The sequence below is a fragment of the Pinus tabuliformis genome, chromosome 2_1 (genome assembly GCF_031772625.1).
Source record: "Pinus tabuliformis cultivar Carrire ecotype Pingquan chromosome 2_1, CPIR1, whole genome shotgun sequence".
NCBI lineage: Eukaryota > Viridiplantae > Streptophyta > Pinopsida > Pinales > Pinaceae > Pinus > Pinus tabuliformis.
This window is the reverse complement of record NC_142299.1, coordinates 430167249-430311427: the sequence shown is the minus strand read 5'-3', so window position 1 is coordinate 430311427 and position 144179 is coordinate 430167249. Positions and strand designations below refer to the sequence as shown.

General features: G+C 38.2%; 1 protein-coding gene across 3 annotated transcripts; it reads right to left on the bottom strand.

Annotated features, from left to right (window-relative positions):
* Positions 1-27848: 27848 nt before the first annotated feature.
* Positions 27849-99917, bottom strand: LOC149200730 (F-box-like protein). 3 transcript variants are annotated; one of them, XM_089402782.1, is made up of 5 exons: positions 99552-99917; positions 98907-99074; positions 30290-30538; positions 28839-29139; positions 27849-28709 (listed from the first exon to the last, which is right to left on the bottom strand). In XM_089402782.1, exons 1-4 carry the CDS (start codon positions 99663-99665, stop codon positions 28864-28866), a joined length of 807 nt encoding a protein of 268 aa, XP_089258908.1. In that variant the 5' UTR covers positions 99666-99917; the 3' UTR covers positions 27849-28709; positions 28839-28863. The 3 variants fall into 3 exon arrangements, with proteins under 3 accessions (XP_089258908.1, XP_089258909.1, XP_089258910.1); XM_089402783.1 differs by having other exon boundaries at positions 27849-29139; positions 98907-99071; positions 99552-99909; XM_089402784.1 differs by lacking the exon at positions 98907-99074 and having other exon boundaries at positions 27849-29139; positions 99552-99912.
* Positions 99918-144179: the final 44262 nt, after the last annotated feature.

The window sequence follows — 144179 nt, the reverse complement described above, 5'->3', positions numbered from 1 at the left end:
AGAGAAAATTCTCATCGAAACATATTTGGGAAATTTGTATGGAGCTAGTTCACAACCATACACCCTAATCTCTGTATAATTCTGGTAAAGATACCAGTCCCCTGTCTTGTCTTGGTCACTTAGGTGCAAGATCCTTTTGATTTTTGCATTGAACCTATGCTCACTTTGACTGTTGAGAATTTGTGCAGCTGGATGGATAAAACAATCAATGATGTCTGAAAACTTGAACTCAGTTGAGTTCCTCCTGATCAATGAAGTCCACTTGTGATTGCTTGAATTACTTACTGATCATCCTGCTTGTATAAATTTATAAACAACCTGTCTCCCGGTTGAAAAAGAATCATATGGAGCAGTACAAAGGAATATTTAATACTCATTCAGTAGTAATTTTCATCAGTTGTTCATGCATACTTTCAGCCAAAATTTAACTGTAATTATACATGAAAGCATGTTTGTTTTCTTTAGAGAAGATGGATAGATAACCTAGGATAGATTCATCTACCCATTGATCTGTTTGGTAACCTAACAAGCAAGAAACTAAGGAAATGATGCGTTTAGCTCTCTTAGGCAACATGGATGCTGGATATGGAGGGTTATTTTTAGGAAGTTCAACATTTTCTGGAAGGAAGATCTAAAAAAATTGACTTCGTTGGGGGAAAGTGAGCTTATGGTATAGATCCATTATGACAGCAGTGGAGAAAAATCTAAGGGAATTATTTTCAGGGATAAGAAGCATCTTGTTGATAGTTTCAGGGGTGATGGATATCAGAATGTCTCCATTCTGAGCTACCACGGTTCTCTGTAGGGGATTGTACTTATCTTGACACCATATGACTAAGTTAGGAAAATGATGGGTTTGAGGAAACATGTACATGGGCAATAAAGATTCCCATAAGTTGATTTCTTCTTCAGAGTCTTGATAAGTCTGCTTTAACCAATGGTGTAATTCGAACATGTTGAATTCGCTCTCTATGTCTATACTTTTGAAGAACTGGTCAGCTAAGGGAATGTGATCAAGGTCTAGGGTATAAAAGACTTTGGGATTTTCCTATGATGAAATTTGACTAGCAGAGGGCTGGTCTTTTATTTTAGGAGCCATAATTTGCAGAATTAGGAGGAATAAATAACAGAAGGTTATGGATGAAAATTCCTAACAGGAAAAGGTTTCATTCTGATGGTAATTTCAATTATGCCGCAGAGCAGAAACAAGGAACATTCAAATTTAGGGAACCTGTGAATCTGAATAAAAGACAAAGTCAGGGAAAATCACGTAACAGGGATGAAGGGGTTATTTATAATAGAGAATACATGATTGTTAAGGGAAGCCGTTGTTGAATAGATGTATTCTCATTTATGGCCAGAGGAAGAATGGTAACATCTGGAAAAACGGATAAGTGGATAGAATGCAACATATATGGAAATGTGGAATGAAATGGTTGGGGAATGGAAGGCACAGGAAAAGGAGTGACCGTTGGTGGGATGGCGTATGCGCGAAGTGGATAAGCGGATTTCAGAGTGGGGGGTGCGAAGTGAGGAGGTAATGACACGTAGCGAGGGGACCACGTGAAGGAAAACCGCTTTTCAGACCCCCCTACCGTTATTGCGCAACGATGGAAGGGGGTGTGAAATGGCTTCCCTGTTGTTGATCTGGGCGGGGAAGCAGATCACCATCCAAAAGTGTCATCTGCTTAGTGCTTCGTGACAAACTTGATTTGTCGTTTATGACTTTGGCTTAAAACATAATAAAAGTTTAAATTAATACAAAAATTAATCACCCTTAAGAGGTAATTATCTACTAATCAATCTAATATATCTGTTGGCCAAATTTTGATAATGTTAGGCCAAAATTTATTCTATTCTATTCTATCTAATAATCTTCTACCAAGATTAAAGAATTTGGTGAGCTTATTCACTAATCTAAAACACAAATTTAAATTATTTGATCATGATTAAACAATATGATTCAAATCAAACAAAAGGTTGTGGCATTTAAACAAGCTGCACATAAAACCTTAATTTATTACAATGCAATTTATTTCCTTGAAGTGGCATTTAAACATACTCACTTATACAAATTTTGATTTTCTTTTGATGGGGTTTCATTTCATCTTTTTTTTTAACATACCCTCTTTTATAAATAAAAACTAATTTATCAAAAATAAAGGATGTTACAACAACCATGATGCAGTTTATTAATATATGATCGCGTGATTATAATTTACATTGGTGGGCTCACCTTTTAATATACAAGGTCCCTGGCCTATCATCATTATAGGGTCTTAGGCCCAAAATCACATTGGCTTACTAGCCTACATATCATATATACATGTACACATTAAAACTTGGGGATCAAGTGTGGTTATTAAATTCCTTTTCCCCTTTATTTTGCATTACCCTCAATGGGCGCACACACACACATTTTGCACATTTCCATTTATAGAAAAATCTTCAAAAAGATATAAGTCCTCTTCCATGGATTCCTCGTGCCCCCACACGAAATCCTTAGTATTGTGGCAGGTCCATTGGACCTTTACCATGCTAATGGCTCAATTTCAAAATACCTTGATCTTCCTACCAAATATGGGTACCAATTGGACCTGAAGGTTTCCTCCTTGCTCCACCTTATTCAAAACCTGCCTAGTCATCATCATACCTCTAAATAAAACATAGGGATCAAAGAATTAGTACATGCAATTAACAAATTCATGTAATACTCTATTAAATGAGTAAAGTTATATCATTAATTATAAAATCTCCCTTTGAGTTCGCAAGTGAAATTTTGAAAAAGACAAAATGAAGAACTTCAAAATTATGTGGCACTTGACCGCCAACTAAACGATTAATTTGTTTCATATCACTTTGGGATATTCTCTCAAAGTATGGTTAGGACTTTCTTGAATTCACAGATTAAATAATTGAGAATTGCATGTGAAAAACCTTGGATTTGGTGAAAGATCCTTGTAAGCTTCTCGATATTTTTCAAGTAACAAGGAAGCACTATATGCCAATCATTAGCAATGGAGATGATATCCTCCCCATAAGGCCCAATAAAGTGTTCACTGTTTTGAGAGATTGAGAATCCTTTGAATTCTAGTCCCTACCTGACATAAGAGACCCAAACAAATTTCATTATCTTAGTAGTTTTCACTATTGACTTCGATATCAACACACCTCCAACCGTTTTTAATTCTCATCAAACAACCATAATGATTATGGGTTGAAGAACAACATTTCACGTATAACAACTTTTTATTATTAAGCTAGAATCAAGTTCTTGGCATCCAATCTTTGAAGTTAACATTCCACTTTCTCTTCTATATTATTAACAAGCATATTCACTTCCTAACTACATTATGTTTGGATAGATCTCTGTATATAATGCCATGGAAGAGGAACTAAAATCGAAGATGGTATTTTGAAGAAAGTGTGAAAATTTGGATGGCCAAATTTCTACTGCAACAACAGATTAAGTTTATCCTACTTGTTAATTTTTGAATGAAGTTACTTACTGTTTCCTACAGTAAATATAGAAACTTACACACTGCATTCTACACCATTTAAATTATAAGCTAAAACAAGAAATTGAAAAGGAAAGAGATACAACACATATACATAGTTATCTTTGGACAAATTTCCCCGGAAAAACCCAATGCGAGAAACTAGTGCAACAAATTTGAGGGTTTTATTATTATCCAGTAGTAATTTTTTAATACAATCTCTTGATGCCTTCCCGACAATCCAGTTACAAAGAATATCACTGACAGAGATATTTGTGAGAATACTTCACACTATCACCAGAAGTCTTGGCTGATCCAGCCTTTGAATGAACAACCTCTGGTTGCTTCTGTGCTGCCTCTGCATAGTGTCTGCATCATCCCAACGTCACATTGTCTAGGATCTGTGTCACGCTTACCAGTTGATCGATTTTCCTTTGAGATTTTGACTTTTTGCTCTCTCGGTCTCACACCCCGGCTTCCAACTATTGAAATCGAACCCTCTAGTAAATTTTAGACTACCTCAAGGCTTCTGCGCTACCTTTGCGTGGCCCTTCATCAACGTCTTTTGGCTTTGCGCTGCCTCTCTCGGATCTCTCTCTGCCTCCTCTGTTGATTATTCCCGGATCAAGAGAAATCTCCAACCGAAACTATCCCTGCCCCTCACTGCAAAATCTCACTTCAAATTTCTCTTTGGAAGCTGCTCTGCTTAAGAAATTCTATCTTTTGAACTCTCTCTATGCGTTCTCCAAGTGCCTATCGATGTCCTTCTTATAATCCTCCAGTTGAGAACCAATGGCCCATATTAGATTCTAATCAATGGCTCAGTTCATTTAGACTCGATCTCCGTCTTCTTCTAGAAGTTTCACCCTCAGTTTAGATTAATACCATTTAGTTATTTTAATTTCCTAAGTTTAGACTAAGGGTCCAATTAAAAATAATTAATTATTTTAATAAATTTGTCTCCGGGTGGAATTTCCCTAAACAATTTATGGGTATTGGATAATGCATGTGTCTAAACCTCCCTACAAAATTTGAGACGTAGAGCACATCCGGTGCTACCAGAAATCAACACTCCATCTTAGCGAGGAAGGTGCTCTAACAATGCACACTACTAAAGCATCACTCTATTCTGTAACATCTCCTTCTGCGCTGCTGATGTCTGACATCCTTTACACCAACTACTGTGAAAATGTTGCATCTATTCTACTGCTGACCTTGCCACTATCAACATTGCATCTGTACTGCAACTCCCTCTTAATTCTGCATCTACGCTGCTGCTGGAACTACCATTGCCAACTGCATATGCACTGCAACTTTCTCCAATTGATGCTGCTACTACATAAAAAACAGAAAAGCATCCCAAGTCACTGAACTGGTGTTGAGTATGATGCATCTTGTTGTTGGAGTTCTGATTGCTGCTAGTCTTTGTGCCGGCCCTCTGAAGCCTTTGTGCTGTTGCTGACCTCTACTCTGTGCCATCTGCACTGCTGCCAACTCTTCTCTGCGTTGCTTAGTCTCTAGCGCTACTAGCCATTACAACTGTCACTCTGGCACTCCTCTGCACCAACTGACATTGGTCCATCCTGCTACTTCTGATCTGGACTCCCGTAGCAAGGAATTGATCCGAGAGGTGGGCTCCTCAAGGATCCTGCCCATCTACAGTCCTTTTTCACTACAACTCTAAACTACCCCACCTCCCTCCTGGAGGTATGGTTGCCAACATGGAAAAATATGATATAATCATACTGTAACTGCTACTGCTCTGCTGGTGCTTCTGCACTGCTGTTGCAACTACTACTGCTTTGTTGGTGCTTCTGCACTGCTGCTACAACTACTGCAATAATGAGTCTGATCTCCCCAGATCCAGAAGTACTAGCTTCCATAGGGTTTCTCCCTTTGAAACTAGACTCCCTCTGAGTCTCGATCTCCTTATGGGAAATCTCTCTATTCCCTCCTGGAAACTCACACAATGCTCTTGCATTGGAAACTGGACTGTGAAGCTCTGCGCTAGGAATCTCCTGGTTGGAACTCCACCTGTATATTGTAACTGGGCAATTCACACTGCCTGTGTCACTGTGACTGCAATTGTCTTCTGAAAACTGATTGCAACTAGCTATGCAACTGTCATTTGAATGACTAGACGTGTCTACTGACACAGTGATCCTATTGCTATTGATTCTGTTGGGCTCCCGTAGCAAGGATATTGATCCATGTGAGAAATCTGCAGCAATTGGATCTAATTTTATGATTTTCCATGGATCTTGCCCATCCGTGGCCATCTCTACAAAAATGTCGAATGACCTCCTCTCTCCTCTACGTTGTTGTTGGGATAGCCTACGCACTCCCCATTGGAGTCAGTAGATCTGCTGCCCCTTGCTACTGCTTAGCGAATGAGAATTTGAATTCCCCGGCTAGGAATTCTCTGAGGAAGAAATTCGCTCAAGTGTCTCTTATTCCTTTCTTTTGACATCTTTCTACCCAACAACTACCTACAGAAAATTGCGTCCCACCAAAAACCCCTCTTCGCGGAAGCTTCTGTTGCGCTGCTCTCTCTACCGCTGATAGATTTCGATATGGAAATCCTACCTCTGTCGACTCACTCAGGGAGAGATTTACCACGAAAATATTTCCCTCTTGGCTTGACTGCGCAAACCCTCAGGGGATTCGAATTGTTGCCTCTGCAGGGATTTCAAACTCTCTTCCTCCTTCAGTGTTGGGCTCTTCCGACACTGCTCTCTTGTTTCACTTGCACCTCTAATAGCATATGAAATTTTGGATGCCCAAATTTCTACTGCAACAACTGATTAAGTTTCTCCTACTTGTTAATTTCTGAATCAAGTTACTAACTATTTCCTACAATAAATATCGAAACTAATAAACTGCAATCTACACCACTTAAATTATAAGCAGAAACAAGAAACTGAACAGGAAATAGATACAACACATACATAGTTATTTTTGTACAAATGTCCCCAGAAAAACCCAATGCGGGAAAATCGATGTAGTAGCTCTGAGGGTTTTATTATTATGCAGTAGTAATTTCTGAATACAATCTCTGGATGCCTTCTCGGCAATCCAATTACAGAGAATGTCACTGACATAGAGCTTTGTGAGATTACCTAACACCATCACTCGAAGTCCTGGCTGATCCAACCCTTGAATGAACAACCCCTGGTTGCCTCTGCGCAGTATCCACGTCATCCCAACGTCACATTGTCTAGGATCTACGTCACTCTTCCCAGCTGATCGATATGCCTATGAGATTCTAAATTCTGCACTCCTGGTCTCACACCATGACTTTTAGCGACAAAAATGGAACCCTCCAACAACTTTTAGACTCCCTCAAGGCTTTTGTGCTGCCTCTGCATGGCCCTGCGTCAGCCTCTTTTGGCTCTACGCCGCCTCTCTCAGATCTTTCTCTGCTTTCTCTGCTGAGTATTCTCGAAGCAGGAGAAATCTCCAACTGGAACTATCCCCGCCCCTCACTACAAAAACTCACTTCAAATTTCTCTCCGACAGCTGCTCTGCTTCAGAAATTCGATCTTCTAAACTCTCTATGTGTGTTCTCCAAGTGCCCATCGATGTCCTTCTTATAATCCTTCAGTTGAGAACCAACGACCTATATTAGATTCTAGTCAATGGCTCGGATCATTTGGACTCGATCTCCGTCTTCTTCTAGAAGTTTCACCCACAATTTAGATTAATACCCTTTAATTATTTTAGTTTCCTAAGTTTAGACTTAGCGTCCCATTAAAAATAATTAATTATTTTAATAAAACTATCTCCGGGTGAATTTCCCAAAACGATTTATGGGTATTGGAGAATGCATGTGTTTAAGCCTCCCTGCAAATTTTGAGACTTAGAGCACATTTGATGCTACCCGAAATCAACATAAGGCTTATGATGAATTGTTTCTTCACATGTTAATTCACATTCTTGTATTCAATTCCTTACCTCAATGCCTGATCCCAAAGGGGTCCAAGAAACCCTCTAAGTCTTCAAAAATCAAAACAATCGCAAAAGAAGAAGTTTTAGAAATATCGGATTACACTATTGGGAGCCAAAAACATGGAGAAAACAATGAAAACAAGCTTATCGACGGTCAAAAGGGAACAAAGCACAGGAGCCGTCGGATCTGGCCGATCAACGGTCCAGATCCGATCGGCACATCACAAGTCGGTGGAGGCCATCGGGAGACTATCGGAGACTACCCCTTAAAACAATGTGACAACGATTAGCACGGTCAACAGGGACCGTCGATCAAGCGCGCAGATCGACGGCCCGGGTTAACTCGCGATATCGCGTCGGAGAAACACATGGGAGCGCTTGCCAACGACTCGGGGCTCATGCGATGTGCGACTGCGACAAGTCGCATCGGAGCTACACAGAGGAGCGGGGCCATATACATATATGCGATGCGATAAGTCAGACCCGACAAGGCTACAGGTGATAATTCATAAAATTTGAGATCCGTCAGACGACATATTTCTATGTATTTCGCGTATTTCGTTTATTAAACGAAATACGAAGGGGAAGCGCCGATGCGATGAACCGGACCCGAAAGGGTTTGTTAATGCTATTTTATACTGTTTCAGGTCTGAACGAGTGGAATTTTAATGTTTTTAATGTATTTTTTTATATAAAAGGAAACCACGAAACCAGCGGGGATTTCAGGCGGACCGAAGGCGGTAAGTGGTTTGGGCTGAGCTCCGCCCAAGCCCATACATTAGCTGCCACGTGTCTAGGCTAAGGAGAGAGAAAACCACCCTCATCGGGCGGTTAACCCCCTACGAAAGAGCCGCTCGAAATGAACCACAGCCGTTGGATCTGGATCTCCCAGATCAACGGTGGAGATGCGATATCGATATACAGGTGGATTCGATAGAAGTTATAAGGCGGATTCATAATGTTTCAAGTCCGATAAACAGAAATTTGGTGGAGTTTCACAGTTTTGAATGCATTTCTCTATGTAAACAGAGAATGGTTATTTCAAGGATTTCAAAGGCTCGATGACCCATTTCGTTACAGAACATGTGGCCACCATCCCTGAAAGTGTTTAGCAATGATTGCTAACGCTCAGAGGGGGATCTGAGTGGACAGAGGCCGGGGAGCCAGAGAGCCCGAGAAGGTGAAACGAGCATAAAACGCTGATTGGCTTTAAAGCCACAGACAAAGAACAAATAGAGACAGGTAGTGTTGAGATAGAGCAAAGACAGAGACAGAGAGTGATAGAGAGAATCTGTGTACTCAGAGAGGCTTGAGGGGTTCAAGCAAAACTCATGTTGTTGTATCTATTGTGTGTTGAGACTCAAATTGAGCTCATACTGTTGTAAAAATCTACTTCTGAAGACATAATAGAGAGGCCACCACTAAAGGCTGGACCAGGAGATGTAGCCCAGGAGTTTTGGGTGAACTCCATATTAAACTTGCTGTGTTTATGTGTGTTGTCTATTATGTTTCTTTAACTGCTTCATTGTCTATGTATTTCGCAATCTTATCGATCCATTGCACAAAGTAACATAGGCATATCCATGCACATGAGTCTGTAATACCTTAATAATTGTCTAAGATCTCATTTACAGATCAAGTGGTATCAGAGCTTTAGGTTTGCTAAGGTTAGACAAGCTTGTGTTGGATTGTTGAATGCTAACTAGGTCAAAGCTCAAATTAGGAGAAGGAGAACTGGTTGAGGCTAACCCAGAAATTGGAAGAGTCTATCCTAGGAGGAAAATGACAGAAGAAATTCCCTTGGAATCAGACTCTCAGTTCATGGACAATTTCATGACCATGAGAGTCATGGTAGAAGAAATGTACTGAGAATTTAAGAAAGGCCGAGGGGAAAGCCCTTCAGCATCTCAAACAGGCAAAGGAGTAGAGGAACCTCTTCTAGTTGCCCATTCAGAAGGCAAAGGGAAAGGGGAAGAACCTCCTCCATCAACACCTCCTTCTAGCCTTGAAAATAAAAAGAAGAAGACTTATGTGATTAAATTAGATGTAAAATTTGACTTGCCAATATATGATGGAGAATTAAATGCAGAAAAGCTAGATAACTGGATTAGACAGATTGATGTATATTGTAGGGTGCAGAACATCGATTCAGAAAGGAGAAAGATTCAGTTGGCCAGCCTTCGCCTTGGAGGAACTGCCCTAGTGTGGTGGGAAGGCAGGACACAAGCTAATTTGAAGAAGCATGGTAAAATTCTTTCTACCTGGAGTGAATTTGTTTCTGCCATTAAAAAAAAATTCTATCCACTAGCTTATATGCAGCAAGCCATGATGAGTTGGCAAACTCTTCACCAATTAAAGGGGCAAAGTGTACAAAGCTATACCCAGGAATTTAGAAAAAGAGCTTTAATTCTAGGCATTTCTCTAGACTCACCTGAAACTTCACTGAAGTATATAGGTGGTCTGCATAGCTATTTGAGGCACACCATTCTCATGTTTAACCCTACTAGCATAGATGAGGTATCTGTTCAAGCTACACATCTAGAGGCTAGAGGCAAGAATGTGAACCCAGAGACTGGGGGATCATCAAAACTCACTGCAAGCAAGAACAAGGAAAAGAAGAAGCAGAAATGGAAAGAGAGGAAGGCAAATGTTGTATAGAAAGGCAAACCTTTATGCACTCATTGCAAGAAGGATGGACAAGATGATGAACATTGCTGGTCTTTGCATTCGGAGCTGAAACCCAAGAAGTTCGATGGCAAAAAGAAGAAGACTGCTGCTACTATTCATAAAGATTTGGGGTCAGACTCAAGTGATGAAACAACAATCACAACCACAGGTATAAAAGGTAAAAATTCTGAAGCATCTACTAGTAATTCTGCACAAACTATTGATAATGAAGAAAATGAGAGGAAAAGACATGAGCTTTTTCATATTAGAGTTATTTCCAAGCATCAAAAGATTGATACTTTATTTGACAGTGGTTCACAAGTAAACTTGATTTCTGAAGCAATTGTAAAGAAGTTGGGATTACTAACCACACCTCATAAGAAGCCATATCCATTAGGTTGGGTATGTGATAAAGCAAAACTACAAGTGACTAGACAATGTAAACTTAGGTTTTCTTTTGGGTCAACATTTGTAGATGAGGTTGAGTTAGATATCGTTCCCTTGGATATATGTGGAATTGTTTTAGGAAGTCCTTACTTGTATGATAGAAAATCCATTTTCTATAGAGCTGAAAATAAGTATCAACTCACCGAAGATGGAATAGAATATATTGTAAGAGCTCATAAACTCAAAAATAATTACACTCTCATAAACTTAAGGCAAATGATCAGAATTGTAAATTCATGCAAGCAATTTTTATTGATGGTTGTAAAGGAAAAGAACCCTGATAAAACCAATATATTTGAAGGCTATGATGCTAAACAGAAAGCTGATTTAGAAAAAGTTGTTTCAGAATATGATATCCTATTTCAAGAACCTAAAGGTCTGCCACCCAAAATGGAAATTGTGCATGATATTCATTTGCAGCAAGATGCTCCATTGCCTAACATCGGAATGTACAGGTTATCCACTTTAGAGAATGTAGAGATCAAGAAGTAGGTACAGGAGCTGCTCGAGAAAGGGTTCATAAGACCAAGCACATCACCATGTAGATCTCCAATCGTGTTGGTGAGAAAGAAAGATGGTTCGTGGAGGATGTGCATTGATTACAGAGCACTGAATAAAATAACGATCAAGAATCGTTATCCCCTTCCTTGCATTGATGATCTATTGGATCAGTTGAAAGAAGCTGTTTACTTTTCCAAGTTGGACTTGCATAGTGGCTACCATAAGGTCATAGTAGTAGAACAAGATGCATGGAAGACTGCTTTCAAAACAAAGCAAGGGTTGTATGAATGGCTGGTTATGCCTTTTGGCTTAACTAATGCTCCTGCCACTTTCATGAGAGTTATGAATGATGTATTCAGGCCTTTTATTGATGATTTTCTAACTGTATATTTAGATGACATTCTTGTTTTCAGTAAAACATGGGAAGAATATTTGAAGCATGTAAAGCAGACTTTAGATGTTTTGAAAAGAGAAAATATCTATGTTAAGTTATCAAAATGTGAATTTGGCAAAACATCTTTAAATTATTTGGATCATATTGTAGGGGGTGGTGAATTGAAAATAGATCCCTCTAAGGTTGAAGTCATTGTGAATTGGCCTAAACCCAAATCTGCTACAGAAGTTAGGAGCTTCCTAAGAGCAGCACAATATTGGAGAAAGTTTATTGCTAACTTTTCCTTGATTTCAGCTCCCTTACATGCTTTAACATGATTGAATAAGGTGTTTCAGTGGGGAGGCAAACAGCAGAAAGCCTTCGACACCTTGAAAGAAAAATTAGTACAACACCAGTACTACCAATGCCAGATCTTCAAAGACCATTTGAGATTGAAACAGATGCCAGTGACTATGCCATGGGAGCAGTGTTGATGCAACATGGTAAACCCATATGTTATCATTCTGAGACATTTAATTCTGCAGTAGTTAATTATCCCACATATGATAAAGAATTGTATGCATTAGTGCAGAGTGTGAAAAAGTGGAAACATTACTTATTGGGCAAAGAAACAGTTATACATACTGATCATCAACCACTTCAATATTTGCACTCACAAACTAAATTGCAGCAATCAAGACACTATAGGTGGATGGGTTTTCTACAACAGTTTCATCTTGTCATCAAATATAAGAAAGGAATACACAATAAGGTTGCAGATATGTTATTCAGACCAATCATAAATGCATCTACTATACTTAAGCATAATTCAGTATTGCATGAAAGCTACATTGAACAATATGCTCAAGATGTAGATTTTAAAGATGTATATGCAACTTTAAGTCATGGCAAACAAGTAGAAGAATTGGATTATCATGTTAAGGACCAACTCTTATATCATTTGGGAAAGTTATGCATTCCTCAAACTGAAAGAGTTAACATAATCCGAGAAGCACATACCTCTCTAATATCAGGTCATTTTGGGGTAAGTAAAACAGTTGCACAGCTGCAAAGATTTTGCTATTGGCCAAGAATGCATGAAACAATTTCTAGATATATTAAAGGGTGTACCATATGTGCTAAAAGCAAGCCTAGCAATAGAAAATTAGGCTTGTACACTCCACTTCCAATTCCTTCTCGTCCAGTGTTTCCATGGACTTTGTTGGGGGATTGCCAAAGTCTAGAAAAGGTCATGATTATTTATATGTTATTGTGGACAGGTTCAGCAAAATGTGTATTTTAATACCTTGTAACAAGCATATTATAGCTGAACAAACAACAAAGTTGTTCTTTCAGCATGTATGGGTTCATTTTGGGTTACCCACTTCCATTGTATCTGATCGAGATTCCCGATTTGTTGGGAAGTTTTGGTCAGGTTTTTGGGAACTGATGGACACCAGACTGAAGAAGAGCACAACCTTTCATCCACAAACAGATGGCCAAACAGAGGTGGTCAACATGACAGTAATCCAGTTGCTCAGGGGTTATTGCAGCAAACATCCCAAGCTTTGGGATGAACATTTGTGTTATGTGCAACATGCTTACAACTGCGCTAAACACTCTTCTACACAAAGATCTCCTTTTGAGATTTTGATTTTACACCAAGGTCTCCCTTGGATTTTTCTTTAGTAAAGACATAGCAGTTGATGGACACAGTGATGTGGAAAAAGCAACCAAGTTCATTGAATAGATCCAAGAAATTCACTAGGTAGTGCAGGAACAACTGGAACAGAGCCATGCCAAGTACAAGGCAAGGCATGATAAGCATCGAATTGAGCATAGCTTCCAAGTTGGTTATCAAGTCTGGTTGTACATCAGCGAAGACAGAATGCAAGGTGAAGGTTAGAAGCTGAAGCTAATATGGTATGGGCATTTCAGGATACTTGAGAAAATTGGTGAGAACGCTTTTCGCCTTGATTTGCCAGCTTACATGCACATCTATTAAGTAGTTAACGCATAGAACTTGAGACTATTTGAACCTTCATTGATTGAAGATCCCAAAGAGCAAATTCAGTTGCCTCTTATTGATGATCTGTTGCCTGAATATCTCAATGAGTTGCAGGAAGATACAGTTCTGGACAGGAAGGTGAGAACTACGCGCAGAGGGGATGTTGAGTATCTCAGAATTGGACTCAAAGGTTCAAAACCAAGCAGTGCAATATGGATAGAGATTGGACAAGTGACGAAGCTGTATTCTCACTTGATTAATGCTTAAAAACCAACTTTTGGTGGTCCAAAAGCTTTTTTCAGTGGGAAGGCGTGATCCCAAAGGGATCTAAGAAACCCTCTAAGTCTTCAAAAATCAAAGCAAAAGAAGAAGTTTTAGAAATATCGGATTACATTATCGGGAGGCAAAAACATGGAGAAAACAGTGAAAATAGGCTTATCGACGGTCAAAATGGAACAAAGCATAGGAGCCGTCAGATCTGGCTGATCAACGGTCCAGATCTGATCGGCACATCGCAAATCGGCGGAGGCCATCGGGAGACTATCAGATACTACCCCTTAAAACAATGCGACATCGATTAGCATAGTCAACAAGGATCGTCGATCAAACGCATAGATCGACGACCCGGGTTGACTCGTGATATTGCGTCGGAGAAATACATGGGAGCGCTTGCCAACAACCCAGGGCTCATGCGATATGCGACTGCGACAAGTCGCATCGGAGCTACACAGAGGAGCGGGGCCATATACATATATGCGATGCGATAAGTCAGACCTGACAAGGCTATAGGTGATAATTCATAAAATTTGAGATCCGTCAGATGGCAGATTTCTATGTATTTCATGTATTTCGTTTATTAAATAAAATACGAAGGGGAAGCACCGATGCGATGAACCAGACCCGAAAGGGTTTGTTAATGCTATTGTATACTATTTCAAGTCCGATATGAGCGGGATTTTAATGTATTTTTTATATAAAAGGAAACCACGAAACCAGCGGGGATTTCGGGCAGACCGAAGGTGGTAAGTGGTTTGGCCCATACATTGGCTGCCATGTGTCCAGGCTAAGGAGAGAGGAAACCACCCTCATCGGGCGGTTAACCCCCGTATGAAAGAGCCGCCCAAAATGAACCACAGCCGTTGGATCTGGATCTCCCAGATCAACGATGGAGATGCGATGTCGATATACAGGCGGATTCGATAGAAGTTATAAGGCAGATTCATAATGTTTCAAGTCTGATAAATGGAAATTTGGCGGAGTTTCACAGTTTTGAATGTATTTCTCTATGTAAACAGAGAATGGTTATTTCAAGGATTTCAAAGGCCCGATGACCCATTCTGTTACAAAACAGGTGGCCACCATCCCTGAAAGCGTTTAGCAATGATTGCTAACGCTCAGAGGGGGATCTGAGCGGATAGAGGCCAGGGAGCCAAAGAGCCCGAGAAGGTGAAACGAGCAGACAGCGCCGATTGGCTTTAAAGCCACAGACAGAGAACAAACAGAGTCAGGCAATGCTGAGACAGAGAAAAGACAGAGACAAAGAGTGATAGAGAGAGTCTGTGTACTCAGAGAGGCTTGAGGGGTTCAAGCAAAACTCTTGCTGTTGTATTTGTTGTGTGTTGAGACTCAAATTAAGCTCATACTGTTGTAAAACTCTGCTTCTGAAGACATAATAGAGAGGCCACCACTGAAGGTTGGACCAAGATATGTAGCCCAGGAGTTTTGGGTGAACTCCATATTAAACTCGTTGTGTTTATGTGAGTTGTCTGTTATGTTTCTTTAATTGCTTCATTGTCTATGTATTTCACAATCTTATCGATCCATTGCACAAAGTAACATAGGCATATCCATGCACATGAGTCTGTAGTACCTTAATAATTTTCTAAGATCTCATTTACAGATCAATGCCACTTTCCATATGGACTTTATGTTTCTAAACATTTTCCTAACAATTTCGTCTTTACAAAAATGTATGACATCTATGTCTTTCTATTCTAATGAATATAAATTGAGTCTGCTTTCTTAATCCCAAAGCTCAAATTAAATCATGAGAGACATGGGTTTGACATCCTCAATTCAAGTTAGTTTACACAGTATAGAAACCAGATGCCCTTTCCAAATAAAATGCCTAATCATCAAATTCAAAATTTGCAATCTTAACCCAATGCACCTTTGACATACTTGTGAGTTGCAAATATTATAATAGCTCTTCTATGGATACAATCTTCAAATACATTCTTGAAGCAATGATTTGGACCTAGATATTCTCAGTATGTGATATAATTTTTTGTTTTTCAACAAAATAGTAAGTTCCTCATCTTCATATTTGTTACATGAGTGCCTATAGACTCTTTGTTCAATTTCTAGGGTATGATGTTGCCTAATAATACCATAGGAATTCATGCCTTCAACAATTTCAATCTATGATAATGTTCCTTGTTTATATGAGTCAAACCTCCTATACCACAAGTACATTGCAAAAGCCATATAGGATAAAAGGAACATCTTAGAAGACCTAGAAAGTTGAGGTAGAATATTCAATTGCCCACGTATTTCTAATAGTGCAATCTCATATGCAAGTGTTGAAATAAAATTGACAAATAATCTAACTCCAAAGCCACCACACAGATATGTTGCACACAAAATATCTTGTATTTATGTTCTGTAAATGAAATGATATAGAAGAGAATGCTTTTTAGGTGAGAACATCATTAGTATATCCATTTCTCCTTAGTCAAATATTTCCAAGGAAACCTTAATTGCAACATCTATTCCCCTTGAGTACTCATATGCAGGTTAGCTATTGTCATATCATGATCACAATATTCAATTCTCTTCTCATATGCAAAAGCCTTTCTCTAAAATGATTTTTCCTTCCTTGTACGTTTGATTTTTTTCTCAATAGAAAAAAAAGGCAACCATAGTTCGCGGTCACTGAGTGGCCGCTATGTCCACGAGCAATAATCCACACAGATCCTCCAAAGGCGACCTAATATATTGGGCCTAACCCCAAGGGCATCGGGGAGTCGTGACCTCCCTATAGGCAAGGTACTTAGCAACAAGGGCTTGACCAATTGAGCTATCCCTTAGGGCTTCCTTGTACCTTCGATTCATTTCATGTGCAACATCATATTTCCAGTCAACAATCTACCCTTATCTAACATTTGAAATTCCAAGCCTTTGCTAGATCTAGCAATAAAGCTATAGCAGGGAAACCTCTAAGTCTAATTATTGCTTGTTAATTTTTATAACAAATTGTTGAAAGGTCAAATTTTAAAGTCAAAATAGTTTAATGTAGCTTTTGTTGTCTAGTGTAGTTAAATCAAATATTGGACACTCAACCTTGCTCCAGACCACCAAACTTCCTATAGTAAAAAAATAAGTTAGTAAGATGCATATGTATTGTGGGGAAATTTTCCCTAATAAATTGATAGCTAGCCTTCGTACCAAAATACAACAATTTTATAATATCCTTTAGCTACACCATAAAAAATTCATTTTGAATTATGTGCAAAAATATCTCATTGAATATCTCTTTTTCTTTTTCTTTTCTCCAAGTTCTCCATTATTTCTTCCTCAAAAGAACTTCGACACTTGCACTTTCATCTTTGATTCTATTGTTTTCTTTTTTTACATAGGCTATTTTATCTATAGGTCCTTTGCCTTATTTTTAGTAGCATTACACAACTTCAAACCTTGTTGACACTTAAAAAAAATCATGGTGTAAGAGTTTTAGGTGTCACTGATGTGCATATTGGACAAGAATATCAATATGCTCACAAATCATTGTAAAGGTTCGATGAACTTACTTCAATCCCAAAGATGCCATGTTAAGGAATGGGACTCCACGTGAAAGGAGCATTTGTAGCTTTAAGAAGATTTTACCAATATTTATGGCACTAGATTATAGTTCCATCATTATATAAGCTTTTACCATTATTTATGGCAACTTTGTTTATTGATCAGTTTTTCTCAAGTAAATTTTAATGTTAATATTTTTAAATAAATTCTAATGTTAATTATTTGAGTTTTTATTTATCAAAAGGTGTTTTATAGTTCAAATGGGGATATGTTGTCACGTTAGTGTTAGATAACATTATAATAATAATAAAAAGTTAGCTTCATTAAAAGAAGTAATAACGAAAATACAAGTTGGCTCATGTCCATATATATTAACTTGATTTGTTTTGAAATGATCTTGTGGGGAAGATTTTTCCATATTTAACAACACACAAGAATTTTAGACAAAGCTTAGGGATCACTGAAGTGAGCTCATGAAATGCAAAGCTATTGAGTGTGGAGGAATGAAATATACCTCTACATATAAATATGAATGTCTGAAGACAACACTTTCTAGTATGTATCTTACATCTACATTACACATGTTAACTCTCTTCAGGGTTCTTTCTAGATTAAGAAATGTTGTCTTCTCTGCAACTGTGAAAGTACTTAATAACCATGTCTTTTTGAATAACTCTCTTACATCTACAATACATATGTTAATTTTTTTGGGGTTTCTTTCCAACTTACGCGTTGTTGAGCAAGGGATATTCAAAGATTAAGAAACTAATGATGATAGAGTATTAATAAATACAATTCCTAAGGTAGTCTTTCGATTGTGGAAAATTAGTCACACAAAAGAGAACAATGAAATGTTGATTTCTTACTATTAGTAAGAAGACATTTTATTTCTGGTAATCGCTGGATTTGAGGTCAAGTAAATAATAATAAAAAAAATGAATCTCTTTTACTCTTATGGGCATTATATTTGCTACAACTAAAAGAACACAAAATTTCAACAATAAGGTACTACAATATTATTATTTATTTATTTCATAGTTATAATTTAAGAAAAATAAAAGAAAACAAATATTAATTGTTTAATATATTTGTTTAATATTGAAAGAGTATTTTAACAACCTACAACTACAATTTAAATCAATTGATATTTTTCTTAACCATGAATCTATCAAGTGTCGAAAGGATGAAATCTCTTGAGGTGCAAATATTTCCTCCACTCAAAAAGAGATTTGTACCTCAAGAGATTCCACCCCTTGATGCTTGCTAGATCCGTGGTTAAAATGGACCTAAGCTAGTTTTAATATATGTATATATATATATATATATAAAGTTGAATGTTAATTATTTGAGTGAATTGAAGGTCATCGCTAATGTTTTTGAAAAATTTATCTTTTTACTGTTTATTACTTGAGTGATAAAGGTTGTCTCATCATTGCAGAGGTTAACTTTAACTATTTTTTGAAAATTTAATGATTATTACTTAGAAAATAAATCTTTTGCTTCATGTCTTGAGCTCACAAAGTAAATCATGGTGAATTTGACTTGTAGCAAACACATAGAAATCGGGCTTCCAAGACTTACCCCTTAAGAGCCATGATACCATTTATGGTATCTTCTGCCATGTGAGAATGAAGAGGGAGGGAGTAATGAGAATATTTAACCCTCCCACTCATAATGCATGGAGATAAAAGGTGGGTCCAAAAAGAGGCTAAACTTATATATAAAAAATGTATATAGAAAAAGATTCTAGTACACTCTGGGGCATTTTTGTGTCTAATGAGGTGATTTTTGGCTATTTTCACCATAATCTAGCAATATGACTCTTGATGAAATCATGATGTTGCGTAGATTAAATTTTATTTTTGAATGTAGAAATAAATTCAATGCCTTGGAAATTATTCGGGGCACTTGAATTGTGTAGACTCGACATCTTAAACTAGAAATTTCCAAATTTCTCATTGAATTTAAACGAAAATCGACAATAAAATCTGCTAAAAAGGGCCAAAAAGTCACCTTGTTAGACTATTGCAATATTTAACATGATGGTGATCTTGCATCAGTGCGTCATCATAAGATTGATTGGATAACAACTTATCATTGTATGATTGATTTGATAAGTGGATTGGACTGAAACCACCTTAAACCTTTATTTTATATTATTTTTAGAGTTTGTCATGGTACCTTTTTCCATGTAAGAATGAGGGGAGTGATAAGAACATTTAACCCTCCCACTAATGGCATCTTTCACCAGGGGAGAATAACAAGGGGAGGAGTAATGAGAGTGTTTAATCATTTTTCTCATCATCATAAGGTTGATTTGACAAGAGGAATGGGGTGAGACATGCTTAAGCTTTTATTTTACATTATTTTTAAATTTGTCCGCATTGGATCCTTATTGATGGAAGAAGTTTGGTCATTCTCCTAGCCCTGATGTGGTATCCTATTAACAATTCCCTAGTTAGGATCACCCTTGACTCCTTATTCTAATGGTGTCTTTCATAACATTAACATTCTAAAACTTAGCATCGAATCCTATAATTGTACTTCACGTGACAACTTATTCCCTTAGCAATTTGAACCCTTAACACAAAGTCTTATACTTGATAATAAGTGGTGATTCCTAAGTTTAATGTCATTACTATATTTTTGATCAAATATAATCCTTTCCACCCTTGCAACCATCTATACCTATACATACAATGTTATTGGTTATTTTCTGATATTGTCAAAGATTAATTTAAGTCCCCAACAAGGGTGTTAATGTAAGCCTTGAGGTGGTGGGGGTTGAACCGCTATTGCCATAGGAAATAACTCAGATAGACATGATCGGCTACCCAACTATGATAGTTACCCTGCCTCGACTTACTTTCACATTAAGGTGAATGAACATGCACCATCCCACTGCATGAGAAAATTTTCCCTCCAGAGAATTCGCTAAGGGGAAATTCATGGTACTTTTTCCTTAGCAACTTTTTTCCTTCTTAACAATGAATTTTTTTGTGTGATCCTCATTTCTTAGTGGCCCTCCCTATCAACCCCTTTAGCTCTTTCCTCCTGATTTCTTCGGATTTCATTGCATGGGGTTCAAGAACTTTGTCCGAAGTTTCAAAGTTGTTAGCTTGCCTTAGGTGGTCTAAATTTTTTCTCTTGGAAACATTCTCTCTAGCCTTCAAATCTCTGGTCCTTTAACCTTGCACGTTACTTCCTTCCCTTTGTCACCATGACTCATCAAATAGTTAGATGTACAGGAGGGTGGGATTGGGAAGGGGGGTGTGGTTCTTCGAGGGGGTTCTCATGATCGGTTTAGAGTTGAGTTGTCTACTAAAAAAAAATGGACATCGAAGGTAGTATGCCTTGTATTGAGGTAGGTTCATCTTTGGGCTTTGGCCCATGAACAAACAACAAGGATGCAACTTACCCAATCAAGGTGGAAATCTTGCTTTCCTCCTAATTTTTATGTTGGATCCTTCTTTGGGTTTTCTCATGCAGTCTAGGACTAAGTTTTAATACTTCGTTTTGGTCACAAGATGGTTTTCACGGTCAAGGGGCAACTCTTAATCACTTTGATATGTTTAGTTTCTTTTTAGATTTCACGCTTCATCTTATAGATCACCTCTTGTTCTGTCATTGATTTGATTTCAAGTGTGGTGGGCTAATGAAAAACAACCACTATTTGCATATGCAAATTTTGTGGAATATCAATGAATCTTCAACTTACAACAAAAAAGGAAGATTAATGGGAAGATAAATTTAAAGCATAAAACATAGTTTTATGTAATACATTATTTGTATATATCTATCAACCATTAAATTGTCCATAAAATGTGCTACACCTTTCAGATTACATTCAGTGTAAATGTTTTATGTTTTGACCTTTTGTAGGGACATTTTCTGTGTAGTTTTGCCTAAAATCCTATTGGAGATTTAAAAATATTGTTGAAATTGTAGATTTTCGCTCTTGAGATTGCACAATCCAAACATTCTATAGGTTTTTTGGGCACAAAATCATTTTATTCATTTAAAAATACAATTTAAGTAATGGAAAATTGCCAACAATTGCATAGTTGGATTTTGGTGATGATTACTAGAAAAATAGAAAACATAGAACACTTAGACTTGTCCTTTAAATTGTTATAAGATTATATTGTATATCAGTGAATATACTTAACATTTGGACTATCTTAAACCTCACGTGTCAATTGAAGGAATTTAATCAACTAATAAAACACTCATAAAATAAATAGCAGAAATATTCAAATCAGACATGGCGGAAAAGGCCTAAGAGCCTCACTGTATTATATTCCTCACACTCTCAATGTCATCTAATGTACAAAGAATGATAATAGTACAAATAAATACATGAGGAAGTTTGTATCAAGACAGTACATCTATCTTGGACACTATGGTTGAGAAAATATCTCAACAACACACTAATGTAGGAGCCTAACTAGTTGGAGAGAATCTCTCAACCAACTAGGCCTAAACTGACTCCTACCCATGAGGAACAAACTCAATCTAGAAAGGTAGGATTAAATCCTAACTTTCATGATTTTAATTAATTTAATTATTTGGACTTAGAATTGTTTTAACATATGAGAGTGAGGCTAACATTCCCCCCCTCAATGATAAGTCCAAAATAAGAACCTGGTACCATCTCCAAGTCCTCATGCTGAAAGTGTTGATCCTAAAAAAACCCTGCCTGAAAAAACCGCCAAAGCTGGATGTTGAAAAAACTCTAATCTGAAGATAACATTAGTCAGCTGCAAGTCTGAGTCATCTCTAAAATTTTGCTTGATAAGTCCATCATGTGCCAAGATGCAAAAGGATCCATTCGTCCTTAGCTTTCAATCAGCATCATATGTCCAGTGACAAAATGTTGATGACGCCCATTGGCGAATTTGCTTGTCCACTGACAAAATATTAAGAACGCCCATTAGCGAATTTGTTGATGTTGAAACTGCCCATTGGCTTATTTGATGTTAATGAATGTCCACTGACTAATTTGACGATGCCCACTGGCTGATTTGTTGATGATGCCCACTGGCTTATTTGAAGATGCCCACTGGCTGCTTTGATGATGTTGTCGAGACTTTCAGCCTGGCAACCACCCTTAATTCCATTATCATTTCCCCCCTTTGTTAGCGGAAAGGAGAGATTATTATTTTCACTTGATTTCTGAACTCCCCCCTTCAGGGGTAGGAGAGTTTCACCATCTTCATTTTACTATAGAATTGGTCTTCGTGTGAGACTGAATCCTTCGGTAACACATAAACAACTGTTTGACTGTAGATGACCACTTCCAAGGATCAATCCATGAGAAATTGATCTTCACTCTGGGTGGTTGATTTCGCTTGCAACATCTGTCAGATGAATGATTTTTCTTGCCACAATAGTGACAAGGATGGAGGTCGAAGCATGTACTCTCCATATGGCCATTCCGTTTACAATGGTTACACTTAACCATATTTTGATCACTGTCTAGAAAACTAGCACTTACAAACTGAACTGGCTTTGAGAAATATGGAAGAAACAAAGTGTTTTCTTTGTTGTATCCTAGGCCATGTTGATCTTTGTTGAAGGAGATTTCTTCCCAAGGTCTGATCACCTTCTTGGAAAGAATATCTTGTTGTTGTTCTTCATACTTGCTGCTGCTGCTAACATCCTGTCCTTGATTTATTAAACCTTCTGTGTCACACTGGGCATCAAGCATTAACAATGCATCTGTTTGACATGCTGCATCAAACTGATCAATTTGGTCTTTCGTACTACTTGTTGCATCATTAAGTAGTACAACTGGTTGGATAAGATCACTTGTGTCACAACTGACATCAACCTGTTTGATTAGTTCATCTGTGTCGCAACTTTCATTAATATGCTGAATAAGATCACTTGTATCACAACTTTCATTTGCTGTTGTGATGAGGTCTTTGTGTCACAACTTGCATCTGTCTTCTCTACACCTTGTGCATCTAGTAAATCTTGCTTTTCACTTAACTTAATTTGAAGTGCATGAATAAGTTTTTCTTTCACTTCGAGCTCAATTTGAAAGTCTTTCGTTGCTTCTAATGTGCTATTCATTTGATTGATTAAGGTTTGATTTTGCTTCAACTTCCATTCCAGTATTTCAACTTTGTTCTGTAACTCATGATTGCAATCTTTCAAATCTTTAATCTCTTGTTCTGCACTTTGAAGATGTTTTCCTCCTTTACCCATTATGACTTTTGACATGCTCGCTTGTACTGGCTCGCTTGATGTTGTGAACTTTGCACTTGCTTGAACTCACACTCTTGATTGATCAAAAGAAGGGTGTCGAATACTATCGAAAATGCACCCAAGAGAAATGCTTACAATGATTTGAATGACCCAGTTAAAAAACAATGGATTCACTGGGTTTAATTGATTCCCTTTCAATTCAAAGCTTGGGTGTCGGTTTCAACAGAGAATGCACCCTTACAATTCAACTCAATTTGACTTTGATTACAAGTTGACTTACAAAAAATAAATTTATTTGCAAGTTATACAATGACTAATTGTCGTTGAATGTTGATGTAGTCTTTTGAAATGCACGAGTTTGTAGTTGCATTAACTTGATTTCCTTGCGTGAATTTTCTTGTTGATGTTGCCAATTTTGGTTATGTGTTGTAGTCGCACAAATGCATGTGATTGTTTGTGCTTGATTGAATGCTCGTTGCAACTTCTTAACTTCAGGTGCTTAGATTAATGTTCTTGTTTCATTCACTTGCTTTAGATTCCTTGTGTGTGTTAAATAAGATAATGGTAGTGTCAAAACTAGACACAAAACATGCACAATCAATCAATACACAAGGTGTACCTAAGATCTCCTTATTCAATTTCGGGCAGATTTAGGACACTTCAACACCACAAAAAAAATGTCTTTATTAAGTATTTGAGTACATCAACCTTTAACTTCCCAAACAATGATAATACCAAGCTCACACACCCTTGAAGCAACTTCTCAATTACAACTTTAACTTTAACTTGACTTTGAAATGGACTTGATTGAGTTACTCCAAAAATTACAAACTAAAATCACTTCAAAACCCGAAATAAAAACCACACCTTATTTCTTCACATCTTATCTCTCCATTAAAAAACTTCATTGAATTTTCTAAGACTCCTTTATGACTTTCAAATTCTCTAGATTTGAGATATATTGTGGACAACTTGCATTAAAAAGTATTATTTTAAAAAGAATTAACTCAAATTAAAAAACTTTATGTTGTGCGTCTCCACAATTGTGATCTATTTAAGACCCAATGTACCTCTTCCTTGCGGATTCGAATCAATGATTTTCGGTTGTAATAACTAATATCAATGGGAAAATCACACCTTTCACTCCAATTTTTTCTTCATTCTCTTCTTCATGGCTAGTTAGAGCTTCAACTAGGAAATGGCTACATATTGGTATGCATGATCAATGGGTCTAACGACTTGGTCATGAATGGGATGATGATCCTTGCAAAGCTAAATCTGAATCAAAGCAGACAACACACTTTTTCTCTTACCACGCACTGGTTCACAGAACATGAATCTCGAAATTTGTTCCACACTAGCTAAACGTCCAGGCCACAGTGACGGTCAGCTCTTGCACACAGTTCTTCAACTCCACGAGACGTCTGCAGACTCTCCACTGCTTTCGTTGTGTTGCTCTATCCAACTAAAATGTGAATTCATTCATGCAAATACGCTTCTAGCCATACATAGAAGCACGCAAGCTCTACGCAGGCAACGAATGTCTTACTAATTTCCTGGACCAAGGCTCAGAATGATTTGAGCAGAACTAAACTGGCAATGTATATATTGAAAACTGCCACTTTCATGGAGATTGTGATTAAAACCAACCAATCAATCAATATGGAACATGAATAAATGAATGCCTCTATTGATACATACAATACAGTCAAACATAATCAAATCTCCCTCGTTTATACAGGCATAAACGATACCTCCTCGTGAAATGATCGCATAAAGATTTTCCAAAAAAACTTTTAGAACAGTATGACGTGGAGCACACGATGTGGAACAACACGCTATGGATTACACCGTTCAACGCATATCTGTGGACCACTCAGAACTTTATAGCCTGATTTCTCCACGCAACCATCATATGTATTTTCAAGGTAATCCACAGAGGGAAACCCTGCGGGTCCGCATCACCTTTGGCCGTAATCGTTCAAGAGCCCAAGTTGTCTGCAGCTGTGTAGAATCCAGAAGACACGCAGTCAAGCAATTGCAAATGTGTTTTAGGCCAGATTACATCCTTCACGAGTGACCGCAGGCACTACGCTATGTAGAATTCAATGGAATTTGTACAGGTGCTGTGTAGAGATCGATCATCTTTACAGCTAAGACAAAACCTTCCCATATAGAAAGCGGTCAGATATCCAAGGACGCAAGCATTGATACTTTATGCTTGCCATTCCATCTTAAAATTAGCAGACGAAGATGCTTTTGCGATTATGTAAGTGCTATCAAACGCAACTAGCCACCAATCCAATCCCAATGCAAGTTATAAGCTCTGATACCAAATGAAGGAATTTAATCAACTAATAAAACACTATCAGAAAGGAATTTAATCAACTAATAAAACATTAGCAGAAATATACAGATCAGACAGGGTCTTAATAGCATAAATATACAAATCAGACATGACGGAAAAGTCCTGAAAGCCTCACTGTATTATATTCCTCACACTCTCAATGTCATCTAATGTACAAGGAATGATAATAGTACAAATAAATATATGAGGAAGTTTGTCTCAAGATAGTACGTCTATCTTAGACACTATGGTTGAGAAAATATCTCAACAACACACTAATCTAGGAGCCTAGCAAGTTGGAGAGAATTTCTCAACCAATTAGGCCTAAACGACTCCTAACCATGAGGAACAAACTCAATCTAAAAAGGTAGGATTAAATATTAACTTTGATGATTTTAATTAATTTAATTATTTGAACTTAGAATTGTTTTAACATATGAAAGTCAGACTAACATCAACTAATGTAGTGAATGTTTAAATTATTATTTACACATTTTTTATTATCTTTTAAAAACCTTACTACAAGATCAAATTGTTGTTTGCACATTTCTATTGTCTTAAGCCGCATGTATAACATCCTAAAAGCATTCTCATATATAAATCATCACAAATATTACATCTCTTTAAATGATCGAAAATAGAATAAATTTTAATAACAATTTTTAATGTTAATTAGCAACTTTTTTTTTCATATTTTGGGGCCATGCAACTTGAATACTTCCATGTTTTGATATACATTCACATATTTTTTCCAATCTAAAATGTAGAATAATAAAAATGTTTTTCACAGGAGCGAAATTTTTAATTAATTAAATAATATGACATGTTTGCACCAAGCAATGACACTATATTAAAAATATCCAAAATTTCAGATCAACAATTATTGTTTCAATTGCTATTATGTATTTGTTAAAAGTTAAGTTGACTGTTGTGCTTCTACAGATTATATAGATAATAAAAAAACCTTTAAATATTTAAATTGTAATACTAATTAACTATTGTGTTGCAGAAATTTTATTGGATAATGTTTTAATCAAAAAAATATTTTAAAATTTTACTTATATCACTATATTGTATTTAAACCTGTATTAATACGTTAGTGCGCTTTTGTATGGCAATATGATAAAAAGAATTTTAAATTTGTATCTATTTAATTTTTAATACCAATTAACAACTTGGAGTGCAATTTGAATTTATATATTGTTTTTCCAACTTAACATATGAAATAGATCAAAAGTTATTTTAATGTTTTACTTACATCACTTATGATGTATTTAAACTTGTATTATTATATTAATGCAGTTTTATGCGGTCAATGCTGATAAAAGAAATTTGGATTTGTATGTATTTAATTTGTAATACTAATTAACAACTTGCCTCAAATCCAAGGTGCCCAACTTGAGTTTATATATTATTTTTCAAACTTAAAACCAGAAAAATTTCCTATTAAAAATTACACCTTCAAAACTGTAAGAATAAACCAACTTTATTTATCAGAACCAGTGGAAATTTTAATTGATAACCTTAAAAACCACAAGGATCCTAATGCCTTTATTTAAATAACCTGAGTTTAATTTGAAAGGAAACGTGACAGTGGAAATTTTATTTGATTATGTTCAAATCAACAATGAATTTTAATGTTGTCATTTATAATAACAACCTATGATACATTCGCACTAAGAAGTGACAAAGTGACCTGTAAAGTTAAATGTAAAAGAAATTGAGTATCTTTTCGAAAATTTAAATGAAAATGTGACAACAGATCATTTTAATTTTGTCCTCCCACAAATCACATGGATGATAACAGGGAGACTACTATCTAAATTGTGTCTACCCTTTATGATGCATGGCACGAGGCTGTAATACCTTTCACAACGGAGGTTTTGCGATTACAAGGTTTATGCTTTCATAGAAAATTTAGCCTCCTGCACTGAAATTTTAATTAAAACTCCAGAAATGAAACATATCTTAATTGGAATTCTTTTATTTGATTCAAGGTTTTAGAATACACTGCTAATGATTCTGAATTTACCAGATTTTCCAAAATATACTGAAGTGGAACTGTTTTTAATGCACAGTCAAATATTTTGAATCGTACCATTCATCCCTCTTCTTACAAGGCCAATCTGGTGACCAAAAGTTGCTAAAATAAGAAGCAATCTTCCACTATGAAACAAACTTCACGAGCTTCATAACCTGAAACTGGCTTTCTTATTTTGACTAGTCATCATATGTACAATATTTGTAAGCAAGCTTCCACCACCAATGAAATATAAATGAAACAACCTTCCTACTGACTTTTTTATGTTGACTACTCATCATTTTTTTTTGAAAAAATCAGCCTCCACTGGTTTTTTTTCTATGCTGAAGTACTAGAGTGAGGTTGCTGGTACCAGGCAGCCCACAAGTATACTCACTTAAGAGTTTACAAGACTCGAAGATAATATAACAATATTCATAGGCACAGAGCCACTGCAACAATATGTCACAAGTATACTCAATTAAGAATTCACAAGGCTTGAAGCCAATATAACAATATTCATTGGCACAAAGCCATTACAACAATATTTATCAAGGCATTATAGCTCATCATGTTACTAGCAAGAATTTGAACCTAGGTGGGGAAGATAACAACCATTCTCTCCAACCACCCAAGATAATCCCAATTGATACTGACCTTCATATTTACATAATATTCAGAATTATATGTTATAAACATGAATGGATTGCTTTTGAGATATTACTTACATACACTCTTCGAACCGTATACTATCAAACAAGACAGTTTTTGTGCAATACAGACTACTTATAGGGCCCTTTTAGAAGTTTAAAGGAGCTGGTTTTGGAAACACCAATGAATTCCAGACATTTTAAAATATTGCACTAATAATGAATAAACTGAGAGACCTGTGCCTGTACACAAATATTTTCACTACCGTTGAGAATGCATGTCTCTGGCAAAGAGCTGGTTTTGGAAACACCAATGAATTCCAGACATTTTAAAATATTGCACTAATAATGAATAAACTGAGAGACCTGTGCCTGTACACAAATATTTTCACTACCGTTGAGAATGCATGTCTCTGGCAATCCAGGCGCTTGTTCTGAAGTCAGCTGAGATTTGAACACGTAAGACCTCATGCATTATGCCACGCTGAATGACATACAGAAATTGCTCTTGCTTGGGCTCTAATAATTTTGTCAATGATGCTATTACTACATGCATTTGATCGCCCCTTCGAAAACCATTCACCCATTGTCCAAGTATCCACCATCTCAAGCAAACATTCCGGTCACCAATTTGGTTCGTACAAAGAGCTGCTTTGACGTATTCACTCTGTCAAAACAAGCACACCAGTTGAAGCTTAATTCCTTTAATTGTTGCTTGGCAAGTTGATAACAAAAGGAGCTAATTTAGATATTTTCACGTTTAGATGAAAAGGTGATGCTTTTGTATCTGAATCTTTTTGCTTCGTTTTGGGACAGTGACTTGCCAAATAGTGCATAGCTAGCAAAAAGGAACGATTCTAACAAAAACCATAGTTCTGAAGCAGTAGAATGTTAAGGGACGAAACTCTGATGAGGCAATTTGATACAAAGATTGAAAATTGGTATATGTATAAATTAAATGATAGAAATCTTCCACAGGAAGGGGTAAAAAGCCTCTAACAGTAGCTGGAATGTTCACAAAGATGTACTGAGTCCTACTGCAATGGAATGATATTTTACTGAAACATGATACCTGACCTATATACTATTCTTGTTCTCGACAATGTAAAAGAAAATGTTGCATTCAGGTTCATATCGTTAACATTTTATAGATGACTAGGAAGATCTAGCATTGGACTTGACATTTGACTGCCAAATAACGGCAGGTACCTAGTTGATATAACAAAAAACAAGACAGGTGTAAACCATCATCGATGTGGAAACTTGACTTCCTTGTAATGCAACAAGAAATAATCTTCTTAAAAACTTTGAGATGCTTCTGATCTGCTTAAATGATATCTGATATGTAGGGTTTTTTCCATTTACTTTTCTATGATGCAATTAATTGATAAATGTTCTTATCAGGAATTTTTTTTAATACCATAGAGAATGAGATGCGAACACTAGAATCCCTTCTTTATTTATTGGACATTCTTGATTACTTGTACATTATAATTTCTCATTTTCTACTTTTTGTAGAGCATAAGCTTGCTCCAGAGATTTTGCAAGTAAAACATATACGCATGGTTGTAGAGATGCGTCAAACATTAGTAACACTCTCAAATCGTTAAGAGGCCCACTACTCATTTCATGTGCAGTCATATTAACTTTTTTCTAGCAAAAGCCTCGCTATTGCACATGCACAATCAATACGAGGCCCACTACTCATTTAATATGAAATCAATATAACTTATTTCTAGCAAAAACCTCTCTCTTGCACATACACATCGTCATGTTCTCACATGTATAGAAGAAAAGAAAGGACTAAGTTTGTTTACCTGGATTCCTAGCCAAACTAAGCAATAGTGCAGACCAATAAGGTTCACAAGAACACTACACTTAGGTGTGAGTAGATACAATTGGACATCTTTGAATCCCATTTCAGTCTTTTTTAATAGTTCCATGGCTCTCTGGTAATCTCCTACTTCAAGAGACTCATAGTGGGCACTTTGTTTTACAAGCTCCACTACAGAAAATGCTCTTTCAGCCATCTCTGTTTGCCATTTGATATAGAATGCCCGCCATCCCTGCAGTGTCACGAAAATAACGGGTACAAAAAGCATATCAGAATAAAAAATTACTATTAAGGATGTTAAATATATTGACAAGTACTGCAAACCCGACTTCATATGCTCACAACTCCTTTCTGTTCTACTGCTAAATCTCCTAAAGTAGAAAATGCATTTAAAACACACAACTAGAAGAGTCCATTTTACAAGCAATGAGAGTATGTAGAGTCCATTTTACCGGAGGAAGCTCATTTATATGCCAAAATGGGAACAGTTTCTAGCTTAACCCAACCAACAGAAATAAATATGCAATGTAGACAGGTTCCTATATTACCACAACCAAAATAAGAAAAATCGATAGTCCAGTAAGCAATATACAGACATGGAATTCTGATGCCAAGCATGAAAATAAAATAAACCAAGGGTATGCACTGTGAATATGAATGTAAATCTTGCTCGTGAAATAAACCAACAAAAAAATATCTGAAAATTGACCTTAGAGATTCTCTTTTTGGTTGAGAAGCATTGTAACATTTAATAGAAATTATCCTAAGGTGTTGTACAAGCCAGTATGCAATACGCAATGTCGATAACCTAAAGGGTTGATGTTGATTTGGGGTAGCATCGGATGTGCTCTAGCCACGAAAATTGGTGGAGAGGCTAAAGCAAATGAGATCTCCAAGAACTAGAAATGGTTTGGGCAGATTCTAAACAGTTTGGGAGATATTAAAATAATTAATATTTTTAATGGAGTTCCTAGGTCTAAACTTGGGAAAAATAAAATATTAATGTGTATTAATATAAAACTGTGTTAGAAGGGTCCAAAAGTTATGGATCAAGGCAAATCTAATCTTAGCCGTTGATTAGAGATTTAATCTCGGTCGTTGATGGACCAACGAGAAAAGTATAAGAAGAGGCTTGAGGGTCAGTTAGAGAACACACCAAGAGAGATCAAGAACTTGATTTTCTGGGGCAGGGTTTGCTGAGGAAATTGAGTGAAGTGATCTGAGTAGCAGCTAAGGGGCAGTGAATACATAGCAGAGAGGCAGAGTTAGTACCAGGAGGATCAGCGCAGAAGCCGGGAGAGGTTTGTGTAGAGCTAGCTAGAGGCCATGCAGAGGCAGCTAGGCGTTGTGCAGAGCCAGTGAGGGCCCAGCGTGTGAGACATAGAGGCTCCAGAGCCCTGAGAGGCTAATGCGGGGCCAGAGAGGCTAATTAGAGGTAGCGCTGGGAGATTTTTCGTGGGACAGATTGGAGCTGGAGAGTTGGATAGGGTGACGTAGAGCAGCAAAAGCTGTATTGTTGTTGTGGGATCGTTCATCCGGTGATTTAGTCGGAATATATGTCTTCGACTGAGAGGTGCTACTGCCAAGGGCATTCTCTATTGGGTGAGCCATTTCTGGCACCCAGGGTGTATTCTGAAAATTGCATAATAATAAAACCCTCTCAATAGTTGCACTGGTTTTCCCGCATTGGGTTTTTCAGGGGACATTAGTCCAAAAACAACGGTGTTACTTGTGTGCTTGTTTCTTTCAATTGATGATCTGTATGCGTTGATACTGTACTTGTATTTATTTTCAATATTTAGATGGTAAATAACTTGTTAAGTAACTGAACAAGTAGGAAGAAATAAATCAGATAGTACAGAAATAATTTCAAATGGATAGACTTAGAAATTCCAACAGTTGACTCAACCACTCAACTGGTTGTTGCCAATGTTGTTGGCCATTTGGCTAGTTCCATGCCAGTAGGTGCTGGGTTTGAATCCAGGGTGCACTAGTCTATGCCGGCGGATTTACTAGGGATGCTATCTTCAAATGTGGGGAAGCATCCCTTGGGTGTCCTTTTCAGGTTTTCCTTCAAAAAATAGACAGTTTCTGAATAATTAAAATTGAAAATAAAATAAATTAAATTAAAATTCAAAATTAACTAATAAATAAATTGGTTTTTATTCCTTGACGTTCCTTTGTATTAATTGTTCTTGTGAATGTTGGAAACTTACTGTTGCATCTCTGAGTATTAATGTTTAGTTGATCTTGCTCCTCATCCTAGTCCTGATGATGAACCTAGATTTGGGTTCGAAACGCGTCAACCTTTTGTTCTCTATGTGATTTCTTCGGAAGATTTGGGCATTATATCACGAATTACAGAAGCATCCAATCTGAGAAATAGACATAGTGTTGATCTAAAGACACAATATAGAGTTAAGAAATTCCTTTAGACATCTTACCATTTAGTGAGGGATCAATAAAGCTTTGTAAATATTCCAACTCTCATTAGTTGAAAAAGGTGCTTCTTTTATCTTTGTTTTTTCAATAATGCTCTCTTAAGTCGTATTCTACCAAAGATCCAAATTTAGAAAACATGTTTTAGGAATCAATAGATCTTGTAGACATGGAAAGTGGACTACTTAAATTACATCAAAAAAATTTCCTTGACTACCATTCATACAGAACAACTACAAATTCAAATGAATTTGTAAAGAAACTAAAGTCAATGTACCATGAGACTCAACTGCCCTTCCCAACAACTTTCTAAACATGTCTTAAATTTATTACAAAATTCAACATGGTATATGATACCACCTAAAAAATATCTGGGCTTAAATATGGTCATGTAATGTTAATCACATTTTTCATAAAGCTTTTTGAATTGTTAATAAGTAAACAACTCAAACCTGTCAACATTGGTGTATAAAAACAAACACATCTCTCCTTGTATCTGATTGATGTTCATTCCCCAATGTGAATGCATTCACAACCATTTCCTCAAACAAAACATAGGCTGGATGGCCTCCAGCGATATAATGTTGTCATTTAGATTTGAATAAGTTTACAAGTGATTGGAATCATTGTTGTACCATAATCATGTGAATTTCATATTCTTTCCTCAGCATGTGCATTGGAAACAAGCATATAAAAAGCAATGTAACTTTTTAGTCTTTTATATAAAAGAAAAAGTAACTTTTTAGTGTATAACTCGTATCATCTGTTATAACTTTTTAGTATATTAAAACTTTATGATATTATCAGATGCATTCATACAGCCTTGTACTCCAACATAGGTCTTGCAATCATTGAGAAAACCGAGTTGTCTCAAAGAGCTAATGTTACTATTTTCATAATTTTCACATTCGTTGTCCCTATATGGCTAGTGATTATGTCTACGTTTTAATGAGGAACGGATTTCAAGGCTCTCTTGGTTGCTGAAGCACTCAAAATTCATCTAGCAGTGCAGCATGTCAATGGTTAAAGCAATCAACTTCCTATGGGTTGGGGGGCTACTAATCTTTATAACTCAAGATTTTTCCCCATTTTGAGATGGTAAAACTTAGGGCTCAAACCTAACTCCATACTTATGAAGCATCTGTGTTCTCATTGTGGTTTAGGAAGTCCGCACTAGTCACAATTTTTTTATCATTGTGCTTCGTTTGCTTGCAATTCTCCCATAGGGGTTTTGGTGACTTAGTGAACTCTAAAGAATCCAAATCATATTCCTTTGAGAAAAGGGGGGATTGAACAATAAAATCCTATTAGTTCATCATTGCATGCTTTGAAGAAGAAGGCAAGCCCTCCCATACCGAGTGGTGGCAAAGAGAATGCAACCCTAGGACATGCTTTAGGAGATTAAAGATGGACAACTTGACGAATGTAGAACAAATCTTGGTCAACTGAAATGGATAGATTAAACAATTAATACAAATAAGACACAATCACAAGAAAGAAATGATTTTAGAGCAGTGCCTTTATACTCAATTAACCATAGACTAAATAAAAACAAGTTAACCTGAGCAATTTATAAATGTGGCAAAGCGATGAATAGTGATGATCATGAATGATTAAATGTGAATGCTCAAAACTACAATAAATTCTAGCAATTAAATCTCATGAAGACTTATGAAAATTAACTGCAAAGCAATGGTTCTAGATTAAAAATGATTTTCTTCAATAACCCAGATTTAGAATTAATTATCTTTCTCCTATAGCCAATATAATTTTCAAAACATTAACCGCACTTGACAATAGAGAAATCACTACCACAAAAATTAAAATTTTATACTTAGCATAAAAGACACCAAGGAACTTTAGATTTAGAATTTCAATTATCCCTTAGGTAAATGTTAAGCTAATGAAACAAATTTTAATGGGGTGAATGAAGAAATTAAATTTTTGACGTGACAAAAGTAAAACAAAGGGTTAATAAATTGAAGTTTTAATGGGCCATAGACCACATTAAAATTTTAATGTGAAAGCGCAAATCCCCCTTTTTTTGTAATTAAGGTAGTACTTTCTTCATTAACTTTTTCAAAATTTTACATTCACAACACTTCGATTAACCAGCCACCTGCCCGAGGGAAACCAGGTGGCCATCGATCAACATTGTATCCATTCCAAAATTTAAATAAGTTCATCATCAACATCAGTATCTCCCAAGTTCCTCTCTCTGGTCTTTCAGACATAAACATTCAAAAAACTATAGACAGAAAAATTAAAGATAAAGCAGCTACTCCTCATCTGAGGAGGCTATCTGAAAAGTTTCTTTCTCTTCCTGAGTCATCATCTTCTTTCCATTGTTTTGCGGCTTTACCCCTGGGCTTGGGAGCTCTCATCCCTGCTGAAACAGTTTCCACTTTAGCTCAGATAGTCTACTCAATGCGACCCAAAGCCAGATTGTTCCTATATGTTTGTATCTGGATGGTTGCCAATTCCTTCATTATTTCCCCTCTGTCATGTTCCGGTTCTTTGTTTCGCTCCTGCCGATTCACCACTTCTCCTTCCATGTGCTCCTGATGGAGGGTCATAGCGCGAGCGACTATGTGTTTCACGATCCAGTATAGTTGCAAGGTCTTGGTATAGAGAGATTGCCTCCCATTTGTTGTGCCTGGGTCTTGTACCATTTCTTCCCACTCATGCAAGTGAAGGTTTCTTCCTTGAATATTTTGTCTCAATTCACGTTCCCAGTCCCGTATTTCCTGCAAATTTTCTTTCATGTAGGCGTCCACCAATTTCTTAACCTGTTCCCTTGTTGATTTCCTTCCTCGTTTCTGGCCTGTGCTGCTTGTTCCAACTTCTTGCTTGACATTTCTTTTGCTTCGCCTAGGTGCCGTGTTTTTGCTAGGCAGCTTACTGATGCTCTGATCCTTCAAGTATACTTGCTGGATTGCAATTGTCCCCTCACTAATTGTTAGACCTATCACAGTATAAACACAATGGTCAGTTTTAACCGTAGAGCCAGAATGATTTGAGGGGATAGCATTACTGCCCCTCTTCATAGGTCCTCTCGAATTATGGCTGTCACTTGAGAGTAGATCCACAGCCTTTCTATATCTTTCTAGATCCGAGATTTCTATGTTGAGGATTACGCTAGGATAGTTAGCGTAATTTTTCTGGGCTGCGCAGACTACCTTGCGGTCCAGGCCCCTCCCAGCTCTCCTAGGGTTTCCTATCCCCTTCCCCCATTTGAGTTCCTCTGGTTCAGGGATCCCCTCCTGCATTTTCCCCAATTTTCCGGCGCTTATGGGAAGCACCTGATTCCGTTCTCGGGTGTTCTAGGTTTGCCTTACCACTATCATAGTCTTCGGGTTTGGAAGGCCAGGAACAACCCATCTGCTGCAAGGGTCAAGGGATGATGGTTTCTTCATTTCCTGTGGACCCTTTTCCTTACTGTTATAATCCCCCTTCCCGGCCATGGACTCTCGGGGTTCTCCCGTCCTAGACTAGCTTGACTCGGTAACTAAATTTCGGGTATTGCAATTTATCACTTTCTAACTGCATGCCTATGTTATTCATCATGCAAGAACTTTGTTCCAAGTGAGGGGGAGGAGTTTTAACATACCCGTCGGTTTGGATCCGCCGTTCTACCTTCTGCAGCTTTCTTTGGCCATCGACGCGTTCTCGCTCGCCACCTTCCTTCTTCCACGTCCACATGCAACATGCATAGTGTCCCTCATACTTTGTGCTTTTAACATTCCTCTGTCTTAACCTTGCCTCCAGTTCTCTTCCTTTCCTTCTATCCGTGGCGTGCTTTCCTGCCCACTTCCCTTGGGTTTCTACCCAAATGTCTTGTCCTCCGTGCTTCATTAATGTCTATCTTCTCCCGGCTGCTCTTGTCGTCCCTTTGCTGACTCCGCATTGCCATCTGGCTCTCCTCTGCTGTCCCTTCTTGGTCCTGCTGCCCTGTTCTCCTTGTGCCCACCTCTTTCCATATCTGCCCCCACGGTTCTCGGGTTGGTCCTTTCTCTTTCCTCTTCCGTCATCCCTCTCCTCTCGGTCCTTTCTTCCGTCCTACGCTGATCCATGGATACTCTGTGATGATCTGTCGGCGCTTTCCTTCATCCTTCTGCCCTCCTATCTTCGTCATCCGGATTCTCTTGCTGTCTCTGATCTGCCTCGACTGCCTGTTTCATCTGATCCATTTCCTCATTTTGGTTGAGCTCTGCGTCTCCCGCGTCTAGCTGGTGCTGTCGGTTTCAGCATCCCCAGTTCACCAGGATATCTGCGAGGCATTTCCGTTCCTTTTCACATGGGACGAGATAGTATATGCCAGTCGTTGAAGTTGCTTTTCAACTTCTGTAATTACCCATGCTGTCCGCCAACTTTTGCTGAGTTTTTCCGCAGTTACTCCCTCCTGTAATTGTTTTATGGTTTCTATAACTAGCTTTGAATCCCCTTCTATCTGCAGTCTTTGGTACCCTTCTCGTATCGCTATCTCCAGTCCCCTATTTAGTGCGTGATATTCTGCTTCATTGTTTGTGGCAATGCCGCAGTCCACTGCATATGCCCTTATGATCTTTCCTTCTTCGTCTCTGATATCCCTCCTATTCTCGCCTCCCCTGGGTTACCTTTGGCTGCCCTGTCAAAGTTTAGTTTTATGAATCCTTGAGGGGGGGTTCCTATAACTCTCTTCTGGTCTTCCCTTTTCTGCGTTTTGTATCTTCCTTGTGCTACTTGTGTTTTTTGCTTTAATTTCTAGATAGTTCATAATGCTGGTTTCCATACCTTCCGTCTTCTAGTCTTCCTCTGTCCAATTTCCCAGCATTATTGTTTTCTTTATATTCCTCATAATTTGGTTCCAGATTTCCCCTATGTCATTTTTGTTTGTTCTGAATATTTCCCTGTTTCGGACTTTCCAGAGAATCCACAGAAAGAACCCAATTGACAGGTTCCAAGCATAGTTGAGGATTACATTGCGGTACGGTTCGCTGCTCCATGGTTCTATTTTTGTTTTAATGCTTTCTAACTTTCTTTCTGTAATCCCAAAAATTTGTTGGTGATTTGGCCACAGGATGTTACTTACATTACAGGTGTTAGCGACATGCTCCATGGTTTCTTCTTGCCTTTTGCATAACACGCAGCGTGAGGGCCCGTGCGTCCCTTTCCGTCTTAGTTGATCCCAAGTCAGAGCTCTCCCATGTAGCACTGTCCAGGTAAAAAACGCCACTTGGCCAGGTTTTTAGCTGCTCGATTCTTTTCCATTTTTTTGTGTCTGCATTTCCAGCTCCTCTTGTTTTCAAATGGTAGCCTTCTAATATTGAGAAAATTCCTTTAATGCGTTTGCCCCATCTGATTATATCTGTTCCTTCTTTGATAGCTATTTTCCTGGTTTCCAGTTCTTTGTGATAGATAGTCCATTGATCAGTTTCTGGGGCTTCAGGCCAGTCATTCTTCGTCTTCCATTGTCTCCAATAACTGTTTTGGTCCCCTACCCAATAGTTTCTTACTGCGTCCTCCACTATTTGGGTTGTGTACTGTTGTATTTCATGTAGCTGGGGTTCTTGACTCAGGGTACCTCTTTGTTGCCACCCTTCCTGCCAAAAATCTACTTTGTTTCCCTCTCTAATTTCCCAAAAGCTGTTATCTCGTATCAAGGCTCTATTCCTGTTGGCTAGGTTCCAAATCGCTGAGCCTTTTTTTTTCTGTCAGGGTTCGGAGTTTACCCTCCGGTGTCCGTGCTACTTCATATTTTTGTTCCCGCAGCAGTTTCCAAAGGTCATTCCCTCCTTGAATCCATCTCCACCATAATTTTGCCCCCATGACTTGGTTCAAAATATTAGGGTCTCTGAGTCCCATACCTCCCTCTGATACTGGCCTGCTTAATCATGTCCATGAAAGTAATGCCCATTTTTTTTTATTTGCCCCTTGCCATAGAAAATTCTTAAAAATTTGCACCATTTTCAGACATATGGTCTTCGGAATTGCTTGACTTGCCATTTGGTAGATCGGCATTGCTTGGAGGACTGATTTCAGGAGTATGAGACGACTTGGTGTATTGAGCGTTCTAAACGTCCAATTGTCCATTCTTTTTTGAATTTTCCTTATCAGACCTTGCCAATTTTCTACTCTGTTTCGCTGATCACTCAGTTGCACACCTAAGTATTTTGTTGGGAACTGCCCTATTTGGAACCCCAGTGTTCTTGCCAGGAAGGCTTGGCTCACTCTTGGTGTGTTAGAAAAGAAGATTTCAGTTTTCTCTTTATTCACTTATGTTCCTAAAGCTTTGGTGAATTCGGTTAAGATCTCCCCTAGTTTTTTTGCTTCCTTGAGGATTGCTTGGCTGCACATCATTACATCATCCACAAATTGTTGATGTGTGATAGTTAAGTCTTCCCCCCATAATTTGAGCCCTTTCAATCCTCCTCTGTTAACTTTGGCGTTGTTTAAGTGCCCTAAACCATCTGCTGCTAGGATGAACAAGAACAGGGAGAGAGGGTCTCCCTGTCGAAGGCCACGGGTAGGTTTGAAGGTATCGGTAGGGGTCCCATTTAGCAGATTGACATACTAGGTGTCGATATCATGGACATTATCCATTCTATCCATCTGTCATCAAAACCATAGGCTTGAAGGATTTCTTGTAGATAATGCCATCTGAGTTTATCATATGCCTTCGCTAAGTCAAGCTTGATCATCATTCCTTTATTTCCGGATTTCTTTAGGGAATGGATCACTTCTTGCGCAACTACAATCCCATCCACTATCTGTCTTCTTTTCACAAACCCTGTTTGCTCTTTTGCTATCAACTCTGGGAGCAGGGGTTGTAATCTTTTTTACCATTATAGTGGCCATGATTTTATAAATGACATTGCATAGTGCTATAGGTCTGAAGCTATGGGGTTCTTCAGCTTGATCTACTTTTGGTATTAAGGCCAAGAAGGTAGCATTCCATGCTAGGTGCATTCGTTTGTGGCTTCTTGATTCTTCTACTGCATTAACAATATCTTTTTTCATAAACCGTCATGTTGCTTGAAAAAATTCTGCTGTAAAGCCATCTGGGCTGGGGGCTTTGTTTTTCGCCATTGTCTTAATTACTTCCTCTACTTCCTTCTCCGTAATCACCCGTAGAAGTGCTAGGTTTTGGTCCATGCTTACTTTTTTTGGGATGAATTGTTTTATCTTCGCTATACCCTCATTTCTGTTTCTTTGCGGCTCTGTCAATATGCCCTTGAAGTGTTGGGTTAGGAGATTTTCCATTTCCTCTTTTTGGATTACTCTGTTACCTTCTTTATTTTTGAGGGAGAAGATTCTATTGTGTTGTTTGTGTTGCAGCATTGCTCTATGGAAGAATTTTGTGTTCCGTTCTCCCTCTTTTAGCCACTGAACTCTTGACTTTTGATGCCATAGGATTTCCTCCTGCTTTCTCCTCTCCTCCAGTCTAATTAGCACTTCCCCTTCTTCCTTCGCTCTCTCCTCAGTTCTTCCATCTTCTATGATTTTTTGTTGTATCCTTTTCATTGCTATTTGGAGTTGTTCCTTGTCTTTATGGATATTGCCGAATTCCTCTTTATTCCATGTCTTAATTTCACTTTCAGCTCCTTGAGTCTCAATTGGAGTGTGTGCATCTTATTCTTGCCTTGTATTACTCCTTCACTTTTTTACCACCAGTGTTCCAACTTTTCAACTAGTGTTGGATCTCTTAGCCAAAAGCCTTCAACCCTGAAAGGTTTGGGCTGGTTTTGATTGTTCATGGCAATTTAAAGTTTTATTGGCCAGTGATCCGATCCTTGGCAAGGTAAGATCGTTGCTTCATAGAATATATCTTTCCCGAGGAAGTGTTCTGTGGCTAAGAACCTGTCCAATCGGGAGGCTATTTGTCTACTACCTCCTCTTCGATTATTCCAGGTATATTTTCCATTGATAGTATTGATATCAATCAATTGTAGGGCTGTCTGAGTTTCCATAAATCTCTCCATATCTGCATCCTCCCGTTGCAGTCCCCCTTTCTTTTCCACTGTGGTTGTTATCATATTAAAATCTCCTGCTATCACCCAGAGTTTTTCTGTGTGTAGGTTGCCCATTCGACAAAGCTGTGTTAGAAAGGCCTCTCTCTCGAGCAGTATATGAGGCCCATAGACCACTGATACCAAGAACCATTCTTTATGTCCTACCATTCTGAATCTCCCTGATAGAATCCTTCGCATTCCTATCCATAGGTCAGCCATTACTTCTGCTGGGTTCCATAGTATTGCTATTCCCCCTGCACTCCCTTTTGCATCTATTGTCATACTTTCATAATAAGGCTTGATTTTCTGTAGAATTTCCTCCATTTTTGCTCCCGTTATTTTTGTTTCTTGTAGCAGCATGATCTGAGGTTTTTCTTTTTTAATCCTCTCAGCCAGGTATCTTTGCTTGCCCTTGCTGTTAAGCCCTCTTATATTCCAGGATGTAATAATCATTGAGACGGTTGGGTTGTTTGGTGGAAGACCGCTGAGAGCGGTACAACTCTTCCTGTGTTGACTAGCATTTCTCCCATTATTTGAATGGATTCTTGTAGGTTCTTTCTTCCTCTTTTTCCCCCCTTTCCCTTTTTGTTGATGCTCCTGGCTATTATCCTGTTGTGTTCCAAGTTGTTCGTTCATCCCTGTTTTTCCACTCTCTTGCTTTTCTTTGTATTTTTGGAAGATGTCTTTGTATAGTTTTTTTATCTTCCTCTGAGATAAACCGCTCGCCTAGTTTCTTCCACTTATCCAGTGAATTTTTTAGGATTTCCTCTTCTGTTGTTGCACCATCCCCTTTATTTATGTCTACTTCCATTACTTCGTATTCCTGATGTACTTCCTTTTCTTGGCTCCCCTGTTCTTTTGGTTCTTCTTGATCTTTTTGCTTATTACTCTGATTCTCCTTTGTTTTTCCCCTGCCTTCTTGCTCTGTCCCTTCTTGGTAGTCCATCTTTCGGGTTTCTTCCTCCCCTTCTTCTGTTTGTAATGCTTCATACCTATTTGTCTCTTGACTTTTAGTTGGCTGGTCTTTCCTGCCTTTCTGCTAGGGTTCTTTTGTGGGTCGTTTCTTGTACTTCTTGAAACCCCTCATCATCTTCATTAGTTTTCCTCTGTTGCTTAGTCTTTCTTTCATCTTCCTCTGCATTTAAAGGGCATTCCTTAAAAAGGTGTCCATATTCATGGCATTTACGACATCTGAATGGTATGTGTTCATAGTCCAGAGCTTGCTACCTGTTAGCCTCCTGCTGCTGCAGGTTAATCATCTTTCATGATCAACATTTTACATGCCAAATATGTCGTACTTTCCATGCTGCAATGCTCCATATTTGCTACAGATGGCTAAAGAAGTGTCCATAAGAGTGTGCTAGTCTAGGGGCCACTGCTGTGTTCCAATTTTGATAAGCAATCCATTTTTCGGTCCGAGGCAGTTTTTCAGTTGGAGGTACTCAGGCTGGAATTCACTAACCTCTCCCTTCTTCTCATCACCCTTATTATATAACTCCCTAACAATTTTCCCCCTTCCCCTATTTTAATCATGTATATAAACTCCCCTATGTAAATATCCCTCCCTGGCAATATAGCCATATTCTATATAAGTCCGGGAAATCACAGTCCATCTGGGGCTATTTTTAGCCCATCCGAGTCAATTAAGGAACTAGTTTGACATCGGGTCAGCTAGTAACCTCTCCCTTAACCCTAAAAACCCCTAAAAAACCCATATTCCGCCCCTAACCCAAAGTTTCTGTGCATAAGTATTAAGCCCGCGCCTGTAAAACCCACATAAACCCGTTTCCCTAAGTTTTTAACCCACCCACGCAAATATTAAAAAAAACAAATATACTCCGCATATACCCCGCACTTAACCCGCCGTCCCTTCGCATCCGCCGCCAGCCATCCGATCCACAGCCCCGCAGATCGACGGTGGGCGGGCGGCCCCATCCCCGAACCGCCCGACCTTTAACGTCCGGGAGTTCGGCGGTTTTGCCGCTGTATTCCCGCCACGCATCAGGCGCTGGGTTGTGGCGGAGCCCCTCCCTCCGAAACCGCTATCCCCGAAAAGCGGTGCGCCACATACCGCTTACCGCCTCCTGCCTGGTGACGTCACCGCCTACGTCACCCCCTGCATAGTCATGCCCACGTCACTCCCTTGTCCAGTCACCTGCCTGCGTGGCCTCCTGCCACGTCACTGCCACGTGTCCCCGCCATCGTACCTGCCACGTCATCATCCGTACGTGATGACGTCATCCCGCCACTTCGCCCTGCTGACGTCACCCGCCGTACAATGCTAACATCATGCTGACGTCATCAGCACTTTTTTGGGCGCAGAGGCACAAAAGTCGCACTTCGGAGCCCCGGAATCCAATTTTGAGGCAATTTTTGATGAGCGATTGGCGCCGCTCATCGCAGGATTTTTTAGGCCGAAATGGAGAATCTTCAGGGAATCTTTAAGGAATCTTCTCACCATGCGGCCCCAAGAAGCCCGAAAAGGCGCAAAAATGATCCGTTTTCTTCACAGAGCATACCAAAAGGATCAAAAGACAATTCCAGATGATACAGAGGCCGAACAACGGCCATTTACTGGTGATTAGACCCGCAGCACATCAGATCAGCAATCCAGATTTTGTGAGAGAGTATCAGTGGAAGAAAAGACGCCAGAGAGTATCAGTCAAGATTTTTTAGGGGCTCGAGGCACCTGAACATTGATGAAGCCCCCAGAAAGTCAAATCAATAAGCATCAGCCCATCCTTGCCTTCAAATCACCATTAAGGCATTCAAAGCACCAGGACAGCAAGGAAGCAGAAACCCATACTCATTTATTGTAGAAAACACTGCAGCACGCCACCAAGGACAGCATCATTTATTCAGTTTTGATACATCGGCCCTGAGCACGGCCCGAGATATTTTTTGCATTTATTTCTGGATAGGATTAGGTCAAGTAGTCATTTTTATGACCTAATTAGGTCAAGATGTAATAAAGGAACTCTGCAGAGAGTTTTTGCCCTATATACACCACCCTCTGTATAGTTTTAAGGGTTGGTTAATTGAGAATTTTCACTAGAGACTCGCTGTGTATACCTGAATTTTTCTGTAATCAAATATTGCTTAAAGCTTGGAGAACGAACTGTCTGTTGTTGATGAATGTTTTGAAGAGTTGAAGATGGAATTCCTGCGCTGCGGCCTGAAGCAATAAATGCCTCTTATCTATGTTCATGTGTTTGCCATTATCTAAATAGCAGAAAAAAGGAATAGCCTAGAATTAGTTTAAATACTCTCTATGCTCAATTTCTGCTGTTTCTTGATGTTTTCCTCTAAAAGAATTGGTTATGAACATTGAATTCCTCCCGGCTCATGTTTACCCCAATTCACCTGTGTTGGCCAATTATCTAGGGATTCTTAACTGCCCCTAGGTAGCGCCCTGTTATTTTCTCTGCTAATCTGTTGGAGAGATTCTTAATTGCCTCTCTTTCTTTAGCATTCAGTTCATCCCTTAAATCTGAAGATTGCTTCAAACCTCAGTTATCTTGCTCCATGTTCCCTCCTCGACTCCACGCCCAATGGCTTGAAAAATTCAGACTATACTCTGCCTCTCTACCTGAAAGTGTCAGTTTTCCCACCAAAACTCAATCAAAACCCCTGTGCATCATATCTAGCCTAAAATCATCCCTTTCAACAAAGCTAAATCATAAAGAGAGAGCCCTCTCTGACTGCAGGTAGGCTAGGGCCTGCAGTCCAAAGTTGGTTTGTGGTTACCTCGGCCGTATCCCTTTAGGAGTCAAAAGGGACAACCTGAGTGATAACACTACCAGACCTCCTCGTGATACTCAAGTTCGACAATACCTGGTATAGGTTTGCAATGTTCATGTATACACATATTCTTGCAGACGAGGTGTATCTCCCTCCTTTTTTTGATTCCGCTATCTTTACGAAACTGCCTATGGTGTTCCCTATTCCTTCAAGAATCTCTGGGTCCCATAAATCCATAGGTAATCCAAACAGTCTAACCCATACCGATGCTGCTAGGAATTTTTCTTGGTCTAGGTAATAGCATTCCTCCCAATACCTCATAAATAACCCTACATTATTATGGAAATATGGTCCGTTTTCAAACACTTTCTCTTTATCTTGCAGGTTTGAGAAGATTATTCTGAAAAAACTGCATGCTCCCAGCTTCAGGTCAATGTGTCCGCGTGGCTGCCATTTCTGCTGGATCCATCTTGTCAGTTCTTTTTCTAAGGGCCAGACTCCGATGAACTTGCAGATCAGTGCATGATCTTTCATGTAACTTCTATACCTTTCTAGTTTGTTCATCGGAATGATAAACCTCGGTTTCTCCACTGCGCAGGGCAGGCATCTTCCTTTGCTTCCTGCTTGCCAGTGTGCGCCCAGAACTGGTCCCGGTGGCCTTTGAGCATCCTCTTCTTTGCTATTACTGGTTCCTTCTCCCGCTGTCGCATCCATGTAGGAGGGGATCTCTCCCCTCCTAGTCTCCTCTATCATTTTTGTAACGTCTGTTCACTTCTCACTGTCTGTCCGCTAGTTTTTTTATGTGTTCCACGCCGCTTACCTCATGGCCGCAGGGTCATTAGGGTTGCAAAGCTCCAAGAATCCCTCATCGAATAATCTAATTAAATTTTTATTTTAATAAGATAAACGATTTTGTATTATAAAAAAATAAAAAATAAAATCGAAAGCGCAAATCCCCTTTTGATTTAATTCTTTTAGGGGTTTTAAAGTCACATAAATGAAATTTTTTAATTTTTAGATTTTTAATGTTTTTTTAACTTTTAAAATTTTAAGATTTTTTAAATGTTTAAATTTTTATGGAATCAAAATAATGAAAAATTAAAAAATCCAAAAAATCAAAACACAAAGGCATAAAAATAAAAAATCAAAGAAATCAAAAATCAAATTTTAAATCAAAACGAATCTAAAAGACAAAATAAAATAAATTTAACTCAAATGCTAAACTAAACAAACACAAACACAAATAATAAAAAATCAAAAAATAAAAAAGGAATAAGTTAACCAAACTAAAAAATCAAATGAAATTAAAATGAACTAACTAAACTAAAAAAAATAAAAATAAGACCTAACCTAACCTAATGCATACACCATACAAATGAAATGAAAAAGGAAAAATCGAATGTTGAGTGCTTAGCGTGCAGGTTGAGGTTTGGACGGCGGCAGATGGAAGAAGGGCTCGAATGGATGGCAAGTGGGACTTACGCAAGCCAGGAAGAGGATAAGCCTACATGGGTGAGGGAGAGGAGGCAACGAATGGTCGCAAATTTGCTTGCAGGTTGAAGTTTGGACGGTGTTGAAGGATGGAGCTCAAGGAGGAGCGACGACGGAGAGAGATGCAGGTTTGGCAGTCAGCGAAAGGAGAGGACAAGAAGAGATGAAACTCAGGCAAATAGATAGAGGATCATGCAGCAGTGAATGGAGAGGTGACTGCGTGCAGGAATAGGGAGCGCATCAAGGAGTAGTGAGGAGAGATTAAAAAAAACATAGAGACGAGGAGAAACCCCAAAACACAGGTAGTAAAAAAAAATCAAAAATTTCAGGAAGGGAAAAACAAGGTAGAAAATGGAGGATCAATACGACAGAAAACAGAAAAATGGTAGCCAAAAACCTAAGAAAATTTCCCAGAAATTTCTGATTAAAATGATATATTTTTCTGCTTAAATTTTCCTTTCACAAAACTTATGAATTCCTCAGAAAATTTGAAACCCTTCAGACTATAAAAACTTGTGAAGAATATCACTGCAAAAATGGTATTGAGACCAAATCTTACCCTCCAAGGCCTAGATCTGGCTTCAAATCAAACTTTTCTTTCAGATCTGCAACTTGTACATGCAAAAACGAAAACAAAACACCCAGAACCCGTATATACAAAAATAAATAAAACCCAAGAAAAATTATAGATCTATGTACAAAAATGGTAGATTTATCAGATCTAAAGAGTATGAGTCCAATTCCACTCCCATATCTGATAATCTAAAGCTCTCAACAATCAGATCTATCAATTTTTCACACAATTTTTTTTTGGATTGAGTGCTAACTCGAAACCCTTTGTGTATCACCAATAAAATCTTATGATATGCCCGAAGCTAATTTAGCCAGGCTCTTCAGAAAACACGAATCAAGAGTTGGTTGGTCCAACTGAAAACTTCCCCTAACGCCCAAGGATCTAAAAAATCAAGATTTCCCTGCAAAACTCAATCCAGCCATCAAAATAGAGCGAGAAAATAATAATAAAATTCAGACAAATAGAGATATCTGCTATTACGTTCAAAATTTAAATTATTATTTAAACCTCAACGACTGAGCAAGATACCTGTACTCAAATCACTCTTTAGAAGCTATCATCAATGGCTTTAGAAAAAATTATGCATGAAAACAACACATCTTATAGTATTCCCATGAACAGTAACACCAACAAAATTTAGCCCCAAAGTCTTTTTTATTATCTAGAAAAAGATTACATGAGTTTCTTGCTAAGCACACTACTCAAAGGTCGGATGAATCGACTGACAAATGACCTCCTATTTAAAGATAAATCCTCCAATGACTAGTTCGAGTGATCCTCATCAAAGCAATCTCGACCGTTGATGAAGATTAAAATTTCTTTTAATCTCATTCGTCGGAATCAAGTTGCAGGAAACATGGGCAGAGGGTCCGTTTCTGTACGGAAATGAAACGAAAACGGGGAAACCCGTATGGTACGACCCAAAAACGCATTTCCGGCCGTACTGGCCCGTTTCTCGAGGAGGAAACGTGGCCAGTACGGCCGGAAACGCGTTTCCGGGCCGTACGTCGGAGTTTCCTCTTGTAACTTGACTTTTTCTTGTATTTTTTATTTTTATTTTTTATTTTTTCGCTTCTAATTTTTTATTGGGCGACTCAAATATCCTCTAGATGCTTCTAGATGTCTCTCAAGTTATAAAAAAAAAAGGAGTTTTTTGAGTGGGGCAGCCGAATGTTCAAGCCTATGGCCCTAGTGTTGATATGCAGTTCATGGTAATGTTAAATTCTTAACATTACCTTGAAATGACTCAGGATGTTTGAGAGTGGTTTCACCCTCATTGGATTTCATATGGAGAAAGTAGAATTTTAGATCTCACTCAAAATCCAGCAGACTTATCTGTTTTTCAGGATTTCAGGATTGGGGGGATTGCAATGTTTCCATTGGATTTTATCATGTACTAGGGTATGGAACTTGTATTTAATCAAGAGAACCAAGCTCTCTATGCAGGGGGACTCCCAATAATCAAGAGCATGTAGGGTACTAGGGTATGAAACTTGTATTTAATCAACACTAAGGTTGTTCGACTATGTAGGAGGAGACTCCCAATCAAGCACGAGACAAGAAATTAGAAATTTCTCGTGGCTGATTTTGGATAATTTTATTTTCATTATGTGATCATTCATGAGTAAATGTGATGTAAATTTAGAGACTTATAGTTTATGCATTGACAATTGACAATTTTATCATAATGTAATAAATTAGAATGTATCATATATGCTTTATGATTGCACATATTTCTTAAATGTCCATATATATATATATATATATATATATATATATATATATATTCACGTTTCCATGTTTCCAAAATTTGGGGGGGGGTCACGTTTCGTACCCGTGCCCGTTTCGGAAACTCGTACCGATGCCCCCATTTCGTGCAACTTAGGTCAAAATATTTAATTCTTGAGGAAATTCAATTTTTTTTTAATTAAATGTATTTTAATTAACTCAAAAATTAAATTTTTGTTTTTTTTTGAATTAGTAAATTAAAAATAAGTAATAATTACATTCGATTATGGGAAGAGCGGATGAAGGGTAGCGATGAGGGTTAACGTTTAGGGTTGGGGTTTTTTGTAGGGTTTGCCTCAGGCGGACCTGAGCCATGGACAGAGTGCAGGGAAACCGTGTAGCCACTTGCACCAGATTAGGATAGGGAAGAGTCACGGCATGTTTGGAGGAAGGCGGACAGACCACAAACGGGGCTGACAATGAAATGACAGAATCAGATGGGGAGGGAGAGATCCCCTCCTACAAAAATGTAGCAGCAGGCGAGACAAGCAGAAATGGATCGAACGTGTTGACACCTAATCCTTGTGATTGGGTGAATATATGTAAATAAATAAATAAGTAATATGAACAGTCATCGGGAGATGAACTGAACAGTCTCTCCCTCATGTATATAATGAAGACCTACCTGATGGAATAATACATATGAATCAATTTTTGGTTGAGGAGTTATTGCCTGGTCTGACATGGTATCAGAGCCAGCTCCCAAAAATAGTTGTAACTCCCTTCTGCCTATTGCTCCCTGTCCTCTGTCCCTGTGGAGTCTGCCTACTGAACTCTCTGTCCACTGTCTACTGTGCTCTTTGTCCTCTCTGTCTACTGCGTAGTCTATCTATTGTTCTCTAAATTTAGAAAGTCGTTGAGTATAGTAGCATTTGTGATGAACGCTAGTGGGGTGAGCGTGGAACTGCCTGAATAATGCTGCGACTGTTTTTTTTCCATGTAAAATACGTCTGAGGGTTTATGGCGACAGGAGTGTGTCTGTATGGCACGAGGTGCCGCTTTATTCATTGCCTGTATCTCAATCAATAAGAACGACCTCCCTCCACGCTGGTATAACAACGCTCCAGGCGGCATAGTTTTGAGGTCGGTGAAGAAATTAGCGACTCAATTAGGTTTTGAAAGCTTCTGCGTTCTCTTTCCCGTTTGGATGCAAGTCTTTTGATAAAACTGTAAATGTCTTATATGTAGTACTTCTTTCTCTTGTGAAAATCTGCAATTATACATTGTAATGACTTGTACCGTAGAAATCTTAGGTTTGCAAGTGTGTTCCCCTCGGTTATGATTTTTTGAATTCTTTGGTTGTTGGAATTGTCCAAGTCTCCAGCCTTGATATCCCCGATATCATTGCTACAAGATATAGAGCTGTTGCAAACTATCAAAGCGAGTTGTTGTATATTATATATACGTTGTTCGATTATGAGGGTCCATTTATGTAAACACTGATATAAACGATGTTTCATATACGCCTGTTGAATGTATACGCTCCAGGTATTTTTAGAGTTGGCCTAAGTTTTTGGCCTGCGGACAGCCGCTACTACTTGTGGAATCCGTCCACATTCAAAAGTGGGATATATGCTGCTCCCTTCAAGACTCGCCAGAAGCTGAGTTTGAACACTTATTTAATTATCACGTGACGCCTTACCAAGCATCAGGCATCATTGAAGACTGAGAGACAGAAAAGGAAAGACATGTATTTTTCCAATGAGAAAGTATGCAGTCAAGGTATAAAGCATAGGATTTGAGCATAGGGATTTATATTTCCGTCCAAGTGTTTGGCAAATTCTGATTTGCATCAGATTTCTGATTCGCTTTTGAGCAGTTGATACTATTTCTCTTGAATTGCAACCATATTGTAATGCAAATATATATATATATATATATATATATGGTGATATTCTATATGCATAGAATATAGTTTTGATCCTTGTATATTAATTCAAGAAGGAAGAATAAGGTTGTATTATTTTTGAAGCACATTTTCCCAACAGAAGTATTTTTCTATCAGTAGAAGTAATTTTTACAGAATGCATTCAATCATATCCATGGTGGGAATAGTTCTCACTGGCAAGGAGAACTATCCTGAATGGTCCCGGATGATGAAACACACCCCCATTTTCAATGAGTTGTGGAAAGGAGTGTGTGTTGGAGACGAAGACAATGAACTAGTACAGCCTACCTCAGACAAAGATCTCGTCATTTGGGAAAACAAGAACAACGAAGCTTATGCATTAATCGCAACATCTATAAATGAAGAGGTGAGTCGCCATATTTCGTCATATTCAACTGCCTTTGAAGCCTTACAAAAGCTGAAAGAACTCTATGACTCACATTCTGCACTTGAAGTTGTTCAACTCATGATTAAACTCTTTACTCTTGAATTGCAAAATAATGATCCTCTTGCTCTTGCATCTGAAGTAAAGTCTATAATGCATGATATCAAATCCACTAAGGTTGAATTGGATATTCCTCTTATCGCTTTTCTCAAGGCACTTTATCCTACTTACTCCAATTATCTTGAGTCATTGCAAGCAAATGGAAATCTCAAAGATATCACCTTTGACTCTCTTGTGAAAAAGTTTGCTGAAAGAGAGAAAGCTTTTGGAAAGAAGACAGCCCCTGAATCTTCTGAAGAGGCTGTGTGCCTTGCTCACAAAGAAAAGCATCCTACTCAAGATTCTTCAAGAGGAAGAGGTGGTCGAAGAGGAAGAGGAAGATATTTCAGAGGCAGGGGGGACGACATTCTCAAGGAGAAAAGGCATATTTGCACTGCATACGCTGCAAAAGAAATGGATCACATGATGCCTCTACATGCAAGCTACCATGGGACAAAATTGAGCAGAAAAGAAACCAACAAAAAGGTAAAACTGATGATACAGACAAAAGTAAAGCACCTGAATCCGCTCACTATGTTGTGGCACAATGTAACATTGGAGTAAATGAAGATTTATTTAATGCTTCACTTGCTTCTTGGAAAAATGATTGGTTGCTTGATTCAGGAGCAACCTGCCACATGACTCATAGAAAAGATTTTTTTGAAGATTTCACTGACAATGTTGATGGAGCAGTATACTTTGCAGACCAATCAAAAATCAAGCCATCAGGGCTTGGCACAATCAGGCTTAAACTGTCTGGTCTTCGAGACTTTCTTCTGCATCATGTTCTATATCTCCCACAGCTCAAGAGAAACTTGTCGTCCTTGGTCCACATCCACCAGCAAGGTCACTCCATTCATATGTTTGATGGCAAGCTTGAGGTAAGAAAAGCATCTGACCACTCACTTGTCATGAGGGGAATAGAAGAAGAAAGGCTTCTCAAGCTGCAAGGAACCTCTGCTCATGCACAACATTTCTCATACAATTCTCATCATGAAGAAGGTACACTTCCATCAAGTTTATTATGGCATGCTAGATTTGGACATTTGAACTATGACAGTCTCTGCTTGTTGAAGAAAAATGGTATTGATGGTTTGCCTACAATTCCTAGAAAACTTAAGCAATGTGATGCTTGCATTCTAGGAAAGCATAGCAAACAATCTTTTCATGATTCACATTTAAGAGCACATAGAAAACTTGAACTCCTTCATTCAGATTTATGTGGTCCAATGCATGTTCCTTCTGCAAATGGAAATAAATATATCATGACATTTATTGATGACTACACTAGAATGTGTTGGGTTTATTTTGAAAAACAAATCTGATGCCTTTCAAACATTCAAGAATTTTCATAAATGGATTGAAAATGATGCACAATCTCATATTGGGTCTATGCACACTGATAATGGAAAAGAATACACATCAAATGAATTTGAAAACTATCTTCGCCAACATGGGATCAAACATCAAACAACTGTGCCTTCTAATCCCCAACAGAATGGTGTCGCTGAAAGAAAGAATAGGACAATCTTAAATATGGTATGATCCATGCTCTTCTTCAAAAATGTAAAAATAATGTTTTGGGCTGATGTTGTTCCATGTGCTGCATATATAAAGAATAGATGTCCATCTAATGCTATAAGAAACAAGACTCCATATGAAATGTGGTATGGACATGTTCCTTCGGTAAAGCATCTCAAGGTCTTTGGTTCCCCCTGTTATGCCTTGATACCAAAGGTACAACGAAACAAACTTGGTGCTAGAAGTCGTAAGTGTATCTTTCTGGGGTATTCAAACACCTCCAAAGCATACCGTCTCTATGATGAAGTAAATAAAAAGTTTGTTGTATCTAGAGATGTAATTTTTCTTGAATCATCCAAAACTGACAATGTTGTTGAGCAGCAACTTGATCGCTTGGATAGATTTGCAAAAGCAAAATCATTTCAAGAATTTGATAATCAAATTCCACACCTTGAAGGGGGGATCCCTATACTGGATCAACATGTGGAATCTTCTTCTGAAAAACACTCCCCCGCATGAAACTCCAACAACGGATGATGCTTTAAGTGACGTGATTGATAGAATTGGGAGACTCAATCTTGATTCAGTCCCGACTCAATCTTGATTCAGTCCCAACTCAATCAACGGAACAGCCTGGACCATTTGAGAAAGGTCCCCCATAGTGGCTGACAAAGACACTTGAAAGTGTTCATCCTAATGAGGTTGGAAAGACAGGAGCTAGAAATTCAAACCGGCAAAATGGAGGTGATGTGGATGACTCTAATTCACCTGTTGATATGGATGTTTCTTATGATTGTGAATTGAACTTGTCTACAGATTTTGAACCAACTTTCTTCAAAGAAGTTGCTTCTCATGATGAATGGAAAGAAGCAATGCAAAAGGAGTATGATGCCCTCATAAAGAATGACACTTGGAAGCTGGTTGATCCTCCATTAGGAACCAAACCAATTGGCTGCAAGTGGGTCTACAAGAACACGTATAAAGCTGATGGCTCACTTGACAAGCACAAAGCTAGGCTTGTGGCAAAATGTTTTGCATAGAAGGAAGCGGTCGATTATGAGGAGACTTTTGCCCCCACAGCAAAATGGGCTACCATCCAGACACTCTTTGCCCTAGCAGCTTAGAACGGTTGGGAAGTCCATCAAATGGATGTAAAACCTGCTTTCTTAAATGGAGATCTAAAAGAGAATGTTTTTATGTCCCAGCTTGAAGGATTTGCTGTGAAAGGACATGAACATAAAGTATGCAAACTGGTGAAGTCCTTGTATGGCCTCAAACAAGCACCGCGAGCCTGGTATGAAAAATTGAGCATCTTCTGAAACTCAATTTCAAACATTATGATCTTGATGATGCAACTTTATTTGTCAAGAAAGTTGGAAAAATAGTCGTATATCTTGTGGTATATGTAGATGATCTTTTGATGACAGGGAACAATGAAAGCTACATTGCATCCATAAAGAAGGAATTGGGGAAAAGTTTTGAAATGACTGATTTGGGCTATGTTCATTACTATCTTGGCATTGAAGTAACCCAACATCCGAAGTCCATATTTCTTTCTCAAAAGAAATACATTGGAGATCTGTTGAACAGGTTTGGCATGACAGAGTGCAATCCTCTTACTACTCCAATGGAACAAAACTTAAAAGCTCACATCTATTGAAGGAACAGAATTTGAGGATGCAACAAAGTATAGACAGCTTGTAGGAAGTCTCAACTACCTAACTACTACCAGACCAGACATTTTGTTTGTTGTTGGAATTCTCTCCAGGTTTATGCAAAAGCCTTGTGAGGGACATTGGTCTGCTGCAAAAAGAGTTCTAAGGTACTTGAAGGGAATTCAAGACTTTGGAATCAAGTATACACAGGTGGACGACTTCAGCTTGATTGGATACTCTGATTCAGACTTCGATGGAGACAAAGAAACTGGGGTATCTACTTCAAGATATGCTATGAGTCTTGGATCAGGAGTTGTCTCCTGGAGATCACACAAACAATCAGTTCCAGCAGATTCCACAACAAAAGCAGAATACGTGGCAGCAGCTGAAGCAACAAAAGAAATTGTGTGGCTCAGGAAAATTCTTGAAGATTTGCAGGTAAAACAAGTACAATCAATTCCACTCATGATTGACAATACCTCTGCAATAAAGTTGGCCAAGAACCCAAAGTTCCATGATCGAACGAAGCACATCAATATTAAATATCATTTGATTCGACATCATGTTGAGGCCAAAACAATCCATCTCTGTCATTCTTCCACAAATGAGCAAATTGCAGACATCTTCAACAAAGCGCTTGGAAGAGAAAAGCTTGAACGATTCAGAATGATGCTTGGACTCACCAACATCCCTTCAGATTAGGGGGGGAATGTTGACACCTAATCCTTGTGCTTGGGTGAATATATGTAAATAGATAAATAAGTAATATGAACAGTGATCGGGAGATGAACTGAACAGTCTCTCCCTCATGTATATAATGAAGACCTACCTGATGGAATAATACATATGAATCAATTTTTGGTTGAGGAGTCACTGCCTTGCCTGACAGAACGAACTCACAAGGAAACGGGGTAAGGACGCGCCAGTCATGGGGGCTTGATGGCAAGCGGGACTGGGAAACAGATGTCTACCCGGAGCGACAAAAAAACCCAGGTTTGTAATCCCAAACAACAAACTAGAAGAATACAGAGGATATATGAAAGACCATGTTCTGATCTGCAAGTTTGTGGGATCATGGCCATCTGAAAAAGAACTGGCCAAATGGATACAACAGAGATGGAAACCTAAGGGACATATTGACCTAAAATTAGGCGCTAAGGGCTTCTTCACGGTCATTTTTGCCAATCTGGAGGATAAGGAGAGGGTTTTTGATGAGGGACCCTATTTCTTTAACAATGCAAGTCTCTTTATGAGACACTGGGAAGAATGCTACAACCCAGATAAGGAGAAAATGTTAGCAGCACCAATATGGGTCCGACTGTTCAGACTCCCAATCGAGTTTTGGGATCCAGAGATTCTGGAAGGTATCGGGAACTCAATCGGAACATTTGTCAAAGTGGCCGACACCACCAGGAGGGGTCGATATACATCCTATGCAAGGATTTGTGTTTACATGAATATCACGGAACCACTTTCGGACTATATTGAGGTGGAATATCATGATGAGGTGTGGCAACAACTAGTGGACTACGAGCACATTCCATTCCGCTGCAGAAGATGTCATGAACACGACCACCTCTTCAGATCATGCCCTTTGAATGCAGCCAAAGCATCAACGGATATTGGGAAGAAGGAAGAAGCGAGGAAGGAGGAAGAAACGGGCAAGGAGGATGACGAAGGTTTTACATAAGTGCCTCGTCGGAGAAAGCCTCAAAAAGGACCGACAAATCAAAAACCACCTTCCAAGGAATCAACTCAAGTAAATCAAAACAAGTTCGAGGTATTACAAGAAGAGGAAATGGAAGAGGATGACGAAGATAGTGACGAAGAAGCAACAAAACCTATAAAGATAGACAAAGGGAGAAATAAGACTCAAACAAATATGGAGCTAGAAAAGGAAGGAGAAAGAACAGAAAACCCTCAAGACCAGACCCAACTGAAGATAGACTCCCAAAAGGACAAAGGAGGTGAAGAGGAACAAGTAATGAAGAGACTTCTACATGAATGGAGGCATTTGGATGAGAAGTTCATCCCAGAAGATCAAAAACAATTATACAAAGACATGTTCCAAAGATACAAGGAGAAAAGAGGGGCAATCATAATAAATCAACCAGAACATTTAGGATCGCAAGGAGGACAAAGCACAGAAATAGGTAATGCAAGGAAGGGAGGAAGAAAATGGGGAAGAAGACCTATGAGCGAAACCATTCAAATGGTTGGCGAAATGCTGGTAAATTTGGGAAGAGTCGTACCTCTGTTAGAGGTATTCCAACAACCCCTCAAACTGTTAAAATGATAATTACAACATGGAATATTAGAGGACTGAATAGTAAGGGGAAACAAAGATATCTGAAAGAGAGACTTAAGAGAGATAAGCCCAATATAATGATTGTCCAAGAAACAAAGATCAGTGAACAGAAAATGAAAGATATTATGAGCAAATTTAAGCCGCATTATGAGATAATAGGTTAGGATGCCATAGGAAGTGCTGGGGGCTTGGCAATTCTCTGGAACCCAGAGGAGATTCAATTTGAAGACTGGGTAAGTGTACCTCGAATTCTTTCTGGCAAATTTAGGAACATTGGATCGCAGGAATGGGTCCTTCTCATAGGAGTGTATGGACCACATATACTTGGAGAGCGCAGGATTTTCCTTCAGAACTTGCGAAAAATTTGAAGCCTCTTCCCAGAAAATCCAGGGATTGTAGGAGGAGACTTCAACATGATCACATCACTAAGAGAAAAAAGAGGAGCCTTAGGAGGTCAAACCCGGACATGGAAGCCTTCGAAGATATGATCACAGAACAAAGATTGGTCGACATACCAATGATAAATGGGATTCACACATGGAACAACAGAAGAGGCGGCACCCACCAAATTGCCTCGCGGCTAGAAAGATTCCTTATATCAGAACAAATAATAAATCGAGATATCTTTATTGAAGCCATGATCCTTCCGGGAATAGGTTCTGACCACTGGCCAATCAAACTCGAAATTGCCATCAAAGCTAGTCCCAAAAAGCGCCCTTTCAGGTTTGAGGTCTTCCGGCTCAGAGAACAAAAGTTCATGACGAAAGTGGAAGAATGGTGGAAACAGAACCAACAAAGGGGAAGGAGCAGAATGCAAACCTTCCAACTGAAATTAAAGGAACTAAAAGAGAAAATAAAAAAAATGGAACAAAGAGGAATTCGGGAATATCTTCAAGGACCAGCAGCAACTAGACCAGAAAATGAAGAAACTTCAGCAAGAAATCATAAAAACAGGCAGAAGCAAGGAACTTGCTAGAGAGGAAGGGGTTCTACTAAGCCAAATTGAAGAAAGAAGGAAACAGGAGGAGATTCTTTGGAAACAAAAATCAAGAGTGAATTGGTTAAAAGAGGGGGAGAGGAATACAAAGTTCTTTCATCAAGCCATGATTCAGCAGAGACAGAGAAATAGAATCTTCTCTATAAAGAACGTAGAAGGAATACGCCAAACTCAGTATGAGGAAATGGAACAGATATTGGTAAGTCACTTTAAAGACCTCCTTACCGAACCCCAAGAAGACAGAAGAGAAGCTATTGGGAGAATCTGCAATGAGATACCAAGTATCATTACCCGAGACCAAAACCTAGCCCTTATGAGGGCAGCCACCCTAGAGGAAGTGGAAGAGATCGTGAAAGGGATGAAGAAGAATAAAGCTCCTGGACCAGATGGCTTCACAGTGGAATTCTACCAAGTGGGGTGGAAATTCTTAGGGCAAAGCATTCTAGACGTGGTGGAAGAATCTTGAAGAAACTAGAAGGTATGTCTAGGCCTAAACTCTACTCTTCTGTCTCTTACCCTAAAACTGCCAAGTCTGAAGATCCCCAAGGTTTTAGACCTATTGCTCTTTGTAATATAATATATAAAATTATTGCAACCCTTTTGGCAAAAAGGCTTAAGCCAATCCTTTCTAGCATTATCTCCCCAGAACAAACCGGATTTGTGGAAGGGCGCCAAATTTTGGATGGTCTGATAGCATCTCAAGAAGTAGTGCACTCTCTGAAATCCAAAAAAGAAGCAGGAATGATGATTAAATTGGACCTCTCTAAGGCCTATGATCGTCTGAATTGGGCATACCTTAAATCGGTGCTAGTTGCCTTTGTTTTTTGCAATAGATGGATTGCTTGGGTCTCGGATATGATCTCGACCCTGAAATTTTCCATTCTTCTGAACGGGATGCCAACCACCACTTTCAACGCCTCTAGAGGATTGAGGCAGGGGGACCCTTTGTCTCCCTTCCTGTTCATCATTGCGGCGGAAGGGCTGGGAAGATATATTAAAAAAGAATTGCAGGAAAGGAAAATCAAAGGGCTCAGGTTATGGGGGAACGACCTACCAATCACACACTAACAATTTGTTGATGATGTCATGTTGTTCTGTGCAGTATCACTCAGGGAAGTAAAAAGAATAAAAGGGATCCTGGACCTCTTCATGGAAGGATCTGGCACTCAAATCAACAAGGAGAAATCACGCACATACTTCTTCAACACTACCGAAAATGTCAAAACCTACCTGACAAGATTATTGGGTTTCCGCTTGGGCGACCTCCCCACAAAATATCTTGGCACCCCGTTAGCTCTGAATCCTCTAAAGATGGCGAATTGGCAACAAACCATTGAGAAACTCACTGGCAGATTGGCAAATTGGTCCTTCAGAACCCTGAATATAGCAGGAAGAGTAGTATTGGTCAAGGCAGTCTTACAAGCGATTCCAATCTACCAACTCTCGGCAACAGTAACCCCCAAAGGAGCATGCGCCAAAATGGTAGAGATTTTCAAAAAATTCCTCTGGGGAGGACCGAAGCAACAAAAGAAATGGGCTCTGATATCCTGGAAAGGCCTAATCAAGAGTAAAGATGAAGGGGGATTAGGATTAAGAGATCCCTATACTTTGAACCAAGTAATGGGGGCTAAGCTCTGGTGGAGATGGATGGTGGGAGGAGGAGACCTATGGAAAAGAATTTAGACGAAAAAATACAACATGCCTGCAAAAACAGAAGAAATCTTAAGACTTGAGGAAATCCCAAAAGGCTCTACAATATGGAACCTGGCCAGTCAAAACAGAGACATAATATCTAAGCATGCCTTCTGGGAAATTAGGAATGGTAATTCAGCCAAATTCTGGGAAGAAGCCTGGCAACAAAGGGAGAAATTGAATGGTATTCAGGGGCTAAGAAACACATGCCAGATGGCTAAAGAGGAGGGTTTGAATTATGTTAGTGAGTTCTGGAATGAAGAACACCAAGAGGAGTTATGGAGAACTTGGAAAAACCCGGAAGAATGGGATAGGACTATTGATGCAGAACAAAGAGAGTTGTATATAAAAGAAATGAAGACAAGGAAAATAGCTATCAAAACAGGTCCAGACATACTGAGATGGGGTCACTCAACGAAAGGAACCTTCACGATCAAAGAAGCCTACAATCTCATCACGCAACAGGAACAAGACGACCTGACACCCCTATGGAAACAAATTTGGCAAGGAAAATGGTGGCCAAAAGTGACCCACTTCCTATAGCTTGTGTGCAAGGGTCGCATTTTGACATGGGATCAACTTCAAAAGCGAGGCATTCAGGGTCCCCCCAAATGCAGTCTTTGTAAACAGGATCAGGAAAAGTCTCAACACCTTATGAATTCTTGTCCTTTTGCCCAGCTGCAATGGGAAGAAATCTGGGGGCTTTTTGGAAGGATAAACAGAGATCATCAAAACATCAAAGAAACAATCAAACAATGGGGGTACGGTCAATTCACGAGCCCAGTGGTGAGAAGAGCATGGAGTCTTGTTGTCGGTCTGAACATGTGGATGATATGGAAAGAAAGAAACTGTAGAATCTTTCAAAACAAAGAGATCCCTCAAGTGCAGGTCTGGAGAAGAACCCTGAGTCATATCAGAGAAACTATTCTAGCGGAAGCTTGGAGTCAAGAGGATTGGAAGACAACACCTGATGAAGAACGGATTCTGGCTAAACTAAATCTAGATCAACGAATGGTAGCACCCCAGATGTGGAAACCTTCTGGCTCAAGCAGCAATAGCCCTAGCCATTTCTCACGCCCTACTGCAGGTTTCATCAAACTGAATTTTGATGGAGCCTCCAAAGGCAACCCGGGGCCGGTGGGGCTTGGAGGCATCTTCCAGGATAACCAGGGTAGGACAAGATGGGTATACTCAGGCCATGGTGGTGTCATGAGCAATAACGAAGCAGAGCTTACGACAGTTTATCAAGGATTACGAACAACTATAAGAATTGGATATAACAACCTAGAGGTAGAAGGAGACTCCCAACTTGTTATAGATATGATAAGGAAACTTAATAACGGTAAGACCTGGGACAAAGTTGCGAAAAGTTGGAGGACGACTAGCCTGGTCCAAGAATTGGAAGCCATTATAAGGCGGTTTGAATATATGATAATAAATCATGTAAGAAGGGAAGGCAACAGAGCAGCTGATTTCCTAGCCAATTGGGGAAGTAATGAGCAAAGAGGCAATATGGATAGTATCTGGCCACCTCAACTTGAGGAGTCCAGATTGGAGCCCCTCAAAGCAATCCTTGCCCAAGATTACCATGAAGACACGAACTCAAGATAGCAGATACAGGTGGCCCCGATCGGGGTGATAAAGGGGGAGCGTACGAGCATGAAGACAACGCAGGTGAGAGGACGACCAGGACGCCCGCCTACTGCCATCAAGCTGGATCAACCGGACGTGGTGGCGTCCTGCATGACTGCGGGAATTTCGAGGAGGCAAAGTGGCAGGAGTATGGGGGGAGAGGTGGGCAAGAACGATGGCGATAGTGGGATGAGACCTAGGGTAGATGCGAAGGGGTACATGAGGGTGGTAAGTTTAGAAAGAGAGCTCAGATCGCAGCGAAGGAAGGAGGAGATCAGAGCAGCGCGAGCGACGGGATCTTCTGCGGCCGATCTCAATTCTTGGTATGTTTCCTTTGGCTTACCTCCTACAATTCACTCTGTTAAGCATAGTATGTTGGAGGAGGGGGGAAAGCTGGGAAACGCAGGGGATGGGTTGTGTCAGGGCGAGCCTGAGGATCGCATTGAGACGCAGCGAGAGGATCAGAGCATAGGCATGCTCGGGGAATGTATGGCAGATGGCTTGACCACCAACCTTAGTCCAAGGGGGGAGAGACCTTCGATTCTCCAGAGAGACGGGGGAGGCTGGAGTGGGGAAGGAATGCTAAGAGACAAGGATATGCCGGCTTACGGAAAGACCGAAGTTCCTAGAATGCTAACGTTTTCTGTTGACAATTGTAAGTAGGAGTCTGTAAAGGAAGAAATGGCACGCCTGGGTAGAGGCCGGGGTCGTGGGGGTAGAGGGCGCCAGAGCCAGCCGTTTAAAAGCGATCCTACAACTTCAACACTGGCAGGTCAGAGAAGAGGCAGGAAATCTATCAAGACGGTTGTTCATGAAGCAGCTCGCGCATACAGAGAAGGGACGGATGCTGACATTCGTCAGCTAATCCAGGAGATGGAGGATAGTGTCATGGAAGAAGATTCTGAGCCAGAAATGGAAGAATGGGGGGATATAGTCCCTGACCCAGGGCACACCAGAGGCAAGATGATGCTATATAAACAAGCCCTGCATGTGTACTGGGTTATGAAGTGTTTACTGGCCAGATCCCTGGAGCAGGTGGTGGGGGAGGTGGCAGAAATAGCACAAGGTATGCCCACTATCAAAAAGGACATAAAAAATCTGCAAATTATCTTGTTAATGCAAGACAACAAGCTGGATGAGATCCAACAATGTCTGATGAAGCTATCTCCAGCGCCAGGTGACTCTGCTGCTGCACCGGCTATTGTGGAATCTGATAAAGATGATAGAAAGGAATAGTTTTTTAGTTTCCAGTTTTTACTGGGTTTTTAGTGGATAGGATTTTCTTTTCCTGTGTCTTATGTTAGTTCGGAACCTGAACAATGTTTCTAGATGTGAAGTATATTTAGCTTGGATTGAAATACTGGTAAAATTTTGCTTCTGGATGGCATATAAAAGACTCAGGTGGCCAACAGACTTGGTTTCCCATTTAGGCAAGTTGAGGCCACCAAAATTCTGTACATGGAACAACTTGCTTTATAAATAGAAAAAGAAGGAACTACCGCAGCTTACAAAAAAAATTTAAATTTTTGAGTTAATTTCCCCAAAAATTTGACTTTGACTTTGACTTAACCCCCAGGGATCAAAGGTTTAAAATTTAGCAAAATAATTAATTTACCTTAGTCCCAAGACCTTTTAAAATTTAATTTTTAAGGACCGACGAATTTTGCCTTTGGAGAATTTAAATTTACCCGAGACCTAGAATTAATTAAATCTCTGGTTTAGGATTTTAATTCATTTTTGGCCAGAAGATTTAATTAATTAACCTATGAGAGGATAAACTATTTTTCCCTCAAGACACTTTACATCATGATTTTCATATTTTTTACATCGTAAGGGGGAAAATCCATTTGTAATAGACCCTCACCCATTTCTGCGACACAAATATAATCCAGCGGACCAAACAATTTGTAATAAAATAACATAACCAAATAGTTAGCATTATTCCCAAATTACTTTTACATAGACTCGATCTAGAACACTAGGACTCGCCTAAGATCCTAGTGAAAAAATCCATTCCAGCTTTGGGGTAATACTAGAGGAAAACTCTGCCGACCATCCGAGAATGGATGTGTGAGACAAAAAACCTCCCAGAATGGAGATCATCACTAGAAAAGTAGGTTTACCTAGGTCGTTACATGCATGACACAGATCTGTTGAGATTATTTACATTATACATATGCAGAAAGGGTTTACATAACATCTTGGAAGTCAGGCTGATGATGATAGCTAGACGGCACAGACACATCGATCAAGTGCTATCCCTTTTGTCGAAAAAAGGGGGTGTACTGCTATGGGTCGTTGACACATAGTGGTCAACATCTGGCTCTACTTGGGGACACGTTGCTGCACTGGAGGAATGTGAGAATCCAGAATCTGCATCCACGCAACACACAATATAACATAAGTAGCGTCCATCCAAAAATCATCATATAACGTTAAGCACAGGGAAGATATAAGCTCTTCATTTATTAAATATCTTAATAACATGAAAAACATCTGCCTACAAAAATAAAATACTGAAATAAAAGGGTGTAGGGTTAGGAATACAATACAAAGGATGCCCCATGGCATTAGATGCGTTCAAAGTAGTGCACGCTGAGCTTTTGCCTGCTTTAAGGAAAATCTGTTGGTTGTTTCTTAGATGTGCCATGTCCAATCCTGCACACGGTAGGACTTTTTCCTATCCGAAAATCAAGCTGCTCGCGGCCATCAAATGCATCAAACCGCTTTTTCATTCTCTTTCTCTTACGCTTTTTCTTTGTGGCACGCTGTATCACTAATGATGTGGAACATTCTGCTTGAAAACTCTTGGATGAAGTATGTAAGATATGCGTGACATGTCTTTCTTCATTCTGCATTTTCTCTGCCAAGAATGATGGATCAGTCTCACAGGTGTCATGAGTTATAACTTGACCTTTTTTAACTTCTTCTTTGATCATGTCATTCCTAGTTAAATCTTCGTTAATGGAGTTAGCTTCTTTCTCGGGATATTCACAACAAGGCGGGACTTGTCATTTCCTCTCTTCTAGCCTCTTATGCAATGAACTCATTTCTTTGGCATGTCTTACTATTAACTTCGCTTGATTGAGTTCAGTTTTCACGAATCTTTCTTGCAGAGTGACATGATTAGCTTGCATAGCCTTTATTTGATTCTGAATAATGGACATCTGATTAGAATGATTAACTTCCATTAATTTTAATTTTTTTTCAATGATATGTATTCCCTCTGTATTTATGACACATGGTACCTGCTTTTCTTCTATGGCCAATAATCTATTCTGAAGAGATTTTTGACCAACTACCATGTCCTTTATAATTTTATCATTCTTTGCTTTCATGCCCATGAAGTAGTTTTGCATATAGTTTATCTCTTTCTTATGATTTGCTTGCATGGTAGCTAATTGATTATTATAGTCGAATCTCGTGATGGTCATTTCTTCATCCATAGTTGATAATTTGCTCTAAATCAAACTTATTTCTTCTTAATAACTTGCTTCCATGGCAGTCACTTGATTTGAATGATTGAATTCCATGATCGTCATCTTTTCCTCTTGAGCTAATAACTTGCTTTGCATAGAATTAATTTCCCTAGCATGATCAGCTGTTAATGTTGCTTGATTAAGTTCCATATCTTTAATAAGTTGAGCCTGATTAACTTCTGCATTCTTGCTTACTTGAGCCCCTGATTTAACTATATGTCTTTAACCATTTGAATTAACTCCTTGAAATTGTTTTCAACTTCTATAGTCTCCTTTACTTCAATGTTCGTTTTGACCTTTTCTTTATCTCTATATCTATCTTCAAAGGCATCAATGATTGGTTGTAGAGAATCAAAAGTGTTGTCAGGGAAATTAACAAACCAATCTAAAGCATCTCCAGATAAGGTAAGAATGAAAATCTTCATCTTCACATCTTCATATTTAGATATGGGAGACGCTTATACAGATGCTGACATTCTGAAGGTGAGTTTCGACAGTAAAATCATTCTTACCTTGAAAAGGAGGAAATTCATCGATGGCGTCACCAAGAAAAGAAGGATAACCATGAGGAGCTCCCTGAATATTAGAAAAATCACAAGGAGCAAACAAGTCATAATCCATGATGACTTGTTTAACGGGAAAAAGATGGGCCAAATGGATATCAGAGAGAGAGATCCCTGCTCAAGAAAATCAAAACATCTACAAGAAGCGAGCTTCTAGTAGAAATTCTTGTAAAAAATGGAAGAAGTGGAGTTGCCACTTGAGCATGAATCTCTCATAAAGTTTCCAAAGGCGAAACCGAAAAGTTAGTGGATGGAGGAAGATGGATATTCAAGGAGGGCTCCTTGTCTGGGATTAAATGAATGAATAAGTGGAGTCGCCACCCAAACAGGAAACCAACTGGAATGTCCAGGTGCAGAAAGTGAAGATGAAAGGATTAGATAAGAGAGATGACGAGAGTTGGGATGGTGTGAAATGAAGAGATGAAATGACGCCAGAAAAATAAGATGAAATGTCGTAAAGCCAAGGCCCAATAAATTGGTCCTTGGTGGCAATGCCAAGAGGTGTTGGCTTTGCTGGCTCGAATGAGAGATGAGAAATGAGAAGAATGATGAGGAAATGTCGTTGAAAGTTAAAATACCGAGAATAAATTATCCTCGGCAATGGCGCCAAAAAATGTTGTGCCGCTTGACGGGTTAATGAATGGTGGAAAAGATGAGATGATTAGAAAAATGTCGTGAGGAACAAGGACAGAAAAACTCTATCCCCGGCAATAGCGCCAAAAAATGTTGTCGTCAAAGTGTCTAGGCACCGCGACAATGCTCAGAGTAAGGGTTGTCACTCTAATCCTTACTCACTCCGTTTAGACTCTCTCCTAGACAAGTCAAGGGGGGTAGTCCCTAAGGTGAATGGATGAACATAGACTGTGGAACACAAGCTCTAGGAGATTTAAAGATGGACAACTTGACGAATGTAGAACAAATCTTGGTCAACTGAGATGGATAGATTAAACAATTAATACAAGTAAGACACAATCACAAGAAAGAAATGATTTTAGACCAGTGCCTTTATACTCAATTAACCATAGACTAAATAAAAACAAGTTATCCAGAGCAATTTATAAATGTGGCAAAGTGACGAATAGTGATGATCATGAATGATTAAATGTGAATGCTCAAAACTGCAATATATTCTAGCAATTAAATCCCATGAAGAATTATGAAAATTAACTGCTAAGCGATGATTCTAGATTAAAAATTATTTTCTTCAATAACCCAGATCTAGAATTAATTATATTTCTCCTATAGCCAATATAATTTTAAAAACATTAATCACACTTGACAATAGAGAAATCACTACCACGAAGATTAAAATTTTATACTTAGCATAAAAGACACCAAGGAACTTTAGATTTAGAATTTCAATTATCCCTTAGGTAAATGCTAAGCTAATGAAGCAAATTTTAATGTGGTGAATGAAGAAAATAAATTTTTGATGTGACAAAAGTAAAACAAATCGAAAGGGTTAATAGATTGAAATTTTAATGTGAAGGCACAAATCCCCTTTTGATTTAATTATTTTAGGAGTTTTAAAGTCACAAATGAAATTTTTTTATTTTTAATGTCATTTAAACTTTAAGATTTTATATTTTTATATTTTTATGGAATCAAAATAATGAAAAATTAAAAAATCCAAAAAATCAAAACACAAAGGCATAACGAAAATAAAATCAAATCAAATTTTAAATCAAAACGAATCTACAAAGACAAAATAAAATAAATTTAACTCAAATCCTAAATTGAACAAACACAAATAATAAAAGATAAAAAAAATAAAAAAGGAATAAGTTAACCAAACTAAAAAATCAAATGAAAATAAAAAGAACTAACTAAACTAAAAAAAAATAAAAATAAGACCTAACCTAACCTAACACATAAACATACAAATGAAATGAAAAAGGAAAAAATTAAATGTTGAGTGCTTTGCGTGCAGGTTGAGGTTTGGACGGCGGCGGATGGAAGAAGGGCTCAAACAGATGGCAAGAGGGACTTATGTAGGCAAGGAAGACGATAAGTCTACGCGGGGGAGGGAGAGGAGGCAACGGATGGTCGCAGGTCTGCTTGCAGGTTGAAGTTTAGACAGTGTTGAAGGATGGAGCTCGAGGAGGAGCGATGGCGGAGAGAGATGCAAGTTTGGCAGTCAGTGAAAGGAGAGGACAAAAAGAGATGAAACTCAAGCAGCAGGTAGAGGATCATGCAGCAGCGAATGGAGAGTTGTCTGTGTGCAAGAATAGGGAACGCAACAAGGAGAAGGGAGGAGAGATAAAAAAAAATGCAGAGATGAGGAGAAACCCCAAAACGCAAGCAATAAAAGAAATTCGAAAATTTTAGGAGGGGAAAAACGCGGTAGAAAATGGGGGATCAATACGACAACAGACAGAAAAATGGTAGCCAAAAACCTAAGAAAATTTCCTAGAAATTTCTGATTAAAATGATATATTTTTCTGCTTAAATTTTCCTTTCACAAAACTTATGAATTCCTCAGAAAATTTGAAACCCTTCAGACTATAATTTTTTTGAAGAATATCCTTGCAAAAATGGTATTGAGGCCAGATATTACCTCCAGGGCCTAGAGCTGGCTTCAAATCAAACTTCTCTTTCAGATCTGCAACCCGAACCTGCAAAAATGAAAACAAAAACACCAAGAACCCAGATATACAAAAATAAATAAAACCCCAGAAGCCCAAGGAAAATTACAGATCTATGTACAAAAATGGTAGATCTATCAGATTTGAGGAGTATGAGTCCAACTCCGCTCCCAAATCTGATAATCTAAGGCTCTAAACAGGCAGATCTATCAATTTTCCACACAATTTTTTTTTTTTAAATTTTACTCTAAACTCTTCGTGTATCACCAATAAAATTTATAATAAGCCCGGAGCTAATTTAGCTAGGCTCTTTAGAAAACACGGATCAAGAGTTAGCTGTTCCAACTGAAAACTTCCCCTAATGCTCGAGGATCTAAAAAATCAAGATTTCCCTACAAAACCCAATCCATCCATCAAAATAGAGCGAGAAAATAATAATGAAATTCAGACAAATAGAGATACCTGCTATTACGTTCAAAATTTAAATTATTATTTAAACCCCTACGACTGAGAAAGATACATGTACTCAAATCACTCTTTAGAAGCTATCATCAATGGCTTTAGAAAAAATTATGCATGAAAACAACACATATTATAGTATTTCCATGAAGAGTAACACTAGCGGAATTTAGTCCCAAAGTTTTTCTTTATTATCCAGAAAAAGATTACACGAGCTTCTTGTCAAGCACACGACTCAAAGGTCGGATGAATCGACTGACAAATGACCTCCTATTTAAAGATAAATCCTCTAACGGCTAGTTCAAGTGATCCTCTTCAAAGCAATCTCGACCGTTGATGAAGATTAAAATTTCTTTTAATCTCATCGATCGAAATATTTAATTCTTGAGGAAATTCGATTTTTTTAATTAAATGTATTTTAATTAACTCAAAAATTAATTTTTTGAGTTAATTTCCCCAAAAAATTGACTTTGATTTAATCCCTATGGATCAAAAGTTTAAAATTTAGAAAAATAATTAATTTACTTTAGTCTCTAGACCTTTTAAAATTTAATTTTTAAGGACCGACGAATTTTGCCTTTGGAGAATTTAAAGATACCTAGGACTTAGAATTAATTAAATTTCTCGTTTAGGATTTTAATTCATTTTTGGCCAAAAGATTTAATTAATTAACCTATGAGGGGATAAACTATTTTTCCAACCCTCAAGACACTTTACGTCATGATTTTCATATTTTTTACATCATAAAGGGGAAAACCCATTTGTAATAGAGCCTCCCCCATTTTTACGACACAAATATAATCCAGCAGACCAAACAATTTGTAATAAAATAACCTAACCAAATAGTTAGGATTATTCCCAAATTACTTTTACAGACTCGATCTAGAACACTAAGACTTGCTTCAGATCCTAGTGACAAAATCCATTCTAGCTTTTGGGGTAAGACTGGAGGAAAACTCTACCAACCATTCGAAAATGGATCTGTGAGACAAGAAACCTCCCAGAATGGAGATCGTCACTAGAAAATTAGGTTTACCTAAGTCATTCCATACATGACACGGATCTGCTGAGATTATTTACATTATACACATGCAGAGAGGGTTTACATAACATCTTGGAAGTCAGGCTAATGATGATAGCTGGATGGCAAGAACACATCGATCAAGTGCTATCCCTCGTGTCGAAAAAAGGGGGTGTACTGCTATGGGTTGTTGACACGTAGTGGTCAACAGATTCCACCCCTTTCAACCACCCAACAAGCCAAAGGCCATTAGGTTGATCACACCATTCTTTCTAGTGTTCCTAGAGGAAAATAAATAATTTGGTAAACATGGTCAATATCTAGTGCCTTGAGCAGGTTAGAAGTCCTAAGATCTCAAAATATTGATATCACTCCAAGCCATTTGACTTGGTGTATATACATTTGGTTCGTAGCATGAGGAAGGAAAGGGGAGAGTGGTGATCTTATTGAGGCTGTATCTTACTAAAGACACCATTGAATGGGCCATAAAGACTTGATAGAGGCTACTATAAATTAGTTTGTATCAAAGACCATTAAATGAGGGTGGAAAGTATTTATGCCTTTGATAATGGTGGTTACTAATAGTAATGAGTGAATTAACATTTCAAATTAGATGACCAAAGACCTGTGTTGCACGGGTACCCGCACCTGGGGGTGGGGTTCTCGAACCCGTCCCGGGTTCCCGCACCCAAGTACCGGATTCGGGTACGGGTTCTTCCCAGACGAACCCAGAAGAACCGGGTTCTTCCATGAAGAACCGGGTTCTTCAAAAAAAAAAATTGGGTTCTTTTCCTTTAACGGGTTCTTGGGTTCTTCGGGTGCTTGGGTTCTTGGGTTCTTCGGGTTCTTCGTGTGCTTGGGTTCTTGGGTTCTTCGGGTTCTTCGGGTTGGGTTCCTTGGGTTCTTCGGGTTCTTTGGGTTCTTCATAAAAAACTATATTAAAAATTTAATTTTCAAATAATTTTTTTTTATTGAAATTTAAAAAATGATATGCCATAGAATATAGAATATAGGCCATAAACGAATGATATCATTTTTGGAGTCATTGATGGTCATTGGTCTGGATTCCTTCAGAGATGGTTGTAAGGTCTTCTGAATGTTTCTCAAGGAAATTTTTTGCCATCATTTCCAAATATTACAGTTTCCAAAGACTGCCTTTGTTCACATGCCTTAGCATTGCTCTGTGGGCATGGCTTGCTGCTCAAGGGTAATGAATCATTGTAAAAATTTATCAACAGTGATAAGTTTTTCAATACTTACGAGCGACACAGTATTCTGAAATCATATATGATTATGATATCTCAATATTATAAAAGGAACATTATGGGTGTACAATCCCACAAGCAGAATATCATATCATATTGGCTGTAGCTTTGTGGAAATATTTAATAAGGTGATGACCATAATTGGAAAAAAAAGGGTCGCTGTTTCCACATTCATGAGTCCCTTCCTACCGCAGGAGACTCTTATGATCAGTCTCTCCATTAGTCTTATGCTATAAATTTATAAAAACAATTTCAAAACTTATGCCCAAGGTTTGTTAGAGTCTCAATGTAAATTATGAATCTTCTGTATTTGTGGATCTTCAATGCCTTTAATATTATATGGCATCGAAACCAGAAATGGAAAAGAGACCTCTTACTCTGTAATTTGAGCCTGCAGATTCTTGTAAATCAATTTGGAATGAATTTATGAAACATTCATTCCTGAGCCAAATAAGTTAATAACCATCAAATTATAAACTGTAAATGCATACATACAGGTTCAGACATTTTCGGTCAAATAGAAAGTAGGATTGAGACCAGCCATAAGCTGTAATCAGCTGATGCTGTTAAATGGCGAAGGACTATTTTGGAAAATGGCTAAATTAAGTATCAAAATCTGCCAATTTCTCACAGCATTCTGATAACATCATGTTAAGATTAAAACTAGGAAAATATGCCTAAATGAATAAGCGTGTTTTGTGGAAGGGTAAGGCTGCCACTGTTTTAACTTTTTGGGATTGCTTTACCACAGAGCACACCATGCATGGGGCAGGTGGATGATTAGACATCAAGAAAATTCTAGACCACTATCAGGTTGAGAAGAATCTCCTATGAAAAAATTGTGTTTTTATATGGGAGAGACTAAACATGTTTAAATGATTATCATTAAAGTTTTCTTGTTTAAAGTTGAAAAAATATACAAATTCAAATTTCATATATATTATTAATTATAAATTTATAATTTATAAAATTTAATTATTAAAATTTAATATTATTATATTACCTGACGAACCCACGCACCCTGTTTCCAAAAATGTCGTCCCCGTCCCCGTCCCCGCACCCACGTTTCCTGGCAACATAGCCAAACCTTCCAAAAGCTTATTGGTTATCTACACTGACCTCATTATGCTGGAAAGTTAGAAACACAAGAAGACAAAGAAGGCCTTCTACCTATGAGATCATTTATCAAATAAAAGAAGCCATAACTAAGCATGAAAAGTGGGCTAGCGTTTTATGATCCTAGTACTCGTAGGAGAAATTCTCATGATGTTTGGTTTACCTTATCAAACTTTTATTATAAGCATAACTAGGTGCTTGAAAAGGCTGAAATAAGCTTGTTGGTAGACTCGTGTGAATTGCCAACTGCATGTAATAGGAGAATTGGCATTGTCTAATTACAAAACAATTATCTTTGCAATTCCATGGGAGGTGGATTTGTTGTCTCTTTTGAAAGCAACATGCAAGATCAACATCTCCATAGGAAAACAATGCATATGCTTGAGTAGCATTTAGTGAAGTTAATGTAGAATTTCCACGAAATTCTGATATGTTGTTATGAACAATCTGAAAACAAATTTTCTTTTCACACAAACACAAAATTTCTCGACCAAATAGCAGCGGAATAGAATAGAAATAATTTCACAAAATTCACACAAAAACAACACAATTTTTCTAGGGAACCCGACAGGGAAAACCCTTGCTTGCTTGAGAATTTTATTGAAGAAAAATAGGCTACAGATCTATTACAAAATCCAGCTGTTTCAATAGAGAATGCAATCTGATCTCTCAGCCTTGAACTAGGCTTGAAACAACTCTGCAAGAATACTGATCTGCTTCCCAAGGGAGATTCTCCAACAATTCGCACAAGATAAATCCTCTTGCTTGTTCCTCTCACAAGCTCTCTTGCTCACAAACTCATGCTCAAGAATTGAATGATCAATTGTGTGCCTTCGATCTCCTTATAAGCTTTTCAATTAGGCTATGTTTAGTGAGTTTTCTAAATTAGGAGTTGAACTGGAGCTTTTCTAGTTAACAAAAGTCAACACACTTAGTTAACTGGATCGTCCTAAAATTTAGGAGGCTAACTCCACTTTTTCACTCACTCCCCAATTTAACTCACACTAGAAGACAATTAACTTAGTCTTCCCCAAACTCACACTAGTCAAACTGCTTCTTGAACTCGTCCTCATCACTGGAACTTGTGTATGATTAAGAAGATCACAAATTTGATTCCTTGAATTAAGGCACAAATCAAGGAATCCATTCCTTCGCTATTTTCAACAGTTAATCCACAAGCCCATAGGTTACTTCGTAAAGATTGGACGGAGTGATGTTATTGGTAAAATAATCTCCTTTCTTCCAACCTCAAGGATATGCAGGTTTGCTCTTGTCTAGAAGTGAGTAAAGCATGTAGTTGAAAGAAAGGATTTTGGTAAATAAGCAACCATAGGTACAAATATTCACTCAAAGTTGTAATCCAAAGATTCAAAGCCTAGATGGCTAGCAAAAATTTCAGAGGCATGTAAAGTAAATGGAGTACAGATTAGAGCCCACTATATTGGCTACAAGTTGGAGATAGATTGTCCAAGCAAATCTTCAATATCTTGGCTACTAAGTCTACCTTTCAGCATCTGGGGGAAAAAGTACACCTTTGAGCAAATAATTGCGATTCAAATAGGCACAAGACAAGTCGATAGAGCTAAAAATTGCTACATCTTTGAGCAAATATTTGTGATTCAAATAGGCACAAGACAAGTCGATAGAGCTAAAATTGCTACATCTTTGAGCAAATATTTGCTATTGAAATAGACACAAGAAGATAATGACAGAGCAAAAAACTGCTGAAGACTAAACCATTACAAAATGGATTTTTGAGCCCAGAAGGCAATTGATGAATGCAAGCAAGCAATGCAATATGCTGGGATGCGGCACCAAGAATGACGCCAATAAAATTAACACCGATGCAAGAGACTCAAAGTGACTAAGGCACTTTCCCTGTATCAGATTATAACAGCTCTAAAAACAATGGACAATAACAACTTGCCAAAATTAGACAGTTTTGAGTGTGAGTTTTAGGTCAAATGGTAGTTTACATGGGTTGATCTATTTAAACTTTATTATTGGAGTCACTGGGATAGATAATTAATCAAGGATATATTAAGTTATCTCCAAAGGAGGATTTTTGAGATTATTCTGCATTGGAGTCCCAGCATATTACATAATATGTCATACAAGATTTTGGTCAACCTGTTAGCAATGAGAGCTCAAGCACATTTCCCCTTAAATTGTGAGGATTGAGTAGATTACATTCATCTAGTGAATTCACAACATACTTGACAATATAATGGTAGTCTTGCATGGCATAGAATCAGCTTGAGACACATTCCAGCGCACCTTTTTCAATCCATGGCACTTACAAAAGGATGTTATTCAACAAGCACTTGGTGTTGATATCTGCACTACCGATTTAGATGATCAATGGGGATAGCTCCCTCCTCTCCTAGAGGCCATTGCAATTTATTCACAAGACTGTCTCTTTTCTAGCTCTTTTTCACTTTCCAGGGTTCACCTTTTCGGTTTAAGCCACTTGTATGTTTGGTCATTTCACGTTGCAAATTTTTAGTCAACTTTTTTCTCCTTTTAGGTGATGCTTTTTGCACCCTTCTTTTATTGGCTATAAATGCTTCTTGTATTTTGAAATTTTCTAGTCCCTTTGACCTATTTGATCTTTCAAAGACAATGTAAATTTTGTCTCATTCTAATAGAATTTGAAAAAGCTTGTGATAAGGTTCTGTGGCCTTTTGTTCTAAAATATTAGATAGCACTGGGCTTTACATATTATTTCATTTAGGGAGTTAAGATCCTCTTCTCTTGGCCCAACCCTTAACAATTATGACTGCCCACCTGATGCTGGCTTCACCCAGAAAACTGCTTAATTTATGGTTATTGTTATGTGTGCCTATTGCTTTCTGTGCCTTAGTGGTAAATCATTATAATTTCTATGATTACGTACCAATCAGATTGTGTTATATCATGGTCTCAGCGTATGTCTAGGTGGCAAGTTTAAAAGATGTTATGGTCTTAAGCCTAGATGACACTTTATAGGGCTTTAGCCCAGACTTTGTTTTTGCTTGTGGTGAAAGTCTAGCAGCCCACTTTTCGTAAAAAATGCCCAATATGTACATTATTGTATGTGTTAATAGTTAAAGGAAGCATTTATACCCATGAAAAGATCATCTTCTCTTATGCAACAACTAGTGCTGTCATCAATTGAACCTGATCAAATGAATATGATCACTTAGAACAAGGTTGGCTGATTCCTACTTTGCTCTTAGTATATTCTATAGGCTACCTAACTGCAAAAAGTGGCACAGGGCAGAATAAATGGAATTGGTACCATTGGACACTTTGTCAATAGATATTTTTTAACATGGGCCAAGAAAGGAGAAACTCTAAAAGAACCCCTGAGGTCAATAGAACTTTTTAACAAGATTCCAGATTCAAAATCAATGGAAAAAAAATAACATTACAGACCGAACTAGTTGAAGTACCTTGTTTAACTGTTCTACCTTTGAATAGTCTTTGGATTGAGACAAGGCATCTAGTTAAATTCCTTGGCAGTTCCTATGGCTCACAACATCATTTTCTAATCTATGGCAGTACACAGTCCAAAGAATTGAGAAGATATCGAATACTAGACCATGAATCTCATTTTGTTGGCAGCTAAATTTAGAACTATAGAAAATTGTTAGTAACCTTAAGGAACAGAATCATGCCTACAATCAACTCAATTGCTTAAAAATTTTCTATGGGCCAGAGTTGAGGGCAAAAGGGATTACTATTTCAATGAGTTGAATGGGAGACTCATTGTGCGAACAATGGATGAATGGCCTCAACATTATTAATTTCATGCTTTAGGGAGTAGCACCTTATGCCAAGCAGATTATGAAAGCCCCAGAGGGAAATCAAACCTTGAAAGTGCCCATTGGGAGCAATGTTCTAGAAGGACTGCCACACGGCAAGCTGACAGCAGAAGGGTTATAATTCCATCATCCTTTTAGTTACACTAGTGCCTGTCATAATTTGAGGGTCCTTGTATTCCAAAGCATTCAGAAGGCCTGGGAGACTTGCAACAGGTATACTGTGTCTTAATGTAGTAATGGCATTTAGACTATAAAGGACCTATATGACACCAAGAAGAGGGAACAGCTTCTGAAGGATATTGAGCAAAACTTCAAGCTTTTCAACCTTGCCATGATTGTCATAGAAAAAGTCTAGGAGATTGTACTAGACAACCTACACTCAAAACTTGGTGTAACTCAAGCAGCCAAATTTTGGAAGGAATAGGTTTGAAATTTTAAGCCTTTCACAAGCTCTAACCTTTTGATAGATATAATTGATTGTCAAATATAGTCTCATGAAAACAAGCTGAAAAGATCTCCGAGCCTAGGCTGAAAGTAGTCAGCATGATGGTTCCACTCAAGTAAAATACTTAATGCATTTTGTAAAATCCACTCCCAGAAGATTTCAAGGTTTCAACTATTTTCTGAGTTTGTGTTTAAAAAGTTTCACTGGTGCTTTTTGTCAAACAGTTCAAAATGTATACTGCTGTAGATGAATTATCAAGGATTTCATGCCCAGAATAATTTTCTCAGAGTTTATTGTGCATCAACAGACTTCAAAGTAACACATAATTTTTGTAATAAACTCAGAACTCAACACACCGCTGATATTATGTAATGACACTGATAGAAAAGCATTTTTTTCTCATTAAAGTAAAATACACAAAGAGCAAACTAGGAAAGTGGAACCTGGTAATTATTGGCAACCCAGAGATATATCCAAATACAAATATAAGTCCTCTAAACCATGGAAAATTTTAGGGGCAAATATTCGCAGGTGGGCTAATTTTCCATGATTTTTTCAAAAAAAGATTTGCCAACTTCCATTTTTTCTAAAAATGATTTGCCCAAATTTTACAATGTAAAATTATTTCACCTTAAAACTCGCCAACATTATATAGAGACTATATATAAAATCATTATAAATTTTAATAATTTTACAAATAGATCAATAAACATTTTATAGTTTGCATATTAGGGACTAGTGAGATTCGCCAATGTTTTTAAACTTCAAGATAATTTTCCATCCTTAAAATTTTCCCTGCTCTAAACACCATGTCCCAGCAGTGGGTTACAAATGCACTGCCCAGAAATTGATACGCTGGTCCAGCACTTCAAAATGGCCTTTACACCACCCACTACCCACATAAGATGTGTCTTAGAGATGGCACGCTGTCCCAGAAATGATATTACAGCAGTGTTAGGTATACCAGGTATATTCTCGTACCCTTAGTATGATTTCTGGAAGTCGTGGTCATGAACAGGAGGAAACCCAGCCTTTGGGTCTCCACAATCCCACGCACAAGCCAGCTATTAATACGCAGCCCAGAAAATGAGTATACGGACTGGCTATGACAATGAATAGGCCTCACAGTTAATACCCTCAGCACTGTAACCAATACGCAGCCCAGGAAACAAGAGAAACCCGTCCAACACTGAGATATGGAAACAGCTTTGACTGGGTACTCGAGCTTCCCTTCAGAATGTGACTCAAACCACCAGCTTATTGACACAACTCGGTCTCTATGCTTGCTGTACAAATCGACCTCCAAGGCTATGATTTGAACTTGGCTTTCTCAGATTTATTGGAGACCTTCAACCTGTCAAGATGAGATGAAAAACGACCAATGAGATCATAAAAATCAATTGATAATATGGGTACCTCAATATCTCTTGAAAATCTTGTTCTCCATTGAAGCTCAGTGGTGAAACCTATATGATTTGACTCCTTGGACTAGCTAAAGTGTCTAGTTTCAACACTGAAACCAACTATGGCAGATAGGGTTTCCAAACCCTAATCTTCTCCTTCAAAACTCTCTCCAATAGCTCTTTTTCCAAAAGCTCAAGTGCACTAATGAGGAGAGTCTCCTCATTTTCCTTCTTTTATAAACTTATGGTCACTTTTTTGCCTCCATTTTACCAAATCAACTTTGATAAAGTCACTTTATGACATTTCACTTTATAAAGTTAAATTGATTTTTCACTTGCCTATGAAATGTCACCCTTTCTCTTTTTTAGATTTTATAATGTTTTCCTTAGGCAAATTAAGTCCCCTATATTAAATATTTCCCTGCTTTAGCCTATGGGAACCACATTAGGCTAGCAGACTCTGTCATAAGCTTCCTAAGTGGTCAGGGACATTACTGTCCTCCCCACCAAAGATTGTTTGTCCTCAAGCAATTCCAACTCAGGATGTTTGAGTACCTGTTCACCTTCCTAGGTAGCATCTTCCACCAACAAACCTTTCCACTTTACCAGGTACTCCTTGATTGTTCCACAACTTCCTTCTCCCTTGTTTTTAGGATCTTTTCCAAAACCAAGATCAATTCTCCTTCCTCGTCCAATGGTGGGAGTTCTGTGGAAACAACAACATGTTTCCCCAGGGCCCTTTTGAGGAACGAGACATGAGAGATGTTGTGAATTTTACATCCTTCAGGAAGCTTGAGTTCATAGGCCACTTCTACTCGTCTCAAAATCTTGAATGGCCCATAGAACCTGGGTTTCAACTTTTCCGCCCTTTTTGTTTTCAATGATGACTTTCTGTGGGGTTGAAGACGGAGGTACACCATATCTCCCACTTCAAAGTTGTGCTCCACCATGTGCCTGTCTGCATATAGTTTTTGTTGATTCTAAGCCATATGTAGATTGTCCTTGAGGACTTTTAAAATGTCCTGGTTGCCATGAATCCAGTCTCTGGCTAGAGGTGCTCGACTGTCCCCAAATATCTTGTTTGCAAATGTTGGGGCGTCATACCCATATAATGCTTTGAAGGGAGTCGTGCCAATGGCCATGTGAAAAGTGGTATTGCAGCAATGCTCTCCCAGATGCAACAAATTCACCCATGTGAAAAATTGGTGACCCGATTCCTACTGCAGCAAACTGATGATATTTCTCTTATTTGTTAAATTACTTTAAGTAAATTACTTGTAGTTTTCTACAACAAATATCGAAATACATAATCTGTAGCCTACACAAAATAAATACTACGGAAACTAAATATTGCACAGGAGAGAAATAAACACACACACATATACACCGTTATTTTTGGACAAACGTCCTCAGAAAAACCCAACTTGGGAAACCGGCGCAACCGCTGAGGGTTTTATTATTATGCAGTAGTAACCTAAGTACAAATCATTAGATGCCCAAACTAGAATCTGATACAGAGAATAAACTGGCAAAGAGGTAGTGAGAAAAATCTCACACTGTTACTGGCGATCCGAATCTCATACAGGCTCTGGATTGCTAGACCCACGCTGCCTCTGCGTCAGCCTATGCAGATTTGTGTCACAGCCTCTAGGCTCTGCGTCATCTTTCTTGCTGATCGATTTGCCTCTGGAACTTCAACTCTCTGGCCCTCCGGTCTTACACCCCGACTTCTGGCACTAGATGTCGACTCTCCAGCAAAATTACGGACTCTCTCTAAAGCTCTGCATGGCACTGCACTGCCTCTCTGAACCTCTCAATGCCTTCTTTTCCTTGCACTCTTTGGATCTGGAAAACTCTCCTCCAGTCTACTATCCCTGCCCCTCATTGCAAGAAGATCACTCTATCTCTCTCTAGCAACTCAACATTGCTTCTCTTGAGAAGTTCGATCTCTTGATCTCACCATCTCAATGTGTTCTCCAAGAGCCCATCAAGCTCCTTATAGTCTCTCGTTGGAACCAACGGCCAAGATTAAAACATAACCGAAGGCTAAGATTAACTGGGAGTTGAACCTCATCTTCTTCTAGAAGATTCACACCAGATTTAATTAATACCCTTTAATTAACCAAATTTCCTAAGTTTAGACTTAGGAACCATTTAAAAAAGTTTATTATTTTAATTAAACCATCTCTAGGTGGAATTTTCCCAAACAATTTCTAGGTATTGGAGAATGCATGTGTCTTAGCCTCTCTGTAAAATGTCGAGGCTAGAGCACATCCGATGCTACAGAAATCAACACTCCCTCTTAGCGAGGAATGTGCTCTAGTGCTACAACCTACTGAAGCATCACTCTATCTCTACACCATCTCCTGCTGCGCTGCTGATGTCTGGCTACTGCTGCCCACCAACCACTGCGCAACTTTGATTGCTGCATTTGTGCTACTGCTGGTCCTATTGAACTACTGCCAACACTGCATCTGCACCTCTGTTTTCAAAACCGCCCCGCTCGAAACCAACTCAGCCGAGTTGGTCCGAGCCAGGCCAAAAAAATTTGACTCGGCCTTGGATTCAGTTTGGTCGCCCGGGTTAATACCAAGCCAGACAAGTTGTCTAACAACTCGGTTGGCTCGGTATTACCTCGACCGGCTCGACCGAGCCCGCATTACCCCAGCCGGGTTAGAAAAAGCAGCCCTTCTTTTAGAGGACTCCAAACTGGTTCTTATTTATTATTTATTTATTTATTTATTTTTATTTTTTATTTTTTCTGAAAGAAACGAACATTGAATCAATGCTTTTTTTGTTTGTTTTCATTTTCAGATTGTTTGCTTTCATTTCCAAGTCAAAAAATGGCACCTAGAGTGAAAAATGTTGCTTGGGCATATGTTGAAATGGTTGATAGTCAAATGCATTGCAAATTTTTCCATAGGAAAATTAAGGAAGGTCTTGGAGGCATTAATATGTTGTAACAACACTTGGCGGGGATTAGAGGCCAAATTACTTCATGTACCTCACCAGAAATTGGGGAGATTAGGAAGGATTTGTTAGCTAGCTTTGAGAAGTTTAAAGAAGATAAGGTTAGACAGGTTGAAATTGAGAGGAAGAGGAATATACAAAAAATGCTGGCTACCAACCCCCATTTTGATTTTGAGGGTTCTTCCTCTATCCCTTGTACTGATGCATCCAACCCCTTCCGATATGTTCCTCTCTCTTTTGAGTCTATTCAAGAAAAGGGAAAGGATAAAATGAAAAAGGGTGATATGAATATCAAAAGTTATTTTACTCCCTCCTCTCCATCAGATGCACATGGTCCTCGAGCTAGTAGAAGTCATTTGTAGCCCACTTTAGATGACCATTGGAAGAAAGAATTGAGGGAGACTGCTTGTGATTACATAGCTAGATGGTGGTATGATCCTGATATCCCCTTCAATGCTTCCCGTTCACCATATTATGAGCCTAAGTTTGATGCCATACATGCTGTTGGAAAAGGGTTCAAAGGCCCTACTATACATGAGATAAGGGGGTAACGTTTGCAGAAAGAAACTGCCTCCATTAATGAGTATTTGCAAGATTTCAAGGATTCATGGACAAGAACAGGATGTACCATCATGTCAGATGGATGGACTGATCAAAGAAACCGTACCATCATAAACTTTCTTATCTTTAGCCCACAGGGAACCATGTTTATAAAATCAGTTGATGCATCTGATAATGTAAAAGATGGGCAATTGTTGTTTCAGCTATTGCATGAGGTTGTTGAGGAGGTGGGGGTGGCTAATGTTGTTCAAGTCATCACAAATAATGCCTCTAACTATGTTCTTGCTAGTAAACAGTTAGAGGAAAAGCACAGAATCATCTTTTGGACCCCATGTGCTGCACATTGCATAGCCCTCATGCTTGAAGATATTGGCAAATTAGATTGGGTCAAAAACATTGTAGATCATGCCAAAAGCATAACAAAATTTATCTACAATCATTCATGGATTTTGAGCCTGATGAGGAAACACACAGGGGGCAGGGATATTATTAGGCCTACCATCACTAGATTTGCTACTCATTTTTTGACATTGCAATCTATGCTTTCACAACATAGAAACTTGCAAAAGATTTTTTCTAGTGAAGAATGGAATCAAAGCCAGTGGTCTCACAAACTGGAAGGCAAAGAATTGAAAAAGAAAGTTAATGAAGAAATACTTTGGAGAGGCAGCAGATATTGTGAAGATTGCTGAGCCATTGGTTAAGGTGTTGCGGTCAGTGGATGGGGAAAGATTGGCTATGGGCTTCATTTATGAGGCTATGGATCAAGCAAAGGAGCAAATAAAGAGGGCATACAAGGATAAAGTGGCTAAGTATGGGCCCATTTGGGCAATCATTGATGAAAGATGGAAAAATCAACTCCATCGCCCTATACATGGCGCTGGGTATTTTTTGAAACCATTGTATCATTATGAAGCTAAGGCGACAGGAGTTTTGAAGGGGGAGGTTAGAGATGGATTGATTGACTGCATTGATCGCATGATCCCATTGGAGTGTGATCAGCTGGAGATACACCGACAGGCCACAACCTTCAGCAGTGCCTTAGGTACGTTTGGGAAGAACCTAGCAAAGATTGGAAGGGAAGCAAATGAGCCAAGTAAACAAAAATTTCAATTTTCAAATTCTTAATACTTATTTCGTTAAATCATTTATAATTTAAAAGTTGGATATAATTTGTAATTTTGTTGAGCTAACTCATTACACTCCTATGTTTTTTGCAGCACAATGGTGGGAGGCTTTTGGTAGCCATTGTCCTGAATTGCAGAGGTTTGCAATTCATATTTTGAGTCAAACTTGCAGTGCTACTGGGTGTGAGCGCAATTGGTCCATCTTTGAGAGGATTCACACAGAGAAGAGAAACCGTTTGGATCAAAAATGATTAAATGATCTAGTCTATGTCCAATACAACTTCCGGCTCAGACGCAACCAATCGCTGAACAAAAGACCTGATTCTGATCCCATTGTGTTGGAAGACATTGATCCAACATCAGATTGGGTGGTGGAGAGTCATCCAACAGAGTTTGATTCTGATGAGGATCTTGATTTGGATTTACAGGTGGAGGCATCAGTCAAACATAATGTTCAGTTGAATGCAGATCCTGATCCACTTGTACTAACCTCAGGGCCAGCCCTAAGTCCTCCAGTTGCAAGCGCTTCTTATGTGGAGCCACGACAGAAGCACATATCTCGTCTATCTCAGCTTGCAGCTGCTACACAGCCTGCTAGTGCTACCACTTCTACAGTTGTGGTTGGAGATGATGATGAGAAGGAGCCATGGGGCCCCCTGTCTGACTCTGATGATGATCCAGAGATTGATCCACATGATCTCGTCTCCTCTGGCAATAGCCAGTAGTACTGGTCACGGTTCACTTTTGTTGTAGAGGCCATTTCTAGCCTCCTTGGTTATGTGTTTTTGTTTTGATCTCTATATCATCATCATGTATGTATTGGATAGTGCACTGGGTGCCATTTTGATATAATGGATATATACATGAGCCTGCTTTGATCATATGTTGTCTTCTATCTATATTCTAATGCTGTGTGTTTGGAAACATGAACGAAAATTTTTAAAATTATGTTTTTTTATAAAAAAATTAAATATTTAATGTATTTTTTACAAGGACCGAGTCATTGAAATCGAGCCGGCCGAGTTGATACCGAGTCGGAGTTGGATTCAGAGTCGACCCTTGGCTGAGTCGTTGTCGGAGTCGGAGTTTTAAAACATTGATCTGCACTACAACCTTCTCCATCTGTTGCTACTACAACTTCAACAACTACAACGAAAAAGCATCCAAAATACTGAACCATATATGGTCAGTGTGATGCATTTGTCACCCAAGTTCTGACTACTGCTAGCCTCTACGTTGTCATTGAAGCCTCTACGCTGCTGCTGACTCTGAACACTGCACTGCTACCAACTCTGCTCTGTGATGCTCAGTCTCTGACCTGCTACTAACCACTGCATCTATCACTCTAACACCTGACTGCACCAACTGCCACTGATCCATCTTGCTACTACATGTCTTGGGCTCCCATAGCAAGGTACTGATTCATGAGGTGGACCTCCTCAAGAATCCCGCCCATCTTGTAGCTCTCTGGGGCTACAACTCCAATTCACCCCACCTCACCCCTGGAGGCGTCTCGACAATCATGCAAAACTCTTTCTCCAATCTGGAGGACATCCTGTCGATCGCAATGGATGCGGCCTGTTGATCCTGCTTCTCCTCTTTGTCCTTCTTTCTAAGAGGACATTGAGTGTTGTAGTGACCCAGCTCACCACTTGATCTTCGACATGTCCTTTCTTTTGCATTGCTCCTGTTGCCCCTTTGATGCAAGGGCCACGTCCTCCTCTTCCTTCACTAGCTTCATCCCAGTACTGTTGCTGCCACTGATGGTGGTCTTCACCAGATCAGTGCCTCATCTCCTCCTGTTGCAGATCAGCCCACACACGTTCCCAATTTGGCAGTTTTTCTTTGCCCAGGATACTCTGGACGAAAAATTGCCAATCTTCAGAAATGTTATTCAACACTAATCGTACAAACTCTATAGGCTGGGGTGTTGATCCTACTGAAGCCAACTAATCCTGGACATCCTGAAGCCTAGTAAGGAAGGGGTCTACACACTCCCCTTTCTGCATCCTCGTGCATCTTGGCTTCTCCTCAAGATACATGTTTCGTTGCTCGGAAGATCCTTCGTATAGCGTAGCTAGTGCCTCCGACATCTGCAGGGCAGTATCTTTGCCAGTTATGTGAGATACCACATGATCTCAAACCCCATTGAGAACAAACCTCTTAGCTCTCGCCATCTCTTTCTTGTACTTCTTGAGTGGAATTGCATGAGCAGGTACAACTATGACACTATCGACATAAGTTTTGAGATCATGCTCATCTAGAAGACAAGAAATTCTAGCCTTCCAAATCACATAGTTGGAGGCTCTGTCCAACCGATCTTGATCTCTCAACCCAACTTATGCCATCTCTCTGAAGAAAGTCAAATTCTTCCTCTTCTCCTTTGCGCAGCTGTTGCCCAGCTATTCGCACTCCCTTTTGGAGTGAGAAATCCTGCACACAACTACTGCTGCTCTGTTGGGAAAATTTGAACTTCTTGGCTAGAAATCCCCCAAGTAAAGAATTCCCTCAGTATGTGCTTTCCTCTCCTTTTGACACTATTCTGCCAGCAACTTCTGCAAAAGTGACTACATCCCAACTAAAGATTTGCTCTGCGTGGAAACTGTTGCGCTACTCCCTTTGCCTCTGTGAATCTTCGATCCGGAAAATTTTACTCTTTGTTGACTCATTAGTTGTAGAAGACATGAAAACATTCATATTTTTACATAAATCAAGATAGATATGGCATCCATTGTACATCAATGATTAATTATTCCAACATCAACCATCTAGAATTTAGATTCCTCTTCTCTTGTCTAGCCTCTCCCTCTACTTCAATTCTAGAGGGATATTAGTCAACATTGCCCAATTTTGATCAAACGGCCTAATCCAAGCCATATATTATGGTAGAGAAAGCTTAACATGCCTGATCAGTGATTTTGACTTGAGTGAAGGGTACATTTTTGTTAAGGCCATGACAAAGGAGTTCAACAATCAACAACACCAACACTGGAGTACATATAGGGCTCGATGCTCTTGATTAAATGCCAATCACATGCCTTCATACATGATATAATTCAATGAAACACCACAATCCCATTGACCCTGAAAACTGTTAAGTCTGTTGAATTTTGAATGGGATATAAAATTCTATTTTCTCCATATGAAGTCTGATGAAGTTGGAACCTCTCAAACATCCCGAGTCATTTCATGGTAATGTTAAAAATTTAAGTAAAAGGATGAAAATGAAAGATAAAGGAAAATGTCACTTTTACTTTAAGAATTTAACATTACCATTAGGGAGCATCTAGGAAGCGTCTAGGGAGAATCAAGGGGCACGTTGGGAGTATTCAGAAAGCATAGTTCCTCACATAACAGTTTGAAATTTCAAAAAACAAAAAATAAAAAAAACCCCACGAAACCATGTGAATCATCCACCTTCTCTCAGATCGCCTTGTGATCCGCGGCAGATACACACCCGAACCTCCATGGATCCGCAGCTGATCCTTTCTGGATCCGCGAATCGGGCAGTCGGAGCTGTGGATTAGGCCCCCGCAGATCCATTTTTCTAGATCGCCAAAAAATGGCAGAACTGATTTTCGGATCAGCGATTTTGCCGAAGGATAGATGGCAGATCCGTACGGGACGCAGTTCCGCCGAAGGATCGGTGGCAGATCCGTACGGGACGCGGTTCCACCTCTTGATCCTTTGGGGGGGGAATTCTTGCAACATGGAGATAGCCTTCCAGCCGCTTGTTGACTATCTCTGTTTTCCCATCAGTCTATGTGTGGTAACTGGTGGTCGGAGTTAGCTGAGTTCCCACAAGTCTGAAAAGCTCCTTCCAGAAGTCGCCCATCAACCTGCTATCTCTATCATTGACAATGATCTTCGACAACCCATGCAATCTGAAGACCTCCTTGAAAAATAGCTCAGTCGCCTGTGAAGTTGAATGTTTTGACAATATGGCAAAGAAATGAGCAAATTTTGTGAGCCGATCTACCACCACATATATTATGCAATCTTTGCCCGGCACCAAAGGTGAGCCAGTGATAAAGTCCATGGAAACACTCCCACTTCTACTTTGGGATGGGGAGGGGCTACAGTAACCCTACTGGATGAGTGTGCTCTGTCTTGTTTTGTTGGAAAGTGTTGCACTCCCTCACAAATATCAACACATCCATCTAGAGGTCGTTCCAAGGGAACCTCTCCCTAATCTTCTTGTAGGTCTTTATATATCCCAAATTTCCTACTAAGGGTGAGTTGTGAGCTGCCTACATAGTTCTTTCTTTGAGTTTTGATTCTAGCACAAGATAGATCTAGTCCTTATAGTAAATAATGCCATTCATAACCTGATACCTGTCATCATGGATCAACCCCTCTAGAATCTCACGAGCAAATTTGTTCTTCAAATACTCCACCAACAGCAGCGACTTCCAATCTTTTGTTATCTCTATGAGTGAGAAAGTGGGTGGCATCCTTGATAGAGCATCAACCACTATGTTGTTCTTGCCCTTTACATACTCTATCTCGAAGTCATAGGCCTGCAACTTACTTATCCACTTTCGTTGCCTTTCCCTCAGTTCTTTTTGCTCCATGATGAAACTCAAGTTGTTATTGTCTGTTTTACTTTAAATCGGTTCCCCATCAGATATTGCATGAATTTGGCTAGTGCATGCATTATGGCCAACATCTCCTTGTCATAGATCGAATAGTGCAGCTCAATCTCTGAGCTTACGACTTTTGAACACTATGGGGTGTTGATTATGCATAAGAACTACTCCATCCCTGTCCCTGAAGGGTCGCATTCCAACATGAATGGCTAGGTGAAATCTGGTTAAAGCAAGCACATGACATGTGCTCATCACCTCCTTCATCCTCTTGAATGTTTCCTGTGCTTTTTCTGACCAGCTGAAGGCTCCCTTCTTGCTGAGGTCTGTAAGAGGAATTGTTAACCCTAAAAAACCCTTAACAAATCTCTTGTAGTAAGTGCAGAGACCAAGGAAGCTCTTCAGTTTTGTAGCATTCTTTGGGGTGGGCTGCTCATTGATTGCCCGAATTTCTCCTGATGCACCTGAACCCCATCATGACCAATCACATGCCCTAGGTAGAGCATCTCCGTCATGCCAAATTCACACTTGGACTCCTTTGCATATAACTCCTCCTCCAGAATTCCCAACACCTCGTCCAAGTGCCTCAAGTGGTCTTCCCATGTCTTACTGTAGACCAATATGTCATCGAAGAAGACCAACAAGTACTTCCACAACTGCTTATTGAACACATGGTTCATATAGGATTGGAAAGTCGCAGGAGCGTTGGTTAGCTCAAATGGCATAACCAAAAACTCGTAGTGCCCATAGTGGCACCTGAAAGCTGTCTTCAGGATGTCTTGCTCCAGAAACCAAATCTGATGATAGCAAGAACGAAGATCAATCTTCGAAAAATATATGGCCCCTTTCAACTCATCCATCAGCTCGTCGATCCCAGAAATAGGGTATCAATTCTCAATTGTTTTCTTGTTGAGAGTCGGGTAGTCTATACACATCCGCAAGGTGCCGTCTTTCTTCTTAGCCATCACTACTTAAGAAGCGAACAAACTAGAGCTTGGTCGAATATGGCCCAACCTCAACAGTTCCTTGATGGCCTTCTCCATCTCATCTTTATAGACATTGGGATGATCGAATTTAGGCTTTTGTGATCCATATCTAGTATTAGAGATTTTTTGGTGAAAATCACATAAAGACTCATTTGTCAATGTGTTTCGAACCAACCAGTGTGGTTCATTGTTAGGACAAGATGAAGAATCAGATCAAGGCATCAAGTTAAATAGAGGTAAATTCTTCCAATGGCTAATTGAAAACAACTACATTTGACCAAGTCAGAAATAGGGTAACGGATTACCAATATAATAATATAATTAATTAAATAAAATAAACATAAGATATTATTTTAATGAATAAATAAGTTGGACTAGGATTAAGGGCTAGGAAAAAACTAAAAATCATATAAATAAACATATAATTCATAAACAAATTATGATTGACCGAGATTAAGGTAAAGAAAAAAAACTAAAAAAAAACTAAATAAAACATAAAAAGACTAAGGAACAAAAGGAAATAAGCTAAGGGATAACTTATAAAAAGATAAATTACAAATGGTAAAAATAAAAAATAAAAACTAAAGACAAGGAGACAAAAAAGGAGAAAATAGAAATCAACGGAAAAACAACTAAAGGGACAAAATTGAAACAAAGGAAGGGGGCCAAAAATGAGATACTAAATCCGGGGGGAAATTAAAAATAAAAGGTAAAATAAAATGAATAAATAAATTACAAAAATAAAAACAAAATAAATAAAAATAAAAATATATAAAATAAAATGAATAAAAAATACAAAAAATTAAATAAATAAATAAAAATAAAATAAAATGAATAACTAAATTAAAATAAAATGAATAAATAAATATCAAAGAGATTTAGAACAGTCGGTGAAGGAGCACGTTGTTAAGGCACTCTGTAAGCAAAGGTCATTGGTTCTAGTCTCGCCGATACCAAAAAATCCAGCATGGTTTCCGCTGGTGCGGCTCAGGCTGGGTGCGATCCTCGGGTGACTTTGACGGCTTGGACGCCCCTCAGTGGTGGCCTCTTACCCACAGGGTAAGAGTGATTTTCAGGATTCACCCACTTATCAACCAAAAAAAATGAATTAAATAAATAAATAAATAAATTTAAAAATACAAAAGGAAAACAAAGAGACCAAAGCAACCACAAGGAAAAAGAAAGGCTAAGAGGAAAGGGCAGGGATCCAACAATTGTTGATTTTCCATCTGTCATCCCTATTAAGATTGTTGGGCCTCCTTTCAATTTCAATGGCCTCCCTAAATTTCCGGTGATGAAAGTGAGCAATCTTCGCAATAACCTGGGCCTCCTCAATGCATATGTGATGCTTCGTCTTATCTGCATGTTCCGCCAAGGTTGAAGAGCGGGTCCTCCCATGCTTGATGTCAGCTGAGTGCTCATTAATCCTTTGATTTATAGAGCGGCCTGTTTCACCAATGTATGGGGTCCCACAAGAACAAGGGATAACATAAACACTTTTCATATCTTCGGGGCCCACTAGGTCCTTAACCGACCTTAAGGAACTACGGATGGTGTTAAGAGGCCTAAAGGATGAGGGAACATTATGCTTTTTCAGGATTCTCGCAATCTTGTCAGTGATCCCTTAGATGAAAGGGAGATGCACCCTCAAAACTTGGTTAAAGGGGTCTTTCTTAACCTTAGGACCTTGGCTAGCTTTAAGGAAAGCTTTACACCCTTGATGTCTACTATATCCATTATTAACGAAAACATCAAGGAGATGGTTTTTCTCTATAGAAAGGTGGTTTTCGTCAGAAATTCTTAGTGCACGAGTAGCTAGCGTGTTGAGAACACCTAACTTTTGAGTCGGGAAATGATGAGACTTCGCATGAAGATATTGCTCAGTATGAGTTTTCTTCCGAAATACCTGGTGAGAGAAAGAACCATCATCCTTTTTTGAAATAAGGACATCAAGGAAAGGAAGGCAACCATCAACTTCCTGCTCCATAGTGAACTTTATGGAGTTGGATTGATTGTTGAGATGCTGGAAGAAGAGATCTAACTTTCCTTGACCATGCGGCCAAATGACGCATGTGTCATCCACAAATCTTTTCCAAAGCTTTGGCTTAAAACTGGCTGAGGCCAAAGCTTTTGATTCAAATTCTTCCATAAATAAATTAGCAATAATAGGGGACAGGGGGGAGCCCATGGCTACACCACAAGTCTGCTCATAGAATTCCCCTTCAAAACAGAAAAAAGTGGAAGTAAGACAGATCTCGACTAACTTAGCAGTGTCAGGGTCAGTGAGGCAGTTGATGACCTCAATGGCTCCATCAATAGGGATGTTAGTGTACAGAGAAACTACATCAAAACTAACCAAATTTTCCCCGGGATCAAAATTCATGCCCTTCAACTCATTGACAAACGATGAAGAGTCTTTTACAAAAGACTCTATGTGGCCAACAAGGAGTTTAAGCTTTAGGGCTGAACATTTAGCTAGAAGATAGGTTGGCCCTCCTATGGTGTTGACAATGGGCCTTGGGGGGGCCTCCTTATGGATCTTTGGAAACCCATAGATCTTAGGAGTGATGGGGCTGTTCTCGATAAGTTTGTGGCTAAAAGAGCCAACCGAGCTACTAGACTTTATGGCAATAGCAATCTTTTTGGAGATCCTCTTCAAGGGGTTCTTGCTAAGCTTTCTATAGCTTCCACTGTTACACAAGTGATCCAACATCTTCTTTTGATAATCCTCCTTATCAAGGATTACTGCGACCCCACCCTTATCGACCTTTAGGACAACAATATCCTGATTCTTGTTGAAGGATTTCAGGGCATCGAACTCTTCCTTGCTGATATTGCTCTTAGGGGGCTTAGCTTTCCTAAGGATGACAGCGTAGCCTTGTCGAATTATATCCTTAGTGTTATTCAGTAAGTCCCTAATCCCAAACTCAATGTCACACATGATATCTTCCATCGGGATTTTCCTAGGAGCAAGGGAAAAATTCAATCCTTTCTTCGAGAGGCTATAGACCGGGGGGGGGCAAAGGAGTAACTCGAGAGGTTGACAACCTTATTGCTAAGAGAATTAATATTATTATTACTATTGTTGCTATTATTATTATTATTATTCAGGTTAACAAACCTACTATCAAGAGAAAATTTCTTATTAATACTATTATCAACTGTATAATTGCCTTTATCAAAATGTTGAAAATTTTGAATTTTATTTTTATTATAGTTAATATTACAATTTTTAACACTTAATATATCAATCCTATTATTATTATTATTATTACCAAAACAATTAACTAAATGAAACTTACCAAACCTATGGCACAAAGCACCAACGGCCTCGACTCCCAAAGAAGAAGGGAAACTCGTCGAAGGACAATTGTAAGCAAATTTGTTAGCCTAAAAAGAAAAAGTGGCAATGTTGCATTTGGAGATAACTCCTCCGTCAAGATAATTGGAAAAGGTGTAGTAAATCTTGGAAGTGAACATGTAAAAGCAACAAATGTTTTGTTGGTTGAGGATTTGAAGCACAATATTCTCAATGTCAACAAAATGTGTGATCAAGGGTATAATCTCTTGTTTAATTCCCAGAAATGTGAAATCAGAGAAGAAGACTCAGGAAGATTGGTTGCAATAGCTACAAGAAGACCAAACAACATATACATCCTAGACCAAGCAGAGTGAAAGAAAATTGCAGCCAAGAAAAAGAGCCTTAGGGACAAGTTGACAACAAAAAAGGGAAGGGTAAGAAGACAAAATTCCTATTGAGTGCCATTAGTTCAGGGGGAGTATCTCCAAAGAAACAAGTCACCCTTTGTCATTGATGTCAAAGGGGGAGAGAAAGGAAGTGAAGCATGGAGACAAGGAAAGCATGATGTCAAGGGGAGGATAAGTGTTAACATCGGTGACAAAGGGGGAGATTGTAGGAAGAAATTGTCATTGATGTGAATGGGCTATTGATCTGGTGCACTTGTTTGACAATATGCATGCAAACGTCAAGAATTAGGTGCAAGGCCAGTTTAGATTGGTAGCCCTCGTCACGACATTTCGTTTGATAGGCGGTACGCCTCGTGGGTCCTCTTGGAGAGATATTCAAGTTTGAAGTTTGGTGCCCCAAAATGAATGATGTTTTGGTCTAAAATTTGGCATAAAAATTGAATGAAAATTTGTTGGACTTTGAAAAATATTATGGGTTTTGGCAGTTGCAAAAGGAGCCTCCCTCTCACCCTTTTCATTGACTAAATCAACCCTTAAAAGGAGGTTTTATGTTTGAGAATGATTTTAAAAGAAAGAGTTCAGGTCGACCTCATTATGAGGGTATTTTTAAATTAAATTTGATATTTTTTAGGGCAGGTTGGCTCTCCTTTTATGCCCCCCTTTCAAGTATAAATAGGGCACTCGTATGCCCTCTCAACATATCATTATTGTATAATCTTTCATGTAAACTGCTCTGATATTTCTGAGGCTAAGGGTGGAATTGATTATCTGAAGCAGAGGCCTTTCAAGGGTTTTTTGTTTTCATTCTTATCCTTTTATTTACTGTGGTGATGTGAAGTGTTTCTTAGGTTAAGGGTTGCTGAACTGAAGCCATTTCTGAGGCAAAAATTCAACCATTCTTGAGGCACAATTTCGACCTACTTTGAGGCAATCCTGAGGCAGAATTTGAGGCCTATTCTGAGGCAAATTTGAATCATACTGAGGGCTGAGTCAAGCCTATTTAGGCTGCAATGAGAGAGGAGATAAGGTCGTAGGCTAGGGGACAAGTCTAGGTTTGTTCTAGCAGCAAAACAGGGTTTCCTTGGGCTGCAAAAGAAGGAAAAATCAGGCCTTATTCTTGAATCAAAGTAAGATCTACAGAATTCCTCCAAATTGATCTGAGGTGTGATTCTTTTTTGTTGGTATTGTAATTGCAATGATTAAGGTGAAGGGTTAATGAAATAAACAACAAATCTATAGTAGTCAATCTTAGATCAATAGATTCGAAGACAGCGTTCTGGACATGTATTAGCTGAGACAACAGTGGTGTATCAGTGATTGAATGCTATTGTAAGTGGGTCACTATCCCTGGTATGGGAGCCCATAAGATTCTTCTTCTTATCTTAAATTGTAAGGGTGGCAGGGTGGTACTAGACAAGGAAGTTGTAGCTTCCTTCAGGAGGTCGCCGCCTCCTTCCAATGGGTGCTGGTAAACTAGGGGATTGTAGCCTCCATCAAGTTGCATCTTGTAAACAAATTGAAACTATCTAGATAAGTTTCGGTGGTTTTCTTCCCACATAGGGTTTCCACGTAAATCCCTGTGTATTATTCTTTATTGTAATTATGTTAATGTTCTATGATCTTTAACTTCGTCAAGTCTGATCCTCGCTTTCAGGAAATCCAGACGAAATTTCAACTTATCCAGTTCCAAATTCAGCGGCAAAATGTCCATCTTAGCCGCATTGAGAAACACATTTTGTGTCTTCCTCAGTCTGAATTACCGGGTTCAAGTGCAAAGGATCTAGCTCCAGTGGATTCCTTTGATGAATAGCAATATGCTTGACTCTATTTGGTTTCAATTTTGTTTAATTTTCTATGGTAAATATGTTGGTTATGCTCTTATGTTACAGTTATTTAGCTTGTAGATGGTTTCAAGACATTCAGTCTTATAACGCATTGTCAGACAAACTATAACTTTATTGTTTCTGGATGGTTTATTGTTAAAATTGGCAACTAGGGCCAAACTCCATGTGGGTCATATTATTTATGATAGCTGATATTTTTCTTGGATCCCTCTCATCGAGAGGTGTAGGATTGATCTAAAGATCATCCAATTCCGATAAGTATTCATGGAGTTATGAATTTATTTGTGTTATAACTTATAAGACAATTCGTCAAGGTCGACCAACAACCAAATAAACCCCACATGTGCTCAACGTTTTAGTATAAAACGAGATGACTTGAGAGTCATTTCTCACACACACTTCTATCTTGATTTCTCTCCACTTGTCTTGGGTTTTAGTAGAAGAGAAATCTAGGAGTGGAAGCCCTAGACGTTGGAGGAAAGAAGACTAAGGGAGCTGCCTTAGAGGAGATGCCCTAGCCCTAGACGCTGTCAAAAAAGAAGTCAAAAATGTTGTCAAGGAAGCATGCCCTAGCCGCAGTCTTGGAGGAATCTTGTCATAGCAAAGAGAGGCCCTAACGCTGTCCAAAAGGCAGCCCTAGATGCAGTCTAAGAGAGGCCCTAACGCTGTCCAAAAGGCAGCCCTAAACACAATCTAAGAACAGCCCTAAACAATGTCTAAAGGGCAGCCCTAAACACTGTCTAAAGGCAGCCCTAACGCAGCCTAAAGGCAGCCCTAATGCAGTCTAAAGAGAGCCCTAATGCTAACCTATGGTGCCCTAGATGCAGGCCTAGTACAGCTGAAAAGGTGGGTTGTAGGTGACCCTCAAAACAGGGACAGCATGAGAGTTTGAGGACTCAAACATGCCCAGGACAGCTATGCAAATAAATGGGACAACTGGGCTACATGGTGTTGCTAAGACACATGGGACAGTAGCAGGTATGGCAAGGCTAAGGGGACAACAGCAAGGTATAGCATGACTGTTAGGGACAACAGCTACACCTATATATCTAGGCAACAGTGGCAAGGGACAGTTGTATAGTAAATGGGACAGCAAAGGAATGCTAAGGCAAGCATGGTGCTGCAAGCACATGAGACATGTTGTGTGTCAACATGGTTCAACATACCACTTGGGACAGCTATGTGGCAACATGATCAGCTTCAGAACAATGATGGGACAGCAGCATGTTGGGACAGAACTATGATGGGACAACAATGACATTGATGGGACAGCAGCATGTTGGGACAGAACTATGATGGGACAACAATGACATTGTGCAGCAATGGCACAATGGGATAGCAGCAACAACAAGGTGCAGCAAGTACATGGTGCAGCTAGGTGCAACAATAGTACTTGGGACAGCAATGATGCTTGGTGCAGCAAGTACATGGTACAGTCATGATTGGTGAAGCATGATGAGATGCAACATAGTGATGATGGGTGCAGCATGGTGCAGCACGGTGAGGTGCAGCATGATGACGAGATGCAGCACAATGATAGGTGAAGGAGTCACCTTGGAGAATCAGTTGAAGCAGCATGTCTTCAACTGATCTCATGTATCATCTTCTTAGAGATGATCTATGCTCTTATCTAGATAAGTCAAAGTGTTGACTTCTGTTGTAAATGTACTATCTCTCTCTCTCTCTGCTGAACTATTGAAGAACATATAAGAAGAATTGATCAAGGGTTTCTCGACATTGGGGTTTGTCCCTGGCTAGTGCCACATCTTGTGTCCTCTTGTCTTGGCTTGTCTTCTGCGATTTATGTTTATGTTCTATCTGCACTTTACTTAATGTTGATGTGATTGCTAATCTGGAAAAGATATTGAGCTAATTGTGAAAATTGAAATAAATTGCTCTAAGCATAGAACATACCCAAAATTAACACTTATAATGTGGTTCAGTGGCCAACAAACCTGGTTTCCCAATGGGCAAGTTGAAGCCACTGAACTCCTTGAATATGGCTGTAACCTGCTTTTGTTGAAAATGAATGAAAAAGTCCTCCCACGCTTCCAAAAAAAAATGTTCTATGATCTTTAAATTGTTTAAAAATTATGAAATATTGATTCACCCCGCCCCCCCTCTCTCAGTATTTCCAATATTTATTGATTCACCAACTTTAAGTTTCCTAGTTTGTTTAAAGAGCAACATCTTCTCTTTCTCTAGTGATGTTAGGCTAGTGGAAAGATCATTGCACTCTTCTACTTGTTTGGAACATGAGCTCCCATTGCCATTCAAATGTAATGCATCATCCTACCTTGGATGCTAAATTCCATTGTTTGAAGTGTCAATGAATTTGTTACTTTGGACATTGTTTTCTCATTTTTTCCTTCCCCAACACCCTATTGACTAGGTTCAACATTTCCAACACAAGTAACGTTGATAGGAACATCGCTCATATTGTTTAGCTTCTTTGCATCTAAAGAATTTTTAAAACCTAATACCCAAGAGGGGGCCTATTCCATTTCTTTTCCTTTCATCTTCTCGCTTATGTCTTTGCCAATTTTTTCATATGCAATAACTTGCAACATGCCCTGAATTCTCAATTGTCAGACACTTTGTGTGGTCTAGCATATTTTCCTTTTGTTTCTCCCTTGCTTGATTTTTGCGGGCACCTGTTTGATTCTTGTTAGGAGGGCATAGCCATGTAAAATGAACTAGGTGTGCTTTCGCCCATGCTTCAACTTCTTATATCCTTCTTGCCAAATTCTTGTTATGTTCTTTGCACTTCCGCCAAAACTCTATGTACTCCTTCCCCAAGGGGGAAACTAATTCTAACTAATCCATTTTTCAAATAAACCCTACAGACTGGTCGAAGAGCCAACTCTCATACCATTGTAATATCCCTTAAGGAAATTCTCCCTTAGGAGTTAAAGAACACATGACAAATTTTTTTCCAGCATCACAGTATCTTTTAATTCAACAAAGATGATATTGAAAACACAACAATGTATACAAGTAAATGATTTTCAACAATACACATCAAGTTACAACTTACAATATTCACTCCTTGGGTTGTTACACCAATAGGGTTTATTGTACAACCTCAATAATTTGGTAACAATATCAACACTAACTACCCTATCAACAACAACTAACAATCTTGTTGTTACTACTCAATTGCTTTGTTGTCCTGTTGCGACTAGGTAGCCCTAATGGGCCCTGTTGTTGTCCCAGGGAGGATGCTTTCAGCTCAGAGACCTTTCCTCCAGTCCCAATCTTCACTTTGAGGATGCTCCTCGCTCTCAGCCTAACTCCAAATGACCACACTGCTATAGACATTGAGGCCTCCGCCAACTCAAATAGGACTCCAAGGAATTTGTGTTATCTTGGATACCCTCGTTCTACCACAAAAATCAATCCAAGAGGGGTGTTTCCTGGATGTTACCTCGGGAAATGCATTAAAGCTACTTTGTTGCCCCAAAGTTCCCTTTTAGATCAATCCGCTGCCAAATATGAAGATCTAGTCCAGAGGGCTTGTTGTGAAGGGTTTAGCCTAGAATTAATGTGCTACCTTAGGAATGTCTCGGACCCAAGTGCTATCATTGAATTGCCTTGTTGTCATATTTGTCCCTTAATTAACCTTGTTGTTGTCAAAATGAGGGCTTCGCTTCCCTAGAAGCGCCCATCCAGAACTTAATGCCACATAACAACCAATCTGCTACTCTGGTAAGGGCTTCGCTGCCCTAGAGTTGCCTCAACCAGGCTATGGTGCCATAGAAGGAGAGCTTTGTTGCCCTATATTTTCTCCCAGTCAAGCCACGACACCATAGACAAGGGTGAGAAGGAAGGCCACTGACTCAAATAGAGGTCTGAACTTAATTTTTTGCTTCCCCAGATGCCTCAAACTACCTCGCTGCCCTAGACTTATGCTGCAGAATGTCTCCTCAACCCAAATAACCCACAAAATCTCTTCTTGCTTCACAAAAACCAAAGAAAGATGCCTCAAAATGTTATGCCAAACAAAATAGAGAGAGGGGATTTGGTAGGGTGGAATCTTTCACCACATAAACCAATCAAAGGAAAATGGGGTCTTAAAACACTCAAAGCCTCAGCTCAGAAAACAAAAATATCCAACAACCATGATGAGAATAATGATTCTCCTCTCTCTTATTTATAGACTCCATTTGGGGCTCTTCTCCTAATTTTAATTTGAGGGGCTAACAAGTTTCCCTCCATTTAGCCCCATTTCTTGCTTCCTTCATAAATTTTCCTCCAATTACGCCAATTTAACCAATGTTGCCCTAAAACCATTGAATAATGGGTTTCGCCCTTTATAATTGACTATATCCGATGGGGTTGGATGGCCTACTTTGTCCTCCCTTGGGCAATTAATTACTAGAGGACATTACGAAAGCTCGCTCCTTATGCCATGTCAGATTTTGAGAGTGCCCGCAGAGGGTGTCCACATAAGTGCAAGCAATTTGGGACCTTGGGGAGAAAGGGAGGTCTGTGGAAGGAAGAAGCCAAGCCCTGCACAGGTTGCTGCAGAAACATTTAACATATCATGTTCGCTTCTCTGCAGAGGTTATAAGTTAGAGGTGAAAGCCATAAAGAAAATGGTAAGGGAGAACCAGGGACAAACTCCAGATACAACCATTGAGGCAGAGCTAATGTTCTGGTTCCCTAACCCCAGTCACTCCAAGAGTAAAGATTCCAAATATGCTGAAATGCTACAACTGTATTAGCAGGTCAAGGGGCTGGTGACCTTTGCAATTGAAAGTAGAGGCAATCAGAAATCTGAAATTCTGCAAAGGGTGGATGATCGTGACAAAAAATATTACAATAAGTTAGTACAGCTGGATAGCAGGTGTGACACTATGAACAATGCTATCAGGTGTTCCAAAGCCTGTAGTGATGTCCATGAGGTGGAGGTGAAGACTGAGGTTGGCGATGCTGACCAAGCAGAGAAATGAAAGAGGAGGTCAAAGCAGAGGGAGTTGTCCAGATGAAGCACTGTGAAGGCACAATTTCCACCTTGAACAATGAAGACACCCCCCAGTCTCCAGTTTGCTCAAGTTTTATGCTGGTTTTGTCTCTTTAATGTTAGTTCCTTCAAGTACAGACCCTGCGAGGTCTTGATCATCTAGTTCACAGTTAATAAGTGGCTGTCCTTGACAGCTAGTAAGTGACATTATCGGTTTTTTTTCTAGCTGCGGGCCTCCTCCTTCATGGATAGCCTGCAGCTAACATTTGTTGCAGTTTGCCTCCATATATTAATAAGTAGCTAAATTACAAAAATAAAATCCAAATTTTATTCCCTATTGGAACATTTATCAAGTGAATGGTCATGCCAAAATCACAAGTTTACCATGGGACAATTTAAAATTTTAAAGTAAAGGGCAAAGCTTGGTCAGTCATAAATAAACTGGAATATATAGGATTTTCTCCCCAGTGGATTCCTGCTCCGTTATCTTTTTGATCTATAATGGCAATGAGCATACGCATGTTCGCTCCGCTTCAAACATGGAATTATAAAAGAATGTTTACTTTGTAAACGGTTCATAGCTTATAACATGTGGTGGCTTAGGCTCAGCCTAGCTTTGAAAAAATAAGGTTATAACATGTGGTCCAATCACCTTTGAAGTCTACCTAAAATAAAGAATGGTCCAAATAAAGAAATTTCATGGTTACATAGGTAATTATATCAGGCTAGGCTGCACCTAATGACCTCTTCATGAAAATTGATGTCATGTCACTGATCCTGTTGTTCAAAATTTCTTTTTCCTTATTGTGCATCCATACCCATACCTGCATCATGATGGCCAGCATTATCCACTCTGCGAAACCATCGTCTGTGTCGACAAACTCTCCAGAGTCATGAACAGGGGTGGAACCATGAAAAAGAATTCATGAACAGGGGTGGAACCATGAAAAAGAATTCTTACACATCACGGGTCCAGTCAGTCCATACAAACCATTTCACAGTTCCACCAATTTGGGCACCTTGTTTAAAAAGTTATTGTCCTCACCATATTCGTTCTTGTACACACCCAGATGTACCCATACAACATAGAAAAACAACAAACAGGTCTCTCCAACAGTGAAAAATATCCATTATACGGACTTTCTGCTCATAACCTTGACCTAACAGGCAGGGCAGGTGGAACTATTCGCATTTGCAAGGTTCCAGGCAGAATACCTGTCACGTAGGCTCTGGGCAGAAAGTCTGCATCGTGCTTATAATTTGCCCTCTCCAACACCTACTGGCAGCGAAAGGACTTGAAGAACTAGGATAATTATTACGATATATGACTTTAATATAGACAGTTAAGTAAATCATCATTTAATAACATTGACCCACCTTGGTCTTAGTGGACAGTAAAAATGAGAAAAAAAAATTACTAATTAAAAACAGCTGAGGTCAATTCTGAGAAGAGAGTACCAAAAAAACACTAATTAAAAACAGCAGAGGTCAATTCTGAGAAGAGGGTACCAGTTTAGGATGGTCACAATTTCCTGCATTTTCTGATTGTTTTGAATCTTCAGATAAGTCCAGAGTAGGCCATCTCTCTTTTGACAGTGAAACCCATATGAGATCTGATGCACATAGTTGTTTCCAAAACACAGAGCAAGAACCCAATGCACAAAGCTCTGGAACCTGCTAAGAATTTACTCATTTGTTTCTGAACAAGCCCAAATAAAATTGAATTTTCCAAAAATATATAACATCCAAAAAACAGTGAAAAGTCCTCAAACCGTCTCAATTATTTTTGTAATTCCCAAAGCAATGCAGCCCAGCCAAAAAAATCTGAACAACCCCAATGAAATTTGTTTTGCCCACACATAATACAACTCTAAAAAAATAACAACAAACCCAATTCGTCTGGTTTATCACAATATAATATGAGCCCCCCAAAACCAAACAAGACATAAATTCTGCCCTTTTTCAGAAATTCCCAGCAACCCCAATAAAAAGTCAATTATCCAAAATTAAAATCCCCTCAATAGAATCTCCTCACATGGAAATAAAAAAAATCAATTGCTCTTCAAATATTAATCTGTCTGAGAAACTCCATGAAAATTGTATCATCATCATCAATAGAAACAAAAATTGAATTGGTAATCTAAGTATCGCTACCTGAAGCCTGGATGCAATATAGAAAGCCACATCATTGGGTAGATATTCGTCATTGAAAGCCCATGAAGAGCTTGTCGCGTCTTCTTCTTCAGTGCTTGCAGTTGTTTGACTCATAGTATCCTATAATCTGCAAACTGGTCTGTAGTATATGACCTCAAAAGTGGCAAACTCTGGTTTCAGTAGATGGCCTTATAATTCACAAGGTCTCCTGAGTATAACTAATGTAATGATCGGCGACCACTGCCTATGGCAAAGTTAAAGATTCTTCAGAATCTCATTCAAGAGAATTTGTGACAAGGAAGCCAACATGGATGGCAACAGGTGCTCCTTTCTACACGTGAGCATTTATTTATTGATTGATTTATTCCGCGACATCTAATATTCTACAGGGGGAAATGATGTGAGCCCCATCATGGAGATTATGTGTTGCCATTGGATTACTATATTCTAGTTTATATTATTATTATTAAAATAGGTGTTGGAAAAGGACCAAATGAAGTGGGAAAAGAATCATGGATGTTATGTGTTGCTATTGGATTACTATATTCTAAGTTTATATTATTATTATTATTAAAAAAGGTGTTGGAAAAGGTCAAATAAAGTGCCGGAGGAAATAGTATGTATTTTTTGTTCTTCCTGAAAAGTGGAAACAGAAAAACATTTCATTTTAAAATGTGAGGTCTTCAAAGACAACAAGGAAAATATACATTGAATACTAACTCTTAGGATAATCTATTTAGCAAAAAATTTGTGAAAAATTTGGAATATTTATTTTAAAGCTTCACAAAAAAAACTAAATACATCAAAATAAAAATAAAAATCTTTTCTATCTTTAAAAAAAATATTACAATAAAATAATATTACAATAAAATTGTGTTATATATAATTATATAAATTTCATCTCATTGAAAAAATTATTACAATGAAATTGTGTATTATATATAATTATATAAATTTCATCTCATTGAAAAAATTATTACAATGAAATTGTGTTATATACAATGGTATCAATTTAAAAATACTCATATAGAAAAAATTATTTTAAATTATTAAGAAGATTTTGAAACATTTATAATATATTAAGTTTGACATTTTAAAATTGCACTGATTGAATTTTATTATATACGGATTCACATAATTATCTAACTCAAAGTTATGGTATCTAAGCAACCATTAAATTTAAATAACATTGCTCTTGTGATAGGAAAGTCTAAGTTGGATGTTAAGGTCAATGCTTTATGAGAAACTATAGATTTATTATTTTATATATTTTGTAAAATTATTTTATTTTGTATTTTTTTTAAATTAAGGTAAAAAGATTTTGGTATTAGTAAACTTTATGTTAAAATATTGATATGAGTAAAATTTATGTTAAGATGGTATAATGTAAATGTAAATATAAATAGTATAAAGTATATTTAGAGAAAACAAGTCTAAATTTTTGGTTTATATAGAGTGTTATTTTGGTAAGTGATTAAAAAATAGATTTACAACATAATTTATATATCTAGAATAAAAATTACAAAGTACTTCATTTAGAAAGACTTGAGATTGGTGAAAATTGTTGAGTTGTGTTATTGTTCTGGAATTTCCTTTTAGCTAGAGTGTTTAAGCTAGGAAGGAACAAAGTTGCAAAGGTTGATGAAGTTGTTTTTGAATAAGTTAAAAGAGAGTGTCTTTGAATTTCTGCTAGTCACATGACCTGGAGGTCCTTGAGCTAAGAGTGGAGGGCCTCACATTCATCATGAACTTAGTGGATAAGATGGTCGTGCTAAATGAGAGTGCCTAATAATGAATCAACTTGGGATTTGTAATGTGCTTGTCATGTCCCTCCAAAACCAACTTATCATATATATATATCTATATATATATATATATATATATATATAAAAGGTGGATTCAACCCTTAAAACTTGATTCCACTTGTCTTACCATATAACCAAGTTTCCACCTCACCTATGTTGGTTGATATAAGATGAATTGGGGTTAATGATAACGTGATGGTCTTATTGTCTTATCCATATTAAGTCGTAGAACTTACATGTCACAAATTAATTTACATATTATTTAAACACAATACAATTAATTTAATTAATCTAGGCTAATTAAATATAATAATTGCAAATTAATTAATCTAGATAAGTTAATTAATTAAAATTAGCTAAATAAGTATGTTTACATATTTGAAAATTAATTAAATTTATAAATGAAAGTATAATACATTTGGTATATTTTTTAGCTCAAGTGGTGAAAATCACATAAATTTTGAATAAGCGTCATTTGCAAACCTTAAGTCCAAACTCAACAAAATTACAGTAGTTGGGAAGCTTGCGAGAAACCACTCAATAAAGCAATCGAAGCGAAAAACAGAGAAAAATGAAAATCCCGCAAGAATAACAACATGAAGGAAGTGAATGACCTAAAGTTACATAGAGGGCCCCCATTATTATTATGAAGATAATAAAGTAAAAATGAGGGATTGTTTTTTTGCCACAACAATGGCAACACATAGGGAAGAAGCAGTTGTATCTGGTTAAAAAGAGAATGAACTCAAACTTACCGAAAGGTTGAAATAATGAATTATTTCAAGCCTCCAAATGATAAAACATTTCCCATATGTCCCACATTAATTGTTCAAGCAATATAAGTTCTAGAAAGATAAGTACTTGAAACAAACTAAGTCTACAACCATGAATCCATGTGTTTAAGGAAATATTTAATTTTAGAATTTATCTCACGTGAGTGACGAAAGAGGTACAGACAAGAAGTTTTAAGGAAAGCATATATCCATTGATATAAATAATCTCCCCTACCCAACATTGGTTCACTGCGAGAGAGTGTCCATAGCCCCGATGTAGTTGTCTTAGTACCACACAAGCATAGCCACGCTTCCCGCATAGCCACGCTTCCCGCATAGCCACGCTTCCCGCACATACATATTTTCAACCCTCTTTTACCACCCTTTTGATAAACTTTATTTAGAGAATTTTTTTTTGCAAATGGGTGAAGAGGGCGGGGTGGTACTAGAGATTTTAAAGGCAATGGATATACTACTCATAAAAGTTTGACTCCCTCATCTTTCCCTATGACTATCAATCTAGAGGCTCTTCATGTGAAATGGAGAGATGGGTGAAATTCATTTAACAGTTCTTTTCTTGGAAAGATGGACTATATCACTTGGAAAAGATGAATGTTCTTCCATGGGAAAAGAATTAAGGTGAGAGGACTCAAAATTCAATAAAGATGTCCCTTTAAGGTAAATGAAAACCCATAAAATTGAGAGAGTAAAAATTTTCCAAGCACGCCGACCAATGTTGGGTAAGAAAAAGTCTTCCATATAAATTTTGATGACATCACCAAAACCAATCTGATGCGGAGGTGAAATCAACGCACATGAAAAACATTGCAAATGAAAAGAGGCAAACCAGAAGGGAGAGATAAAAGTAAAGCCATGTTTAAAATAAAACCCAACAAGACTAATTATAAAAAATGTCTCAACAAAAGAGTAAACTAAGAAAATCATGTGCATTCTTCTTCAGTTGAGATCTCGATAAATTATATCTTACAGAATTTTAGGTAATTAGGCTTCTGAAAACAAAAACTAGATAGTAGTTATGAGAGAAAATAAAGTTAAATAGGATGTCCTTTCTCTTGCAAATTTTCATGTTTTCAAAAGTAAGCCTGTATGGAAACCTTGTAATGATTTTCTAATAAAAATAAGGCCCTGATTTAGCTAATTTGGAATATGATCGACATCGTAACTGTTTTTCGAAAGCTTGAAAGAAAACAAAATGAGGAGAGTGAATTCCAAATCTGAGCACACAGGGGGGCAAAGTTTTCAACATGATTCTTAAAAACCTGCAAAAACAGAGCTTCATATTAGAAAACACTAAAAAACAAAGCTGAAACAAAAAGTGTAAAGAAAATGAAAACAAATGAAAATGGGCATATGAGACTTACCTTAAAGAATTTCGCTAAGTTTTACCTGAAAGATGTTGAATTTCTCCAAAAATGTAACTTCTTCTTTTAATTAAGATAAGATGTATGAAGAAGTTGCATTCTATGAAGTTTTTATTTGCCCAAAGATCATCACTTATTGAATCTAAACTAGAGTGAGCACCAAAGTAGAAGAATACTGACTCACGTTCAAGGATTTGATAGTAAATAAAAATCATTAGAAATGAAAATGAAAATGTGCTTCATTATGAATTGCAGCGGAAATCATTCCTCTTGTTCATTTTGATTTTACATCAACCCCAATATATTCATAAAATCCGATGGAATCAGTCTCCAAGTCCCAACCAATGCAACAATGGTTTATGGATATATATAAAGAGGACTTGGACTATTGCATGATCATTAAAATGGAGCGATATTAAAGAAACCAGAATCGAAAATCAAAATTGACCATGATCGATTACCTTTGCATATTTTGTGTTTGTTTACCAATTTGTCGCATTAACATATTGGCTGCTCAGGAGTGTCCCAAAAAAACAAAGGATGCACACTAAAAATATGACCGAGATGATGAGATAGAGGATGGAGAGAAAAGGAGAAAAGGGATGGGCATCCAATAGTAAAGTGAGGACAAAAACACAAGTGATCCACATGTTATGATAGCCTGGAAGGTTGGAGACTAGTAAGTAGAATAAGCTTATTAGAGGGATCCAACTGTAGTAACTCGAAAGGAAGTTATGCTCGACTTATTTACAAACATGAATTAGAAAAATTTCCAAGCTCAAAAGGACCAGGCATAGCTCTAGTGAAAGGCAGGACCCATCCTAGCTTATGGAATTGAAGTGCCTAAAAGAGAATTGAAATGCAATTTTATTAATTGGCCGAGCTTTCAAGCTTCCTAGTGGTAGAAGAGTGAGCATCCATGTAGTAGCCCAAAAGGGAGAGCCAGGATACAATTAGAAAAATGTTTTGGGTATAAGAGGCATGGGGTGTGTAGAGAGGAGAGAGGAGTACCTTAAGCTTAGATGCTCAGAAGTATTAGGAATTGGAATTTGGAAAAGGCTATAAGTTTTCAGGTTCACGGGCTATTAAAGTGGAGTGGGGCCACTACTCATAAGATAATGCAGTAATGTGTAGGAGTGGGGGCCAAACCTTTTATGCACGCAAATCGAAACTCATGATGACGTGAATTCCAGAGCCTACAGGCCCAAAAACTTTTGGAATTAGATTTTAAAATGTTACATGCATTTGAGTACCAAGGTAGCGTGAAATATGTGGAAGGATGGAGTGAAGGTAAAGGGGATCATCAATACATGTCACCCTAAAGGAAATGAAGGTAAGGAACAATTGTGGCTTCGGGCTCAAGTAATGAATGCCCAATGAAAACCCAACAATAGCGACCCATGTTTATTCAATATGCAGGCTAGATGACCCTATAGGCTCTGAGTCATCTTGGGATTTATAAAGGGGCGAAACTAAAAAGGAATACACATGATGAACAATGTGATTTTCCTTTGCTTTAAGGCCATTTAAAATGTAGGAAGCTTCATATCCATGGAAAATTTACACAAGTAGGAGCCAAACATTTTATTTCAATTGCATTGAGAAAAGAAGCAAAATATGATTATGACTCATTTTATAAATTTGCAAAGCAAAGGAAATATAGAGCATAACACTTATACAGAGCATAAAAACAAAAAGTTCTAATGAGAAAACAAATACTTCCCTAAACATGTTTATGACCTGGAAAGGGTTATATGCTCGCTTTATTCTTCCACCTGTATTATTAAAATAAAAGCAAAGAAAAAAACAATATAACTAAACTAATTCTACTCTTATCCTAACTGCATGAGGGAAGTTATGACTAGGTATAGTCATACTTCCAGTGTAACCATTCAAGCACTTTATTTTTTGCACATATGTGCACATCAAACATCAATATCAAAAGTATGAATATAATTAAACTAACAAGAATAAACCTTCATGCAATATGCACATCTATTTTTAACATATTTACAACAAGAAGTTTATTTACAATCACTTTATCTCAAGACGTTTCTTCCAACCAAATCGCTATTGGGTCATATGGATCAATATTTGATATAGAATGGAAGAGGTAGAATGGGAGAATATATGGGCAAATGTTAGTGTTTTATACATAAGACAAAGTATTAGTATTCTTTTTTTGAATTGAATCTTCCAAGCAACTTTTGAATGGATCTTGTACGTAAGGATGGAAATTCAACGAATCTAGAAGATCTTTAATTGGATTATATGGTTGGTCATATTGTATTAATGCACTCATATGTGATGATTCATGTGAAAAATGCATTCTAAGAGAAAGAGTAAGTTGATAAGATATGAACATGAGATGAAATTGGAAGATTAAAAGCTCTTGATGGTCATGATCTAAAATTTGTGATTCATTTTCACATTCTAGCTCAATTCTGAGTATTGGACATTCAATTGCTCAATATGCTAGCATAAGTTATCGAAGAATTCAAAAATGAAAGAAGAAACACAAATATGAAAATATTCATAGCAAATGAAGCAAAAGTAACAAAATCAAATCATTATTTACAGTAATGTTACAACTAGCGTTACAACACAAGGACTCGTTTGAAGTGATCTTCTCTTCACAAGGATTAGCCATAATAATGCAACTGGAACAATTACTGACATCATCTTGTGAGTAAGAGAAAGGCTTAGGACTATGAGTAGGAATGGAAACTTGAAGACTGTCAAAATCATAAACAGGAGTGGAAAAGTCATTATAATTTGATGTAATTTCAAAATGGAACTGTTATCACCCCAAGAAACTCTCCTAGGTTGTATCTTAGAGATGCTCGGGAACATTACAAACTCAACATGATGTTGGAAATGGATGAATGGAAGGAATGATGCTTGTTCAAGCCAGATAACCTCTCCTATGCTTAACTCCATACATGCGTGAACACCCCCAGACTATAAGGCTTTATACCAACAACTACTCATAGTTTCAGGATTGGTGAATATGGAGAATACTGACCACATCAGCAGATACACAAGACCATGTGATGGCCGGCTGCAACCAGTAAAAAGGTCTGCAAATCTGTTTCCTAATGCACAGACAGGATGACAGCTCTCCGTCACTAAATAAACAGAAACCTGAATACACATTCACTGATACATACAAGACTCTAACACGGAGGTAGGATGACAACACCTCTAATGCTAAATATCAAGAGTTCATGAACAATGCATAACAGGCACAACCTAGAATAGAATAGAAGTGGAAAGTGAGCAATTAACAACAAAAGAAGCTTTTATTAGCTGAAAATGAAGACGAGATGCTGCAAGTATCAAAGTAGTTACAGTCTCCAGAAGTTGAACCTTACATCAAAACAACAACCATCAACCCTAATTACATCTTGTTTCTGGGTATATATAGAGTTTGATTACAAAGATGTCATGTTGTTCTATGTGTGGAGGGATCATAATGGACCACCAACTGCTTTAACTATCTGAAAGAGTCTCTGCTACAATCTGCTTGCTTTAATGAATGAATTTGATCTTTTTTGCTACCTGGTTGTCCTTCTTGAACAGGTGGAGTGTTGTATGGGAGAAATTCCATGACTGATAAATGCATTTAACTACTCGAGGCTTGTCCTTTCTCTTCTCGGTCATCCTGTTTGTTGAATGTGGTGGTTGAGGAGTAACTACCCAGAGTACTGAACACTGGCCACCTTCGTCCTTTCGGGAGCACAGACCAGTCAAAGGTGGCATACTGCATGTCGGGTGGACAATCTGGTCAAGGGAGCAAGATTGGCCATTGGATGGAACAGACGGACGACGGAGATCTCTCAGCGGGAGGTGTCGGGAGGAAACAAAGGCAAAATGATTGTGAGCCGTCGGATCTTGCAGATGGATGGCAGAGATCTGTTTGCAGGAGATGTCAGGAGATACGAGAGTGGGGTGATCGCAGGCCGTTGGATCTTGGGCAGGCAGATCCAATGGCTATTGGGCGAAGAAGATGGATGGGGAGTTAACGAGTAGGAGAAATTGGTTTCAACAGTGGGCGGTATTGATCACACCGTTTTTGGGAGGGAAGCGGTAAACGTACAACGGCCAACGATCACAATCATCGTGCGACGCGTGGCAGAAGGGACGGAATAGAAACCGCTTTGCTCGTGAGTTAATGCGCAGGCAGTTTATGGGCGTGGGAGTTGCGGATGCCGTCCGATCACGACGGAGATGATCGGACAGTGCGGAAGAGATCGCACAAGTTTTTTGACTAATGTGACAGGGAAACGACGAATAGCGCTTTTTGCGGAGGCGCGCGGTTATATAGGTTTAAAACTTTAGCACTTAGGGGCTCGATGGAAAAGGGGCTTATGCCGAACTTTGGAGGAAAACAGAGATGGCGGGGGTGTAAGAGAGTATAAGGATGATGAAGGAGAAGAAAGAAACAGACCGCGGCGAGCTGCCTCTAAGCATAACACGACCAAGCTTGAATTTGGTCCTCCAAATGTCAAAAAATGTAGCAGGGCTAACACTGGCTCCTTCTAGGGATGAGATCCTCCCTGTGAGGTCTCAAGAACCTGCAGATCAATGTCTTTCCTATGAAAACAAACTACCAAAGTTTCCTAGTGTTCCATTGGGCATGGATTCCACTGAGCTTACACTAAAACTGGTAAAATAAAATATTTACAACTTTAAGGCCAAAGACCTTAAATCACATAAATTTTTAGAAAACGCCCATTAATTGGGCCATCAAAAACTACTTCTCCTCCCATGATTTTCAGCATGAAGGTCTTGTTCCCTTGGATCTGAGAAATAATAAAAGGCCCTGTCCAGAAAGCATCAAACTTCCCATGGTTGCCTCTATTTTCTTTTAGTGCATCTCACTTCAGAACCAAATCTTTAACCTGAAAATTATCTATTTTTGTCCTTTTGTCAAAAGCATCCTTGATCTTCTTTTGAAGTGTTGCAGACTTTTCAACTAGTTGTTCTCTAATCTGATGTACCTCTGCTAAATCAGTGATTCTTTTTGCCATGTCTTCTTCCTCGTTCTGCTCTTCATGTAGAAATTTTGCCACAGGGAGAGTTAACTAAATTGGCAACACAACTTCAGTGCCATATACCAGCTTGAATGGAGAATTCCCTGTGGATTTCTTAATGGTCACTCTGTCAGCCCACAGTGCATACTTGAACTTGTAATCCCAATTCTTTTTGTTGTCCTCCAACATCTTTTTTATTATCCTTATCGGGCTTTTGTTAGAGGACTCTGCTAGACCATTGCCTTGAGGGTAATATGGGGTGGAATGAACTAGTTTAATACCCATTGAATTGCGCATGTCCACCAATTCTTTTGCTTTGAAGGCTGCTGCATTATCTGTGACTAATTTATGTGGACAGCCAAATCTGGTGAAGATATTTTCAATCAAAAACTTCATGAGCACATTATGATCAGCCTTTTCGGTAGGGATTGCTTCAATCCACTTAGTAAAGTAATCAGTGGCTACTAGGATCCATCTGTGTTGGCCACTGGAATGTGGATTGATCTCTCCAATGAAATCCAAACCCCATTGCTGAAAAGGGCCATCTGCATGTATTGGTTTTAAGGGCATGGACTTCAATTGTTGTTTCCCTTCAAATCTTTGGCACCTGTCACAAGATTTAACAAATGAAAATACATCAAAAAATAAAGTGGGCCAATAGTGTTATGAAACCAGCTCAAGAAAAGATAGAAAAGAGAGATCAACGCCTTAGAATTCAGCCTCTTCGAGGGGGCAACCTCCTTTACATTACATAAATGAACAATTCTTGGATGATACAAATGACAAAACCTCCTTTCTATATATAGGAGTCTAAGGAGTCACAATATAATCTAGCCGACCTAACAATAATAATATAAAGCCACAAAAATAACAATAGAGGGATTCTATGGGGCACAGAAATAACAATATGGGGGTAATAGGGGCACAACAATATAAATAAGGGGTATAACTACAATAGTAATGGGGTAATCACTAGTATTATAGGGACCCAACATGCCCCTCTCCTTCAAAAAAGTGTTGTCCTCAACGCTTGAGCAGTTCTGGATACTTCTGCATAAAATTCTCATCCTCCCATGTGGAATCTTCAGCGGATAAGTTCTTCCACTTGATAAGATACTCTGAAATTGATCGATTTCGTAGCTGTCGAGTTCTTGTTTCTGTGACTGCTTCCGGTTCCAATATAATTTTTCCTTCCTCGTCAAGTTCTGGCAATATTGTTTGAACTGGGAGCTTGTCGCCTATAACCTTCTTTAAACATGAAACATGGAAAACTGGGTGCAATCGAGAAGCTGCAGGAAGCTCCAATTTGTATGCCATAGTACCAATCTTTTGCAACACCTTGTACGGACCATAATACTTTGGTGATAATTTATTATCCTTCTTAGCTTGCTTTAGGGACATTTGCTTATATGGTTGTAGCCGTAGGAATACCCAATCACCTACATCAAAACTTCTTTCACTGCGATGTTGATCTGCCTGTTGTTTCATTCTATTTTGTGCCAACACGAGGTTATCCTTTAAGAGTTGGAGGACTTGTTGTTGATGTTCGATGTGATGTTCCACTGCCTGAACCTTAGAATTTTCTCTTAAATATGATGTGATGGATGGTGGTTGATACCCATAAAGTGCCATAAATGGGGTCATTTTTGTTGCTGTATGGAAGGAAGTGTTATACCACCATTCAGCCAGAGGCAACCATTTGACCCATTGTGTCTGTTTATCAGATACAAAGCAACGAAGATATCCTTCCAAACATTTGTTTACTATCTCAGTTTGCCCATCAGATTGAGGATGATAAGATGAGCTATGAGCTAACTGAGTACCAAGACAAGAAAATAATTCTGTCCAAAAATTTCCAGTGAAAATGGGATCTCTGTCACTTACAATAATCTTTGGGTTTCCATGTAGCTTTTGAACTGTTTCCATAAATGCAGTAGAAACTGTACTGGCTTTAAATGGATGTGATAATGCACAAAAGTGTGCATACTTGGTAAGTCTGTCAACTACCACCATGATGACACTCTTTCCCTCAGACTTGGGTAAACCTGTGATAAAATCCATTGAAACCTCCTCCCAACGTTGGCTTGGAATGGATAAAGGTTGTAATAGACCCGGTGTCTTAATTGTTTCAACTTTATTTTGTTGGCAAACCAAACATTCCGCCACAAACTTTTGAATATCTGATTTAAGGCCATCCCAAAAAAATTCCTTCTTAACCCTGTGGTAAGTTTTTAAAAATCCTGAGTGCCCTCCTAAGGGAGAAGTGTGCAATTCCATAAGAATCTTTTGTTTTAGCTGGGAATTCTTACAGAGGTATAAGCGATCTTTGTACCATAACGAATCATTTTTCCAGCTAAATGTATCAGAAGTACTGGAATCTTGTTGTAGCTTTCGAATAAGTGCCCACACTTCTTCGTCATTCTTCCATTCCTCCTTTGCTTCGTTTATCCAATCTGGTTGGATAATAGAAATGGCACACAACAATGCTTCCACATCCTCATCCTTTCTTGAGAGTGCATCTGCCACCACATTTTGCTTCCCTTTTTTGTAGATGATTTCAAAGTCATAACCCAACATCTTTGTGACCCACTTTTGTTGCTCTTCAGAGGATAATCTTTGTTCTAAAAAGTATTTAAGGCTATCATGATCCGTTTTTACCTTGAAGTGTCTTCCCATTAGGTAGGGTCGCCATTTCTTAAGTGCATGGAGTATTGCCAACATTTCCTTCTCATAAATAGCTTTGCTTAAAAACTTTCCCTTGATTGGACGACTTTCAAAAGCAATGGGTCTTTCATCTTGCATTAGAACAACACCAATTCCATTTCCTGAAGCATCACATTCCACAATAAAGGTTTTTGTGAAGTCCGGTGTAGCTAAGACCGGTGCTTGGCACATTGCCTCTTTAAGATGTTTAAAGGCCTTTGTTGCTTCCGGAGTCCATGAAAATGAATCTTTCTTCAATAATGTTGTTAGAGGTGCTGCTATTCTCCCATAATTCTTAACAAACTTGCGATAATACCCTGTCAACCCAAGAAATCCTCGCAGATGCTTTATGGATGTGGGGATTTTCCATTCCTTAATGGCTTTAATTTTGCTAGGGTCTACCTTAACTCCTTCATGAGATACAATATGACCCAAATATTCCACCTCCTGGACTCCAAAGAAACATTTGGATCTTTTTGCATATAATTGTTTCTCCTCCAATAGTTGTAGCACCTTGTCAACATGTTCAACATGATCCTTCCAAGACTTGTTGTAGATTAGTATATCATCAAAAAATACTAACACAAATTTTCTAAGGAATGGTTTGAAAATTGAATTCATCAAACCTTGAAATGTTGAAGGTGCATTGGTAAGGCCAAAAGGCATGACCAAAAATTCATAATGACCCTCATGAGTTCTAAATGCCGTTTTCGGAATGTCTTCAATCTTCATTCTGATTTGATGATATCCCGAACGAAGATCCAACTTGGTGAAGTAAATTGATCCATGCAATTCATCCAGTAATTCATCAATGACAGGAATGGGGAACTTATCTTTAATAGTGAGCTTGTTGAGCTCCCTATAATCTGGACACATGCGCCATGATCCATCCTTCTTGTGCACCAATACTACTGGAGCTGAGAAAGAACTTTGACTCGGTTGAATTATACCAGCCTCTAGCATTTCTGCAACCATACGTTCAATTTCACTTTTTTGGACATAGGGATATCTGTACGGCCTGATGTTTGGAGGAACACTTCCTGGAATCAGATGAATAGCATGATCATGATCACGCATAGGTGGGAGACCTTTGGGAGTCTCAAATACCTTGGAATGATTGTCCAGGACTTTTTGGAGATCTGGAGAAATAGATGATTCCAATGTGGAAACATCTAGCGAACATAATTGTGCAATTACACCTCTTTGCTCCTTTTTTAGAAGCTTTGTCATGCCATTAGAGCTGATTATCTTTCCTGGTTTCCCTGCAATACCCCTTAATTCAACTTCCTTTCCTTCCACAGAAAATTTCATGAAAAGTTCTTGAAAATTAAAAGCTATTGTACCCAAGGATTGTAGCCATTGGACTCCTAGTACAACATCAGCACCTCCCATTGGAATGGAAAGCATTGGGCTAGTCAATACATATTCTCCCATGGATAGCTTGATATTATGGCACTTTCCAGAACAATTTATTGTTCCTCCATTTGCAATCATCACTTGACACTCTGGTGCTGGATATAGGAAGCAATTCAATTCTTTTGCTACCCTACAATGAATAAAATTGTGGGTGCTTCCTGAATCAATCAACACTATTACCTTTTTCTTCTTGATTTGTCCTTCTATCTTGATGGTTTGAGGAGTGGTAATTCCCGCCAATGCATTACAAGATATGGTCGGATTTATTTGTTCTTCATCTAGGCTTTGTTCCTGGAATATATCCTCTTCTTTTGACCTTTCTTGCTCCTTTTCTTCTTCCTCTTCACAATCTATGTAGAATAATTTCTTCTCAGCACACTTATGACCTTTGTGTATTTGCTATCACAATTGTAACAAAGCCCTTTTGCTCTTTTTTCTTCCAATTGTTGTGGTGTCAACCTTGTAGGTTGTGGAAGACTATGGGCAACAACACTTCCGTCTTTATAGTTGTGAATGGTATGCTTCCTAGTTGCCATAATTTTGCTTTCCATTTTTCTTGCTAACCTGAATGCCTTCTCTAATGAATCAGGTTCCCAAAGGCGCACATCATGTTGGATATTATCCTTTAAAGACCCTATGAACACATCAATCCTATGCTCCTCTGGAATATCTTTTACCCTTATGTTCAATTTTTGGAACTCCTCAATGTGCTCCATTATTGAACCCTTTTGTTTGAGACTTATCAATTGGCTAAAAAAAGTGTTGCTTTTTGTATCCTCATAATGTGCTATCAATTCTTCCGTAAAAATTGCCCAAGTGATAAATTGTTTACGAGAACAAAGCCATTGATACCATACAAACTGATTTGGTTCCAAATATAAAGTTGCCATACGTACCTTTTGTGTGTTTTGCACATTATTGAGATCGAAGAATTGCTCCATCTGTAATATCCATGTGGCGGGATCCTTGCCATCAAACTTCCTCATATCGATTTTTGGAACATGGTGAGTCTTCGATCCAACATTAGAGTCTATGGAATCATGATTAACATTTCTTTTGTTCTCATCATGAGTTTCCTTTAGTACTCTTTCACCCTTAGTGACCATTTCTTGTAGCAACTTATTCATATTTATCTTCAATTCTTCCATCTTATCATCCATGCCATCAATTTTAGCGTCCATGCCATTCACCTTAGCTTCCATGCCCTTTATCTTAGATTCCACGCCATTTATCTTAGCATCTGTTAGCTTTTGTGAGCGTGACATTTGTTGCACTTGTTCTTGTAATTTTGATATATCATGTAGCATTTCTTCCTCTTCTTCATGAGTCATGCTAGAGCTTTCAGGTTCCTTACTAGGTGTTTGCATTTTCTTTCCTCGGGGCATCAGTTACCGATAATAATTCTTTACTATGCCCTTTGAATTCCTTCAAACCAAGCTTATGCAAAAATTTAAAAAAAACTACACACCTTTTTTTACTTTGTAGAAGCCTGATATTGAATCTGATGTATCTCTGTAATTTCGAATCATCCAGTTCTAAAATTGTGACCTGTAGTAGCCTTCTATTTCCTCTTTCCAATGCCACTAGTCTGATCCAAATTGGATTCTCCAAGAAAGAGTTATGCACAATCTCCCGCAGTGACCTGATTATAGACTAGTTCAGTAGAGTGAACTTGTATGAAGTGCCACGTGTCACTGTTTCAACCTTTGACTCTGAAAAATATATAAAAGAAAACTATAGTCTGTCCTCTTTCTGTACCTTCTTACAAAATTTCAATCTGATTCTCAGAACGAAAGTTATGACGATTTTCCCCAGGTCACCTGTTTTGAGTGTAATTCAGGAGTCTGCAAAAAGACCAACTTCCTCAGATCATATCTCCGAAAATATCACGCAAAAAGCTCTGAAATTCGGACCCAAGGTTCAGCGCGATTTCTTCTCAAATGGGTTTTTTGTGAGACTTCTGAAACGTCACAGAAAAAAAATTTATAGCGAAAATTCCACGATGACCTGTTTGGAGCAGCGAAACCCTAGAATCCAAAGCTCTGATACCAAATGTTATGAAACCAGCTCAAGAAAAGATAGAAAAGAGAGATCAACGCCTTAGAATTCAGCCTCTTCTAGGGGGCAACCTCCTTTACATTACATAAATGAACAATTCTTGGATGATACAAATGACAAAACCTCCTTTCTATATATAGGAGTCTAAGGAGTCACAATATAATCCAGCCGACCTAACAATAATAATATAAAGCCACAAAAATAACAATAGAGGGATTCTATGGGGCACAGAAATAACAATATGGGGGTAATAGGGGCACAATAATATAAATAAGGGGTATAACTACAATAGTAATGGGGTAATTAGTAGTATTATAGGGACCCAACAAATAGTATCCAGCTTTGAGGATTTTATGGGCTGTAGTTTTCCAATAGTGATATCCTCCACATATGCTGGAATGAAACTGTTGCATAACCTCTGTTGATTGTTCTTTGTTTAGACACCTCAAAAGCATTCCAGATGAGTCCCTCCAGTAGAGCAGATTTTTATGGATGCAATATTTTGCTGCCCTTAGCTTAATAGTTCTAGCTTGGCTTGTACTTAAGCCTGGAGAGACTTCTAGCTTCAGCAAGAATTTAACTATTGCAGAGTACCAATCACAAGAAGCTAGATTTTCTTCCAAGGACTAATTCTCTCTTGGTTCAGTTGTTCCTTCTTCTTCTGTCTGATCATTTTCTGCATCTGTGCTCGTGAGATTTATGTCCAATTTTCTGCAATTTTCTTCAGCTAATAGTCTGGCAAGGCCCTGACCTCTAACAAGTTTGGTGGGATTCAATTCTATATTAAACTCAATTAGTTTTGCAATCCATTTAGCCCTTCTTCCATCAGCATTAGGTTGTGTTAAGACATCTTTGATTGCAGCAGAGGGTACATATGAAATTATCTTGGAATGCAAAATATAAACTCTGAAAGCTTTCAAAGACTTGATAAGAGCATATGCTTGTTTCTCAATAATATCATACCTCAGCTCAGCATCCCTTAAGGTTTTGCTGAAAAATTCCATCGGATGCTCTGACCCTTCTTCATCTGCTTGCAATAAAACTACTGCCAGGGTGTCTTCAGAGGCAAATGAAAATATATGGAACTCCCTGCTGTAATATGGACTGCTTAAAGTGGGAGCTTCCATAATAGTTTTTTTAATGGACTCAAAGGATCTCATGGTTGAATCAGTCCATTTTATCTTTGAACCCTTTTTCAACATGGAGGTAATTTGCTTCACAAGCTCTGCAAAATTTGGGATAAACCTTCTCACAAAGTTTATTTTGCCCAGAAAGGATTGGATGCCCTTCTTTGATCTCGGGACAGATAAAGTCTGTATTGCTTTTACTCTTTCTAGGTCAATTCGGACACCTTCAGCAGAAACAACATGTCCTAACAACTTTCCTTCTTCTAAAGCAAATTGTGACTTTTTAGGATTCACTGAAATCCCAAACCTTCTACACTTTAAAAACACTTTCTTCAAATGCTCCAAGTGGTCTTGATGGTTGCTAGAGTACACTGTTATATCATCAAGGTAGATGAGGACAAACTTATCCTTCTCTCCCACAAATGCTATATCCATCGCTCTCTGAAAGGTGGCTCCAGCATTCATCAACCCAAAAGGCATCTTTGAATACATAAAAGTGCCCCAAGGAGTGGTGAATGCAATCTTCTCTTGGTCATCTAGATGTACAACAACCTGATTATAACCTAAAAATCCATCTAGGAAAGACATCACTTTGGCTCCTGAGACCTTTTGCAGCAAATGATCCATCTTGGGTAGAGGATAATTTTCTTTCCTAGAGCATTTGTTTAAGTTTCTGAAATCAACGCAGAGTCTGATTTCTCCACTTTTCTTCCTCACCACTACCAAATTAGCTACCCATTTTGAATATCTGAGAGGGACTATGATTTTGGCAGCCAGTAACTTCATGATTCCTTTTTCAATCAACGGGAGGAGCAAGGGGTTTATTGGTATCAGCTTTTGCTTGAAAGGGATTGTGTCTTTCTCTAGAAGAATTTTATGTTGGATGATATTCTTGTCATAAGTTTTCAAGTCACTATATTCCCAGGCAAATACATCAGCAAATTACTTCATTAAATTGCAGTATTCAACACTTTGGTCAGCAGAAAAATGAGTGGACAGATTTATATATCTTGGCTGACCTGGACTCCCTATATTATGCTTACAGACTGTAGATTGATCTTCTTTTTGGGCAGCCTTGTAAGGTACATCATTCTGGTCAAATAGTCTTTCTAGAGGAATTAAACCCTTAGGTATATGATTGCTGGGCAATTGGACAATACTATCTTTACCAATTTTATTTCTAAGCTGGGATTTTGGGCTTTCTGGCAAGGCTTCATTTTCTTGGTCAATTTGCATTTTAGAGAATTCATCAATGACTTGCAGGAACCTATTCACTTCATCATCATCTTCAAAAACTTTCCAATGTTGGACATTATCAGGCAAAGATGGTCTATATTTCATTTGGACTTCATAAACTAGTCTGGGAGGCATGGGAGGGATGAACATGCTAGTAGACACAACAAGGGAATCAACAAGCTAATTCTTGGCTCTAGGGATATATGAAATACATAAATTATCAAAGGAATCTTTGAGTCTCCATACCTCATCTCTGTATGCTTTCAACCTTGGGTGCTTTGCTTGAAACAATTTGTTTATTTGTTGAATGACCAGATCAGCATCTCCAAACACTTTAATGCTTTTGATTTCTCTGTCTTTTGTTGCGTTAAAGCCCAATATCAGAGCCTCATACTCTGCTATATTGTTGGTGACTTGGAAGGCCAGCTTAAAAGACAGTTGTGTGCTTTCCTGTTGTGGAGATATCAGCACCACCCCTGCTCCTGCAGTATCCCTGGAACATGCTCCATCAAAGAACATCTCCCAAACCTGACTTCCTTGCTCTTCCTTGGCCTGAACTGTTGGTTTCTTAAGCTGCATTGAGGCCTTTTGGGATTCTTCTATTTGGAGAATACATGCTCGAAAATCAGTGTCCACAGCATAAATAGGATGATTAGAAGGATTCCTCTCATCACTGATGACGTATGCCAGTTGTGCTTCTCTGTACAATCTCCTGCTTTCTCGTCCAAAGACTAGGACAGTGGCATAAGATAAATCATTTTGTAATGTCCCACCTAGTCTCTTAATCCACCCTCTAGACAACAACACACCAAATTTGGGAGGGACATCTACTACCACAATATCCATCACCATGCTCTTCATGGGCAACTGAGTTAGGGTAATAGCCAAATCTTTTATCAATCCTAGACACTTTACTTTCCTTGAATCAAATGAGAATAAATCATGATATGGTCTGGTGATGTCAAGGCCTAACTCTTCCATGACAGCTTTTGGCATCACATTGTGGCTAGCCCCAGTGTCTATCAGGCAGTTGTGGAGGATTTTATCATGAATGGTTAAGGAGACATAAAAAGATGGAGAGTTATCATCAGCAGGTTCGGTCATGGGGCTCAGCACGACTGCAGGCCTATCATCTTGCAAATTGACAGAGTCAGTGGAGGTTTGTGTGGCTTTCAGTTCAAGAGCTTCAAGGATAGGCTTTCTAAACACTTCACTCTTTACAAGTTCTAACAGAGGTACAAATATTTTTAACTTCTGTACTTCTGCTTCAACACTGAAAGGGGAAGGTGATTTGTCAGGACCTCTTACCTCTTGAGCTGGTGCTTTGAGGATGACTAGATCAGCTACTGGTTTTTTGTGTCTGGTATTCTGTTGCTATGTTTGGACAACAACCTTTTGGACAGGATTCTCCTTGACATTATTTGCATTTGACCTCAGATTATATCTTTGCTGCTCTTCATTTTGCAGAACAGCCTCCCTGTCCCACCTTTGACTTGTTTGGTCCTGCAGCAATTATTCTTCGTAGGCAGCCATGTCAAAAAGGCAGCACTGCCTTTATCTTCCATACAGTGAATTTCATCCTCATCTTCAATCTGTTCCTCCTCCATGACTACATTTTGGAAATGAGCTTTAACTCTTTGATCCTCATTAGTTTCTTTACCCTTCTGAATGATTTGCATTTGCTCATTTGCTCTTCTGAATGGGTTTGAGTTTCTTGGAGCAAATGTGTTTGGAAACCTTGTCTTTCCTGAGTTCTGTTCAACCTTCAGCTTAGATATCTCAGCAACTAATGACTTTATCATTCTAGTCATTTTGTCTAGCTTCGATTCTGAAGATGAAGTAGAGGAAGAAGAAGCCTCACCTCTCTGCCTCCTTCTGTCAGCATGACTTTTGAGTTTTTCTGTAGCCATAATATTAGATTCTACTTCTAGGGCTGCATCTTGCATATCAGCCAGAGTGGCACATCTTCTTTCTCTTAATAGTAGGTAGAAATCAGAGTCAAAAGCATTGGCATAAGTAAGTTTGGCAGAGGTGGGGGTTGGCTTTACTTCAGCTGGTATCTTACTATACATACGATTGAATCTCTTATTAAAATCAGGCAAAGATTCCCCATTTTCCCTCTTCAAGTTACCAAACTCAATATGGTAATACAACAGGTCCTTCTTATCTCCCCATTGCTTCAAAAATGCATCATCTAAGGCTTCAATATCAGCAATAGATCCAGGGGTCAACTCTCTGAACCACTTTCTAGCCTCTCCATCAAGGCTCTGAACAAAAACTCTCATCCACACATCATCTTCACTGATATCCAGGTTATCAGCATAACTATAAAAAGATTCAAGGTGTTTTTCAGTTGTTACCCCATCTGTGCCAGTGAACTTAGGCATGTATTTTTTGTATTCCCCTGCAGACATGGCATTCAAAGGAACAGGCAAGACCAGGGGTCCATACCTAGCAGCTATGATTCTTTCCATCTTTGTAGGTGCTTGCTGACCTACCATGACTGGGGTAGGTGGAAAGATACTGGTAGATTGAATAGTGGGGAACAATGAAATTGATGACAGAGACAAGGGAATGTGATGGACTGTATGGGAGGCTTTCTTTGGGCTGAGATCCAAAGGGGAACTAACTGAAAAGGAGCTTTATGAATCTCTAAAGGTGATTCTTCACTAGCAATACTAGGTTCTAAATCTTCAAACTGTATATTCTCAACTATAACTTTCTCTTGCAGAGATACATAAGATTTCTTAGGCTTAGCTGATCCTGATGTCCTTTCAGTGACGTTTTCTTCGATTTGATAATCCTCTCAGGGTTAGGCACTGGGTTAGCTGGTGATTTCTGAGGATTTCTCCGGATATACCTCACAAACTGAGCCAGAACTGAAATGTGGAGTCGCCACCAGGTTGGTTCTCCAATAGAGTCTCCAGATAGATGATTACATCCAGAAATGTGTCCAGACTTTGTCTATCATCAAAATTTGGAACTTTGTCGTTTTCCCAGGGAAGCTGAGCTTCACTCTCCTCTCCCCAGTAGCGGTGCCAATCAATGTTATCACCCCAAGAAACTCTCCTAGGTTGTATCTCAGAGATGCTCGGGAACATTACAAACTCAACATGATGTTGGAAATGGATGAATGGAAGGAATGATGCTTATTCAAGTCAGATAACCACTCCTACTATGCTTAACTCCAGACATGCGTGAACACCTCCAGACTACAAGGCTTTAGACCACCAACTACTCACAGTTTCAGGATTTGGTGAATATGGATAATACTGACCACACCAGCAGATACACAAGACCATGTGATGGCCGGCTGCAACCAGTAAAAAGGTCTACAAATTTGTTTCCTAATGCACAGACAGGATGACAACTCTTTGTCTCTAAATAAAAAAAAAACCTGAATACACATTCACTGATACATACAAGACTCTAACACAGAGGTAGGATGACAACTCCTCTAATACTAAATATCAAGAGTTCATGAACAATGCATAACAGGCACAACCTAGAACACAATAGATGTGGAAAGTGAGCAATTAACAACAAAAGAAGCATGTATTAGCTGAAAATGAAGACGAGACGCTGCAAGTATCAAATTAGTTACAGTCTCTAGAAGTTGAACCTTACATCAAAACAAAAACCATCAACCCTAATTACATCTTGTTTATGGGTATATATAGAGTTTGATTACAAAGATGTTCTTCTGTTCTATGCGTGGAGGGGTCATAATGGACCACCAACCGCTTTAACTATCTCAAAGAGTCTCTGCTACAATCTGCTTGCTTTAATGAATGAATTTGATCTTTTCTGCTGCCTGGTTGTCCTTCTTGAATAGGTGGAGTGTTGTATGGGTGAAATTCCATGACTGATAAATGCATTTAACTGCTCGAGGCTTGTCCTTTCTCTTCTCGGCCATACTGTTTGTTGAATTTGGTGGTTGAGGAGTAACTGTGCAGAGTACTAAACACTGGCCACCTTCATCCTTTCGGGAGCACAGACCAGTCAAAGGTGGCATACTGCATGGCGGGTGGACGATCTGGTCAGGGGAGCAAGATTGGCTGTTGGATGGAATAGACGGACATGGAAATCTCTCGGCGGGAGGTGTCGGGAGGAAGCGGAGGCAAAATGATTGTGAGCCGTCAAATCTTGTAGATGGACAGCGGAGATCGGTTTGCAGGAGATGTCAGGAGATACGAGAGCGGGGTGATCGCAGGCCGTTGGATCTCGGGCGGGTAGATCAAACGGCTATCAGGCGGAGAAGATGCATGGGGAGTTAACGAGCGGAGGAAAGTGGTTTCAGCGGTGGGCAGTATTGATCGCATCACTTTTGGGAGGGAAGTGGTAAACATACAATGGCTAGTGATCACAATCATCGCGCGACGCGTGGCAGACAGGATGGAATAGAAACAGCTTTGCTCGCGAGTTAATGCGCGGGCAATTTATGGGCGCGGGAGTTGCGGATGTCATCCGATTGTGGCGGAAATGATCGGGCGGTGCGAAAGAGATCGCACAAGTTGTTTGACTGATGTGACAGGGAAACAACAGATATCGCTTTTTGCGAAGGCGCGTGGTTATATAGGTTTAAAACTTTAGCGCCTAGGGGCTCGACGGAAAAGGGGCTTATGCGAACTTTGGAGGAAAACAGAGATGGCAGAGGGGTAAGAGAGTATAAGGATGATGAAGGAGAAGAAAGAAACAGACCGCGACGAGCTGCCTTTGAGCATAACACGGCCAAGATTGAATTTGGTCCTCCAAATGTTAAAACATGTAGCAGGGTTAACAGGAACTCTTTAATAGAAATATCAGTAAGAGGAGAGTCATCATTTTGAAACATACAAGAGTTATCAAGAGTGTATGGATTTAATAAGGACTTAAATGACCCATTGTATTATAACTATAAATAATCATCATAAATGACTTGATAAGTTTCATTAGTATTCCCATCCTTTCCATAAAATGCATTAGAACGAAGCATGGTTGAGCATATTGTCAGCATCGTTGAAAGAATGATCATTGTATGTCTCTTTGCCCTAATAAAAAATAATTGGCAATTCATTTATGTCAGCTCCTCTATTCTCTGGAATAGCATTAGTGTAATGAGGAAGTGAATTGCTGTCACCAAAAAGATCACGATAAAGAGAAAAATTAGAATTAGAAGAAATGAACCTGGAAATTTCTTTATTTGCAAACTCTTCTATATTTTCTCCAATGCAAATTTCAGATTCATAATCATTCATTTGGCTTATCATAATTTCTTGAAGATTGATGCTTGGCTGCCTCATATTTTGTGGTTGATCAACATGAGAAAATTCAGAAGTTTTTGTGGCAAATTGCACTTTGTTGGAATTTTCAATTTGTGCTTTTGTTTGTGGAGTAGCTTGTTGATTTTCTGATTTTATTTCTTGTTCATTTTAAGTTTTATTGATAGTTGACTCTTCATGTTTGACATCCATATATTCTTGAAGCTGATTGTCAAACTATTCCAAGATTTTTGATCGTGAATTATTAACATGAAAGAGAGCATCACAGTCTTCATTGACACTATAGGAAGTATGCACTAACTGTAGGAATTTATCATACATGAATGAAGTGATTTCACCATGATTGCCATGTGTATCCTCCATAGGTGAACTTTCATTCATGTTAATAGAAGCCGAAGAAGACTCATTAAATCTTGAAATTGTTTGATCATACAAATTAGGAATACAAGGAAGAGAGACTAATTCTTTAAACCATCATGTTAATTGAAACTCGAGAGGAAAATTTTTAGATTGAAATTGAAAACAAATTAATTTAAATCTAATTAGAAAATCATCTGAAGACTCATCTTTGAATCGATGAAAAGCCTCCAGTTGATCACAAACCTTTTCATAGTTGTAATCTTCAAAAGCATGTAGGAAATTTTTTACAAACTTGTCCCAAGTACGAAAGGAGGCAAATGGTAAATATTTACACCAGTGTTTAGCCAATCTTGTCAAAGTGAGAGTAAACCTATTGCACATCACACCTTCCTCAATATCAAAATTATTACAATTTAAAATGAATTGAATAACACGATCAAAAGCAAAGACATTCTTCTTACCATTAAACTTCATCTTTGACAATAGATTTACTACCTGAATTGGAGTAGAGGTAGGTGGAAGTCCAGGGAAGTAACTCCAAATAGGTCGTTCAGAAGGAGCCATTGTAGAAAGACAAAACTTTAAAAACATGAAATGTTTAAAGAAATAAATAAATTTTGGCCCTCCTTCTAGCACCAAAGATGTTGATAGCCAAAAATGACCTCATCAATATTTGGGAAGGCCATCCGGTCAAAGTCTCAAATCAAACTCTTATTTGTTTAAATGATGGCTCTAACTAGTTCTATTGGGTCCAACTACCCCCTCTCTCTCCTTGTTGAGTTGTGGTAATTCTATTACTTACCAACAAGAAGAGAGATATTAGATCTTCCCTCTTGTAGAGCTCTTGCAAGAAAGCGACCCTTAAGCTGATTTCAGGGCTCAGCAAAGCCACACTAGAGTTTTCCTCCGTGTTAGAGGAATTCTAAAATGCATTTGATAAAATTGAAATGCAAATCTACTATAAGATGCAAGTGACAAAAAATAAATCTATCTTAATTAGGAAGATGAAGATCTAATCCCAACTGAGAGAAATGCAATTAAATGAATGGGGATTTAACATGTTTTTTATAATAAATGCCCAGTTGTTGAAGAAGTTCTAACAAGTGGTATTATGAGTATCATGCATGCTTTGTTGAGAGATTATAATAGTGAAAGATAGGTCATCAAAATGCAAAAAAAGTTCTTATAATTCAATGACAATTAAATCAATTTTAGATGACAAATTTCTTAGTTACTCAGAAATCTGATTTAAACACATAATCAAAGCTAAAATTGACAACAAACCCATGAGACTAATAGATCGGATAGTTGATCTACAAGACAACTATTTTCACATTAAACAAATGTGCACAATATGAAAAATTACATAGATCTGTCATCAAAAGATAAAATTTGAATTTTAAATAAAAGTATTTAAATACAAATTGATGAAACTTAGTCTCTTTGATGTGTATCTCCAAAAATCTCCAAAAATCCTTTCAAAATAATCAGCTATTTGAGTAGAAGGAAGAATTACAAAAGTGCAAACTCTGCCTCACTAACAAAGATTGAATTATGAAAAGAAAATCCTAATATCCTCAAATTTGAGTTTTCCTCCCTATCTACAAATTAAAATCCCTTTACAAAAGTGCCTAGAGTCTCTAAGTTGTAGAGAAGAAGAACCCCTTTCTCATTCTCAAAACTCATATTTATTATTTACAAAAATTCCCAAAAAGGGAGAATCGTTGGAGGTAGTTCAAATCCATCTATTTCGGAGTTGCAAAACCTCTTCTTTTTCTTTGATGGTGCAATCTCATTGCTCCAAGATCTCTTAGCTTCATCCTCTCCAACATATATCCAACAGAAACTAATCAAAGTTCCAATAAAAAGAATTAATTTTGTAAATTAAAATCAAAAAATGAGAATTGGGAAAAGAAACTTTCAAACTAAAATCTAATTAAATTAATAAATTGTAATGTAATGTGTGCTTCTTAATGATCTCTGTTGAATTCTCTCTAGTTCAAGAAGGTTGTCTTCAAACCAATTTGTAACAATAAGAGTTTTAGCAAATGAAAATTCAAAAAAAAAAACCAGAAAATTAGTTTTGGTTGCAAATTCAAAGCCTCGGTTTCTGCTAATTTTTAGGCATATTAAATAAGTGTAGTCTAAAGAGCCCAGAAAATAGCCAAGAAAATAATGGAAATTTTTGCAAGATTTTGAAAAACAATTGTCAAACTTCAGAATTTTGGGTTCCATAGGGGTTCTTGATGGTGTTGAATCCATTTCCAGCATTAAAAAAAAAAAAAAAAAAAAAAAAAAAAAGATGATCCAAACACTCTAACATTTTGATTTTTTTTTACTTGATTCTGGTAAGAAATCTGCCATCCGGGAGAATTTGTGGTGTCAATAGACAACACCTATTAGATATGAATATTTGGATGATTTAATGTTCCCATATTTTCTCCATGATCTTAGCTTTCTAACGAGCCATCCCGGGCCTCATTTGGCCAAGTAGAACTCAAGATAAAGCTCTTCAAAGTCAGAGTGTCAAAACTACTAGTGTTCTGGAAATTAGCATGCCTAGGAAATTTTTTATATTTTTATTAATATATACAAATTAAATTTGTTGAAAATTCCACAAGAAAAATCTCAGTTTGACTTGCCTTGGTCAAACTAGAGAAAACTCGAATTTCCATTTTAGCAGACAACTTGGATGAGTTAACTTGGGTGACATGGCTTGTGTCACCCAGTTAGCTTAGATAGTTCAAGTTAGAATACTTGAGTTCAGTTTAGCATGAGTGATTGCTAATTTCTAGCAATCTAAATTAGTTAAATTGAGTAATTAGTAGTTAATGTAACAACCCTGGATAAAATTCCATGTAAAAACATATATATAAGGCCACGGTGATGGGACACGTAATCCAAGCTGAATATTGGGCAAAACATCCTAGTGGATGTTGATTCGGTTTATTATGGCTAAGGAAATTGGCAAAGGCAATGGATAATCCTTTGGAAAGGAAAAATGGAAATTTTGGCACATTTATTTATGAAAATAATGGAAATTAGGAGAAAAAGAAGGTGAAAGGTCACAGGTTGCATGTGAGGACAAAATTGAAGGAAAATAATGGAAAATGAAGAAAATAGAGGCCTCATTCATAAAAAGGCTTTCGAGGATCAGTTTTTAAGATCTTAGTCGATGTAAGCTTCTTGGGCAATGTTAAGCTTTTGTTATGGTTATGCATAGGATCAATAAAGGCAAAGAAGGCAACAGGAAGCAAAGATCATGGAAAGGCAGGATCAAGCAGCTACAACAGGATTCTTTGTAGGTATCGATTTGCATGTGTATTTTCCTTGCTAGATTTGGCATGCATGGTATTGCATGTGGTTCTTTTGTTGTTGTGACATGGGTTTTTCCAGGTGTAACAGTGTTTTCAGTCTAGCCTTTCCATTTCTGGATAGCCATGGTGTGACGGGGTTCTCATGTTTTGGTTGAGATGGATTGCCAGATGGATTCGAAGCTGAGTGAGGTGGATCTCTGATAGAGCACGTGGCCTAGTGGTCCCTGAACCAGACTGTGGATCATGGTAAAGCCACTGGCATAGTGACCCCTGAGCCAGAATGTGGGTTGTGGTAAATCTAGGATTGTGTTGCCTCGATGGGCCTAGGAATCCTTGCCGGTGAATGGTAGGATATACGGTAAAGCCAAGAGGTGGTTTTCTCTCTGTTGGGCCTAGTAATCCCAGGTTTGGGATATGCAGTAAAGCCTAGAGAGTGGGTCTCAGTTTAGGGCCTAGTGATCTGGGTTTGGATTGCGGTAAAGCCTGAGAGACTAGGAGACAAGAAAATTCCTCACAGTGTAGGTGGAGAAATCTGGTGGCATCCATGCTTGTTTGGCCTAGTGATCAGGTGGAGATCATGGTAAAGCCTGTTATGATGTGTTCATTGTGTTGGCCTAGTGATCCGAGATGGATTACGGTAAAGCCTGGTTTCTATTGATGAGGGTGTTGTGAAGGCAAATCCCCTCTGTGGACAGAAGCGATCTCTCTAGCCCAATGAGTGGGTCTAACAACAAACTAAATAAACTAACATACATTTTCCTAGCTTATGTTTAACAAATTTAGAGAGAGAGAGTGACCTACCTCGCTTTGATGCTAATCGCTCAATCCTTTGGAGATGACTTTGATTCCTTCGCTTCCAGGCTCGCTCCTTACTTGTTCTTCATGTCTGAGTACCTACAAGAAAGATCAAAGAGAAATACAAGGTAAAAGAGCATATATGGAATACATCAAACATAAACCACTTAATAGATCAAGGAGTATTAAGCTAAAATCACACACATTTACACAATTATGGAAAGTGAACATCATATGTATATATTAATAAGCTAAAAAGGGAAGCATACAACCTATGCCTTGATGTTGGAGGGCTCCTTTTGGTGGATGTCCAAGTCCAAGCAAAGACTCTTCAAGAACTCCTTCTCCAAGTTAGAATGGGCAGCATTTGCACATAATCTCAGTATAGGAATGCAGGCAATCAATGACCAACCATTTGGGGATGGAAGGGAGTTGATTTATAGGAAGGGAGAGGGAGTTAAGGATCCATAAAAGAGGGAGGAACGTCTGCATCTAAAAGGGAAGGCCCATAATGATAAAATCAAGAGCTCTAAATGGGAGAGTTCGACCATATCTACAACAACCAATATCCAACTTATTGTTCTCGAAGTTTCTAGCATACGAAGCTTCTCCCCCATTTTGGGAAAACTTGCCAGAAGAGGTTCAACGTGGGTTTTCATATCAAAACCCATGCTGATAGCGCTAGGGAAAATCAAAGCAACCTGCCATCAGCACAGGCAGGAAGTGGAGAAAAACACGCTAGCCCTAAAAATTAGGGTTTTAGCTAACCTTCTTTAGAATTGACTCAGGGAAGTTTTCCTTTGTTTTTCACGGATGCTTTTGTCTATGTATCATGATGGATATACATCACAGTTGCCAACATTTTGGCTCTTTGGGATATGGAACAGGAAGTGAACATGATGGATATACTTCATAGTTGTCAACATTTTGGCACTTCGGGATATGGAATAGGAAGTGAACTGGAAATGTGACAAAATACTGTGTAACAGATGCCCTCTTAAGCATGAAGGCAGAATAGGGAGTGACCGCTGAGATGATTTACAAGCCAAGGCAAGGACTAGAAAAACACAGTCAAGATACCCACAAATCAAACATATACATAAACATATACATATCTGACATCTGTGATAAACATGCCTAGTGATACATGAATCCATAGTATGGACGTAACCATCCGAATAAAGAGGATCATATATATGGACCCATGGTATGGTTGCAACCATCCATACAGAGGAAAAATGTGTACAATCATGAATAACTCATAACTCCACGCAACCTGGATTTTATCAGACAGAATCCAAGGTCTTGCGCTCCATCTCAACCTGATCAATGTACGAATTCTAACATGTGAATAGATGTGTCGAAGTCGAACATGATAGAAAACCACCTGATTATCAGTCAATGATGTAAACCGTTAACAGGCATGAGAGAAACCACCAATAATGACAATGGCTCTCAAGGTACAATCAACACAATCCATGAATGTGAATAATGAAGCTGAAGTCGAACACCTGTGGAATCATCTGATCGAAGGTTAATGATGTAAATTTGTCACCGAATGCAAAGAACTTGCCATTGAGGCATGCAAGCTCTAAGGTACTGGAAGGGAGTTTCTAGATCATCTTCCTGGATAATGAGTTGAAGTCGATAGGAAGTGATCTATTGAAGGAGGGACATAATGAATCCCACATCATTGACATGAAACAAAAGGATGTAGTAGAGTAGATAAGTGTGATCCAGGACTGTGGCAGAAAGTTAGACAATGTATAAGCAGTAAAGAACTGCAGATATGAATTGTCTTGAACATATCGGCGACACGATTCTGGAGTTTTGTAGCATTTGACTCAAAATAGGATCAGAGGTCATGATGATGAAGTAGTATAATCAGATGAGAGGCAAAATGGATTTCCCAAACCCAGAAAGGCAAGTGACTAAGTGAGGATGTCCCAAACCCGACATGAGCAATAGATGAGTGTCATGTTCAAGAGTGACATGTTGCCTTTAAAAAATACAAGAGATGATCGCTTTCATTTTTCCCCCACCATTTCTAGTGAATACCCCATTATTTCTTACCACAAGCTTGAAGGGGATAACATATGCTTTCCATATAAGTTCACCCTTCGAATGAATCCATCCTGGTAAGTTTAAGGAGCCCTAGGAAGGAGTAACTCGGTCTCGTCATGGTAACAAGTCCTGCGTTGTTTAAGTTTTACAAGTCTGATGCAGGGATAACACAATATCTTTTTCATGTTTAGAGAGTTTGAAAAAGAGGCAACTCCAAAGGTCCCTTTTCATAGATAGTCTCTCGACTCTGAAAAGGTAGAAAACAATATTCAAGAGAATCTCTTCTCCATGTTCGACTAAGGTATTCCTTTTTCGTACATTAGTCTATCTCAGTCCAGAAAAGGGTTAAACTTATATTGAGTAGACATCTTTTCATTTACTTTTATGAGTTCAAAAAGACAAGTGCTCGACAATCTTTTCATATTTTTGGAGTCTGAAAAGAGCTGAAAGAGGAATCCTCCTAGAGGAACGAGTGGTATAAAAGGATAGCAACTGGTTCCGGTCATGATGGAACTGCTCAAAACATGTAAAGGTCAAGAGGCTGGCTAATAAGACCACTCATCACATATGTTCCTCAAGCAAAGGTAAAACAACCAAGTGAAAGCGTATGATCGGCCAAAGAGATGGTGACGATGGAATAAAAAAACCAAGGCTCATCCAACAAAACAGGCTGATAAAGATGGCAATCACGAGAGGTAAAGTGGGAATGGTTTCATTTTTACACAAGCTTGAAACATGATAAAAAAATGTGCTTGGATTTGGTTTCATTTTTACACAAGCTTGAGACGGAAACAACTATGCTTGGGTTTGGTTTGATTTTTACACAAGCTTGAAACAAAGATAAATTATGCTCGAGATGAGTTTGCATGCCCCTAGCATAATGAATTAATTCGAGGTACATGCCCCCCAAGCTTCATTTCATTCACGTAAGTAGATTACTGGCTACTAACAGGTGGATGGAATGAAGGTTCACTTACGAGATCAAGTGAAAGATTCAACTTGGATTTTACGAGATCTAATCAAATACTCGAATTGGAAGGGAATTTGTTTCATTTTTTAACAAGCTTGACACAGGAAAATAACCATCCTCATGACACCCTATTTCATTGTTTAACGAGCTTGACAAAAGTAAAGCAACTCTGCTCCATGGCACCTATTTCATTTTTAAATGAGGTTGACATAGTAAAAGAATTATCCTCATGACAACTATTTCGTTTTTTAACAAGGTTGACATAGTAAAAGAACTATCCTCATGAAACTTATTTCATTTTTTAACGAGGTGTTGATGCCTCTAAAATCTCAGCACCAACATCGGGGATAGCCACCCGGTCCGGACCTTAGTACAACTCCTTTTCCGTTTGGTGTGGTGGCTCCGACTGGATATTATGGGACTAGTTTCCCATATAATGAATGGTTTGATGGATGATTGTTTTATAATGTGTAATAAAGATGATAAGTGTTTTAACCTATAAGATAAAAAATATACAAATATACTTATCTAACCCGGGTTATGTATTAACAATGGAAATTATGATTATTTCTAATAGACAAATAATCATATAGATGAATTACTGATCGATAGAAAGATGCATTCATAGATAATGATTACTTTGTTTAAGAAATTAAACAAAGTAATTATTGATAAAACATATCGCATTCATAACAATGTATATCGCTGACATATATCTTTAAAGTAAAACAATTCTAAATCTTTAGAAATGAAATGATAAATAATTATTTGAACATCATACATATATCAACAATAACAACTTCTAAAAATGAATGTTTCATCACATAAGGAAACAAGACAAAAGAATAGTGATAAAAATATTGCATGCATTTGAGTCTTTTGGATGTAAATAACACTCTGATTCCACTTTCTTATTTGAGAAAACTTCCAGGAGATACAAAATTGTAGGTCTTGAAAAAGTTTACCTTGATCACTATTGATAAAAAAATATTCAAAAGTACAAAAGTACCACTTCTCAAGTCAAACATTATACAAATTGAGGACCCTTTATTCAAAGACATGAAAGGGTTTAAATAATAAAATAAAAACTATCTGTCAATAAAAATCGCTTTGAGTTGTTGAAACTGCAAACATGAAAATCTAGGATTTGATTTATGAAAATATCAGTGCGGTAGCCTTTTAACTGATTCATTGTATCTACTTCTCCTCTTGCACTTGCAGCTGAAAAATTGAGAGCATTTGCTGAATTTTTGGAGCGTGACTCAACCTAGAATGTAGTTGAGCTGTTTACATAGCATCTGAAAGATTGGGAACCATGAGATTGACAGCGTCGGTAAGGCATTTGGTGGCCATCTGCTGACTGTGCAGCTTTACTAGGAAAAACCAAAATGCATCCCAAGTCAAATTTTTCACTTTGCCAATTTGTTCTATTTTGGTGGCCAGATCTTGTCTCCATTGATCTTCTAGCACCTTTGCTTTTGGGAGCTTTCCTGGAGAGCAATCAGAGATCAAGTTAGTTAGATATAAGCTGTCATTTACCAACTCGATCACACTGTTCCTTGTAGCCCTGGCTCTGGAAGTAGCTCTTTCGGCCTTAATTAACTGTGATTCCCACTCCGAAAACAAGATTTCTTTATGCGATTCTTGGATTTTCAGTAGGTTAGCAGCCATGCCTTCTTCTGAAATTTGCCAAGAGAGAAATTTTGTTACCTTATCATCTGCATTTTCAAATTCTAGCCTGGTATCAACTGCCTGTTCAATGAGTGATGCAGTGATAGTGCACAATGGGTCAACCAATGATATCTTATGGCAAAGGATATTTAGTTGCCGAGATAAGGCTTTAGTCACTTCTAGGGCTTCTTTCTTGAATTCATCAACCTTCGGATAACCCTTGAAATTTTCTACCTGTAATTGCAGCTGTGCAATTTGTTCTTCTTTAGTTTTCTTTTCCTGCTGAATTGCCGCTTGAAGCTTGCTGAGTTCTTGAGACAACTTTTGTTGTTTCTGAAGAGCCTGCTGATCGATATTTTGCTTCTCCAGACTTAACTATTCTTTTAGTTGCTCATTCTACTATTTTTTCTCTGCTAGCTGTTGCTCAAGCTGTCTGATCTTCTGTTGTTCCAATGTTGTTTTCTCTTCAAGTTGGGTGATCCTTAGATCCTTTTCCTTGATTAGTTGGCTAACTTCGGAAGCCTTTTCCATTGTAGCGGTTGTATAGACACCTGCATACTGAGACAACTTTGTTAAATACTCAGAAGGGTTGACTTCTGAGTCTTTCCATACCACATTCATTAATTTATCTTGAGGAGTTGAGAGTGTTCCCTGGTCAATTTTCCTCCTTTTTCTCTATCTTTTGACTACAACCCTATGCTTTGGACTGTAAAATACATCAAGGGGTTGTATTTCCTCTACCTTCAATACAATCTCTTCAGAAGGATTCTCTAGAATTATTTCAATGTCCTGCTGAGTGTTCACTGTGCTGACTGCCCCTTCAATTGTAGTACTAGTAACAATAGGCTCCTGTGTTGCAGGCAATTCTGGTGTAACGATGTTTTGGGAGTCATTCTGGTTCTTGATCATTTGATCGAACTGCTCCCATTCCTTGATTAAGCTAGAATCAATATTTACATCGGTATCTAGGAGCTCGCTGGTCTTTTCATTTGTCTGCTCCTTTTTGGGACTTTTCTCCTTTTCAGGACTCTTCTCAGAAGTTTTTTCTTCACTGTGGCCTTCTTGTTGCACCATACGGGTAGTGGCCAATAAATCTAGAGGCAATGTTTGTAACCTTTGAGCCTGAACTGCATAAACTTATCTCTCCCCCCTACTCCTAATTTGATCTTTGCTAGATGTTTTACCTGTGAAAATAACTCAGCTGAAGTGAACAAGTCATCATATTCATCTATCTCATGTTCAAATTTGGCAAGTTTCACCTGACTGGTGAAGTTGTAAGCCATTGCTCTTGGATCATACTGTCTCTTAGGAATGACTGCTAACTTCAGAATTTTTATCTTCTCTGTTTCTTTCTTTGCATGTTTGAAATCATGCAATGTGTAAGTACCACAATGGAGGGGAAATGAAGGCCACATTTGTTTCTTGGACTCTTTGAGGTTCCTGGACATTCCTGTTTCTGTTATCTGGTAAGCTATTTCTCTGGCCAATAGCTTATCAGGATTGTACAAGGGGAGAACATGTGGATTTGTGGTGCTGCCAAAAAGTCTAACATAGGTGAACATTTATTCACCAAACCAACTGTCGATTGATGTTAGGTCAATGCTGGCCTCATCAGATAACCAAGGAGCAGGTTTGTTGAGTGTGGCCTGATGGACGGGTAAAACAAAACGATGGCAAATTCTATATATATGATCTTTATAATGGGCCTTCCACAAATACTTACGATAAATGTGAATAGGGGTTGGGTCTTGAGGCATCCATTTCCAACCTAGAAAGGGGTAGTTAGAATTGAAACAGATGGTATCCATCATGTAGGCGCTCATATAGAATGGGGTTATTGTTCGGGTAGTTACAAACCCATTTCTTCTATAATCAAGGATTTGGTTGGCCATTTTATCTGATAAAATGGTTGCACAATCCATGATATAAGAGTTAATTACTGCTTCCATTAAAGGCGCCATTTCTATGGAAAACCTAGCTGAATCAAAGACTCCAAAGAGTCTACATATCATAGCACCAACATAGCAATAGGGAGATGCTAAGGAGTCTACGGAGTACATACTAGAGGATTCATGCTTATGCTTGTTTGGGAAATGCCTCCATTGCCTGATAGGGTCTGACTCTACATCATTCTCCTTAGCAAAAGCTTCTAAAAATGCTTTGTTGTACTATTTCTGGGGATCTGGCAAATGGTACATCTTCTTGACATCTTCTGCCCTGAATGTCCCGAACATCCTTCCATTGGCTATATAGAATGCTCTGTCGGTTATGTTGATACTTTCTATAACCCATCTCACCAGGTCATTGTATGGTAACACTTTCGCGTGGGCTGCTATTCTATGGAGGAAGGAGCTGGCTAAATCGTAAAGAGTATTTTTTGATTTGTCAGTTGAACCAACCGTTGCTCCTTCTTCTTCAACTTCGCTTGGATCCTCGGCTTCGAGTAAATTATATATGCCCTCCCATGAAGTCTTGCCGAGGCCTGCACAGGTAGTGTCAGCTATCAGTACCAATTTTTTTGGTTCATATTTTGCTACGATGGGGACCTTTTCTTTCCGAACTCTCTTAGACATTTTTGCTGGACTGATGATTTCGGATTTTCTCTGCAAAACGAAACAAAAGGTTGTAACAGTGGAAAAACTTGTTCAAAGCTAATACGTAGCGCATAGGACTAACAAAAATTAAGCGTAATAGATGCTACAGATCTATGATATATTAAGTCACCATGGATGAAATCCTTGAAAGATTCAACCATAACTGCTTCTTAATGATTTCCCCATAACTTCCAATGTGAAACTTTAATGTCGTGATGATATGTTGCATCGCAAATTTATAACGGTCATTTTTAGAATGGGTATCGTAACTTCCCGATCAATGATTAGCGATAATCACATATCACAAATCGGGAGTTACAAGTGTCGTGCTTAAATGGTTCCTTTGCATGGTTGCGATTGCGATCAATGGTGAGTTGGCATGGGGAGGCAGATTTCAACGGAACTTTTTGGGATGTGTCTTATGATTTTAGCGATGCGCGATTGCGACCGGTTCATTGCATCGGAGGTTTTCTATGGAAGACTTGGAACAATTTGTTGATGAGTAGCGATACACGATTTCCGATAGAGTTATCATATCGACAGATCTCAATGGAACGCTTTAAGTACATTGTTGAAATAAAGGATGTGCGCGATGAGATATTTTCCCTTTATAATTGTTTTCGTTCGATAAAGCTTTATGATAAGGTTTTATTATAATTCAAATCGGATCAGACCTTATCAAGAGGACTTTCATGGGTTTGATAGATTTGCAAATTGCGATTGTGATTAACCTACCCTAAAGGAAAGTTTTTATATGACTTATTATAAAATTTAATTTTCAAACTTGTTATTGATTTTATTAATATTCTAAAGGGTTCCCATTTCTTATTAAAGCTTTTTTATGAAAATTTTTAAAATGGGGAGGTTTGTTTTATAGCACAACATTTGGCGATTCACTGGGAGAAATAGTTATCTCTGAAAAATAATGTAATATCTAAAACTTTTTGAGTTTGGAAACAATTGAGGATAAAGAAAACCATCTAAGAATAGCTAAACAAAAATTAACTCTGAATGAAATGACAATTTTTTGCAATTTCTTTTACAATCCCTTAAAAATAAAAACATTTTTGGTTTCTTCAAGTTTTGATTGGTTGATAAAGATAAAGTAGAGGGCTCTGCCAGCAAACATCTATAGTCTCGACAGGGTTACCTTTTGACCATCAGTCATTCATTATCCCATCCATCTAAGAGTATAACTTCTGAAAGATAAATCCATAAAGATATGTTCAAATATATATTTTTTGATTTTATATTCTTTTAATTTTTTAAGATAAAAAGCCATTGTCCTAGTTTGGGAGCCAGCTAATGACAATGCCATTCACTGGTTATAATTGAACTGAACAAGTTGGCTCGTGATGAGACCCCTTGTCTTATGATTATAAGCCATTACTATGTTTTAATATGTTGTATTGGTAATGCCAGTTTAATTAGTTCCCTATGATCATGGTGAGCAGGCTCATGATGAGACCTCTTATCTTTTATATCAGACATATTTTAGAATTACACTCTGAAAAATCATAAACTTAGTGGATGAGGTGAATGACTTTCTCCTTAAGAATTTGTGGATGACAATTTTAGAGTTATGGATGCTAAGCTTGGAAAAGTATTTACTTTTTATGAATAACCTCTCTTAACTTTATAAAACTTAGAATGATTTACAGTATTTTCAAGGTTTTGGAAGATTTTGCAAACTTTAAAGAGGTCTTCAAAGTTTAATGTTTTATTCAACTTTCCAAAACTGTAATCATTTCCTTAAAAGTTTCTAGCATTTGAAAGCAAGTATTCACAATATTCTCTCAAAAAGATTTTCAATAGTAAAAGGCCAATGGAAGACTATTTACAACTTTATTTTCTATAATAAACAAACTTGCATAAAGAATATTTACAGGTAAGAAGGGGTTACCTTCTTAAGAAAAGAATTTCTTTAAGATAAGCCCATTCACAGGAAGAGAATCTCTCTTTCCTGATAAATATTGCAGTATGAACATTGATGAGCCTATCTTTTCAATGATTTGAAATGGTCCAAGCCACATCTTTTGAAATTTGGTATGTTTACCTTTGTCTTCATGTGATTTGTCCCATTTCAACACAAGATCACCAATTTGTAATGTTTTTGTGCCGGTAGAACTTGCATCAAAAGAAGATTTAATGACTTGTTGATGTTCAGCATGGCTGCTTTTTGGCCTTCTCTCTTTCTTGCTCCAATTTAAGGACTTGGTCAAATCTTAATTGAATATAGGAAGAAGGATTTTCTTCAATAAATTGTACTAGGGCTAGAGATGGGAGTGCTAAGTTTGAAGGTATTACAACTTTTTTCCCATACACTAAGTTAAAAGGAGAAGTACCTATTGAGGCCTTCTAAGTTATGCGGTCTGCCCATAATGAAAATATCAAAGATTTATGCCAATTCTTTTTATTTTGATCAATAGTTCTTTTAATAATCTTAATGAGATTCTTATTAGTTGATTCTGCCAAACCATTACCTTGAGGATAGTAATTTGCAAAATATTTTAATTTAAAACCTCTCTTAAGAGCAAATTCAACTATACTACTCCCAGAAAATTAAGATGCATTATAAAAAATAAGGGCATTAGGTACACGAAACCTAGTAATGATGAATTGATCAATGAATTCAATGATTGCATCGGAATTGGCTACCTTTAATAGAATTGCTTCTACCCACTTTGTAAAGTAGTTCGTGGCTATAAGGATGTATCTGTGTTGCTTGGAAGAATGTGGAACAGTCTCTCCTATGATATCAAGCCCCCATTGTTCAAATGGTTGCTCAATTATTATTGGTTATAAAGGAAAGGTTGGTTTCCTTTGTCTCCCACTAGTAGTTTGGCATATCTTGCATTTCCTGACATAATCATGGGAATCTTTAAACAAAGTGGGCCCATAATATACAACAGGTATGATTTTGTGAGCTGTAGTGTCTCCTCCAAAATGTTCACCTACTAGACCATCATGTAATTCCTGCAAAACCTTTTGTGCTTCAATTTTTTCTAGGCATCTTAATAAAATTGAATCATAATTTCTTCTGAATAACACATCATCAATGATTTCGAAGTGTTTTGCTTTTAATCTTAAGGCACACTTGTTTTTGTAACTGAAATTAGGGGGAGCATATCCATTTTTCAAGTAAAAGATCAAATCAGCATATTGAGATTCAGAATTTATGATACTTATCTCGTTCACTTGAAGAGTCTTATCTAAAACTTCATGTTTTGGAATATTAGAAGTTCCTGCTAATAACATGCAAAAACCTTGCCCTCTCACAATTTTCGTTGGTTTAATATCAATATCATACTCCTGTAAAGTTTTTACCTCTCTTTTCTCCTACTTCCCTTTGTACTAGTAATTGCCTCACTGCAGAGAATGGGACTATTACTTGTGTGTATGTTTTTAGGAGAAATGGTCTAAAGTGTTTGATATATTTAAACACGGAAAAAAGCTTGTTTTTCTACTTTTGAATAGTTGAGTTCAGCACCCTGCAAATTGGAACTAAAGAAAGATATAGGTGCTTCTACTTGTTGATCATTGATTTGTGTTAAAACATCAACATAAGATGTTTCAGTGGCCAAAGTACACAAAATAAAATGATTAGAAAAATTGGGAGTATTCAATGTAGGAGCATTAATAGTTGCCTGTTTAATTGGGTCAAAGGTTTCTTTTTCCTTATGTCCCCATTTGAAAACTAAATTTTTCTTAATCATAGCTTGTAAAGGTAAGACTATATGAGAAAAATCAGGAACAAATCTTTTTACAAAATTTATCTGTCCTAAAAATGATTGCATTGATTTCTTGTTATGTGGCAAAGGAATATCAAAAATCTCTTTTATCCTCTCAGGATCAATATATGTACCATATTTGGATACAATAAACCCTAAGAGTTTGCCTTCATTTAGAGCAAAGAATGATTTCTTGGGATTTAGAGAAATCCCATACATTTTACATCACTCGAAGATCTATTTTAAATCATGTAGATGATTGGCCTTTTTCTTGGAAAATACAGTTACATTGTCTAAGTAAACAACAACTGACCTATTGATCAAAACTTTGAAGGCTATATCCATGGTTCGTTAGAAAGTAGCTCCAACATTTATCAAACCAAAAGGCATTTTCTGATAAGCATATGTTCCCCATTTAGTTCTGAATGTAGTTTTTAGTCTGTCATCTGGATGCACCAGTATCTGATTGTATCTTGAAAAACCATCAAGAAAGGACATTAACTCTGAACTAGCTACTGATTGAAGTATCTGCTCCATTGTTGGTAATGGGAAATTATCTTTTTGACATGCCTTATTGAGATTTCTAAAATCTATGTAGATCCTAATATCACCATTCTTTTTCCTTACAGGTACCAAGTTTGAAACCCATTTAGAATGTCTGATCGGGAAAATTATTTTAGCTTTCAAAAGTTTATTCAACTCTGCTTTGATTTGACTTTCCAGATTTGGGTGAATTTTCCTTAACTTTTGTTGTACAGGTTTCTCATTAGAAATCATTGGAATTGTGTGTTAAATGATAGAAGTATCATAAGTTCTCAAATCTTCATAATTCCAAGCAAAAACATTTTTGTATTTGTTTAATAATCTGATGAAAGCAAATCTTTCTTCTGATGTGAGTTCAAGCCCTAGATTGACATTTTGTGGTTTGGCCTCAGTGCCAAGATTTACTAATTCAAACCTTAAAGTAGAACTTTGAAGTTTTGCATTAGTGACTTTTTAAAATCTATCTTTGATGTCATAGAGATCTTCTATAATCTGATCATCATAAGATTTTTTAGAAGTCAAAAAATTTAAAATGTCTTCATCATGATTAAATACTCACCAATTGGTGACATTGTCTGGGACAGATGGCTGAAAAATTAATTCAATTGAAAACCTATCTGGACTATAATCCTCAGATGGAAGGAGCTTAGAAGCAACATTAGCCAATAAATCAGCTGTTGCATTCTGAGATCTAGGAATAGGAGAAATGTTAAATGCCAGAAAATGAGTTATGAGATCTTGAACAAGGGATTGATAATGTTTGAGATGACCTGAGAGACAATGAATAGTGTTCCTTGTTTGATGACAATTTCAGAATCACCAAATACTTTCAGATATTGAATATTCAGGCATATTGCTTTATAGAGCCCTTAGATCAATGCCTCATGTTCTGTAGTGTTATTGGTACACTCAAATTCTAGTCTGCATGATAGCATAGTTTTTTCCCCTTCTGGACTAACTAAAATACACCCTGCTCCTGCACCATCATTGGATTTTGATCCATCAAAATATAAAGACCAAAATAAAGGCTTATCTACAGATTTATTTACAAGTTCATCAATAATACTCATACATTTTGATGTATCAGTATGAGAGAAATTTTCAATCTGTAGGAAAAGACGATTGTTGAGCATTAAAATTTCCAAAGAATGACTCAGCTGAGTAATTCCGAGAATGTTGTTATTGAAAGCTACAGGCTAGTTTTCTTGTTCAAAATTTGTTGTTGTATGAGTCATGTGTTTTTCCCAATCTATTTTGATTTGATTTGGTTTCCCTTTATAAGGAAGCCACATATGAGACCAATCAGTGGAAATGTAACCATGGAGTTTCTTAGACCAATCCCTGCTTAGAATTAAACCATAGAACTCAGGGATGTCAGCAATCAATATATCAATTCTTTGAACTACTCTGGGATCAGACAATAGTCTAATGGTAACTGAATTAATCTCACCTAAAACTTGAACTTTTGTCTAATCTAATTGAACAATATGAACTGCAGATTTCTGGGGCTCAATGTTTAATTTAGAGCAAAATGAGGCTGGCATTATGTTTGATGAAGCCCCTAAATCTATCAGACAATTATGCAGATTTCTATTATAGATTTCATAAGTCAAGAAAAAAGGAGGAGTATGAGAATTAGACCTATCTCCGATCAAAACAACATCAATAACATCTACTTTATCCGATGGTGGTTTACCTGATCCTTTAGCTGCCTTGGATAATACATTGGTTGGAAGAGGAGAAGAAGGTACCGCATTCAATTCTTTTAGTAACAACTTCTGTTGATTTTTTAGCTTGCTAAGTTCATGTAAAGAAATATTTGCTCGAGTCTTCTTCATGTCCTCCACAATGTTGTAATCCATAGAGTCAGAGACTACTAATGTTTTAGATGATGAGGGTGGATTGGAGGATGATGGTTGATTTTGGGTAGGCACAACTGGAGTTTTCTTCATGGGAGCTTTGTCTTTAGCAACAAGGCTTGAATTTTTCTTCTTTGGATTTGTTTGAACAAGCTCTGCTGCATTTTTACTTCTAGTATTTACTGGGAGAACTTCCTGTTCACTTTCATTGTTAGAGTTGGGCAAGATAAAGTTTCACATCCCATGACATTCAACTGTTTCCTCTTCTTCTATTTCCTTCGATGATAAAACTGTGTCTTCATCTTCATCATCATCTAGATCTGATTCTGCATTAGATATAGCATTAGGTGGTTTTGGTTCAGTTGACTGATTTCTTCTAAAGTTTCTAAATGGTTTTTTAGTAGAAGTTTCAACTACCTGCTTTTTTATTTCCACCATTTCATTCAGAACCTTTTGTAAACCTTCCATGTCTTATGGGTCTTTAACTACTTTCTTTTTTGGATCATCTTTGAAAGTAACCTTTTTGGATTTTCTTTCTTCAAGAGCGTTTTTTTTCCAAAGCAATGATACGTTTTTCAACAGCGATCGCTTCTTTCATATTTTTTGCTAATGTGGGTTTGACAGCGTTATCAATGAAAATGGCTATGTTTGAAGGTAAAGCAAAGATATACCATTCCCTTCAGACTTCTTCACTAGGCTTAGATGTTGTAGGAATTTTATTCAGCAGTTTATTAAATCAGAAGTTGAAGTCTTTGATGGGTTCCTTTGATTCAGATTTCAGATTGGAGAGATCATTAATCAAAGTCGTTGTGGACCTATCATCTCCAAACTTGGTTAAAAATTTCTCCTGAAAAGCATCCCAGCTATTGATGGATCCTGGTGGTAACGAAAAATACCACGATCTAGCTGCTACTTGTAGAGTGTATGGAAATAGTCTAACAATAGCATCTTCTTCTATTACCCCATTCAAGTTTATTGACAACATGAAATTGTTTATATGTTCTTCAGCCAATATGCCAATGTCTGGATTAAATTTTGGTAACCATTTTTCAGGATGAGCTGGTAATTGACTTAAGGGTGCAGGCATAGTGATAGCTCCTGGATTTTTCCATGGCCTTGGTTGAGGTTGATTATGTGCCATTGTCGAACTAACAATAGAAGAGGGTGAAGAGGCAGTTGAAAGTGATTGGGTAGAGGATGTTGAAGTACCTGTACCCTTATGGACTATGATCTTGAGTTGGGGAATGGATGGATGACTTTGCAATGGTTTAGATGGAATGGATGATGATGAAGAAAGAGTCTCACTGTCAGACTCTAAAGGTGTCTTCCTAGCTCTTTTTCTACTTGGCAGAGAAAATTCAGATGGTGGAATACCAAGCTTTTCACTCTATGCTCTGGTAAGAGGTTGGGATGGAATATATTGCAAAGTCACACTGCCTTGGGATAACTCATACTATTCTTGGGATATCGAAAACCCTTGGAGTTTATGAATCAAGGTCTGTACTTTAGGGGGTTTAAGAGAAGAATTGTCAAGTGTGTTTAAGTTTTCAGCAGTGGGTGTCGTATTTTCCTTTTCAACTTCTCGCTTAAGAATAGGAGATTTAGAATGCGAAGGAGAAGTTGGAGGAGACGATGTTTACTCTTAGAATTTCCTATGGGTTTGGATTTGCTCACCATTCACAGTTCAAGCCCTCCTTCTAGTGCCAAAAATGTTGATGCCTCTAAAATCTTAGCACCAACATCGGGGATAACCACCCGATCTGGACCTTAGTACATCTCCTTTTTCGTTTGGTGTGGTGGCTTCGACTGGATATTACGGGACCAGTTTCCCATATAATGAATGGTTTAATGGATGATTGTTTTATAATGTGTAATAAAGATGATAAGTGCTTTAACCTATAACTCAAAAAATATACAAATACACTTATCTAACCTGGGTAATGTACTAACAATGCGATTTCTGATTATTTCTAATAGACAAATAATCGTATAGATGAATTACTGATCAATAGAAAGATGCATTCATAGATAATGATTTTTTTTAAGAAATTAAACAAAGTAATTATAGATAAAACATATCGCATTCATAACAATGTATATCGCTGACATATATCTTTAAAGTAAAACAATTCTAAATATTCAGAAATGACATGATAAAGAATTATTTGAACAACATACATATATCAACAATAGCAACTTTTTAAAAGGAATGCTTCATCACATAAGGATACAAGACAAAAGAACAGTGATAAAAATACCGCATGCATTTGAGTCTTTTCGATGTAAATAACACTTTGATTCCACTTTCTTATTTGAGAAAACTTCCAGGAGATACAAAAGTGCAGGTCTTGAAAAAGTTTCTTCAAAAAAAATGTAGAACCTTGATCCACTATTGATAAAAAAAATTCAAAAGTAAAAAAGTGCCACTTCTCAAGTCAAATATTATACAAATTGAGGACCTTTTCTTCAAAGACATGAAAGGGTTTAAATAATAAAATAAAAACTAACTGTCAATAAAAATTGCTTTGAGTTGTTGAAACTGCAAACATGAAAATCTGGGATTTGATTTATGAAAATATCAATGTGGTAGCCTTTTAACTGATTCATTGTATCCATGTCTTCTCTTGCACTTGCAACTGACAAATTGAGAGCACTTGCTGAATTTCCGGAGGGTGACTCAGCCTAGAATGTAGTTGAGTTGTGTACGTAGCATCTGAAAGTTTGGGAACCATGAGATTGACAGCGTCGACAAGGCATTTGGTGGCCATCTACTAACTGTGCGGCTTTACTAGGAAAAACCAAAATGCATCCCAAGTCAAATTTTGCACTTTGCTGATTTGTTCTTCTTTGCTTGCCAAATCTTGTCTCCATTGATCTTCTAGCGCTTTTGCTTTTGGGAGCTTTCCTGGAGAGCAATCAGAGATCAAGTTAGTTAGATATAAGTTGTCATTTACCAACTCGATCACACTATTCCTTGTAGCCCTGGCTCTGGAAGTAGCTCTTTCGGCCTTAATTAACTATGATTCCCACTCCGAAAACAAGATTTCTTTGTGCGATTCTTGGATTTTCAGTAGATTAGCAGCCATGCCTTCTTCTGAACTTTGCCAAGAGAGAAATTTTGTTACCTTATCATCTGCATTTTCAAATTCTAGCCTGGTATCAACTACCTGTTCAATGAGTGATGCAGTGATAGTGCAAAATGGATCAACCAATGATATCTTATGGCAAAGGATATTTAGTTGTCGAGATAAGGCTTTAGTCACTTCCAGGGCTTCTTTCTTGAATTTATCAACCTTCCGATAACCCTTGAAATTTTCTACCTGTAATTGCAGTTGTGCAATTTGTTCTTCTTTAGTTTTCTTTTCTTGCTGAATTGCCGCTTGAAGTTTGCTGAGTTTTTGAGACAACTTTTGTTGTTCTTGAAGAGCCTGCTAATCGATCTTTTGCTTCTCCATACTTAGCTGTTTTTTTAGTTGCTCATTCTGTTGTTTTTGCTCTGCTAGCTATTGCTCAAGCTGTCCGATCTTCTGTTGTTCCAATGTCGTTTGCTCTTCAAGTTGGGTGATCCTTAGATCCTTTTCCTTGATCAGTTGGCTAACTTTGGAAGCCTTGTCCATTGTAGCGGCTGTATAGGCACTTGCATACTGAGACAACTTTGTTAAATCCTTAGAAGGGTTGACTTCTGAGTCTTTCCATACCACATTCATTAGTTCAGCTTGAGGAGTTGAGAGTGTTCCTTGGTCAATTTTTCTCCTTGTCCTTTGCCTTTTGACTACAACCTTATGCTTTACACTGTAAAATACATTCAGGGGTGGTATTTCCTCTACCTTCGATACAATCTCTTCAGAAGGATTCTATGGAATTATTTCAATGTCCTACTGAGTGTTCATTGTGCTGACTGCCCCTTAAATTGTAGTACTAGTAACA

Coding starts and splice junctions, on each gene's coding strand:
- LOC149200730 (XM_089402782.1), bottom strand. CDS start 99,665: ATGAGTCAAACAACTGCAAGCACTGAAGAAGAAGACGCGACAAGCTCT. Junction 30,539..98,906: donor ATTGTGACCATCCTAAACTG/GTACCCTCTTCT, acceptor GTGACACTGCAG/GGATGGCGGGCATTCTATAT. Junction 29,140..30,289: donor TAGTTTGGCTAGGAATCCAG/GTAAACAAACTT, acceptor TTGTTTTGACAG/AGTGAATACGTCAAAGCAGC.